The following is a 131,177-nucleotide window of genomic DNA, read 5'->3' as shown; positions in this document are numbered from 1 at the left end:
TTCCAGGCTGTATAGCCGTGGTCTTGGCATTGTAGTTCCTGACGTTTATCCTGTATGTTTGCAAAGTTACAGATCGTTGCAAACAGAACAGCTTCAGCCTTATTCTGAAATAAATATAGTTTATGCCACTTTGGTATAGTGGTTAAGAGTAGTAGGACTCTAATCTGGAGAACCGGGTTTGATTCCCCACTCCTCTGCTTGAAGCCAGCTGGGTGACTTTGGGTCAATCACAGCTTCTAGGAGCTCTCTCAGCCCCACCCACCTCACGGGGTGTTTTCTTGTGGGGATAATAATAACATACTTTGTAAACTGCTCTGAGTGGGTTTTAAGTCATCCTGAAGGGCGGCATATACATTGAATATTACTACTACTACTACTACTACTACTACTACTACTACTACTACTACTTTGGAAGTGGTACAATAGACTCAATGAGTGCGAATGGGAGTTAGTCTGCTGCCCGCCTACTCTTCAGATAGGATTTTAAACCAGGACTGAATTCCAGTTTGTGGGAGTTTGCCCGTGTGTTTGTATTCAGACATCAGCGGCAATTAGAGTTTGTTTTCATGCTCTGCATAATAGGGTTGCCAGCTCCAAGTCTGGAAATTCCTGGAGATTTGGGGGGTGAAACCTGGAGAAAATGGGGTTTGGGGAGGGAAAGAACCTTGGCATGGCATAATTCCATAGGGTCCACCCCCCAAAGTAGTCATTTTCTCCAGGTGAACTGATCTCTGTGGTCTGGAGACCAGTTGTAATTCCGGGAGATCCCCAGCCACTACCTGGAGGCTGGCAACCCTACTGCATAATAAGGGAGATGGTAGGGGAATGTGCAAGCATTGGGCCTGTTGTGGCAAAGGCAAACGGGAATTGCCGCTTAGTGAAACAACCAGATATTGCAATCGTTCTTCTTAAAATTAAATTGTTTGCCACTCTTCATCCTGGCTTCAAATGCAAAGTGCATCAGGTTTTCACCATACAAGTGGCACTCGTCAACAGGAGTGAATTGAGGCCAGAAGTTACCAGGGGGTTTTTTAGCTGAGGTTTTAGGTTTTTCACTCTTCCTTTTTTCTATACACTACACTCATTTCTTTCTTTTCCTTCCTTCCTTCCTTCCTCAAAAGCGTGCTTGCAGTTCCCGGTTGCTGCCTCCAGGAGCCCTTCTTTCCCCTCAAATGCTTTTTCTCGATGTTGAAAAGCAGGACCGGTTCTTCCCTTTTCATCAGTTGCACAAATTTGCATCGACAATTTCTATCCATGGTCACAATTCTAATTTTTACAGCTGGACCTTTTAATGTATGTATAATCCATATTTTTAACAATAATATTTTTGTTTTCATTCTACTTTTTAACCAGTTGTCGAAATGGTGCCTATTATAAACAGGTTACAATCCTACAGACTCCAACAGAAGTATGTTTCAGGTGGGTAGCCGTGTTGCTAAGCAGAACTATGACTGGGATCCATTGTAATTCCACCATCACCACCCCCGCTGTTGTTAAATATTATGGTTGGAGGGCTATTAGGAGCTCTCCCCCCAAAAGTAAGCTGGCTAATCACACAATTATATATTAGGAGTTAAAGACTGCCTGCTTTTAATACGGAGAGTTAATTTGCCTTTGAATTTTGAAGAGCCTATTAGTGATGTAACAACAGTAGTTACGGTATTTCCAACCAGGAAGTTCTGAAATGTAGAGCCGCCAGTCACTTTTTAAAGAACAGATGGGTCCATGCTTGAACAGCTGCAAAACAGCCAGAATGAACATGCCAGAAAGGCTTTCCTTGAATGGAGAGGCAATGGTGGAAAAAGTTTTGCCTGCAGATTTCTGCTTTTTAAGCTGTGTGAAAAAGGAAGACATTTTCTTGGCATGATTTATAGGTGCATGCAAACATCTTTACCGGGAACAGCCAGTGTCTGGTCCCTGAGGCATCACTTTCCCTACATGGTTCCTGTGTTTGCCTCCAGGGCGGAGGTGGGGGACACATTAAGAGTTTGCTAGAGTGGTTTACTAGCATTACTGATTAGGGTTCTGCTCCCTTCTGAAATCTCTTGAGTGGGAAACAGAGGTAGATTGTTTCTAGCACACCTGCATTAACACTGAGGCACCTTACAGCGTCCAGGTTGTTACTGCGCACACGCTGCAATGGCTGAGGAGTGTTTTAAACTTTCGATAGCATACATTGTAGGAAAATTAAGTTTTTCCAATAGATCTTTAGCCTTAAGAATAATCACCCTCTTGACTTTTAAATCAATGGAAAACAGTATCTCAAAACGGCAAACCTCTGCAACCAGCGGCTGGTGGAGAAATGTGTTCAGCACTACATGACAAGCTGAGGTCTGTGAGAATCACGGGGCAGGGAACAATCTGGACCCCCCACCCCCTCTTCAGATTCTATGAGCACTCAGAGATTAAGAAGGACTCTGATTTTTCTCCACACCAGCATAAGTGGGCAGCAGAACATCAGTACTGGCTGGGAGGCAAGTATGTCAAGTCAGTAGCCTTTGCCCTGCTATCCTCGCTGCTTAAAACCTTGAATTAACTGAGTCTCAACAGGGCAAAAGCTCTGGAAGGGGAGACAGTCCAGCACACCAGAGGCAGCAGAGGGCTGTGAGAGAATCTGTCCCCTCTGTAGCAACCTCTGCTGGCTCTGTCATTTAAAGCTCTGCTTCCCGGCTAACATTGTGTCTCTTGACACATGGAGAACAAGTCAGAAGTCTTGTGTAGAGAGACTCTCCGTAGGTGTCCTTGAATTAGGTGCTTCTCTCAACCCCAGCTCCCCAGCTATATCGGGAGGATCAGGGCTTTTTTTCTGGGAAAAGAGGTGGTGGAACTCTGGTGGAACTCAGGACTGCACAATGACGTCACTTTGGGTCAGCTGGAACAGGGTGGGGGGAGTTTTTTTAAAGTTTAAATTGCCCTTGGTGGCTGGTGTGGAGGGCAATCTAAACTTCCCTCTGTCTGGAGATCAGGGGGCGGGGCCACCGGCCATGTGGCCATTTTCAAGAGGTGCCGGAACTCCGTTCCACCGCGTTCCTGCTGAAAAAAAAGCCCTGGGGAGGATAATAGCACACTGACTTTGTTCACTGCTTTCAGTGGGGTACTAATCTGTCTAGAAGAGCAGTATATAAGTGCAGTTTGTTGTTGTTGTTTGGCAGTAAGGTTTACTGAATATGCCCTGGACTCAGCTCTGAATAAGCACACTAGAATTGCACAAAATCGGTTTTCTATGTAGCTGCTACCGGTACCAGAGCACCTTCTTCTGTGGCATCGGATTGCCAAGCAGGAAGCTTGTCAGTGAAAGCTGGAATTCATTCAGCTGTTTTCAAAACACTTCATTTCAAATATTCTTCAAATCCCCACGAGGAACAAAGCTGCCCTAGCATTGCTCAGTTCAGATGGCTCTTGTACCTTTAAGAGTTGCTGAGATGGGCAAATCCCACCGATCGCAGCTTCTCCTGTTACTGTAGCATTGTGATGGCCAAAGCTGGCCCAAGAGGCACAGCTTTTCACATTCCTGCATGTCTCCTTTAAAAAAAAAAAAGTAATTAGCCCTACCTCACTACTATTCCAGAACTGTCCTGAGGCATTTCAAAGGCCTTTGACCACCTGCCTTTCTTCCTGTGCCAACCACTTACTCTTTTTTGGTTTTCTGCTGCTTGGGCCTTTCCAACTTCTTGTCCTTCTTTCTGCTGGTCTCTCTCCATGGCTCCTTTTCTCCCCCTTTTTCTCTAGGCTGCCTTCCAGCCTTAATTTAATTAGCCAGCTAGAGAGTTGGGCAATAGGAAAATGGTTCGATTCCCCCTCCCCCCTAATTCTTATAGCTATACAGGGTTCCTTTGGTAGTTAATGTATTTGTGTACTTTTGTCTGCGAATTTCACATATAAATGATCATAATCAGCAGCTAGTGCCCCCCTGGACTTTGTTCTTCTGCGTGGTGTTCTCTTGCCCCCTGTTCCCACCTTTCCCCCAAAGTGGCCAGTCAGATACAACAGGGAAGCTCACATGTAGGGCCTGCATGAAACACCCCTCACCCGCTGTCTGCTCCCCAGCATCTGACCAACAAAGGCATCCTGCCTCTGAATCAGGAGACTCCGTTCAGTTATCATGAGTAACAGCCAATGCTAGACCCATTTTCCCAGTTTCCAAACAATATTAAGAATAACACAATCTATCTGCATAAAACAAAACTTTCAAATCGTTCACAGACTAGCAGATGAATATGGGAGATCGTGATCCCTCATATCTATGTGACCGCCTCTCCCGTTATGCTCTACCAGGGCAGCTTCTCACATCTGGACAGAACGTTTTGCAGATACTGCTCTGCACCCGTCTTATGGAACAGCCTGCCTGAGGAGTTCAAGAAAGCTCCCCCTCTTCTGGCTCTCTGCAAACTATGCAAAACTGAATTATTCAGGAGAGCTTTCTACCCAGATTATAGGGCTGTGTTGTAAGAAGTACCCAAGAGAGATTCATTGGCAGGGACAGGGAATATACGCTACTCTATTGGGTACTGGCAGACATGCACCTACTAGGGAGTTTCCATGCTACTAAACATGCCATGTGATTTAGTTATGCTTGGTTTTGGAAAGATTTCATCTCTGTGCTTGGCTTTATGCTTGGCTTTCAAAATTCTCTGCTTCCATGCCCTATTGTATTCTCTTTCACTGAATGTCCTAACTGTTTGTTCAGTATTGTACACTGATGAATGTCCTAGCTGTTGATCATATTGTATTTCCACTTGCCCTATGCAATCCGCCTTGGATCTCAGTAAGAAAGGCAAACTTTCTTACTGAGATGATGATGATGATAATGCACAAGAACAAGCATTGCAAACGAATGTTGTGAAAGCTAAAATTCAGAAAATCAGTAAAAATCCAAAATGTCGACTTTGCTAGGAAAAAGATGAAACTGTGTCTCACCTTATTTGTGAATGCAGCAAAATTGCAAAGAAGGATTACAAAGCTAGACACAACAGGGTTGCAAAGTTGATTCATTGGTCACTGAGTAAAAAGTATAATCTGCCAGTATCAAAGAATTCACGGGACCATTAGGTGGAAAAGGTGCTAGAAAATGATCAAGTCAAGATCTTACGGGATTTTAGAGTACAAACTGATCGACACCTTGAACACAATACACCAGACATAACAGTTGTGGAAAAAAATCGAAAGGTGTGGATAATTGACATTGCAGTTCTGGGGATGCCAGAGTCAAAGAAAAAGAACAAGAAAAAATGATAAGAAATAATTCTTATCTACAGTGATGTTAAAAGCACTGTTTGATTAGTACCCCTGATACTTACACAACCATAGCCTATAATACACTCATGATTGCCATGGATGTTGTAGTTAGAAGAAGAACTAAGCTTTCCCCAGTGACAAAATACTGTAATTTAAATTCCCTGGGCAGGGCCAGCACCACCATTGAGGCGGGCGCTGTGGGCACTACAGGGGGCACTGGAGGGTGTGCCAGGGGCAGAGGCGCACGCCACAGAGCTGGTGTGCCTGGCCCGCAGCTGCTGCTGCAGCTGGCCAGCCCCACGCTGCCACCCCTACCACACACCCCCGGCCAGGCACAGCAGCCATGGGCCAGGCACAGCAGGTGGCCAGGGCAGTGTGCGGAGCACGAGCAGCCTCCTCACACCGCCCCAGCCACCCGCTGGCCAATGGGCCTGGCTTTGCTGTGTGATGATGTCATCGCATGATGACATTATCACGCTGTCTGGGGCTTGTGTGCACTGTGCGCGCACATGGGAGGGTGGCTGCAGGGCGCCAGAAACCCTGGCGCCAGCGGTGGCCCTGGGATAACTGTATAACAGCAGCGAGCCTTTGATAAAAAGCAACTGACAGCAGTCTTTTTGTTGTGCTAGAAATGCCCACCATAAGGCATATGTTACTCTTTTCTCTGCTTCACTACACGATGGCCCCATATTTTGCAGTTTAGAAGTGGAGCATATCTGAATGAATATGTCCAAAGAAGCCTCAAGCCCAGTTAACTTGCAGATTCTTGTAAATTAACTTGTTCTTATGTTCTAATAAAAGTGAAAGACTCTTAATGAGGGTGTGGCAGAGGTATAAAATTAGAAATAATATAAAGAGTTGAGTTGCCAGTGGATTCCAACCCACCTACCCCGCCCCAAGTCTGGCCTACTCCTGTGACTTTAAACAGCAGGCTGCAGAAAAGAAGCAAAACTGAGTTAGAAGTATCACACACTAATATGTCACAATCAAGCTTCTGTTAAAGAAAGCAGCTACAGTGGCTGGTTCGTTCTCCCTCTCTTGGGGTCCTCCAATCAAATGGATTGGCAGCAAGCAATGAACAGACAAAAGGAAATACTTCTTCACACAATGCACAAATTGTCTAATTTGTTGCTGTAAACCATGATGAAGATCACTAGCTCGTGTGGCTTTTTTAAAAATAAGAAGTCAAACTCATGGAGGGAAACAGCTATTAGTCATGATGGCTATGAAGCCAGCAAGTAGAGATGGGCATGATCCGCATTACGAACGAAAAAAACCCATAATAATGGCAATCGCGCGATCATGACCCGGCGGATCATGATTGGCCACGGCCAACGATCCAGCGGTCGGGAGAGGCCTGGATCGGGGCTATCGGGCTCGGTTCGGGGATCCAGACACTCAGGCGCCAGCAATCTATTCCCCTGGCAACGGAGCCAGGGGAATGCCTGAGCTCTGTTTGCCCTCCTGTCGCCCTGGAAACCCGAATGGAAGCCCAGCTTTCCTTGATCAGCAGGGCTTCCTTCCAACCACGGAGCAGCAAAGCAGTCACAAGATGGGAGAAGACACCCAGGGGAGGGAGGGGGAAGGGGGTGTTCTGTAGCCATGGGCACTCCAATCTCACCCCTGCAAACCCTGATAGGCAGCTCTGACGGCCAAACACAGACCTCCTGTGTTGCTGAATGGGACCAATGCTTATAAATAGCCGTGGTCTCCCAGGCTGGGTTTCACTTTCTGCGAGCAGTGGAGTGGCACAGAGCTCTTGCTTGCTACTTGCTAGCCTTTGGAGAGAGAGAGAGAGAGACTGAGAGAGTCAGCTGCCGCCACAACCCACATTCCCACATAGCTGGGAATACCAGTGTGCCCCGTTTTGGCATCCATGATCCACGATCCACGGTTTGGGAACGGGAGATGATCAGTGTGGATCGTTAATTCAGGATCGTCGACGGCGCCGATCCACGATCAGCTGGATCGTTAATTATTTTTGGATCGTGCCCATCTCTATCAGCAAGTCTAGGCTTCTGAATACTAGATGCTGGGAACAAAAAACAGGATAGGGGGATGCTGCCTTCACAACTTGCTTGCAAGCTTTCTGACAGCATCTGGCTGGCCCATTGATTGCAGAATTCTGGACTAGATGGAGCTGATCCAGCATGGCTCCTTCTGTTTATTTATGCAAGATACTTTTTGCACTGCCTTTCTACAAAATGTCCAAAGTAGCTAACAATCAAAAACATCATTATTAATAAGCACCTAACCCCATAATTCATTAAATAAGAAAAAAAAACAGCAACACAGTAATTAAAACATATACAGAAACCAGCAACCGTGCCAATAGAAACACAGCAATGAAATAAAAGACACATCAATAAACATGATAAAAAACACAGCTGTAGTTTAAAAATTTCCTTTGCATGTTAGCAAGTTATCATGGAAGAGGTAATAATTAACTTTCCGACTGAAGACATGGTGTTGCATAAGGACGCTAACCCAAAGTCAATTGAAATACAAATGTCTTTGCCTGGCAATGAAATGACAGCTGAGACTGCTCCAGCCTCCAGGGGAGGATAATTCTATAGTGGTGCCACAAATAAAAAGGCCCTGCCCACCACCTCCATTCATCTGGTGGGGACTAGACATGGGCATGAACAGGAAAAACCCCCGAACATGGTGTTCGTTGTTCATTGCCATCCATGAACAACGAACACTGATGAACATGATCCTTTCACGAACATGTTCATTGTTCGTGGGGGCCAGCAGGCTCTCCTCCAGCCATCAAGATCCCTACTGCACCACTCCCAGAAACCCTACCTGAGCAGGCAGCAGGAAATGTAATAATAAATAATAGCTTGGCCCCAGAGCCTGGCAGCAGCCCTGGAACTTGAAGGGGTAGATCCCTATCCCACCACACACAAAGAAAATTCAAGCTCCAATGCACCCACCCTGTCTCTCTAACAGCAGCTGTCTCTCCCTGAAAGCCAGAGCTGGGAGCCCCCCTCCCCCCTGGTCTTTTCCTCTTGTAACAAATTTGGAGCTCCAGTCCACACTTGGAAAGAAGACCTGCCTATCAAATTAAATTGGGCTTAGATTGGGGTTTCCAGGGCAACAGCAGGAGTTCAGACAGAGTTCAGACAATCCCTGCCTGAGTTGCCACGGGAATTGATTGCAGGTGCCAGACTGTCTGGCTTGACGAACAGCAACGAACGAGGCTTGCAAGGACCACCTGTTCATTTAGAATGGGGCCTCACGAACAGCTTGTTCGCAAACAGCAGATTGGGCTGTTTGTGGGGTTTTTTAGTTCATATTGCTATTTGTGCCCATCTCTAGTGGGGACACCTAGAGCAAGACTTGTGATGAAGATCTTAGGGAATGGGTCAGACTACATGGGGGCAGGCAATTTTGTAAAACAGACAAGGTACAACACTCAGGAAATATACATGAGTCCAGCAATAATAAAGGCACAATATGCTGAGAATTTGAAGGACCACCACGCAGGAATTTCTTTAGGAATTTTAATGGCTATCGCTGTGTTTGCAGGAAAGAGGTTGGCTGTTGTTCTCTGGGAACTATGATTCAGAATAACTGAAATCACGTGTTGTTTTCTACCAAAGAATCATCACTTTGCTTCCTTCTCCAGCTCCAATATGTGCAAAGGCTATTTATACATTTCCCCTGGAATAGTATAGGAAAAGCATGTGGCATATAATAAACACCAAGACACAGTAGGAGGTTGTTGTCCTTTAGCTTGTCAAATTACATTTCTGGATCTTCTTTTTCTGTTGTCTGACAGAAGGCAGCTCTTGATTAAAACCAACTCGATCAGGATTAAACAATTCCTGAAAGAAAGCCTGGGATTGATTTGTTAGAATCTGAGCCAGCAGTCAGAGTTGACCTTCAGGTCTGGAACAGGGAGCTTTTGTTTCTTGGGACGTTTCCCATTTTTGAACAAAATCTAAATTTCATACTAGATAATGGGGGTAAGAGCACAAGCACAGCTGCTGAGTTCTTATATAGTCCTTGAAGGTATGGAATGCATTGCTTAGCATCATTTGCTTCCAGATCCGGAGCTCTGTGTTCAGATGTTAATCAGGGCTGATCAAATATTTCTTGAATTATTATTCCTAATACAAAGCCCGTTCCAATGAAGCTCATTCTAGACATGCAGCAGAAAGAAGTGAGAATGAGGAAGCAAAGTCCTGAGATGGCTGAATAGACTGCACTACTTCAGACTGCAAACAGGGATTTCTGAATGCCTTTGTCTATTTTCAAAAAAAATCTTCGTTTTTAAAACCTCTCTCTCTGCAAGTAGAAAACTAACATATTAGGGATCCACAATGCATTTTTAAGGTTAAACGTTAAAAGAGCCACATTCACGCAACCTGAACATATGGGCATAAGAAAAGGCAGGGGTCATTTCCTAGAAAAAGAGTGGGAGGAACTCATTAGCATAACTCATTAGCATATGCCACACCCCCTGACATTGGCTGTTTTGGACCCAATCCTGGCCATTCAGGGCCGATATTGGGCCAAAAATGGCAAAAAAGGGCTGAAAATGGCCGAAAAGGGGCCCAAAATGGTCAGGATTGGGCTGCTGCTGAGTGGGAGAGTGATCCGCCACCCGTCAGAGGCCCGATCCGGGCCGTTTCGGCCCCAATCCAGGCTGAAACGGGCCCAAAATGGCCGAGAGTCAGGTGGGTGGGGCCACCTGACATGTGACCTCTTTGGGGAACTGCCGGAACTGCGTTCCTGCGCGTTCCCCCTCAAAATGAGCCCTGAGAAAAGGCCTGCTGATTCAAACTGGTGATCCATCTGGTCCAACATCCTGTTGCATACAGTGGCCAACCCTGGAGGGACAACCAACAGGGAATAGAGAAGCCAAGGCTACACCATCAGGGAAGAGGAGACAGTTAACCTTTTCTCTCCTGTTCCCTGTACCTCTGTTTCCCCAGTGCCATTCATTCTAGGAAAGAAGCCAGATACCTGTATTATACTTGGTGCTCTCCCCCACTAGAGTTAATAAAAGACTGAGGATGGGGAGGGGAGAGATTTTTACGCTCTGAAGCATAGTTGCTTGGGAATAAAGCTCACTGAACTCAGAACTGAACTGCATGTCTGTGGGGGCCAAGTTTAGCAAGAGTGTGCCAGACTCGGAGAAGAAATCGGAAACTGCCTTATTTCTACACTCTGCTGTAAAATAACACGCCATAAAAAAATGAATGCCCCAGCCTTTAGGTAAAGACTACTTTCATCCACACATATGAAGTCAACTATTACTCCCTATATGACATTGTCAGCAACCCCACAGCAGTGTAATACGGAGAGATGCCAGTATAACCCAGAAATAAAATGGAATAGCTGGGGGAACGGAGCTAACACAATGCCAATTTAAATCCCATGCCAGAGTACTGGTACCAACACAGGAGCCAGAGATGATAAGCACTGAATTTATGCCAGGGTAGAAGCAGGGATTAGTTGGTATAGTATCTTCTTTGCCCATATGCTGATCTCAGCGCCTGGGTAAAAAAAGACAAAACAAAAAAGCAGGACAAATGCTCCCACTGAACTAAACAAAACCAAATCCCCCTGCCTGCCTCCTACCATGACTACACAGTCATGGCACAGTTTAGGGCAGCAACTAAATCTATAGTCAGTCACACACTCTATACATCTCAGCCAGGGCACTGACATCTCAGATCACAGGATGTGTGGCATGGGGGCTGCATCTCCCTGAACTCATGTTGAAATATACACTTTATAATAATAATATTTGATTTATATACAGCCCTTCAGGACAACTTAACACCCACTCAAGAGAGGTTTACAAAGCGTGTTATTATTATCCCCACAACAATCACCCTGTGAGGTGGGTTGTGCTGAGAGAGCTCTGGAAGAGCTGTGACTGACCCAAGGTCACTCAGCTGGCTTCAAGTGAAGGAGTGCGGAATCAAACCTGGTTCTCCAGATTAGAGTCCCGCTGCTCTTAACCACTACACCAAACTGATTGGAATTCTAGAGCAAGGTCCCCAACCTTTTTGAGCCTGTGGGTACCTTTGGAATTTTGAAAGAGGTGATAAGCACCCATTTTCCAAAAATGTGCCAGGGGAAATAGTGGATGGCACCATAGCATCCATGGGCACTGTAGGGAACCCTGTTCTAGAGAAAGGGCACTTTGCACAAAAAGGGAGCACTCTGTATATAAACAGCCAAGAGGAGAACAAACTTTACAGTATATTGCTAACTGATCAGCTCAGAAACTTCATAGATGTTTCATCTCAGAACATAAACACAAAATTGGACGCTCTACTCCTCCAAATGACAGTGCAAGGTCATGCTCCCTGTTCTTACACACATGAGCACTGCTTCCAGGCAGTCCGTACTAGCCCCATACTGGGCCTGACCCAGGCACTTTGTGCATGTTCTGGCTGTGCTGTTCCAAGTTGCTATACCCTTCTTTCCCATTTCCCTTGGTACATATGGCTGGTTTCAACACCAAGTCCAATAGAAGATTCCAAATAACCCATGAAGTGTCTTTGTCCTTCATGACCTCTTGGATGCATGATTAGCACAAAGGTCTATAGTATGGAAGAAGTGCGTTCCTCTGCCTTCTAGTTTGTAGCTGGGCAAAAGGCAAGATTTGCTTGATTCCCCGTTTCCTTCTTGATGAGATTCAACCCCTTGTCTCCCAGAGATGTGTCTCCCCCCCGCCCCCGACAATGAGTTAGTGGGGAAACGACTGGCCTGGCCTACTGCCAACGTTCTCTTGTTGCTGTGTTCCCCTTGCCTTGTCTTAAGCTGCTCCTTAAGGATTTATACCCCCCTCTCCAAGATTTGAACTGTTCCTTGGAAGAAGCTATGATATTTTGTTGGAGTGGCTATGCCTGCTTCCCTGTGTGGCCACTTGCCAAAGAAGAATGTGTCTGCAGGAGAAGAATAGAACCTCTACCTGTGGAGGTAGCAGGAACGTAGAAGATGCAGGGTGCACACAAGTCACAGTATAATCCTCCCGCTGTTTCCTTTGTTTCTTCCTTCATTCTGTTTTGTGTGTGGGTGAAGAAGGGTGATGTCAGGGAGGTGTGCAGCCAGTAATCTAGGCGCTGATTACCTCTATGCTGAACTACTGCAATCTGCTTTGTGTAGGGCTGCCTTTGAAGACTATTCAGAAATGTGCACTGGTTCAAAATGCGATTTGCCAGATTTCTTTGCTGGTGATGATATTATGATGTTGGCTAGGCCATGTCAGGCCTGAGAGAACTGCACAGATTTCTAGTTTGCTTGAGCACAGTTCAGAAAAGCTGTACATGGTTTTGGTTCAAGGTATGTGAAACATCATCTTCTCCTGAGGCTTGCTCCATGTGCTAAAACCAATAGAGGTAGTGATGCACACTAAAGACAGGGCTTTTTTTTGTCGTGGTGGCCATACTATAGAACACACACACACCAACAGAGAATGCAAGTCTTCAGGTGCCAGGTAAATAAACTTTTGTCTCTCAGATCCTTTTTATGATTTGACATTATTGACCTTCTTGTCTTAAATCCTCAGGTTGAATTTAGTATTGTTATCTTTCTTTCCTGAATTTTTGCAGGCTTGTCTGAAATTTTACTTCTACTTAAATCACTTTTTAGCTGCTGCTAGCCTGTTTGTAATTCTTGATTGTATGAACAACAACAACATTAGATTTATATACCGCCCTTCAGGACAACTTAATGCCCACTCAGAGCGGTTTACAAAGTATGTTATTATTATCCCCACAAACAGACACCCTGTGAGGTGAGTGGGGCTGAGAGAGCTCCTAACAGCTGTGACTAGCCCAAGGTCACCCAGCTGGCTTCAAGTGGAGGAGTGGGGAATCAAACCCTGCTATCTAGATTAGAGTCTTAACCACTACACCAAACTCAGTTTCTCTGTCTTATTTCCTATTCTGTTGTTTTATCCTGTCGACTTTTCTGCTTTTTTAGCTTTTGGCTTTTTGGAAAGAATATTTTGCTTTTTATGCCCGCAACATAGTTTGATTTTGCAAATTGACTAGTTTCTTTTGATTTCCTCATAGTTTGTTTTAACTAGTTTAAGTTTTCAATTAGGTTGTAAGCCAAGCTACCTTATCTTTCAACCTGAGAGTTTTAAATGAACGATATATCTACAAACTGCAGTCATACATTTACTCAAACTTCATTAATTTCTAATGAAAAATTGAGTATTTATTGGTTAGTCTTAAAGGTGCTACTGGACTCTTTTTGATTTTGCTACTACAGACTAACACGGCTAACTCCTCTGGATTTATTCGACTGGATACCCTGGCATTACATTTGGATTATTCCATCACTTTCAGCTTGAATTAAACTGTGTCCTTCTATAAGGGATTGTTACTCAAACAGATTCTTAGGCTGAATTAATTAATTGGGTACTTTCCATGTTGTCATAATTGCTTGTGCTCCATTTCAGCATTTCTTCACCTCTGTATTGGATTACTGCTGGTTTTAAATCTTTGCAAATTTGCAGTTCTGTACCCTATTATTGTCATGTTTGAACCCCATCCATACCAATGCTAATGCTGACCTGTTATTCTGAATCAATGTTTCATGCTATAACTTGATGTCATGTTGCCAATGTCATAACTGTTTCTTTCACAGGCTTACTGCAGGTGCTTTATCTAACGGACTGCAGAAATATTCAGTGCTTCTGACCTTGTAGACTGTTCACTCCCATGCACTGCTATGTCTCAACTTTGATCTCTTGCTTTTTCAGTGTCTCAGCTTGATAGTATAAATATGCAGAGAAGTTAGCCGTGTTAGTCTGTGGTAGCAAAATCAAAAAGAGTCCAGTAGCACCTTTAAGACTAACCAATTTTATTTTAGCATAAGCTTTCGAGAATCAAGTTCTCTTCGTCAGATGCCTGATACAGAGACTGGTATCAGGCATCTGACGAAGTATAAATATGCAAGACGTTCTCAGGACAAGTTTGCGCCAAAAGTCCTGTTTACTGTGGGGAGGGGGAAGGAGCAAACATGTAAGTTAAGAGAAAGGATTTTCCCAGGTTAGGATTCCTGTCAATCTTGCTCTTACTGCTTAGATGCCTACCTTGCTTCTGAGTAACCCTCTGGACATATCTATGGAAATGATTCGATTTCTGAATCGCCATTTAACCAAGAGCCTGGATTTCTTGTTGCAATGGTACAGGGATCTGTCCGTCCATAGCCTGACAATTATTGAAAAGTATCTTTTACATTGACTGTACTGACTCTTATTGGGTAATCCCCCTTCAGTCTCAGTGAAAAAGGGCAGACCGTAAACAGCATAAATAAAATTAAAAAATAAAAATAAATTATCTTGGGCTGTGTGTCTACTACAGCAAACAGGGCAATCCTAAGAATTCTTTCCTGCGAGTAAGGCCCATTGAAAAAACTTCAATAGGATTCTGAGACTTTTTTAGGACTGGGCTGAAAGTGCATTTCTCCCGCTCTGGGAAGAAACCCCCTGGATTATCCTGAACTTTCTTAATTTCCGATGGCAAAGTGGCGTGTTTCTTTGATTCGAACTGTGGCATTAACGTTTGGAGTTTGCCATCGCTTCTGACTTGACTTCAATTATCTGACTTGAATTTAACTGTACCCTTCTATAAGAGATTATTAAAATATAGTCTTAGACCGAATAGATTAACCAGATCAAACATTGTGGTCATCTTGGGCTATGTGTCTAGTACACAAAGTGCCTGATGAATTACAGCCAACCTTCCCCCCCCCCCCCCAACAAAAACAGACTTCATAAGTCAGGAGACAGCCGTTGCTGCCGGCTTTTAAAGGCGCGGGAAAGCTGTGGGCGGAGCCTCCTCTGAAATAACGGCCCCTCCCCTCTAACGTTATTTTTCTGCCTTGTGGGCGGGGCTGGTGGGCGGGGCGGAAACACGGGGAGCCACGCCCGTCCAGCCAAGCCGCGGCGCTCTTTGCCCTTTGGCCGAAGACAAGCCCCGCCTCTCCGTCCTCTCGGCCAATCAGGTAGCGCCCTGTTGGCCGAGCCGGGTTGCATGTAGCAGAGGCGAAGATGGCGGCGGTCTCGGTGCCGAAGGGGAGCCTCTTGGTGCTCTTCTGCCTGGCTTGTCGCTTGCTTCGCGCCGCAGACGCCACCGGCCAAGCGGAGAAGGGGCCTCTCCTACCTCACCGCCGCTTCGAGTATAAATACAGCTTCAAGGGGCCGCATTTGGTGCAGGCGGATGGGTCGGTGCCTTTCTGGGCGCACACGGGCAGTAAGTACCAATGGGCAAAGCCATAGAGGGAGAGAGCTGCGGGCTCTGACTTGCTTTGAAAAGATGGGATTCGGCTCTAGAGCGTTTCAGGCTATGGCGAGGCCGCCTGCGAGCATGTGCAGAGTGCTCCGGGCTCGCCTTTGGGACTCCACTGCCCACCTGGCATTAGGGACTGGGCTTTTCAGATAGGGAAATGTTTACCAAGGAACCTCTTGTCTGTTCATCTTCAGAGGTAAGCCATGACAACCTGGTAGAAAGAGGAGCCGGTGGATAGAGAAGCAGGAATATCTGAAATTGGACCCGTTTCTCGATCTTTCTGATAAATAGGTTCCTCTGATGGTGGTTGTTACTCATTTTTTTTATTTATAGATCCTACTCTTGACACTCTAACCACAACATCACCCTAACTCTCACTGAATTGCTAGTGGGTCTGCAGCGCTTTGAATACCAAAGAGTGCCATATAATTATATTATAAAAGAAATACTGAATTGGATTTCAACTCAGACCAGATTACAAAAATAAGGTGTACACAAGCTCCTCTAAATCAAAACCTCTTTCCCTCTCCAAACTGTAACAAATCATTTAGCAGCCAGGTTCTGATATGATTATGCTTTCCAAGTAACAAATTAAAGATCTGAAAAACTGAAGAAGAATTTCCAATCTGGTTGGGAATTTTACCCACCTCTTTTTCTTTTTTCTTTTTCCAGGCCTGGATGACTTATTTTTATTTATTAACAGTCTTCCTTTCTCACTGAGACCCAAGGCAGATTACATGTGCAAGTGAATACAATATAACCAACAGCTAGGATGTTTACTGAGCGAAATAAAATGTGATCTGCAGTTATTCAATAAACCGATGCAATAGAGTATAATAGCAGGAAACTTGAAAAACAAGCATAACGCTAAAACACAGAGATAAAACCTTTCTGAAATGAAGCATAACTAATTAAAGTAACATCTGTTAGCAACATAGAAACTACCCAGTGCTTAACTTTCTCACTTCCTCAAGTATCTCTGTAAAGAGATTTCCATATAACTTCCCCAGCATGTGTCTGCATGTATCCCTCTCTGTACCTTAATCATTGTGCCTTCACACTGATAGCGAAGTACCAGTTATTTGGGTCTAGGCCATTGCCCACTAATGGACCTCTGGCCCTTATCTGATAGAGTTCTTGCAGGTGGGTTTTGGTCTGATAGCCAGTCTTTTCTTAATGCTCAGTAAATGTCTACTCAAAATTGTTTCCGTTTAGTTACGGCTTACGGTGTTCTGAATACATGTTTTCATTTTGAGAAATAAACCACACTGATGGACAATGGGGATGATAAAATTCTTTTAAAAGTGTAGGCCACGCAAACCTGAAGTCTGCAGTTCCGTGGCAGAGATATGGTGGCTATTCACAGAAATGAGCTGGGTTGGGGGCATGTCCTCATACACAAAGATGGATAAGTTGTCTTCTGGTGTGCGCAATGATGACAGGAGACCTGAAGCCACAGGTCTTAGCCCTGTCATGTCTTAGAGAATCTGCCACCTCTCAATAACTTTGTGGGTATGCCTTTTATCTTTTGGGAAATGGCTTACGAATGTGGGCCACTTGTGCCATTGCAGCTTCTGCTGCTATAATTTTATATAGTGCTGCCATTGCATGAGATATTCTGCCGAGGTGACTTAGCTGCTTGGAGGAATTAGAGTTTGAGCATAGCAGAATAACAACAACATTCGATTTATATACTGCCCTTCAGGATGACTTAACACCCACTCAGAGCGGTTTACAAAGTATGTTGTTATTATCCCCACAACACAACACCCTGTGAGGTGGGTGAGGCTGAGAGAGCTAGAAGCTGTGACTGACCCAAGGTCACCCAGCTGGCTTCAAGTGGAGGAGTGGGGAATCAAACCCGGTTCTCCAGATTAGAGTCCTGCGCTCTTAACCATTACACCAACTGTGAGTTTTAGAACTCACAGAGTATTCTCCCAATACCCCCTTTGCCTTACAGAAATGATACTTACAAGGTCTTGTTCTGCTGCTTATACATAGGGTGTGCATGATCTCATTTTTCTAATTGATTATAGTAGAGCATGATGTCCCTTCCCACCCCGTTGCTACATATAGGTGCAGGTGATATTTCTAAATTTTGACATACCTTAGAGAGCAAGAGTGTATGTATTTAGTTCAGGGGACTACTGAAGGGGTATTATCCTGAGAGCCTTCTCTGCCTTAGTCTTTGTTCAAAAAAAAGAAGCATAGGTAACAACATAATTGAGAATGAATAAAGTGTAGGACATTTCTGTAGGAATGTTCAGATAGGACTTGTATCCTCGCTAAGGGTGCATATGTTACAACATGTCTCTAGAGTCCTGTAGATCTTAAGAGGTGGTTTCTTTTTTACATTGCCTGCTGATAGAGAGCATTACAGAGCAATTTGCTGTTGATTGTCAGTACTGTGTTGCTTTCCCAAGATAGGTGATTAGTGGCTTCTTGCATTACCAAGTAAAGCACACCATATGGTGCTTAGGTAAGCTGCAAATGTATCCCAGTGACAGGAGTGCCTTCTGATGAGCAAGCTGCTCTCTGTCAAGTCTCCTTTGTTCAGGGAAAGCCTGCCCATGCTCTTTAAACCGTTCTGTCATGCACTTAGCAGGATAGCTGAAGTCTGCAGGATTTTTCACCCTTTTCCGCTGGGTATTTCTGAGCAGTGAGGATTTTAATGCATGTAGGTGAACGTGACTACTGAAGAAGAGGATGGTTGTAGGTCCGAACCTAGTTGCAAGGGGTGATTTGCAAGGGAGATCCGTCATATCAAAATTATGAGCTAATTGTAAGGTTGAGACATTTCTGAAGTAAACAGTGATTTCATAACTTTCCTTTGTTTTCTGTAGTTAATGTATCTTGGGGTTAAAGGACAAGTGTAGGGGTTGAACATAACTGTGTTAACTTGATGCTGGTGCCGAAGCTTGGCTTGTATGTGCTACATTAAGAACAATGTATTTTTTTCTACTTAGTATGTGAAGCTACTTTGGACTGAAGCCTTCTATGTCATTTACTTATCTGTGTAGTTCTCAGAGAACTGTTTGCATAGTCAAATGACACTATTGAAATAAGTTGCTTAACATGAAACCATTACCATCTTTATGGTGATGTGTCACTACTCACAGAGACGAGAGGCTGGCTTATAGTGCTTCCCTTCTTGCCTATCAGCATTTTCTTCCACAGCCCCATCCCCTTCGCTTAACATCCTGGCAAAGAGTGTTCAGAACTTGCTGGCTACTCTGGTTTTATTTTGTTGCTAAAGATACCTTGCTATTTTAGAGTTTGATTTTTTAAGGTACCCAACCTGTTTATTCAGTGTCTTCTGATGAGCAAGCTGCTGTCTATTGCAAATTGGATAGTGATGTGTTGACGGCTCTGTCATTGATTAAACCTATGTTTGAATCATGAAGCAAGTGACTTCTAATGTTAAGTCAAATGAGGACTAGGGAGAAGCTCAGATTTAGCATGGTAGGGCTTGGAAACTGAGTTGGGAGAAATAATAGGAAAAAATACTTTAAATTTTTTAAAGAAGGAATGTAGTTCTTCAACAACTACCTGTTGCTTAATATTCACTAGTAGAAAACAAAACTAAGGTTGAGAGAGTAAGGAGAGACATTAAGCATATGAAAATTTATTGTAGCCAAAGAGCATGATATCTGCCGAGTGACTTACGGTTGGCTGCATGACTGTTAGGGTATGTACCTTATGAAGGTTTTTAGTATTTGCTGCTACTACATGTGAGCATCTGATATGCTGGTCTTTGCCTGCTTTTGTGTCTGGATATGATCCTGAAAGTAATAGATGTACTTCTGCGTGGAAAGGGTCATGAGAAATGAACCCACTGTGAAAGTGTGGTCCTATGCATTCTTGTAAATGGGATGATGGGCCTTCTGGCAGAGAGCTAGGCTGTGTCATGATGTGTCTTTAATTGTGCTTAATTGTTGTTGACCAATTTTGTTCAGCTGTAGGAGCCAGGCTCATTTTTCAGCCCTTAGGGTTTTGTATTCTAGTGACCATACTCTCTAATTGTTGCTATCACAAACCCTAATTCTAAACTCATCACAGTTTGTCATAGTTTTTTTAAAGCTGTGACCAAATTCTTCTAGTATATAAATAAATACGGAGTAACCCTAGTTTTTCCCATGGCAAAAAGCTAATCTCTTAACACTAAGCCTAACTTCTCTCCAATTTCTCATAATTTCATTATTGTTCAAAAAGCTTCCCTTAAATGAACAGTGAACCCAATACAGAAATTGACTGGTTAAAAAATTATCTCATGTACTGCCATTGAATGATGCCAATTTAACATATAAAGAAGCAATCACATGAACTTTGCACATGTGCGTTTTTATATCATACGTCAAAAATATTCTGATGTTAAATGATGTTTTGTACTTCTACTGAAAATCACAGAGAGAGACTATGTTGGTGCTACAATGATATTGCTAGCCGCTGTGGTGACCTGGCACCTAAGATTTTGTCAACAAGACCTTCTCAGATTTTGATGCCTTGTAGGAAATCCCATCAGATTTAAAGAAGACATAAATCTTGCCTAGCAGCAGCATCTTCCACAATTCCCACCCACCCCGTTTGCTTAACATCCTGCCAAAGAGTTTTCAGAACTTGCTGGCAACACTGACTTCATTTCTCCAGTTTACACATTCCTGCAAATGTCACTGCTCATTGTCTACAGCACTGCATATGGAAGATATGGACCTTCCACTGATGGAGTTCGTGGAGGAGTATCTAAATATACTTTGCAATCCTAGGTATGAAACTCTTACTGCTGTGAGTCTCAGATGAGCAGGTAGTTGGAGACTTCTGCAGCTTAAAGCTACAAATGAGCTAATGTGCTTGGAAAGAATGACGTTTAGATTTTTTTTTCTTGCTACTGCACTATCTTTATTCCCCCCTGTGCATCTGAGAAATTTAGCCTGCTTCAATCTACTCAGCTACTCACTGAGTGATCATTGATTCTCAGCCTTGCGCAGCTCACAGGATGGCTTTGAGTACATAAAAGGGTGTGTGAGAGACTTAAGTTCACCACTCTGTTCTCCTTAGACTAAGGACAGGATTGAAAATGTAATGATTTTTTCCCAAAAAACATTTTGGAAAACCAGTTCACCAAATACTGGTGGTGGCACCTTTGTAGCATGCATTATTACTACAAAAATGGTGAAAACTTCTAAAATAATCAATTACTTTTGTTCCTTTTTAGATGCCATACCCAGTGCAGATCAGATAAGAATAACTCCATCGTTAAAGAGCCAAAGGGGATCAGTATGGACAAAAAACAAATCTATTTTTGAATACTGGGAGATTGAAGTGACCTTCCGAGTGACGGGCAGGGGACGAGTAGGAGCCGACGGCCTGGTATGTTGAACTCTTGCCTTTACAAACAAATTTGTTGTACGGAAACAAGTATCTCAGATCTGGGGTTTGAATTTCTCTGGACAGGCAGTCTGGTTTACTGAAGGGCAAGGCTTAGACGGTCCTGTTTTCGGAGCGGCCGATAATTGGAATGGCGTGGGCATCTTCTTTGACTCCTTCGACAATGATGCAAAGGTGAGTGGGAAGCCTCAAAGAACATTTGAAATGAATGAAGTCCTGCCTTCAAGTCATAGTTCACTTACGGCAACACCCCCCCCCCCCGGCCCGGTGAGGTTTTCATGACAAAAGATTAATAGGTGGTTTGCCATTGCCTGCCTCGGCAACCCTAGTCTTCGCTGGAGGTCTCCCATCCAATCACTAACCAAGGGCTTACCGTCTGAGATTTGACTAGATCCAGCCCTCCTGGGCTATCTAGGTCAGGACTGAAGAATATTTATGCTGGATAAAATACTTGAAAGTGTGAATTGCTCTGTTTTGCCAGAGTTCTTATAAAATAGCCATCGGATACGGGCACACAAATTGAAACAATCATGTTTTGTAGCTGGTTCCTGTGCGTGTTTTCTTAGTCCCGTGAGTCCATGTTTTTAGGTGGCAGTCCTATGTAAACGTATTTAATTGAATTTAATGTTCACAGAGCACACCATTAATCCACTTTCAAGTGAATATTGCAGTGGGCTAACAAGGTGTCTTAGAATGTGAGTTGCCTCTGGCTGCTGGCACAGGATCCCAGGGTGATCTGCTTCAGCGCAGATGTGCAAAAAATGACGTTTTAAGAGGTGGACAGATTCTTGAAGATCACTTAACTCTTATGTTGGTATCCCATCCTATGTTTTGGGGTGGTCATATTTTGAAAAGGTATGAAATGGGATTTTTTTTTTGTAAAGTCAGTGTTTTGAAAATGAAGTCCTGACTGCCTGCTCACGTGTTGCATCTCAAAGATTAGCCTGTACTTTGAAAAGTGCATTTTTTTTCAGTACCATGAAAGGTACACATTATCATGGACTGGGATTCAGTGCTTAATGTGCATGTTTGGTCTGTGCATAATTGCTGCCATCTGCAAAACCGAGTGGATTGTATGCAATTAAGAATGTGCAATTTGCTTCCAACCCAACTGATGTCATGTAATGGGAGCTTTGTACATGAAAGAGGATGCCTTCGTGGATCTCCCGCTTTTCTCTAGACCATACAGGCATTGGGAAATGTGGAAGTAATTTGTGCTGCTTCTGTAGCTGCTTCCATGTTGCAATATGGCTGATGGTGGTGATAGCAGGAAATTTTTTATCATGATACACGTACCTTAAAACTATGTATGTTTGTTTGTTTTAAAGCTACTTTCCTTGGAAAGATCAAGAAGCTTGTGGCCTTCTGTTTTCATGAAGTTTAAAAACTTTTACAAAAGTTGAAGCCCTTAAGCTTGGAAGAGTAACCGCTTGGTCAGTAGAAGCTGACTGGCCAACCTGTGCGGAGGAACCCCCTTAATATGGCTACTGCCAGCAAGGATGGCATGAGGCATAAAACAGTTTTGCAGAAACTCTCCCCTCACCTACCCTCGACATCCAGTTTATAGATAGCAATATTGACTAAGTTCTTGGCTTTGATTTCTCTAGCTGTGTTTAAGCTCTTTAGATTGTTCATGTCGTATTTCTGAACAATGCCTTTCATTGTTATCTGCATACTGGCCAAGAACTAACCACTGAGTGCTTCAACTTAGTGTTGTGTATTGTCTGATAAGGCATGTAAAGTCTACATTAAATGTTTGTGAGTTATGGAATTATGATTGGTGCAGGACTTTAAAGTCTCCTTAAAAAAAAAAAAACCTATATAAAATTTCCAGCACAGTTGAACGATTGCCTGGTGATATCATCTTGATATGGGTAAGAACGTTAACTTACACATGAAAGCTGCCTTTTCCCATTGGTATGTCAAGGTCGGTATTGTCTACTGCAACTCACAGTAGCTCTAAGAGGTCTCAGGCATGTCACCTTTCACGTCACCTACTTCCTGATTCTTTTAACTTGAGATGCCGGGAATTGAACCTGGGACCTTCTGCATGCAAAGCAAATGCTGCACTACAAAGCCACAGCCTGTCCCCATCTCAGTATCTCAAGCTCGCATAGTTCTGCTTAAAGTTATGGTTAAATCTGAGTGTGTTCTTAATGAGATTTGCATTTCCCTGCAGAAAAACAACCCAGCGGTAGTTATTGTTGGCAACAATGGCAAGCTGAATTACGACCATCAGAAGTAAGTTGCAAATTTGTTTTGTCAAGTGTTGATTGCGGAAACTAGTTGGAAGGATTTCTATTCTGGAATGAAACGGTTTTTAGAATCTTTCCTTTGGATTGTTTTTTAAGCCCACTAGATCTCAGAGGCTTCAGGGGTGTTACAGGGATTTAAAACACAACCGAAACACAAGTTTAAAAATAGAGATGGAGATAGTGTTGACACCACCTGGCTCACCATTCTTCCCTACTCCCATGCAATACTTTTCAGCTTGAGAAAGTGGGATCTGTGGTCAACTTCCCGCACAGCTCAGAATACCATGGATCTTGGAACAGTCATGCACTCTTGGCCTAACCTATATGTCTCAGGATTGCTCTGAGCAATAAAATGGAGGAAGGGCAAGCTGTGTAAATTGCCCTGAGTTCCTTCAAAGGAGGGTGAGATGGAAAACATGACCATGCTGCTTGTCTTGTCCCACCCAAGCATAACATACCAGTCCTTTCTGCATCCATTTTTCTGGTACCCAGTACTCCGGCCCTAGGGTAGTTTAAATCCCTCTCTGCCACCTTGGCTGCCTTGTCTTGCGCTCCAGAGAGTTTCATCCCTCTCCCTCATGTTTCAAAATTAACACCTTAAAATACTGGCACACGCTTAAGCACACAGTCTGTTCTCTTGTTTTCTGCCCCCCCCCCCCCGCCCCTTGTTTCACCACTAAAACAGTCAGCGTGGATTACTTAACTGTCGATAAGCCTCTGTCGTTGCCTCATGTTTTCCAGTTAAACTCTGAGCATACTGACATGGGGTAAAGTCCGCCCCCGAGTCTGCTCATTTCCTTTCCCTTTCTCCTCCCCCTTTCCTTCCCAGTCTCTCCAGTGGCGTACTTGATGTAAGGATCAGTTACATAAATAATTTTGAATATTGAAGTTGAAAGAAATGCCAGCTAGATGGGACGAGGCAGGGGCTGAGAGCTGCTCAAAATTCATCTGCTGTCTTTGAAGCTCCCATTGGAAGCCAGCTGATCGCCCACCCATTTGGTTCCCATCCATTTGTCATATAACAGAAAAACTAAAGTTGAAAGCCTTCCTCCAGTTGACTTAACTGCACAGCTGAAAGGCTCTTGCTGAAAACCTAGCTGCAGCTATGCTCTGACTTTATTTGCATGAAAGATTGTAATTCGGATAGTACACAAGGTAAAATGTTATGGGCCTCTTGCCATTCCCACCCCAAGGTAAGTGCATTAGTTCCAGTGTGGTTAAGCTCAAGCACTCGTGCCTTAAAATCAGAAATGTGCATTTGCTCTTTGGAACAAATTCGTTTTGTCTTAATGGTGGTAGAGCACAGCAACTTTCAGATTTGTCTCACTTTTGGCAACCCTATGTGCCTCAGCTCATCTGTCATGAACCCTTAAGTGTCAGTCATGAAAGCTTGGAGTTTGAGGGTGAGGGGAAAGTAAGAGAGCAGGTTGTGGGAAAGTTTCAAGGGTCATAAGTGGTGTTGACCTGTCCTTTCAGGCCTTACCATTGTCTCAGTAACTCTAGCAGCTGCACGCTGAGGTGTGATGTACCAACTACAATGTCAGATGAGGGCTGAGGTAATCTGGGCTGAGGTCCTCACTTAGCCATTAAACTCACTGGGTGACCTTCAGCTGGTCGTTTCTCTCCCCCGCCCCCCTAATTTTACCTCATAGGATGATTGTGAGAATAAAATGTAGAAGAGAGAACTTGTTTTGCTGCCTTGAACTTCTTGGCAGAATAAAGTTGTAATGGATAGATGCCAGGGAAGATGGTGAGCCCTGTTTCAGGAAAGGTTGAGGATCAAACTTCCCACAGAGGAACTCCTGATACATTTGCACAGTTCCCTGGAATACATTTTGCAAACCACTAGTTCAGTGTAGCTTGTGCACTGAATCTCTTAGGCAGAGTTTGGAAACTCACTTTGGATCCTGGCTTTTTTCCTGTAGTGTATTTCTCTAATGAAATTCAGTTAAATCGCCCTGAGTATTTCTGCGTTTGAATAAATCACTTGTCCCTTTTTTGGTCAGTTTTCTTTTAAATCACTTCAGCTGTTCTTTCTGCTACTTAAAAAAAAAAAACTAAGCTTTTTCTTTGTTTTTTTCAAGTTGATGTTTGTTCTCTCTCTCTTCAGTGATGGTTCCACGCAAGCACTGGCATCATGTCAGAGAGACTTTCGTAACAAGCCTTACCCTGTCCGAGCAAAGATCATCTACTACCAAAAAATCTTGCATGTAAGCACTTTTCTGGGGCTCCTCTGTATTGTGTGTATTTAACATTAGAATCGCTCTGAACCTACAGACTTTCTGTTGACCTAAATTTTGACAATTGTGAAAGGAGAGATTAAGCTGAGTGAGATAAGATGTGTGCAGCTTCTAGGTAGGGCTACTTGCTTTTGTCCAATATGATTTCAATTTCTGGACTCAGGGTAGTAGTTTGTTAATGTAGCACATCCCCCCCCCCCCACACACACACATGGGAGGAAGACACTGCTTAAGATCTTGGGAAGCTGCCTCCAGTTGGAGTAGACAGCATGGGGCTCGGTGGACCAATAAACCTGATCCTGTATAAGGTGGCTTCATATGTTCATGCCTCTCTCTTTAGGTATTGATAAACAATGGCTTCACTCCAGACAGAGACGACTATGAATTTTGTGCCAAAGTTGAAAATATGGTGCTACCATCTCAGGGGTACTTTGGAATCTCTGCAGCAACTGGTGGTCTTGCAGGTGAGTTCTTGCTCTTTGAGTTGTACGTCTTATTTGCATTTGGGAGGGGGTGTTAATTTTTTTTTTTTGTTCTTTTGAACAAACCAAGGGGAGGGCAAATTAAAAATTTCTGCCAACTCGGTCATTAGCATCCATTTCTGGCATTAGTCGGTTCCATTCTTGGAACGCTACAGCAAGAAGGAATCAAGTAGACAGGATGAACAAGTTCAGGTTTCTCCTTAAAGGCCTTTCTTTTCTGTCGGGCAATAGTCTGTCTTTAAAAATACATGCATCTGTGGGAGCTGGTTGCGCGCACACACAAGCAGCGCTTTTGCATTTGCTGAATTCACAGTTGCAGTGGGGGAAGGACTGGTGTTCATCTGCTGTGTTGTTTGGCACTGTGCTTACCCTCTCAAGAAATGGCATCCTCTTCTGGTGGGCCAGATGATAGGAAGTTTGGCTTCTGTGCTGACAAGAATTCTGTTGTGCCAGGACACTTCACACTAATAACTTGATGTGTTTGGGGTTTTTTCCCCCCTTCCAGATGACCATGATGTCTTGTCTTTCCTGACTTTCCAGCTGACAGAGCCTGGTAAAGTAGCGGTAGGCATTCTTCAGCAATGAAATTTCTTATTTGTGTGTGTGAGATCCCAGTTTGTTGTCTTGGAAGCAAACTCAAGAAAGCCATTTCTACAGCGCACACACAGGGTATTCTTCAGTGTTTACAAGAAAAGAGATACGAATGTTTAATTTACAGCTAGAAGAAACTTTTTTAAGAGAGGCCAGAGCCTGGAGCAATCTTGAGTTTAATGGGCTTTTGTGTGTTTTCAGTTCCGGGTGTTATCAAAAGAGTAATACTCAGACTTTAGTTAAGGAGAGTATCTTTAACACTAAGCTTCATGTTCTAGTTAAAAGATCAGTAATTTATTTAAGATGAGGAAAGTTTGAGTCCAGTAGCACCTTAAAACAACTTGTTGGCCTTTAAGGTGCTACTGGATGTGAATTTTTTAATCTATTACCTATTTAAAAGAGTTACACTCTGCCTATTTGCATCTTACATTTTACATTTGGCCTTGCTGCTCCCCCACCCCACCACAAAAAAGTCTTGAGAATTTTGCAAAACAGTTGTTTAATCCCAGCAGCATAAAATGCATACAAAAGGTTCCACACATTTGATAATAAAATCACCTGCCCAGGGCATTCAGTTGGCTCAACTTGTTTGGTACAGAATATAATAATGTTGCCATTTTTAGGTGGTAGTTGTCCACATAATCAGCATGCTTGAATGGTGGTAGAAGTGGGTATCTTCTGTTCTTTTTGTGTTCTTTTTTTGAAGTTGTTACAAATCCACGCTTGTGCATTAACATGTGTGGACTGGCCCAGGAATAGCATTGTACTAGATTATTTCAGTATTTTTAAAGACAAAACAACTGTGTGAATGTTTCTAGAAATTTGATGCTGGGTCAAGGCTGTAGTCCTCATGCCAAAAATCCTGGGAGAAACATTTGATGCCCTCCTAACCAATTTATCTCTTAAAACTCGCCTTTATAGCCTGCCCCTGACACGGAAATCCCCGAGAAGGACAAAGAAAAATATCAAGAAGAGTTTGAGCATTTCCAGCAAGAGCTGGATAAAAAGAAGGAGGAGTTCCAGAAGGAGCACCCTGACGTGGAAGGGCAGATAGGTAGGTGGCAAAATGACCAAGTCGAAAAGGCACGTTGCAGCTTGTGAGTCTGCCTGTTCTGTGATGCACGCGAACTATGATATGATCTTAATTGAATGATGCATCTCTGGTGAGCTTTACTGTTAAGGGAATGAGCCCCAGAAGTCCTCTGGCTCATGCTATTCCTTCCTTCACAGATGGTTTGGATATTGAAGACGTGGTTCCCCAACTTACCATGGTTTGTTGTGATGTCTGAGTCAGAGGAAATGACTAATCGTAGCTTGCTTTCATGCCTATAGACAAACGTTAATATGTTGTTTGGAATGTGGTTTTTAGAGAGGAAACCAAATTTTGTTGCCTCTGAATTGGATGTCACAATAAAATGTAGTTTGTTGCGTAACAAATCTCTTGTATCTGAACCGAGGGAGGGAGGGAGTGTACAAGCTTGAGGACTTCCAGGGTTCATAAACCATGGTTTGTTGATATGTCTGAATACTGCTATACTGTTGATCCAAGGAACAGCCAGGGAATCTGTAAGTCTCCAGAGTGCTCCTGAAACCATGTAGAATTTAAAGAGGGATCCAGATACACCTCTTCATTCTGCAGTGCGACGTTAAGTCAGACACTTTCATTTCCAGTTGCCTGGGTCTGTGGTTGGTCATATCCTTGTGCTAGCCCTCTCCTGTGTTTAAAGTGCACTTCCATTCCTTGCCCAATCTGTTGCTTTATTGAATCCCTAAATATCAGTCTTACCCCTGATTTCAAAATATTCATATCAGTTTGATATCAGAGGCTTCTTTGAATATATTTATAAAGCTTTCTTACAGTTGCTGTCCAAAGAGGAGAAAATCTTGTACGTGGCATTGTAAAGAAGGAGGATCCAACAGGATAGGTGTGAAGGCTGAATTCCATTTTCAGAGTATCATTCGTAGTTCTTTAGATCCACTCTGGTATATGGGAACTCGCAGCTGTGCATATTTGATACTGTCTTTTTGATTCAGTGTCTAGTTACTTTGTAATGGCTTTTATATTTTATATTATATTTTGTAGTGTTCTGTCATAATTCTTTGAACATATGCTAGCAAAGCAAGATAGAAATATTTATAATATACATATTTTAAAATTCAAAACAATTCAGTTTTTTTCTTTCCATTTTGTTAGCAGACGATCTTTTTGAGTCAGTGAGTGACCGTGAACTGAGGCAAATCTTCGAGGGCCAAAACCGGATTCATCTTGAAATAAAGCAACTTAACAGGCAACTGGATATGATTCTGGATGAGCAGAGGAGATACGTCTCTATGGTGTCGGAGGAGATTTCAAAAAGAGGAACTGGTGTCCCTGGCCAGCAAGGGCAGGTAGCTTAAGGTTCCCTGCCGGCGAATGTGCCATAGATGCCACAATTCTGCATTTTGTTGTTCTTGTTACCATCAACGTGTTTCGCATAATTTCTTTCTCCTCTTCTCTCCCCTCCCCTGGTGCCAGGTTTCCCTACAAGGATTTGACACAGTTGTGAAAACTCAAGAGGAGGTACTGAGGCAAGTCGGTGAAATAAGGTAAGCAAAAGGAGAGTGTAATGGCTCAGTTCAGTTCTGGCAGAGGCGCCATCTTGTTTGCTGTAAATTTACAACTTGTTGAACTGAATGTTAGCTGTTAAGGAGGTCAGCTACCAGAGATTCATTTTGGGGGTTCTTTGTATTACCTGTCAGTGTGAGTTGTGTGTGGTTTAGGTGGCTTTAAAAGGGGATTTTGAACAAGTTGATGCAGTTTGAGTATCACTGGCCTTTAGCCATGATAACTGACGTGACCTCCGTGTCTAGAGGCAGAATGTCTCTTGATTGTCAGATGTCAGGGAGCAATCAGAAGGCGAGGGGCAGGGCTCATTTCGAGGGGGAATGTGCAGGAACGCAGTTCCGGCAGTTCCCCAAAGAGGTCACATGTCAGGTGGCCCTACCTACCTGACTCTCGGCCATTTTGGGCTCCTTTTCGGCCATTTTCAGCCCCTTTTTGCCATTTTGGACCCAATTTTGGCCCTGAATGGCCAGGATTCTGTCCAAAGCAGCCAGGATAGGTGATGTCAGGGGGTGTGGCATATGCAAATCAGTTATGCTAATGACATTTCCAGTGATGGCAAGGGGTGTGGCATATGCTAATGTGTTATGCTAATGAGTTCCTCCCGCTCTTTTTCTACGAAATGACCCCTGGCGAGGGGGTGTTGTCTGTTGAGCGAGATGGACCAGCTGTGTGATCTAGCACATCCCTTAAGTTCTTATGGAAGTATTTCAGCTGCCATTTGACTTGGCATATGGCATAAAACTACACACCTGCTGTGATAAGCGTTTGTCTTTTGTAGAGTCCTGTCGTAGCTGCATTGGTAGACCCTGTGGGCAATGAAGAACTTGGAACTGGAATAGTCAAGAGTAATGCAGAGTTAATAGAACCCCCCCCCCCCCCAAAACCCATTCACTGTCTTGAAGCCCTCAGATACCATGCAAGAAATTTTTGCAGGGAATCTTTGTGTAACAGTTCTAAAATTGGATGTCTCTCAATATTAATAGTTCAAGGATGGCTCCTTCAGGGTATATAAGTAGGTCAGCTTTTACGGAATGAAGATTAGAATTGTTGCCCTTGTTTTTCAGGGTCATCTTTCACTTTAATATTCTTGTCCAGTCTTTATACTTGGCAAGTAAATTAGATTTCCTTATTAACATCAGAAGCCTGCCCTTTTCGTGAATACTTATTACGAATGCTTTTGCATAACGTCTTAATATTTTCGGCTAGAGATTAAAGCATGTCTAGTAGTGGATAAAAAATAAAGTGATCATCCTTCTGCCGAGTTGGTCATCCCTGAAGGAAGACAACTTATTGTCTATGTAATTTTCGTGTCCAGACTTGCACATCTCCTAATCACTTGATTAGAAAAGACTTCTGGCTTATGTAGACAATAGAAGAAATCAGTCTTTGTCCCCACCCCACCCCCTTGCATTTGCAGTGTTATTATTTATTTGATGCAAGCACTTCTTAATCAGAGCTTTTGATCCCGAAAACTTTGCTTTGCCTTCCTGTATTTCCAAAATTCTCTCTTAATAATCGACTCATTTGCTTACCGCTTTAATTTGTTAAGACTTTATTTTTCTCTTCCCTGCATCTTTCACCGTTCTGGCTATAAACATTTCTCATCTTATCATTGGAACACGCCTGTGAAATAGATGAGGCTGAGAAAGTTTTCACCTAAACTTGTTGACTTTCGTAGCTCATCAGGGTCTGAACTTTGATTTCCCATATCCCAAACTCCAAGCTTGCTTCCTCTAAAAAGAGGTTCCATAATTGTTCAAGATGTAGTTCTGACTCTCCAAATGATTACAAAATTCCTCTTTATCTGTTACCCAAACTGAGATACTGGTAGATTGTATTCAAGTTGATTGTTTTATTATTATAGCCATCTTTCTTGCTGAGCCTTGAGGCAGAGTGTGTGTGTGTGTGTTCTGTTCTGTTCTGTCACTTCCCATTTATAAGCAATAAGCCTTGCAAACTGTAGGCTAAGGCTTCCTTTAATGAATCGATCCATCTCATGTTGGGACCTCCTCTTTTCCAGTGAGTCTTGTCTTCTGTTCAAAGCAGATGACAGTGTAAAACAATGCACTCAAACACTATGAGAAATCCAACAATACAATAGGACAGGTCCACAAAAATCAGAAACAATGCAAAAAAGTGTTAGACATGCCATCTCAAAATAATGCCCAAAAAAATGGAATGACAGAATTAGAAAGTAATACAGTAAGAGCAACATAATACATGGAGTTGTAATTCAGATTGTGGCCTCACAGGGAAGGGAGGGAGAGTTTAACTCTTCTATCCCTCTATGGTTTTGCTAATGAAACCATAAAACACAAAAACCCCTATGGTATCATAGCTCTTTAAAAAAAAAACCCCAAAGGGCTAACAATAGTATGGAGGCCTGGATTTGATTAATGAAGACAAGCAATAATAGATGGGTTAAACCCCCTTTTTCCTCGCTGAACAGGCCCCATTTAAAACAGGAAACCTGCAAGGGTGTAATTGAGCACTGAGAGACATGCGATCTTGATGCAGTTAGATCAGATGGAAATCTCTAAGACATTCATGCTACATGTTCGGTGCCTCTTAAATTTTATCAGCTGTTAAGTGAGAAAGCAATGCAAGCAAGTTTGTCATCTTAACATCTTCTTTAAAACATCAAAACTGTCCTCACTGACTATGGGAAATAACTTTCTGTGCATGGCAACTTTTTAGACAAGAGGAAATCTTTCTAGTGCATTTGGGTGTTTACAGTAAAAGAAGTGACTGTCTCCAATGAAATTAGGTAAAATTTGTAGTTGTGATGATTATACGGCTGAGTAGAGTGCTTTTCTAAAGATGCTAGAGGAAGAAGCTAAGCCAAGAGTTGCAGTTTCAAGTAAATGAAAATCTGGTTCGAGACACAAATTTTGATTATTCTGTTAACATTGAGAGGGGATTATCATTCATATAATGATATCTAGCGGTAGGCATTAATCCTCTTTGCAACTGGAAAGAAGCATCCCAATAGGGAAATGGATATAAACATATTGATTAAGAAACATGCTAGCTACCTTATCTGATCCGTTTAGATGTCTAATCACAATTTCAGCATCTGCACTTTTTATGGCTTTTAAATGTGTTTTCTATATGGGTAGGCATGCCAAGATAAGGCAATGTATTGCATTGATGCATGCAGCAAATGAATTTGTCCTATAAAAGGTAATCGTGACCCTCATCCTTAAATCTTCGCTTATCCCTAAAGCTTCTTCTTTATTTCTTACATGAGCGTTGTATAGTTCTGTTTGCCTTTTCTGAAATATAATTTCACTTCCTTTGGAATTATGATATTATCTAAAGCTGTGGGAGACTTGGATTTGAAACAGTCTCAGAAACCAAATTGGAAGTTTTCCAGTAATCCCTTTCTTTACACACTGGCAGTATTTTCTGCATTTACGCTGCAATGTGTTATACATTCAACGTGCATAATTTTTAAAACCAGTAATGGAGCCGGGAAAATCAAGAGCTGGATAAAATATATCCGTTCCAGTGGGAAAAATGAAGAAGGTAGATTTGCCTGACTGATTACACTTTGGCAAGCACTTAGAGCTGTGATTTTGCAAGTCATGTGTGTCATTAACATGTGGCATTTTACAGTGACCAGAAGACAATATGTTCCAGAGTATGAGGTAGTGATGTAAAGGCCTGGGGGCACTGATTTCTTTTTCTAGAGGAAAAAATTGGGAAATTTGGGGGAGCCCTGGAGGGAGGGGAGAAACTCTCTGTTATGATCTTCACTTTCTTTGGGGTAGATTTTTCTTTTAATCTTCCCCTTACACCCTCTGGGTAGTTTGCTGCCACCAGAAATGTATTATTCCAAAATATTTTGTTCAAATTTCCCCTTTGGTAACGGGTTTAAGCATCAGGCTCCTTCGTGGTTCTATGTGGCCCTGAGGATATGAATGGGATATAGCAATGACAGCTACACTGGGATATAATAAAACAAAATAAATGTTTATTTTTCAAGAAGCGTATTGGTTTCATAAAAGTAGTTCTTAGTTCTTAAAGTTACTTCATTTACTCTCATTCCCACAGCTGGCCTCTCTTTCCCTGACTTGAGTGTCCTTTCACAAACATGCTCAGTTCAGGTTCCACACAGGTTATATTTCTCTCATAAACACTCCAGCATATTCAGGCAGCACACAGCTAGCCTGCTTTCTTCTCTCTCTCAATCCTTTCTCTCTCAGGCGCACACACAGTTTGTCTGCTTCAAATAGAGTGAATATATAGTCTCACAGACACACTCAGTTCAGGCTTCCACTCGGGTTGCCTTTCCCTCACAAATACATGGACACACTCAGGCTGCACACAGCTCGCCTCTCTTGCCTTAACTGAACTCTTTTTCTCTCCCTCAGTAACTGAAAACTGCCTTCACTCCGCCCACTGTGTCATCAACCAATCATATCACTCACTCATCTCTCTCACCCCCCACTCTACACCTATCTCACCAAACATTTAAAGACACATGCACCCATTTACTTGGAATCATTACAAATCTCCCCCCCCCTTCTCCTTAAGCGGAACACATCTCTTTTCCAGAAGAGTGGTGTGCAGCTTTCTCCGGCTTAGGGAATGTTTTATTGTCTCTGCAGTTCCAGTTAAGTCCACTTCTCACTCTTCTGTGGTTTTTGGTTTAAAGTCTTGGGTTTCTTTAACTTGCGTTCCTCCTCTGCTGGGGTGTCATCTTCCTCTCTGGGATGCTCCACTGCTGGGCTGAGGTCATCTCGGCTTTGGCCTTCTCTACTAGGTTGTTGTTTGCTTCTTCTGGTTGTTTCTCTATCAATATTCTGTTCTTTCCTAAACAGTCTATTTCTTTCTTGCGAACAGGGTTTGAGCTCAGTTCTTTACATGCTGTCTTCATGTTTGATGCACTGGGTGACTCATTTAAAAGGCTAGCATCCTTCAAGAAGTTTCCTAACTCTTTATACTGTTTTTTGCACATGCTGAGCTTTTCTAGTACTTTCCATTTGTCTTCAATCAGTTCAGCAACTTTACTATCAAGTTGCTTCTCTCCTCCAACAAAGTCTGTTTCTAATTGACTGATAGCTTCTGTACATTAGTAGAAAGGCAATTAAAAAGGCAACAACGGCAAAATAAATCACCACTTCTAAATGCTGCATTTTTTTGTTGCTGTTTTCTAGGGCTTTCTGCAGCCTTTGGTTTTCTATATCCAAACCTCGGTAACTGACTTCTAAATGTTTAGCCTTCTTAAAAGAGGTTTTCATAAGCTCTAGACTTTTCTGAAGCTGTTGTTTCTCACTTTCCAGTTCTTTATTTTCTAATTGTAACTGAGCCATCTTGAGGTTCATACTCTTCAAAGATTCAACTGTTCTGAGTTCTAAATTCTCTTCATCAATTTGTGTATTCTGTTTCTCTAAGGACTCTAGTTGAAATCTGAGGTTTCTCCGGCTAGTTAGAGCCTTTTTTGGCATTCTGTTTTCTATATCCAGCTAAGAGTTTTCTTGCTGTGATGTATCTATTTTTTCACAAATTAGCTTCAGGTTAGTAACCCTTTTCTGTAACAACTCATTTTCCCATGCAAAAATGTTTGTTTCTGCATTCTTCTCATTCTGCCTGGCCTCCTCTCTTATGTCCTTTAACTCAGGATCCTTCATAATTTCTCTTTTAAACTCCTCAGGGTTTTTATTTATGCCTCCTCCTTTTTCTTGGGACATTTCAGCAGTAATACTAACAGGAGTTTGTCTCTTTCTCTTTCCCTCCTGCAATGTGTCAATTGTGTCTGTTGCTAGGATACCTAGGGGCTTGTCTTCTGCTCCCCTGGCTTCAACTTGTAGCAAATCATTGGAGTCAGTGCATATTTGAATTCTTGCTTTTGCTCCCATTACATCTCTTCCTAATACTACCGGTATTTTCTGTTCTTTAATAACTGCTACAAGAAAATCTTCTTCTTTTCCTCTCCATTTAATTTTTAGTTGTGCTAGTGGCACTCTTTTAGAATTTCCCCACACACCTTGCAAGGATATTTGTTTATCTGGAATCAGGTTTTTCTTATCAACAAAATCCTCCCTGACCAGTGTTACTGAGGCTCCTGTGTCTAGAATGGCTAAAGTAGCTCTCCCATTTATTTGTACCACCTCTCTCAGTTCAGTACCCTGAGCAACCTTATCTGTCTTTACCCCACACAAGTAGACTGTTTCTTCAGTGTTTATGGGTAAGGCAGTGTTCTTACTGGGAGTTTCATTTGTGTTTGTTGAGCCTTTGGAGTTTCTATCATCTTCATCACTCTGATCATCTGAGTCAGTTCTAGTGACCCTCCTTACATGCTCAAGCATTGTTTGCTTGGGTTGGTTCTTTCGACATTTGTAAGCTAAATGCCCTTTCAGACCACATACATAACATCTTCTATCATTCCAGTATCCATCTTGGTTTCTTTCTATATTTTTATCTTGACTTTTTATAATCTCAGCTCTCTCATATGTTCCTTTCCTTTCTCCCTCTTGTCCTTTACTTGATTTAAACTCTGGTTTATAAGAATAGTCTTTCTTTTCACAGCAATCCCATCCTCCTCTATTAAGTGTTAAGTGTCTGCCCACTCTGATGCTTGGTTGACATTCTCTGGAAGTTTGTCTTTAACCAGAAGTCTGATCTCTGAAGGAAGTTGAAATAAAAACTGATCCAAAATCATTAGATCCCTTATTCCCTCTTTAGAGTTAGCTTTGGCAGACGAAATCCACTTATCAAAATAGTCTGTCAGTTTGGCACTAAAAGTCTTAAATGACTTCTCTTTCTGAGGCACTAGGCTTCTGAACTTTTTTCTGAAGTAATCAGGACCTAGCCTAAATCTGTCATATACTGCCTCTTTGTATTCAGCATAAACAACAGGTTTATCTGAGGGAAATGTGTTGTAGATCTCAGCCAATTCCCCTCTAATTAAGCTGGGTAAATACTTCATATATTGTGTCTCTGGTATTTCCCAGTTCTGAGCAGATCGTTCAAAAGTGGACAGGAAAATTTGTGGGTCTTCTCCTGACACATACACCATAAAATCTTTTGGGGTAACTCGAGGTAAATCAGCTCTGGGTTCAGAGTATCCCTCCTTTTTGTCCCCATTCTTAAATCTCTCTCTTTCTAATTGTAATCTTTCAGCTTCCAAACTGGTGTGTCTTTCCATCTCTTGAACTCTAAGTTCCATTTCAGCTTTCCACTTTTCCCTCTCAAATTGTTTTTGTTCTATTTCAGCTTCCCTTTCCCTTTGTTTTTGTTCCATTTCAGCTTTCAGCTTTTCCCTCAGAAATTCTAAATATTCTGGATTAGGGTTGTACATTCTCTCAGGGTTTCCTCTGCAGTTCTACTTGGCTCCACACTGCTCTGTATCAGTATAACTTTCAGTTCTTCTACACTTTTCCCCTCATGAGGTAAATTTAACTCTATGCACTTCTGAATGAGAGCCTTCTTTTTCATCCCCATAAACTCTGCCATTTCTCTTTTACTTTTAGTTCCTTCTAAAGTTGTACTAAACTTCACCAGATCATGTTCTCTCTTATACATCCTACTAGTTCTTCTGTGTCTTTCCTTTATAACAGTTCTATATTTCTCATAGGATTTAACTGAACACTCTGTCTCCTTGGCTATCTGTCCCTTCAGAATGCCTTTCTCTCAATGTTCCTTCCTCTCAGGCTATTATATCCCCCTTAAAATATTTTCTTCTCCTCAGGACATCACTTGTTATGACATCACTTGTTATGATCTTCACTTTCTTTGGGGTAGATTTTTCTTTTAATCTTCCCCTTACACCCTCTGGGTAGTTTGCTGCCACCAGGAATGTATTATTCCAAAATATTTTATTCAAATTTCCCCTTTGGTAACGTGTTTAAGCGTCAGGCTCCTTCGTGGTTCTATGTGGCCTGAGGATATGAATGGGATATAGCAATGACAGCTACACTGGGATATAATAAAACAAAATAAATGTTTATTTTTCAAGAAGCGTATTGGTTTCATAAAAGTAGTTCTTAGTTCTTAAAGTTACTTCATTTACTCTCATTCCCACAGCTGGCCTCTCTTTCCCTGACTGAGTGTCCTTTCACAAACATGCTCAGTTTAGGTTCCACACAGGTTATATTTCTCTCATAAACACTCCAACATATTCAGGCAGCACACAGCTAGCCTGCTTTCTTCTCTCTCTCAGTCCTCAGTCATTACACTCTCCTTTGAAATATTTTTTCCTTTGAAATGATTTTTTAAGAGAAGGTTTAACTGCCCGTGGTGCAGAGTGGTAAGCTGCAGTACTGCAGCCCAAGCTCTGCTCACAAACTGAGTTCGGTCCTGGTGGAAGTCAGGTTCAGGTAGCCGGCTCAAGGTTGATTCAGCCTTCCACCCAAGGTCGGTAAAATGAGTACCCAGTTTCCTGGGGGTAAAGTGTAGATGACTGGGGAAGGCAAACGTTGTGATGTGACGTCCCCCTGTGGATCAGTAATGACTTGGTGCTTGTACTGGGGACTACCTTTACCTTTTTAACTCTTCTAAGTAGCACTACAGTTCTACAAATCTGTAGTGCTAGATGATGCTGATAATGTCAATTCCTATGTATACTGTAGACATACACATTTTCAGATATGTTTATTTAAATGTGAATAATTTTGGCGATATGCTATAATGCGATTTGATCATAAATCATTAGAGTTTAGTGTTATAAAACTTAACTTGATAGCCAAATGTACTGGTAGTCCTATTGAGAATGTGTTTCTGGCCGAATATACAAAATTTATTTTCTTGCTTCGTTGTCTAAAGAGCAGGAAAAAAATGTAAGATACGTGTGCTTAGTTAGGATAGGGTATATTAGTTTGCAGCCATCTCTCAGGTATTAGGTATATTTTATTTGGAGAAACTTAAGATGTGTCTACTTTTAAATTCCATATATATAAAAATAGTACCGTTTTATATGCTATCTTGTTATAAATGATGCAGTATTATGTTAGGGCATAAAAATTAGTTTAGATTTGATAGCAAAGAGCCCCATGGCTCAGAGTGGTAAGCTGCAGTACTTCAGCCCAAGCTCTGCTCACGACGTGAGTTCGATCCTGGCGGAAGCCGGATTCAAGTAGCCGGCTCAAGGTTGACTCAGCCTTCCATCCTCCCGGGGTTCCTGGGGGTAAAGTGTAGATGACTGGGAAAGCAATGGCAATCCACCCTGCAACAAATAGTCTGCCAAGAAAATGTTGTGATATGATGTCCCCCCCATGGGTCAGTAATGACTCGGTGCATGCACAGGGGATTACCTTTTACCTTGATAGCAAAGTACATAACACACTTTGTAAACCGCTCTGAGCAGGCATTAAGTTGTCCTGGTATATAAATCAAATATTATTATTGAATGAATGAAATCCTGCCCTTGAGTCATAGTTGACTTATGGCAACTCCTGGCAAGGGTTTTCATGGCAAGAGACTAACACAGGTGGTTTGCCATTGCCTACCTTGCAACCCTGGTCTTCACTGGAAGTCTCCCATCCAATTGCTAACCAAGGCTGCCCCTGCTTAGCTTCTGAGATCAGGCTCTCCTGGGCTATCTATAGCGTTTTTTTTCAGTTTTCCTCAGAATGTCTATCCCCCTCACCCATGGTTTCAAAATTTCTAGAAATTTTAGGTCTGGGTCTGGTCATGATCCTTAACAAAGCCCTGACTTGCCTGACTGGAAGAAAAGTGAGATATAAATGTAATGATGAGGACAAGCCCTCAAGCAGCTTACAATTTAAAACTGGAGCATATGTTTTGGTGCCCCTAAGTAGCTGCAGGTTGGTGGAACTGCACTCTCCTCTAATGCCTGTCCCGGTGTGTCTAGATAGGGGCAAGATGCCTTGTTCAATCACAGCCAGCACAATGGATCTACGCAAGGAACTTGTCGCTGCTTTTCTGCCCCATGCAAACTGAAGCTTTAACCAGGGTGTGGGGGTGTTATTTTGAGTCATGTCAACTGGTTCCCATAAGCAACATAGCCCAGGCAAAGGGCTTTGTTGGCCCTCTTTCCCCAGTCTTTGGCAGGATACCCTCCCCCCTTATACTTCTCTGCTGTTCTCTCCCATTTGCTGCATTGCAGGTTACCTAAAGAGAGAATTTTGGGAGAGCATCAATTGCTATTGTGCTAGGAGAGGGAGAGAAGAGACCTCTTGTTCTGGTGCTCTGCTTCTCCCCTCTTTCTCTGATCCAGTTGGATCCTGCTACTTAAAGTGAGTGTTTTTGAGGAATGGTTTACTCTTGGAATTGCAGTGAGAAGTTTTCATCTTGCCTTAGAGAGGATTACAGTGGAACTGGCTGAAAACAATCGTTTTGTCTCTTTCCAGAAACTCCATGGGAGAGACATTGAGGCTAGTTAGTGGTGTTCAGCATCCCGGCTCGGCTGGTGCAATCTACGAAACAACTCAACACTTCAATGACATCAAGGAGCATCTCCACGTAGTAAAAAGGGACATTGAACATCTAGTCCAGAGAAACATGGTACTGGGATATTTGGTCACTCACGTGGGTCTGCATGCTGCCCCTAAAAGCCAAAGTTGATGTGATGTTGGGGGGGGGTCATCAGCCACATTTTCCATATTCACCTGTTAATCAGGGGACAGAGGTATGTTGCTTGCATCGTAGAAGGAGGGTACAGACAGTCGTCGTCTGACACCAGCCCCTTACCTTGCTTTGCTTCATGGGTCTGAGCGCTGCTTTCCCTTCCTGGCTCTGCTTTTGGAAATGAGCTAACAAAAGTGCTTGATGCAAAACACTAAGGGAAGAAGTGAAGTGGGTGCGTTTTTGTTCAGCATTCTTTCCCTGTGTGCTGCTGTTAGTGGCTTTAGGACACGAGCTTTCGATGCAGAAGGTCTCCAGTTAAAATGACCAGGAAGTAGGTGATGTGAAAGATCTCAGCCTGAGACCCTGGAGAGCTGCTGCCAGTCTGAGTAGGCAATACTGACCTTGATGGACTGATCTTCTGGCTCAGCATAAGGCAGCTTGATGTATTCAGCAATTACTGAGCCATTCATGCCTCTGTAGGCTGCCATTTGTGGCATGTGAATGACCTGGCAGAGGCCCGTGTCTCACTTCTGGTGTACAAAGATCTCTCTCGTAACCTGGAGGCAGGCCTTACTCGATGTAGGTGACCGTTCAGGTCATTATTTGCACACACACCATACCCCTTCTCCATCTGCCCCCCAAGACTTTGACAGTACAGGTGCATGCAGATAACTCTAGGAAAGGCAGGCCTTGCAGACCCATCTCTGTCTAATGTGGTGTCTGCATGAGGCCATTAAAATCATTTATAGCAGCGCTACAGAGTCTAGGAGTGGTCCATACATTGCAAGGGGAAAGGTTAATGGATGTTGTTGGGTTTTGTCTCAGAAACATGGAGCTGAAGCGGTTCCAAAGGTCTCCCAGTCCACCCCCCTGCAGGGCATTCATAGCTACCTCCCAACTCCTCAGTGCTCGCTGTTCTGTGCCTAGAGGGAGGGCAAAAGAACCCTCCAGGATCCCTGACCAATCTGGCCTGGAAGAAATTTCCTTCCTTACCCCCCAAGTGGCATTCAGCATTATCTTGAGCCGTATAGGAAAGGGCCACAAGAGCCTAGCCACCGGCTCATCCGTTCCTGCCCTCCCTCTCACAATCCGCCTTAGGAGCACAGCTCAACAAACTTCCTAACGGTGAGAGTAATGGGCGGTGGAACCACTGGGGGCAGGGGGTGACTCCTTTGTTGGAGACCTTCAAGGAGATGCTGAGCAGCCCTCTGTCATGGATGCTTTGGCTTTGGCTTTCCTGCATCGGGGCGTGGACTAGATGGCCCCTAAGGATTCTTCGTAACTCTGATTCCGTCCCGAACCCTCCCTTTCTAACTTTTATTCCGAACGCTGCAGATCAATGTTGCACCTGCAAAAACCGCCGTCTGCATGACCTGACAGGCAGAGCTGTTCCTCATCAGTTGACAATTGTTTAGGTCAATTGTGAGCGACTTTATGTCATGTTCTAACTACAGGCCTCCTGTGCTATGACCCTGAGCACAGTTACTTGGAAATAAGTCCCATTGGTGGGAGTTGCGCATCCGAGTCAACATGCTCAGTGTCTTAATCCCTGCCTGCTGCATCTCACCCTTCTTGCTGATGTCTTGCAGTGGCAGTGGGATGGATTAACGTCGGCCTGTGGCCATCCCAAGCACCTTTTGCCAAATATAAGTGACTTCACTTAAGAGCTCTCCTGGGATAAGCCTGTCCCAAGTCATTTACGTGCCTGATTTGGCAAATGCCAGTGGCAACACTGGCAAGAAAGATCTGTTGTTTAACACTGGCACATAAGACGTCTAGCTTCTAAAGAAGTACTTGAAGAGTATGTACTGAATATCTCCATCCACTACACTTGCTGAGCGATTCCTCTTGCTTTCTAGCCATCAAACGAAAAGCCCAAATGTCCGGAGCTGCCTCCATTTCCATCGTGTTTATCAACAACACACTTCTTTATGTTTGTAGCAGTCCAAACGGTGTTGTTCATTGGTTACATCATGTACAGGTAAGTCACTGCTTAAACTTGCTCGGAGGGAACGGTTTGTTGCAGTGTGCCTCCGTAGAACTGACTAGTTCAGTGTGTGAAGCGGCCCTTCTGAGGAGGACGCCAGTAGCTGCAGAGGGGCCTGAAGTTCTCTCTGGTCCCAGAACCAGCTGAGAAAAACAGTGCTAATTCTCCCCAGTCAAGAAACAGAGGGTTGATTTTTGCCTTGTCGTCAGAGCAGGTGGCGCCCGTGGTCACATGTCTGTGGCAGTGCACCCTTGTGAGGAGATGCTCAAGCTATCAGCTGTGTTCCTTTCTGAAACTGTCCCCCACCTCACCCCACTTTTTTATCTCTGAAATCCAGAGAAAGGAGATGGTATGTGGGAAGGGTGAGTTTCATGAGGGGAAACCAGCAAAAATAAGATTAAGCACAGTCTTCACAAGGGTGCATGGCAATGGAGGTACTGGACTACCCAACGCAACTGCTATGTAGTATGAGATTCAGCCCGTAGAAACTGACCAGCTAGGGCAGCTCAGGTAATCCTCATTCTTCTGTGTATTTGTTTAAAGAGATGCCCCATTGCTTTCCCAGTCTTTCTCCAAGGCTTGGCCCCATGCAGACTGGCCCCTTCCCTCCTATGTGGCTGAGAGACAAGGAGGAATAGACTAGTGTGTTGCCCATCGGAGATGCTTGGAGTGTCTCCATGCTTGGAATCACACCCCAGAAGCCCCAGTGCTTGGTTTAAAGTGGCCGTGTAACAATCTTTACAAAATTTAAAACAGTACGATTTGTATACGGGGCTCAGTCTAAGCAAAGTTACATTGGTAGATCCAAAAGTTGGAACCAGCACTGCTTGGTGTCAACAGTACTTGGATTTAGGAGTTTTCAGGTGAAACGGACAGGGGGTGGTTCATGTTTGCCCTGGACCTGAAGGGCGCACTGACTTCTTTAATCAAGCGAAAGACCTTCTCCTTTCAATCTGAATTTACAGGTTTCTCTCTCTTTTTTTTGTGGTTTTAGGAGTCAGCAAGAAGCAGCAGCTAAGAAGTTCTTTTGATGGTCAGTCATACATGCAGAGCAGTTCATGAGTTGCATATGAGGGAAAGTTTAGTGTTTAAAGATGCGTCAATATTGTAAATTATTGAGTTTTGGATGAAGTGAATTCAGGATTTAAAATACGGTGAAATTGACTGGCTGGAACAAAACCGCAGCAAGGTCTGCCCTTCCTTAGGTTCTGACAGATGCTGGAATATGTTCTTTAACCTGTCGTTGAGGCATTTCCCAGGTTAGAGAACCAGGACGTGAAGGTCCCTGATTTATTTTATCATTTTGGTCTGTGAGAGATCTTGTCATGAAATATTATATCAGAATTTTTTTTTTGTGGGGAAGGGAGACTCTAAGACTGCGTTCCCTTTTTGATTTTACGGAAAGAGTTGTAAAAAGTCATTTAATACGTTGCAAAGTCTAACTTTAAAACAACTATGACCAGCAGAGGCATTTAGTGAAGACATCTCTAGAAAAAAAAAGTTACCAACATTTGGAGAATGTTCCTTTTGTGGATGCAGCTGGAGAGAACAGGTTCATCAGCCATGTCCCTTTTTTTAGCATGTTTTGGTATACTACTTTGTACTCTGAGTAGACTTTTGTAAAAGTGTTCTTTAATCCCTCTTCAGCGAAGAGATCTTAACATGCATGACTTTAAAATTCATCCAGCTTGATAGCATACAGTCTAGTGGTGGTACTAAGTCTCTGAGCATTGTTGCAAACCGTACAGATGTTGCTACAAGACCTTCAGAGTGGCAGAGCTATCCCCAAAACATGGTGCATGTTTAGCCAGGAACATAATGTGTATAACCTTGACAGCATTTTACAAACTCTCCCGTTAATAATCCTCCACCTCTTACTGAAGGGTATTGTGTATAATCTACTCATTGTATTGTATGTGTCTCCACCTGGAGTAATACTATCATGTAAGTATTTTGTTCTACAGGGGGGAAAAGGATAAAGCAGAATGTGAATTCGCCCTGCCTGATTTGACATCTCTAACTTGTCTTTCCGTTGCCATCTTCAAGGCTAATTTTTAAATGCCCATAACAATGTAACTGACTAGAGGATGTGACCTCATTCCAAAACTGAAGACTCAAATATTTGCATAAAAAATAACTTTCTGAAGGATAACAAAAGGCTACTGCTGTCTGACCACATTCAGTATTACGTACATTTGAATGCCTTGCCCCTGACATTTTGCAAGAACAGATCTCTGCAACGTATTCTCAAGTAGAATCGTGTGTCTCTCCTTCCGGGTGGTATCAGTCGCTCCGTGTGCTGGATTGTAGGCGAATTTTCTCAGTGATGTCAAGTTGCTGTTTACCGCTCTGCTAAAAGAAGTGTCTGCTTCAAACTAACCCTTTCGTTTAAAACAAAGTCGCAAGTGAGAACAAGCAAACAACAGCATCTTTCAAATCAACCACAATTGTGTTGTGCCACAGCTCGCTTGAAGTTCACACCAGCAAGTATTCTAACAGGTGCCTTGGACTAAAATGAATACTAAAAGTTAGTGTTGTTTAAAAAAAAAAAAAAGTATTTCCCCCCCTCCAAGGGATTGTTTGTGTTTTAAACTTTCAGCTTTGGCTACCCACCACCAGCGCCAATGAGGAGCCCACTTCCGTGACATGTTACTTTTTCAGTGCATTTTTTTATGCTGAAAGGACTAGTTCTTTTGGGGATATTTCTTTCGGAATATACTTGAGGGGGTGAGATAATATACCGAACATCAGTTTATAAAACATCTATATTTGGTTTCTGCATAATGTGAACCTTTCCCCAGCTGTGACGTGTGTAATTTGAGAATTAAAATACTGAAGCAACTACTGGTATTGTATCTTGCGTTCAGGATGGATAAAGCCAGAATTTTGAAGACATGCTGCAGGCTGGAATGATGTCTGTGAAAATTTGACCTTTTTCGAATGGGCATGGACAAAATACAAAATGGACCTTTTCAAAATAGCTGTATCCCTTCTACTTTTCCAGTGACCCTATTTGGCCTATGTATGTATAAGCCAATATAGGCACACTTGAAGCTCAGGGGTGGTAAAGCCCAGCATGTTGTCCTAGGCCCATCTAGCTATACTTCCCTCGATTCTGGCACGGGGTTGAATAGCGTGCAAAAAGACTATCTCCAAACGGTTATTTGCTCATTGTTTCCTATCCCGTCTCTTCCTCTGCCTGCAGGATGTGTTCATAAGTTACAGTCTAGTACAAGGCAGCTTGGGTCAGCATTGCATCGGTCTCTGTTATGCACATTAATGCTGGTGGGGAAAGCTCAAAACAGACAAGGCTGAATGACTCGGATGTATGGTTTGTGCAAGCCCTTTCTGCTGCTGCTGTCTTTTTGTAGAAATGCAATTGAAAGAGAATTTAATTGTACCATCCACTCTTGTAATGCTCTAACAAAAAGCTGTCCTGTTGTTTCCAAATTCAGACATTTGACAGAACCAGAATCTTATTTGAATAAATGCACATATTTTAGTACATTGTGTTGAGATTTGTAAGTTGGCAAAAGGACACTGACCGTCTCCATCGTTCTTTATGCATTATTAGGGGTTATGTCAAGTTATGCATAGAAACTAGATGATCCTAATGGATTTCCTCAGTATGTTTAGTTCTTTATGAGTCTGGTTTTTTCCCTATTAGTATCGCTTTGATTCTACCCAACAGGAACCTGCAAAGCTGCTTTACACCAGACCGTTGGTGTAGCTCACCCAGTATCATCTGGGCCATAGCATACCTTGGATTAGATAGATCAGTGGTCCAGTTGAAGCTCGATGGGTGAACTTAGGTCTTCCCTTCGCTCTGCTGCTTAAGATGTTTAAATGGAGAAGCGAGGGATGGCATTTGAGACTTGCAGCTTCAACATAAAATCTGCCACTCAGCAACCTCCCCCCTTCCAAACGTGTCATCTGATTTACTGCTACTCTGCTCAATACAGGATTTCCTTCCTTTCCTACTCCTAAAATTTTCTACCAGCAAAAAGTGTTTTCCACATTTTCTAAGCCAACGGCCTCTTGTCTGTCTGCTATAGAATCCCCACTCCTTGTAGAATTTTGAGGTATATGTAGTACATACATTCTGTTCATACTGAAAATGGACTAGGCCTTTCAGATCTTGAAGTTGCTTTGGAGGAGAAGTCATTAATGTCTGGAAATGACTTCATGTCTCAGTGTGTTTCAAGGGCTGTGAGAGGCAAGGCGATCTTGGAGAGAGTAATTTAGCAGCTAACCAGACTCTCAGGGCTGTCTTCCACCCAGACAAGCTAACAGATTTTCCCACCAAAGAAGATCATCCCTGTATGTGGGTCTGTGTGCAACATTCCACTTCTTGTTCGGAACTGATTCTAATGGTTTTCTTGGTTCTATAATATTTATAGATTCTCAGCTCTGGAGCTATATCTGCTTGCCTGCTTAAGGGTACGTGTTTTGCTTGGCACAATCTGAAGGTAGTTCTTACCTACAAGGAAAACAGATACATCATTTGTTTATATGCTTCAGCCAGCAGATGTGGGGGGGCAGCAGTAGAGATAAATGTCTCCTCACTCCAACAAGGTAGAGCCAGATCAGATGAGATCTATGAAAAAGATGAGGATGAGTAAAAAAATCAAATTCTTGTAAAACCAGCGGAACCATTTCTGCATTGCAATCCCTCAACTACTTCCCTAGCTGCTAGTAGAGGGGAAAAGACAACTTCCCTTTCACATGTCAAGAAAGCAAGGCCTGGAGAGTCCAATCATAAGACAAAAACTAGAGCATGAGATAAATGAAACTAAATTTGCTGTCTTTTCTTGAGAGGGGAGGGCGGAGTGGAAGAAAAATGCTGAAATGAACAGAGAGACGGGTTTGGTAAAGTGGGTGCGGCAGGGTTTAGTTCCCCTTGTTCACGTACTCTGGTTTTTGCTTTGCAACTATGATCTTTAATTACCCCCCAAATGGGAACGATTTCTCCTATCTGCTTGCAATTGAGAATGCAGGATTCCTCACATGAACGCTTGAGAATTTCATCCCAACTGGTTCGTCGAGGAAAAACTGAAGGTGCAAATGTGTTTTGCATTGAAGTGAAAATTATAACAAGAGTTTATTATAATAGATTATAATAAGAATCTATTATTTATTAATGACAGTTAAGATTTAAAAAAATAATAAAAACTTGGTGTATTCCTAGAATTCTTCTGCACCTGCGTAAGGCATGGGAAGGTTGGAAGTGTTGAATAAGCTCTCTTTACAGAAAGCTTGTCTGGTTTTATTGATCTTCTTGATGTACCACACTATCTTTAAAACTTTTATAATCCAAGCTTTCTTCCTCAAATGGTACCTGAAGAGGGTAAGCATTTAAGGGTTCCCCGGAATATAATTTGGAAACAAGGAAATTACACTTTAGGACCCTTTCTCACAACCCTACTAAAGATGAGCTGAACACAGCCTTATAAATCTACCTTCCACAACCAGGACGTCCAGTCCTTTATTAGATGTCCAATTAAATTTATTAGATGTATTGGGCAACTCTTTTAAAAAACAGCAATATGAACTGAGGACGAATTTGTTTACCTTTCTATGAAGCAATTTTTTTTTAATGTGTATGTTTAGTCCAAAATGCCATCTTTTCTAAAGGAAACTCCATAGCTACTGATTAACGTGATAATCTTGGATTATTGAACATCCTGTACTGTTTCTTGGGTAGGGTGTGCTTTAATTAGAAAGGTACTAAGGTGGATTAAGAGATTAGCCAAGAACGACTCCTCCTAGATGTTCAAAGATGTAGTAGCTATGGTGGGAGGTCCATTCACATGGGAATGATCTCAAAGGTTGTTAAATCTATACCCAATAATTGTCCATACATTCTTTGTGATATTTTATTTATTTGATGTCATTTATAGTCCACCTTTCTCACTGAGACTCAAGGCAGATTACACAGTATGAGATTAGTACAATCAGTATCAAGTACATTTCAATACAGTATCAAGATAGGGTAAATAAATACAAGTTTAAAAGACATAATATTAACAAGAATCCAATACAGAGTAGAAAAAATACATAATTCTAGGACTAACATTAGACAATATACAAACAGGTTCGTTACAACAGTGCTCTGCCCCCAAAAGATTCCAATTTGTGATGCAAATTGCTCAGAAATCAAACCATGCATGTGCACACATTTGAAACAGAGATTAAAAGAAGCCTCTAATGCGAGGCATTCTAACGAAACCAACTCTTATCTGGTCATTAAAAGTCTTCCAATTGGATGCAATTCTTTATCCTCCTGTTTATGTACCATGCATTTCTAGTGCACGTATGTCTTTTACATGCTCAGACCTTTGTATCTTGTGTCTCTCTAATATTTCCTTTCCTACAAATGGATGACATCATCAACCTGGCTGTGTCGTGTATCACATTCTTCAGAGTATTAATACTAGTTGGACCATAACTTTTCTGGGGTGCAGTGAATAAAACTAAATGTAATAACTTTGGCAAAGCTATCACCAAAGCTAAGCAGAGCTGGACAATCACCGCTGGTGTGTTACCGGCAGTGCCAATATTTGTAAGGCCCAGGTTGGTGTTGGGTTTGTTTATAGTAACTCTGGGCCTGCCACCTTTTGCTTTCAAAGAACTGTCATTTATTTCATAAATTCTTACAGAAAAGTAAAGTTTTGCCATAATCACAAAACAAAACTGTAGTGCATTACAAAAACAAACAGAACCTATTCAGAACCTATTCAACTGAACAGCCTGGTTAACCAGCATGCTGAGGACCCAGGGGTTCCTCTGAGTGATGTGCCACCCACTCAGCACTGCTGCCTTCTTGATGCCAGCAACCCAGGACACTGGCAGATGCGGAAGTGACTTGGTTGGGCACCAGCTGAGTGGCTTCGGCAGCAGTGTAGACTGGACATTTATGGTGTGGACTGTAGATCCTGGGCCTGGCTGTTGCCCATGTAGCACTCCTGCGTTGTGCTGCCAGTAAAAGCTTTGTGTTTGCCAACTCCCCTGCCTGATGGATGCCACTAAACAAAGCTTTTACTCCATAATGCGTCGTTTTCTCATGGCCACACAAAGTGTTCCATCTTTTGGAACTCTTCATGCGGCAGCCTTCGATAGTAACACTACCACCATGTGCACTGCGCTACCAGTATGGCAGATTTCCCTTTGTATTAGTTAAGTTTTATTGTTCATTATATTTATTTGCTCCCTTAAACTACAGCAGAGTCTAAAGTAATAATTCATGAGCATAATAGAAATAACACGAAGCCTCTCTTACGTGGAATTTAGGCCATTAGTCCTCTAGTTCCGCATTGGCTCCACTAAGTGGCAACGGCTTTCCTTAGCTCTGTTACTCCGAGATGCCAGGTGATGTCTGATGCCTCTGAACATACCCTTGGTTACTGACTAGTGGACTCTTAAAGCACAGGCGTGTAGCTATATATTAAAATAAGGTATGAAAAGTGCTTCATTTGTTTTACTTGCAAGGCCTGCCAATTTTACGCTCATCTTACAGATAAGAAACAGAAACCAAGAATGACAGGACCACATGCTGCTTAATAATAATAATAACAAAAACAACAGCGTGCTTATATAATCAAGATATCTGTTGTAATAACAGCATCAGGATTAATTAGATACAACCCTTTGACAACCTTTTATAGGATAAACCTAATGGGTTGGATCTGGCCATACATTTGGGGGAGTGGAAGGGATCAGTCGAGTTGGGTTTCCTTGTCTCCCATTCCCTCCATGGCAGCCCAAAAGGATCCCTGATGTGCTACATTTGGGGGACAGTGGATCCCCCCCCCCAGGAACAGTATGAGTGGGGAGTTGGAGATCTGAAGTAGGAAGGGGGAAATAGGTGAAAAATGCCCATGCTAAGATTACAGGAAACGTATTGCAGAACCCAAGCCGCCATTGCCTTCCTAACAACATACCTGTCTTTATGATAGCAAAGGTGTGCATGGGGAGAAGACCCTCTAGGAATGAGCGTTTGCGTCTCTGGATGCTGTGTGGCACAGACACACATTGTATCGCTCCACCCCTTTCAGGATCCCTGCCAAGAAGGGTCAGGCCACCCAGTGTAAAGGTGGAAGGCTACTTCTGCCATTCTCCTTTACTGTATTTTTCCCTCATGGAACTGAATGGCCAACCATTCATTTCAATGGGAGAAATAAATAAGGGCTAAAGTACAAAGACTAAAGCTGTCCCTTGTCCTCATGACCTCGGCTACCAAGCCTCGACTCTTCCCCTATACCTATGTAGCGGTGCCTACGATTTTGATCACTCTAGGGCAGGGTTTCCCAGCCAGGGTTCCACAGGACATCACCAGAGATTCCATGACAAACTGGAATAAATGGGGGGAGGGGGAATGAAATAATGCAAAACATTCCAAATATTTCTCAAAATATTGTGATTATTTAAGGTTATATTTATATTGTGTTTGTGTTTTGGATTTCAGTAAGAAAAGAATATCCTACAATCCACACATGAGAGAATCGCGAAGATAAACAGCAAGCAAGCAAGCAAGCAAATGCACCGTGAAAACCTTACTAACAAAGTGAAATAAACTCCATTGATACATGTACAGTGTATCAAGAAATAAATGCAAAGAATCAGTCAATATTACAAATTAATTCAAGTTTTGATGTACAATAATTTCTGGCTGCGCAACAACACTCTAAGGCATCTTATTATAATGCATCTGCAAGGTCACATGTCCTTTGGAAGACAAGCTTAACAGCAGACCGTATGAATAAACATGGACTTAAAGTGACCTATGCTTACAATGCTAAAGCGCTAGTGCCTTGAGTATATAAATTTTTGTAAGACCAAAGTCTTAATGAGACAGAGTCCAATTCATTTCCAGGAGGAGATGTTCCAATGGTGGAGGTGTAGTAGAGGTGTAACTGCAACGGGGGGTACCAGTATTTCCATCCTGTTTCTGTATTCCTTCCTCTCGCAGTTATCACGAAAACCACTACTCCATGAAAAAGAACATGTCCATAACGATTCCTATGTCTACCGCAGCAGATGCATTATAATAAGATGCCTTAGAGAGTTGTTGCGCAGCCAGAAATTATTGTACATCAGAATTTGAATTAATTTGTAATATTGACTAATCCTTCGTAATTATTTCTTGAGACACTGTACATATATCAATGGAGTTTATTTCACTTTGTTAGTAAGGTTTTCACAGTGCATTTATCCTACAATCTTGGCAAAAGCAGTGAACCTCTTATTCCAATTTCCAACCTCACTTCTGTAAACAAGTTTTCTTATGCCTGACAAATATTAAAAGCTAAAAAGAGAAATCATCTGCAAGAATTGCGAGTGTGTTTGTCAAAAATTTAGCCAAGAATTCACCATTTGTGCAAAAATAAACACGCCCAAATATCACACTGAAAATAATCCTTATACTGATTTTAGATGGAGACTTTATTTTCACATTGAAGTAAACTTTTATTTTGATTTGATATATTTTGAATTTTTTTAAAAAAATACAAAAAAAGGAAAAATACTTCACTTTTTTTCTTACAATGTAAGCTATCTCACACACACAACACATAGCAATGTCATAGTTTTCTTGACAGTAGTTTAGCAGTAATTGAATAAAAGAAGCCACATCCTCCAGTTTGCAGGACTTGAGGAAGTCTATTAATGATAGGACATTTTGGAGGCCTTTTTATTTATAGGGTTGCCATAGGTCAGAGGCGACATGGCAGCACATAACACACACATACACAATTGAATTGCCCTCCCTGCCATCAACTTTTTCTGACCTGTAAAGTTTTCAAAGGCAGGGGTTCTTTGGGATTTGAAAAATTAATTTAGGGATTCTTTCATGGAACAAAAAGGTTGGGAAATACCTGTCACATGTAGAATTTGGGGGAGTGGGTGGTATTCCATGTAGAGATTAGAGCTTTGTTGCAGGACAAGTTTGGCGGAATGTTCCAATAGCCAGTCACAAAACTTTTAGATGTCTGTCAAAAAATGAAATCCAGTGTCCGTTTGGATAAAACAATATGAATCGATCAAAGGACTGGTTCTCATCTAAGAATCCATCCCATCCCATCCCAAATCTCTTTTGAGCACGTCCATCCAACATGATTTGTTGGGTCCACGTGGCTCATGTAATCAACTAGGTCCTACCATGTAAATCTGAGTGATTTGATCCACTTGCAGAGGCATCCTTTGTGCCTGAAGATCTCAAAAGGAAGGAAATTTTAGCCTTCTTGCAATGACAACTGCGATTTGTTTTAAATGAAAATTGGCTTACGGTATTAATATAAAAAGTAGGTAGCTGTGTCTAATGATTTTCCCCCCTCTGAGTAATCTGAACCATCTGTCTCTAGATACTAAGGAGTTCACTGCCCTTAATCCAGATTATGGCTGACAAACCATTTTTGGCATACCGTTTTCACTAGCACTGCACCCTCCAAGATCTGCCTTGGGCTATAGAAATTCCATTTGCTGACTAGATTATTCTTTTGTTTAGGGGGTTGTTTTTCTGTCCCCGGCGTGTCTTTCCACTTTTTGAGGGTTTGGGGCACAGAAGAAAATGGCTTTCATAGTGAAAAACATACTGAGCAACCAGGTGAAAAATCTGGGACTTGGTGGTGGGACTGAAGAGAAAAAGGAAGAAAAAGCGGCTCCCACTGATCCTGCCACAGCTGCTGGGATGACTCGAGAGGAATATGAGGAATATCAAAAGCAGTTGATAGAGGAGAAGTGAGTATGCATTTCCATGTTGTCGTCACGGGGCTAGTTTATAATGTCTTAGTTTATAAGAGAGCAAGACCACATCTCTATGCTGCTTGCTTTCTCGAAGTCCCATTGATTTTTCATGGCAGGACTTCCAAAGTCATTGACTTGAAGATTTATAGAGAAGCGTTGTGGTGAGGTTCAAGCACGGGACTAGGAATGTAGGAGACTCAGGTTTGAATTCCCAGTCCTGCCATAAAGGCTTGCACAGTGACCTTGGATGAGTCACACGCTATCAGCCTAACCTACCTCAGGGTTATTGCGAGCACAAAATGGAGGAGAGAAGAACACTGCAAGCCACTTTGGGTCTCTTAGGAAAAGAGGCAGAGTATAAATGAAGTAAACAAAGATATAAATTATATCACCTTTTTATCTCCATTCAGTTTCCTGGAGTGGGGTAGGAGGCAGGAGAGAAACATATATACTAGATAAGTTCTCCAAAACAAAAGTTCCACGAATATTAATATATTTGGTATTTCATATTATCCTTACTCTCCTCCCAATCCTAACTTGTACTGCAGTCCTAGACAGAGTTAATAGCCTTCTAAGCCCATTGACTTCAATGGATTTAGAAGAGTGTCACTCTATTTAGAATTCCACTGTTGGTCTGCTAAATGAATTTTTTTCTTCTTTTTATGTGCATTGGTTGGGTAGTGTTTCTTAGTTTTATTTCAATAAAATTGGCTTTATTCTAAAAAGTACAAGCGGGTTTAGTGAGCGAGAGTTTAGTGAGCGTTCCCCTGAAAACCCAATAAAGTGTGCTTAAAATAATCATTAAATCCCCATGTTTTATTACAATTAGGAAAACACAGGAAATGCGATCTACTATAATTTTCTTACTCTAAAGGACAGTCAACTGATTAAAGATACAAGCATTTTTATTTGTCCTAAATGTTCCCCTTATCCTTTAATCTTCAAAATGTTTAAAAGGAACAACCAAGGAGAAAAAGGTAGCTAAGTATAATACATGCATCTATATGTATTAATTGTGGGATATTCGTATCAACTATATCAGTAATCTGCTTGCAGGATGCTAAACAAAACAAATGGTTTCAATCTTATAAGCATTATAAAGCCAAGCACAATTACAGAAATGGCAACAACTGAATTTCAAATCTCTGGTGCATCATTTCACTAATGATCAATTACATAATGGTTGTCTAAATCCCCACATCTAAGATGATTATGGGTGAAAGGTTAATTACATATGGAATTTAAGTTGGAGCAGAACTATATTTAGAAGCAGTTTTGCAATGTGGCTCTCTAACCACATGGAATCTTAAAATGCAACATTTTTTACAATCCACAATTTTGAGGGCTTTTCAGTATGGAATCAAGTATCTAAAAAACAAACACATGCACAAAAAGTTAAACTCCTCCACCTTGAAAACATGGGAACCAGAAGAAGCCTTTTATAGAACAAGGATTCCCTTCGCTAATGGTTTGGAGCCAAGCCGCCTGAAATGCTCACTTGCATATCTTAGCAGAAGAGAGTCGAGCTCTTTTACAGATTAATATTAAAATGTATACATGTGGCACTATATGGGAGGAGGGAGCAGCCATCATGTAAATGGGAGACTTCTTTGTCAAAAGAATTTGATGCACCATCCCCCCCCCCCCATTATACACACACAGAGAAATCTCAGTTTTACGGCTGAAACAGCTTGAGGTTCATAGAGGTTGAAAGACTTGTCAAAGGTGACACAGTGAATCACTGGCTTGAAGTGGATTAAACCCTCGGTGACCCTCTTGTTTTCCTGTTAGCCTGAACTGTGTGATAGAAGAGCTTTTTTTCTCTCTCATTGGTCATTTGCACACCTCTGTAATTGACAGGTTGGCAGCAAAGTCCTCCTGTAATGCACAACCAAATACTACTAATGTAATTTGGTCATGGAAGCGATAAGACCATCATACCGCTCTGACTGGAAACGCTTGTGCTGAGTCCATGGCTGTGGATCATTCTTGGTGACTCATTTCACTGGTGTTAATAAATGATCAACCCTGAAAGGATTATAGTGGGGTTATGAGTGTGAGAAAGACAAGAATCATGGTTCTCTATTCCCCAACTGCACCCTAGACCTCCCGCTGGATTACAGCCAAATGGGAATGCCCTTATTTGCCTTGGAAAGAAGTAGGGTCATGAGGTTGTATTGGTGGAAAGTGCCATCAAGCCATAACTGATTTATGGCAATCCCTGCTGGGGTTTTCAAGGCAAGAGACAAATGGGTGGTTTGCCTGCCTCTGCAACCCTGGTCTTCGTTGGAGGTCTCCCATCCAATTGCTAACCAAGGCCGACCCTGCTTAGCTTCTGAGATCTGATGAGATTGGGCTTGCCTGAGCTTATGGGATAGCATTCTGTTGGGGGATCACTATCACCAAGAAAGATGCTCAATAGCTAGACTTACAGATGCTGTGGACTGAAGTACAAGAATCCCCAAACAATAAAATAGGATATACCACTTCACACGGCTGGTGGAGAATCATATGTCTGAAAGTTCCATTATGTTAAAAAAAAACTCTCTCAAACTTCCATGCTAATAGAAAATCAGCTGGCCAGTAAGGAAGGGTTTTATCCAGCCCTCTCCATGCTGTGTTTATTGTCTATGCATAGAGGTTTTAAAAAAAAAGATTCAAAATGTGATACGTTCCCTGAAGTGGTACAGTCCACTCAGTCATCACAGGACTCTACCACTTCACGTGTAGATCCTCCTTCCTGTGACCTGAAGCACCATCTATGAAAGCAGCAGCCAGAGGAAGGAGTGTTTCAATTCTGGCCTTTACGTTCAACGTTAGGGCTGCTGGCCAGATCCAGTTACCTTCAGAATTTGTGCCCCTTTTCTTGTGCAATCCAAACATGATTGTGCCGTGCTGGGCCCAGTTGTCAGGGGACTGGAGTTGAAGCAAAGCGAGTGGTAGAAGGGGGTCACCTGCTTCACATTGCAATTGCTTTTTTTTTGCCATCTTGAGATGTAAAGGAGAGTCAGGTAACCTTGCAAATTTGTTATGGGTACTTGTCAGAAACCATGGCCTATCATAGCTGTCTAGCATATGTCCACCGAATGCTCTGGAGACACATTGGAGACACATATGTAGCGAAACGTGTCTCATGGTGTGACTTGAACCGCCCCCCCTCTCCCCGGCCATCTACATGGTGCAGCGGTTAGAGCTTTGAAATAGAATCTGGAAGAGCCAGGTTCAAATCTCTCCTGTGCAATAGAGACTCGCTGGATAACCTTGGGTCAGTCCTTCTCTCAGCTTAAACTATCTCGCAAGGTTGTTGTTATGAAGTTATAAAACAGAAAATGAGGGGAAACAGTGTTGTAAGCTGCTTTGGGACCCATGTTTGAGGGGAAGAGCTGGGTATATATATTAAAATAAATATACTACTCTGCCTCTTAGGCTGCCAAGCACAGTACAGAACATTATGAAGGGAAAATATTCAATTTTGTCATGTCTCATTTCTGCTTTCAGAATGGAGAGAGATGCTGCGTTTACACAAAAAAAGGCAGGCAGAGCCATTCTGAGGGTTCACTTGAGAGAGAAGTACCGGTTACCCAAGGTAAGGTCAAACATTATATGTTTGACATATTGTCGAAGGCTTTCACGGCCGGAGAACGATGGTTGTTGTGGATTTTTTGGGCTGTATAGCCATGGTCTTGGCATTGTAGTTCCTGATGTTTCGCCAGTAGCTGTGACTGGCATCATCAGAGGTGTAGCACCAAAAGACAGAGATCTCTCAGTGTCACAGTGTGGAAAAGATGTACTCAGGAAGGTGGGGTTGGGCTGAGTCATCCTGTAAGAGTTTCCCAGGGTGTGGAATGCTAATAGAATGCTAATGCTTCACTGTATCCTGAGGAGGTTCTTTTGCATATGGATTGGTGCTTGATATGCTAATCTTCTCTGCAGGGCTATTGTAGGGTATAGAGTATTTTGTTAGCCTGGTGTTTTTCAGGACTGGAAACCATGCTCTATTCATTCTTAAAGTCTCTTCTTTCCTGTTGAAATTGTGCTTATGCTTTCCACACTGTGACACTGAGAGATCTGTCTTTTGGTGCTACACCTCTGAAGATGCCAGTCACAGCTGCTGGCGAAATGTCAGGAACTACAATGCCAAGACCACAGCTATACACCCGGAAAATCCACAACAACCATTATATGTTTGCTTTGCAATTTTATTTTTTGCCCTTTCCCAAATTACAGAAGTTTTATTTAAACAGGAATCAATATTCCTGTTAAAGACGTACAACATTTTGTTTCAGCGTAAGTTTTTGCCCGCTTCTTCTGATGCTAAGGACATTTATGGGTCACAAGTTGCAACTAAAGAAAAGCAAGAATAGTGGGCGGGGGGGAGGTTTTAAAAACACTGAATATAAAATTAGATCACTAGATGTTTTATTGAATGATGTTGTTTTATATTTCACCCTCACCCGTGTTACTCAAAGATTTTCCAAAATCAAATGTTTCTGTCCCCAGAGAGCTCACAGTCAATAATTACATATTTCTTGAGGAAAAGAAGCCAATTGAAACTTAAGAACTGGGAAACATACAGCTGAAGCAACCGTGACATCTGATGTTCTTTTTTTTTTTTAAATAAAGGTAAAAGCTTTAAAGCGCCTCATATGGCCTGGCCAGCACTTTGTGTGACAAGATCCTTCAGACATTGTGTGACAAGACCATTACAGAGCTAAAGCTTGCTTATTAGAGGGCGCAGCTGTACTTAAAATCTAACTCTTCCCACACTATTTCCTATTTCCCTTCTCCTGACAACTTCCATATCCTCACCTTTCCCTGATTCCTTCTCTCCTTCCAAGACACCTACCAACCTACCTTTTATCTTCCCCTCATCTTCAGCTATATTTATTATTTATTTCATTTATACCCTACCTTTCCCCTCAAAAGCAGCTTTTATCGTTTTCCTCCATTTTATCCTCACAACTACTCTGTGAGGTAAGTCAGGCTAAGAATGTCAACTGGCCCAAAATTACTCCTTGAGCTGTTACCTAGCAGCCCCTCCCCCCCGCCTGAGACCAACCACAAACTGCCTTCCCTTGAGTTCTACACTAAAAGACTGCCTTGCATGTGTGCCTCTAATACACGTGTCAGTTTCATATCTGATGCTGCCACAGACTGTGTCAGTTTCCTAGACAAATACATTCAGGACTAGGGGTGTGCAATTCGGGTATATGATACCCGAAAACCCCCCGAAACAACCTGGTTCGGGTTGTTTCGGGTTCTCCCGAAACGTTTCAGAAAACCTGAAACGTTTTGGGTAATCCAAAACAGCAATTTCCAAAACGTTTCGGGTTGTTTCGGGTTTTTCAATGGGAAAAAGCCTCCGTCTTCCCGGACGCCTGGGGGAGGCATTTTCCCACCGAATCAAGCCACAATTGGCAGGGAACTTCCTCTAACTCCTCTCTAACAACCCCCCAAGTTTCAGACCGATTGGACTTTGGGGGGCCATGTTATGGCCCCCCAAACCAGGTCACCCTATCCTCGCCTAAAAAAGGGGAAAGTGAGCGTCTTTTTAGCTTGCTGCTGCTAATCTTCTTCATTATTTCCTATGGGGAAAAAATGAAGAGACAGGCTTGTCTTGCCAGGGGTGGCATTTTGCATGCAAAATGCCTCCCAACCCTCAGGGTCCCTTCTCCCACCTTTCCTCCCACCCCCCACCAAGGCACAGCCTGCTCCCACTTGGGGGGGGGGCATTTCATGGCCTCCCCAAGTAGGTGCTCTTTTCTCTACTACTTACAGCGGGGGAGGCTTGTCTTGCCAGGGGTGGCATTTTGCATGCAAAATACCCCCCAGCCCTCAGGGGCCCTTCTCCCACCTCTACTCCCACCCCCCACCAAGGCTCAGCCAGCTCCCACTTGGGGGGGCATTTCATGGCCTCCCCAAGTAGGTGCTCTCAGCCCCCAAAGTCCACCCCCTACAGCCCCACACAAACCCAATTCCCCCCCAGCTGCCACACACAGACCCAAATCCACCCCCAGCATCCCCACACCCATAACCCCAGGAACAGGCTGGCAAAGGCCAGCCCTCTCCCTTTGTTCCTTATGCTGGGAATTTCTAAACTCTCTTTCCCTGGGCAATTCTGCACAGCCCAGGGGTGCCACAATGGTGGGCACACTTCTGAGTGCCAGCTTGTCCCTGTGAAAGAGCACCTGAACCACAGACACCCTCACTCAAATTCCCCCACCACCTACAGAGATGGCTGGCCAGCCAGCCCCATTGTTCCCTATGATGGGAACCAACTGCACAACAAAGAATAAAACACAAACAACACAAAATAAAGTTTTTTAAAAATTATTTTCTCCCTTTCAAAGTACAAGTAGGGAAAGCATTATGACACATTACACCAGCAGTCCCCCACACAGAAAAATTAACACAACTCACTTAACATCAGAGAATCACAAAAACACAATTCCTGTCAAAAACACTTTATTTCTTGAACAGCTTTAGGTTACACAGCAGGGGGGCACACCAAAGGGCATTCCAGCATTCCAACTCACAAAAATAACACAACTCACTTAACATCAGAGAATCACAAAAACACAATTCCTGTCAAAAACACTTTATTTCTTGAACAGCTTTAGGTTACACAGCAGGGGGGCACACCAAAGGGCATGGCAGCAGTATCTTACACAAAAATAACACAACTCACTTCACATTAAAGAATCACCCCAAAAATTGCTGTCAAAAGCACTTTATTTCTTTAACTGCTTTAGGTTACACAGTAGGAAGGCACAACAGGGCATGAAAGCAGTGTACTACACAAAAATAACACAACTCACTTCACATCAGAGAATCACCCAAACACAATTGCTGTCAGAAACGGTGAAGTGGGTTGTATTATTTTGTGTAGTACACTGCTATCATGCCCTGTTGTGCCCTCCTACTGTGTAACCTAAAGCAGTTATAGAAATAAAGTGTTTTTGACAGGAATTGTGCTTTTGTGATTCTCTGATGTTAAGTGAGAGTTGTGTTATTTTTCTGTGTGGGGGACTGCTGGTGTAATGTGTCATAATGCTTTGCCTACTTGTACTTTGAAAGGGAGAAAATATTTTTTAAAAACTTTATTTTGTGTTGTTCGTGTTTTATTCTTTGTTGTGCAGTTGGTTCCCAGCACAGGGAACAATGGGGAGGCTGGCCAGCCTCCTCTGTAGGTGATGGGGGTGTCAGGGGGTGGTTGTCTGTGTGTCAGGTCAGGTGCTCTTTCCCAGAGACAAGTTGTCACTCAGAAGTTTGCCCACCATTGTGGCACCCCTGGGCTGTGCGGAATTGCCCTGGGAAAGAGAGTTTAGAAGTTCCCAGCATAGGGAACAAAGGGGGAGGGCTGGCCAGCCTGTTCCTGGGTTTATGGGTGTAGGGCTGCTGGGGGTGGATTTGGATCTGTGAGGGGCTAATGTGGGGATTTGGGTCTGTGTGTGGCAGCTGGGGGGGAATTGGGTTTGTGTGGGGATGTAGGGGGTGGACTTTGGGGGCTGAGAGCACCTACTTGGGGAGGCCATGAAATGCCCCCCCCAAGTGGGAGCTGGCTGAGCCTTGGTGGGGGGTGGGAGTAGAGGTGGGAGAAGGGCCCCTGAGGGTTGGGGGGCATTTTGCATGCAAAATGCCACCCCTGGCAAGATAAGCCTCCCCCAGCTGTAGGTTGTAGAGAAAAGGTCACCTACTTGGGGAGGCCATGAAATGCCCCCCCCAAGTGAGAACAGGGTGAGCCTTGGTGGGGGGTGGGAGGAAAGGTGGGAGAAGGGCCCCTGAGGGCTGGGGGGCAAGACAAGCCTCCCCTAGGTGGAATTGGTGGAGAAAAGAGCACCTACTTGGGGAGGCCATGAAAGGCCCCCCCAAGTGGGAGCAGGCTGAGCCTTGGTGGAGGGTGGGAGGAAAGGTGGGAGAAGGGCCCTTGAGGGTTGTGGGGCATTTTGCATGCAAAATGCCACCCCTGGCAAGACAAGCCTGCCTCTTCATTTTTCCCCGATAGGAAATAATGAAGAAGATTAGCAGCAGCAAGCTAAAAATACGTTCACGTTTCCCTTTTTTAGGCGAGGATAGGGTGACCGGGTTTGGGGGGGCATAACATGGCCCCCCAAAGTCCAATCGGTCTGAAACTTGGGGGGTTGTTAGAGAGGAGTTAGAGGAAGGTCCCTACCAATTTTGGCTTGATTTGGTGGGAAAATGCCTCCCACAGGCGTCCGGGAAGATGGAGGCTTTTCCCATTGAAAAACCCGAAACAACCCGAAACAATACCAGAACTGCTAAACCCGAAACGGCTTGCCGTTTCGGATTTAGCTGTTGCCGAAACAGATTCTCGTTTCGGTTATACCCGAAACGCGAATCCCGAAACAGTGTGCCTTTGCACACCCCTATTCAGGACCCTTACGTGGCCCTGCCCTGCTCAAGCTTATATCTGGACTCTCCTGTGTGATGTTGCCCTGTTGCCAATCACGGACTGTGTCTTAAACGCTGCTCCCTTGCCTGCCATGAGAGCTTGCCTCACCCTGGGCCCCAGCCACGCTGTCAGCAGACGGATGCCAGCCAGGGGAAACCTTCCGCGAGAATGACCAGGCGCTCCCTGGCCAGCTCCTGCCGGGAGCCTCCCGTGGGCTGGTTGCCCTCACTGCCAGACAGTCTGCTGGTAAGCCCTAGCCGTGCCCAGATGACAGCCATGTTCTCAGAACAGCCAAGAAGTCGAGGGGAACAGCCTGCTTTGGGAAGCCATTTCGAAGAAGCGAGCGGACCACGTACACGGCAAGAGAATTCCGCTCTCCTCTGCATATCTTAACACCTATCCAGAATGGAGATTGATCATCAGTCAGCCAGGGCAATCAACAAGCGCACATCAAAGCAACCATTGCACTCCGGACTTGAAGGCACCAGGATGAGCGCTGGGAAAGTGTAAACGGCCAGGTTCCCCTTTCTCCTCCCCATCCCCTCTCCCAAAAGGTGTCATTACAGATCAATCAGACTTCAAACATGGTCCAATCAAGGCTGTTCCGATGGCCTCAAATCCTTTGATTTATGTCATGAGAACCACTGACAGGGGTGTCAGCCCCTGGGTAATTTGAAAGTATATAAGCTAGCCCCTCAAACCCGAGGGTGCGCGTGTGCCATTCCCGTCCCAACCCCCTTGCTGTCTCTCCGTGATTCCAGTGCGGGCGCTGGACCACGTCACTGCTATATCTCTGACCTGCCTACTGGTTGTAAGTATGCCCTGTCATCGTGGTATCCTGCTCAGGCATCTGTCTCTAATTTTCATACTCTGTATTTCTTAGATCTTGTATGTAATCTTGTATGTGTGTAAATTCAGGCATACGCCACACTATTAGAAAATACATGTTATTGATTGAATATCTGTAGTCTGCCTCTTTGTCACGGGGATTTCCGAAAATGGACCTTGGTATACATTGGCTAGATCCGCACTAAATTTAGTTCTGGACTGCTACGCTAATTCCCCATCCAAATAAAAGAGCAGTTCCAGTAACAGAGCTTCCGTGACAGAGTGGTGATTTGAATCTGAGTCTTCTAGATCCTAGTCTGAAACTCTAACCACTACACTGCACTAGCTTTCAGAAAGTGGCTGCTGTTGAACAGTGCAGTAAGCAGCCAGTCTTGGATAAGTCATGTAAGTTGGATGGTAGCAAGTCACCCAGTGATTGCTGCTGGGCCTGGGGTCAATGAGTCCTCCCTCAAAGGCCAAAATAGCCCTCCTGCTGCCTTTTCCTGACAAAAACCAATGCTTAAAGGCTGGCAATACTGCTGTGGTTGCCTAGCAACAGCCACTGAGAGTATTAATTTCCTAAAGCTACCGGCACTGCTTCTGTTGTTTTGTTTTGTTTTTTAGATTTCATATTTTTCTGATAAGCAGGTGCATTTTTCAAGTTTGTAGAAAGATCTGTCTCTGGAGTAAGTATCCACAGATTTGGCTGTATTGAGAATTTCTCATTTCCCCACCTCCCACTATTTCCTCTTTCCTTTCCCTGAAAGTCCCCTTACTTCCTCCCCCTTTCCTGCTTTCTTCTCTCCTTCCTTCCCTCCCTTCCTCTCACCCACCCACCACCTGGCCTCTTCAGAAGAACTTCCAGCTCCAGTGAGGCGGAGGAAAGCCAGAACTGGCTCTTTGCTTTCAGGGAAAAACACACATTATTGCATGCCGTGCCTCCCAAGGGCATTATATGGGGGATCATTGGTCCTGGGATTCACTAGGATTCAACAAGGGGTGGTGCCACTGTTGCCACCTCCACACACCTCTGCCTCTCACTTCTTCCCTCTCATCAAGTCCAATTTCTACAGATACTTTACCTTTCTGAAACTTCTTAATTATAAACCGGGGGCAAGGGCAGAGAACATTCCTCTGGCATCTGGATTTTGTCTGGGCTGATCCTTGCTTTAGGTTTTATCTTTGCATTCATAAGGGCTAGAAACATTGGATGGAGCTGTGGCTCAGGGGTAGAGTTTCTGCTTGGCATGCAGAAAGTGCTACCCTAAATGGGGGTCTCCTTGTGAGTTGGGATAATTAGCATACAAGGAGAAGCAGTAAGGGGGAGTAACTAGCAGGATCTCGACCAATGTATACCAGGATTATTCCCTTAGACAACTCTCTGAAAGAACCAGGCAGGTGTTCAACAGGAAAGGTTTTATTAAAAGGGCAGTAAAAGCAAATACATAGGAAATCACATACAGCATACACAAAGAGCTAACTAGAAAATAGGGAGGAAAAGATAGAGGAGTACAGGGTCAGGTGATATTTACCAGTCTAGGAGACAGAGCATATCCATAGAGAACAGTGGCTAAACAACCAGCACTTCACAGCAAGAAGAGTGAGAAGGCTCAGACAAATGTCTCAGGTGTTACCAGAACTGCTCTTTATTATAATGGGGAATTAGCTGTAGCAGTCTGTAACTTAAAATTAGCGCGGATCTTAACCTATGTCTACGGAGGTCCCGATCCCAGACACTCTAGTGAAAAAGAGGCAGACTACAAATAGGTTCCAAACACGTGTATTTAGTGTGGCGTAAGCCTAAACTTGCACAAGCATACAAGAAACACACAAGATCTAGGAAATACAGAGTATGAAATACAGAGACGTTCGCATTAGCTGGTTCCCAACGATGATAAGGGGAATACTCACTTATCCTGAAGCGAAGCAGAGACACGACAGCGAGGGGTGGCCCAATGCCAGCACTGGAACCACAGGGGGACAGCAAGGAAGTCTGGGTAGGAATGGCCTAAGCACCGAGTGGTCTGGGAGACCAGCTTAAATACCCCAAAACGTACCCTGGGGCTGGTGCTGTACTTGGTGGTTCTCACAGTTTAAAACAAAGGTTCTAATGGGCTACTGAATGGCTTAGATGGGCCACTTTGGTAATCTGATTGCGATAAGTGACACCTCAGGAAGAGGGGACAAAAGAGGGAGGGGGAAATCCAAGTGGGCTGAAAGGATGTTCCAGCGGACAGGGCTTGTCCTGATGTCATCAGCTCTGGAATGCGGAGGTTTCTTTGAGATGCATTCTCTAAGTGCTTGGGATGGTCGGCACTTAGTTCTTCTCCGGGGCGGCTCCTAAGATATGCAGAGCGGGGCGAGGTACTCTCGCTGCGGACGTGGTGTGCCCGCTTCGCCGAAATGGCTTCCCAAAGCAGTCTCTTCCTCAGGGTCTTCTGGCTACCTGAGAACATGGATGCCGGCTGGGCATAGCTGGGGCTGGTTTGCAGGTTGCCCGGTAGCGAGGGCAAGCTCGGGGACCGGCCCGCGGGAGGCTCCAGGCGGGAACTGACCAGGGAGCGCCTAGCCAGGCTCGCTGGAGGTTTCCCCGGCAGGCGCCCGGCTGCTAGCAGCGGCTTGGGCCCATATGAGGCAGGCTTCCATGGAGGCAGGGGAAACAGCACACAAAACACAGTCCAAAGCAGGGAGCAGGCACCGTCCATGGCAGATGGCAATGCAGGCACGGGGCACACTTGTAACACAGTCCAAACACACACTGGGAAATCCAGATACAGGTCAGGGCAGGGCTGCCCAGAAAGAGAGTCCTTTGTGCAGTCACCCAAACATGGAGTCAGGGAACTACACAGTCTATTGCAGCAGCAAGGTAACTGACACGCAGGCAGGAAGCTGACACGTGCATCAGAGCACACACGTGCAACACAATCTTTGTGTAGTAATGAAACAGTAATGCAGGAAACTTTAACACAGTTCATGGCAGGCCTTAAAGCAGGGGAGGGGGCCTACTTGGCAACACAGGGTGTGCATAGTGCCCCAAGAACACATACACAAAGCACATGTCAAGGCAGTCCAAGTATACCATGAAATGTATGGGGGCAGGATCCCATCTTCTGCCCCCAAAACAATAGCTTAATGGCTGTCTCCAGCGGTGAGACAATAAAATGGGAAAGGCTTGATTAAGCCTTCCTGAGTGTTACTAAAGGTAAGAATAGCAATTGATGATACGCAATTAGCAGAAGGGAAGAGTTATCAGGTCCCTGATTAACTCTGATTAGGAAGGAGGGAGGGGGAAAATCGGCCAGGTGTAGGTGAGATTAACTCAGAAACTCCTGGAAAACCTTTTGTCTTTAAATCTATGCACATCTCTGGGGTGTGGGGCTGCTAGCCAGTCCTGCCTCATGACTCACATGCCAGTAATTTTCCATCTCCAGCCGGAGTTGGGAATTGTTCTGCCTAGCCAGGCAACATGCCATGTGCTTGGAGCACATGAGAAGGGGGTTATGGTATAGCCATATTCATAAACTGCCCTTTCAGCATGACGGAGGGTTGAGCTGCTAACAAAATTGCCAAGTTCAGTCCCCAACATCTCCTGTTAAAAAGGATCAGGTAGTACTGGGAAAGCCCTTTCTCTGCCTGAGACCTGGCAGAACCACTGTAAGGCAGAGCAGACCCTGATAGACCAATGGCCTGACTCTGAATAAGGCAGCTTCATGTGTATGTGCATCCTTTAAAAAAAATAGCACCAAAGTTGACATTCTCAGGAGTCTGCACCAGTACAAAACCCTATGGCCTTACTCTGCACTTGTGCAGAGAGGGAAATGTGCACAACGATGGTTGCACGTAATAACATTGTGACTTTTTATAACACTGGTTTCCTGCAGCAATAACTAATGAGCTCAAGTCAAAACGCAACTCAAGGGCTCACCAACTCCCATAAACAAAAAGTTAAGCTTTTATTGTAAGTAAAGGGTATTCCTGTAAGAGAACCTTAGCAGTTAGTTACTGAAACCCCACCCACCTCTCCCAACAGTTTTTCCTCCTTTTTTCTTTTAAACTGAGCAAGGTATTTATCTGAAGTGATGGCCACATGAAAGTTTCGGAAGTCTCTCTGCAGCCTTATAGATTCTGTATAAATTAAGCTGCAGTAATGAAATTATAAATCCACAGGGAGTTCAACACATTGGAAAATGTCCTCAAGTAACCAATTATGTAATCCCCAGGGTACTTCATTCATAATTGCTTCGGGTCACAATCACTGAGGCTGCGGAACAGCAGGGAAAAAAGAGTTAACCTTAAGGTCTATGAGCAAGCACCTTATTAAGATTCAACTTAAAGAAAAGTTAGGGGGGAAATCTTCCCAGGAGCTGTCCGGTCTTATACTGTCCACTTTGTCAAAACTCTGGTTGAGGAACTGTTTTTTTCTCAGAGTGAGGGGAGGGGTGGTGTTAGATTTTTGGCATCATATTTCTGCTGCAAAAAAATGTACAATCGACTGCCCAGCACAGGCTGCAAGAAGCTTTCTCTTTACAGAAGCTCACCAGAACTGATCTGAACTCGTTCTAAATCAGAAAGTTCAGCCATTGTTAGACTAAAAAGTCTGCAGGGATTTAATAAACAAGCTGAATTATAAATCCACTTTCAGAGTTCTCTGTATGATCAGAAACATAACTCAAGCTGCCATCAGGTATCACAACTAACCATGGTTGGTTTAAACTGTACTTTGGACAGTGGTTCGGATGTCACATGACATCATAATGGCTTGGATTTACTGGAGTGGATCCAACAGTGGCTTGTATCCACAGGAGGATTTCCATTGTATGAAGGTGGTTTCCTCACCTCCTCCCTGGAATGCAGACCAAAATGTGACACCCACCTCAAGCTGTTCCTAGAGGTCCCCTGTTTTTTTAGGACAAGCATTTTGGGGAGCATTTTGACCTGCAGTGAAAACAAGAAATTCACATTCTATGGGCAGAAATCTTTCCATCTGTGGAAAGGCTGCTGTGGATCCAAACCTGTAGCCACACATTAATGGGTATCATGCTACTGTTGTGCTGTGAGCCATTGTTTGCCTTGTTCACACAAGTAAGGGCAGTTGCAAATGATTGCGACAGCACAAAGACAGTGAAATGTTTTCCAGCATGAGGATGCAGCCCAAGCTTACAGTTAGTGTGATAAAATGCCTTCCACCCCAGAAACTGAACACCCCTAAATGTGTATCAAGGTTTATCATAACTGGGTCTGCTGGCTCAGAGGTTACAAACTGCCTTTTGCAAGCTAGCAGCAGGAAAGGAGAAGGGTATGACTCACAGCTCAGGCATGAAGTTATCTAGTGCCATAGAAATGCAAATAGACCTTACCTGGAGAAGCACAATAGTCAGGTTAGTAGTTACAGACCTTTGGAGCCAATAGCTACAGACCTCCTAAGGCTTAAAGGCAAGAACATATCTTCCATTCAGCAAAGGAAAAGAAAGTCTGCAAAGGAGAAGGTAATAAAACACCTGGACATAAGGAAGAAGGTCTCTCAGACTCTAAACTGGCTGAGCTGTGAATAAGCACTCTGCTAGTTTGACTTCCACTACTGCCATGAACTCTGCAGGTTGCCTTGAGTAAGCCCCTCCTCTGAGCCCCAGCTCTCCAGCTGTATTTTGGGGATAATAATAACTCTGACTTTGTATTGTCGAAGGCTTTCACGGCCGGAGAACGATGGCTGTTGTGGGTTTTCCGGGCTGTATTGCCGTGGTCTTGGCATTGTAGTTCCTGACGTTTCGCCAGCAGCTGTGGCTGGCATCTTCAGAGGTGTAGCACCAAACGGCAATACAGCCCGGAAAACCCACAACAGCCAACTCTGACTTTATTCACCACTCTGAGTTGGGCACTAATCTGTCTAGAAGGGGGTATATAAACTCACTGTTCTTTTTGTTGTTGTTGTTGTTGTTGTTGTTTTACCATGAGCGATTAAGCCATTCTTCCTATATCTATCTTTTATCTTGAGCACATGTTGCTGAAACTATGGGGAAGAGCCTCAAATGCTGGAATGAATGGATTATTTTTAAACAGTTTGCAGCTCGATAGCCCATCCTATCCTAAATTTCCATCATTTAGAGTATGTAAAGAGTTAGGGTCAGAAGTTTATCACTTTTTCTTTTTATCCTTGCTCAGTTAGATGCGTTTGCAGACCATGTGCATGCTTTTTATTTTCTTATTAAAATTCTTTATGTTTTGAATGCTGCCAGTCTGGCTCTATGGCCCATGTTACTCCCCATTCAGTCATGCTTCTCAAGAAATAGCAGGAGGAGGGAGAGTGGTTGATCCCTTCGTCCCCAGAGTGCTCAAGGGAGTGTGCTATTCCCTGCAGTAGTTAGTGCAAGTGAAGTGGGAGGTTTGATAAATCGACCATAATTAAAATGAACTTTAGTTTTGTGTTTTCTCTGAAATGGACTCCTCTTCGCCTCTCAGCAAGGAGGACATCTGCCACATACTGCTCTCTCTTTCTTGTCAGGTGGATGCATGGGACATGCTGCCCAACAAACCTCAGTTTGTGAACTCAAATGCCGCAATGTGGGGTAGTGGTAGACTGTCAGACTAGGATCTGGGTGATCTGATGTCAAACCCCCACACTGCCTTGAAGCTCACTGGGTGACCTTAAGCCAGACCCTCCACCTTAGTCTGATTGACAACCGAGGGTTGTTGTGAGGAGAAAAACAGGGAAGGTAGACCCATGTATGCCACCCGGAACTCCTTGGAGGAAAGGTGGGATAAAATGCTCTCAACAGACCTACTACACAGCACAATTAGACTGATGATTAGGTAATAAACCACAATTAGTACAAACTGTGGTTAACCCTTATTTTAAAACCTGGTTTAGATGTCCAACTATCACATCCTGATTTGTTGGGTCACCTGTAGACATAGGCACGATCGGAATTACGGTCTGAAAATTGCCCCGATTTTGGCGTTTGCACCATCGGGACCGGTTCCGTCCACGGCTCCCGGTTCAGCGCTTGGGTAGGGCGCTCTATCGGGTCTCGATCGGATCGATCGGTTTACGTTCGGGATTGCAGTCTGCAGAAAGTCTGGCGCCAGCCATCTGTTCCCGAGGGAATGGAACCCCGTGGAAACGGAGCCTGGGGAATGCTGGAGCTGTTTGCCCTCCTTCTGTCGCCCTGGAAACACGAATGGAAGCCCAGCTTTCCTTGATCAGCAGGGCTTCCTTCCAACCATGGAGCAGCCAGAAAAGCACGTGCCTGTCTCGTCCATTTGGGAGAAGAGAGGGGAGGGCGGGGGAAGAGGGTGTTCATCTGTAGCCATGGGCACTCGAATCTCATCCCTGGGTCAACAAGAGGAAGCAGGGGGAGGCAGCCAGGAGACAGCAGTCCTGCCACCTCAGCCAGCAGCCAGGGCCAGAACCTGCCTACACCAAAGGGAGAGGGCAGAGGCAGGAAGAATTGGGACCCAGCAGCAGCCCAAGCAGGGCCCTTACCTGCAAAGGGGGAGAAGCATCCCTGAGAGGCAGCTCTTACGGCCAAACACAGCCTTCCTGCGTAGCAGACCCAGGCTTTATAAATAGCCATGTGCTGAGCAACAAAGTTTCACTTTCCGCTTGCGGGTGGAGTGGGACAGAGGCGAGCTCTCGCTTGCCGCTTTTGAGAGAGAGGTGTCAGGGCTTGCCGCGGCTGCCGCTGGGCGTGGCACTGGGCGGTCTGCTCCTGACATCACAGGGGGGCCAGGGACTCTGCAGGACCCTGCTCTGTGGAAGGAGGGGTGGTATACCTCACCCATACTCCCTCTCAGTCCACTCGCTGGCCTGCTCAACCTGGCCTGCTTACCCTCTGTGTCCTCCATCTCCTCCTTCCAGAACTCTCCTCCAAGCCTCCACCCTTGCATCCTACTGCTCTCATTCCACATCATCACTCCTCACTCACACCCACCACCTCAGAGCTCTTCCCAGCCACCCTTTATAGGGCTTCCTATCTCCACCCCGCCCTCCTTCCAGGCTTGTTCCCTCTCCTGACCGGGCCCAGCTGTGCGTTCCCCCAGGTGTTTCCCTCCAACCACTAATCCCTTCTGGGCTCCTTTGCCTAGCTGGCAGGGTGGGGTTGAGTGTGAGCCATCCCCAGCTGAGGGCTCCTTGGCCTTGCTCACGAGGGGCTGCCCCAGCCAGCCTCTGAGCTACTGAGCTTGCCTGGCCTTGCTCACGAGGAGCTGCTTTAGCCAGCTTCCGTGCTGCCTGCTTGGCAATGCTGGGCGGGGCTACCCATCTCCTCCCGCAGAATGCCTGTGGCAGCCCCCCCTGTAGAGGCTTGGCTTCTAGCAACTCCTGAGCCAGGCTGCTGTCTTCTAGCCCTGGCGTGGCCATGGGCTGTCTCAAGCTGCTGCAGCAGGGGTAGCTGGCTGGGCTGCCGGGATCAGCTACAGCTGCACCCTGTTGGCTGGCTACTGGGCTTCTCTGGCTGAGCTGATTAGGGAAGGTGGGCCCAGCTGCGGCCCCTTGGCTGGCTGCCCAGCTCTTCCCACAGAGTGCCCTCAGCAGCTCTACCCGGAGGGGCTGGCTTCTGAGCACCTCCTGAGTCAGGTTGCCATCTTCAAGCTGGGGTGGATGCTGGGGCATGGCTCTGAGTTGCTGTGGCTGCTTCTCCCCCTTTGCAGGTAAGGGCCCTGCTTGGGCTGCTGCTGGGTCCCAATTCTTCCTGCCTCTGCCCTCTCCCTTTGGTGTAGGCAGGTTCTGGCCCTGGCTGCTGGCTGAGGTGGCAGGACTGCTGTCTCCTGGCTGCCTCCCCCTGCTTCCTCTTGTTGAGGCCGGGGGCTGTGCCTCAGACCCCGGACAAGAGGGAGCTTTAGCTTTGGGCTTCAGAGGATAGGGAATAGGAAGCTATCTCCTCTGGTTCCAGGGCTGCTGCCTAGCTCTGGGGCCAAGCTTGGTGGGCACCTCGGCTGAGGGCTCAGGTCTGGGGGGGGAGTGTTGCAGCTGGGGCTGGGCTCTATTCCTATTCTCTCTCTCTGCTTCCAGGGCTGCCATCTAGCTCTGGGGCCAAGCTCAGTGGGCACCTCCTTGGCTGAGGGCTCACACAGTATTACACACTCTAGTGCCTGGTCACTCTGGTCTGGGGGAGTGTTGGTGGTGGGGCGCCTTCCCGCGTCGACCTTCCCGATTCCCGATTCTGTATCGGAAACGGGACTTGATCGGTGAGGTTAGGGTACCTGGGTTAGGCGCCGCTGCGGAATCATGATCAGCTAAATCGGGATTATTTTTTGGATCATGCCCATGTCTAGTCACCTGCATTCAGCCATCAACATAACCAGGGCAGCCAGAATTACTGCACGTTAAAGCCTATTTATAGAATGTTATCTGACCCTTTTACCTTACATCTTCACAATGAAAAGGGGTAGAGCCTTTTTTTTAAAATGAAAGCTGGGAGTTCAGAGGAATTAATAGATCATGTCAACAGATAGTTATATTATAACACTACAGTGATCTAGCTATTACCATTTTTTAAAAGCTCTTGCCTGAGGCAAGAGGAAACCTGCTGTTGGTAGAACCTTCCAAACATGTGCACCTTCCATTTCAAACAGCATGTAAAGGTACTTTGACTGCAATTCTTCCCAAAAGATTGTATCAAACCAGGTTTGACAAAGATTACCATTAAGGGAGGGGGCCAGAAAGCAGACAATTATGGGCTCCCTACTTGCAGATACTTCCCAAAAAAAACCCTGCTCCAGTTTAGATACCAAACTGCAGCAAAGCCTTTGTGCAGAAACAATCTATATTCGACTTTCTTGAATTATTCAAGAGGATAGACAAAACACGGAAAGAAGGCAATATAAAATGCTAAACAAAATCTAAGCTTAAAACCAGGATTCATTGGCCCAAGTTGCACCATGAAACCCTTAGAATAAACAGCAACGGTATGTAAACAGTCCTTAATGTATGTATTAATGCTGTTCTGATGTGTTCTTCCCATGACTAATCGTGAAAAGGAACCCACCCAAGGGGCCTTGGCATATGTATATTCTCAAAGGACCCTGGTGGAGGCAGAATTTAACAGGCGCACTAAGTAAAAGGAGGGAGATTGAGAGTCTCTGTACACAAGACCTCTTACACGAGGATGCTCAAGTGTAGGGAGATGCAATGTTCACTGGGAAGCATAGTTTTAAAAGATAGAGCCCATGGAGATAGCTCCTCAGAGAGTTTGTTAATTTCATTTTCACCTCCCCAAAGGAGAGGTGAAATTGACAGCGCTTTTGAGGAGGCGAAGATGAAATTAACTAACCCTCTGAGGAGCAATCTCCGTTGGCTCTGTCTTTTAAAACTACCATTCCCGGCTAACTGTCTCCCTACACCTGAGCATCCCCATGTAAGATGTCTTGTGTAGAGAGACTCTGAGAAAGCGCTGAAGTGGAGGGAAGGATGAAGGTAGAAGGGGAAGGGAGTTGTGTCAGCAGGATCCAGGGAGAATGGAGTGAAGGGAAAAGGGAATCCATGCAGGCTTACAAGGCCTGAACCTGCTGCCTTCACTGAAGAGAGGAATCTTTTGTGGGGGGTGTAATGGTGGCATATCAAGTATTAACCCAACAACTATTTCCAGCCCCTTGCAAGAAGGATAGGAGAGGAAACATACCTGGGATGGTCTAAAGTGACATAGTGCTCTCTGGTTAAAATGGGAACTAGAAGATGTACTTAAGATTTTAGCAGTTAAGAGGCCCCATGTTTTGGGTGCAAGGCTTAAAGCACCAGAGTATTTGGGGCAGACTTATATGACAAAACACATCCTTAATGAACCTTAATCCTATTAATGGGATTGTCAGTGCAGATTTGTCATTGAAAAGATGTTTTCGTCCATGAGCCCTATAGCGGCTTGTTCCCAAGTCGAACTGTTTCACTGGAATTCAGTGTGGCATCAAAGGCCATGATGGTTACACCGGATTTGGTAGAGACAGTGACCTTCTCCACCTCATGACTGGACATGCCCATGTGGCTGATTATTAGGGGGATGCAGGTGCATCCCATGTGCCTCCAGCCTCTGCAGTCCACATGTACTTATGAGCTGATTCTGCACATGTTGGATAATGCACTTCCAATCCTCTTTAGAGATCATTTGGAACTGAATTTTTTGAGTGTGAAACAAAAAATCCGCTTCCAAATGATAGCTGAAGTGCATTGAAAGTGCATTATCCAACATGTGTGGAATCAGTCATACAGTGATTCCACACACGTTAGATAATGCACTTCCAATCCTCTTTACAGATCATTTGGAACGGATTTTTTGGTGTGCGGAACAAAAAATCCGCCTCAAATGATTGATGAAGTGCATTGAAAGTGCATTATCCAATGTGTGCGGAATCAGCCATGGTTTCATCTTCTCTGGACCCCCTTCCCCATGTAGCCATTGGTAATTACACAGCCAGCACTGAACAAAAGGAGTTGTGCTTTGAACAAAAAAAATTCACCCGTCTATACATTACCCTGTTTCAGCAGGCAAATGGTGGTCTGAGAAGGTTGGATACTCCTTTATCCAGCCTCTGAGGTTCCATCTACACATTACTAAATCTTCATATTTGTTGGGGAACACAAGGACTTTGTATCACACATGCAATGGGAGTTTTGTGTCTCCCGGACGCATGCAGGCTCTATTTGCAACCACAGCACACAGGGAGGGGCATCTGCAGCCTCTATTGATTGCTGAAATGCTTACATGTAGCCACGTAAGTAACATGATTTTTACAATGGCACCAATGGTGGCTCCATGGGGCAGTACGAGGATGCAAAAACAGCAGAGGTGCATGTTGCACCTGTGGTCACAAAGACAAAAGTGCTGCTGTACATCTGGGAAGCACAAAACTCCCATCACGTGTGTGATACAATCCCTTCTGTTGTTTCCTAACAAACACAAGGACTGTGTAATGTGACCTGAATCTCCTCCAAAAATATATCTATTTAATAGCAAGTTGTCCCAGTTAGTGATCAAATGCTATTTGCTTTAAGGGCATATTGTAAAAGAATATGTTTCGTTTGATTTATATTTATTTCTAACTAGTATCTCAGTCTATTTATATTATGATTTAGTGTGCGCTAACACACTGTGTGGATCAGGCAACTTCTTAAAGTGGTCACAAAAATTAAAGCCACACGTAAGACAGGAACTCAATAGCCAGATCAACTCAACTAGAAACCACAGAGTGCCATAAATATGCTTGTCTCCAAGCCAGAGCACAACCAGTGAATTCTCCTTAAAGGGCTGGAGCTGAGAACATTCAGCCAAGCCAGCGTCTGTAAATAAGAAGGGGGACAGTACGGTGATTTGAACTCCAGATGTGGAATTTGGCACCAAAAAAGCAGCTGTAGGGCAGATTATCTGGATCAGGGCCAAGACCTTGGGCAAGGGAGTGTCTGTGGGCGTCGCTCTACACGAGACGTCTTATACAGGGGCACTCAAGTGTGGGGAGACGCAATGTAGTTTAAGGCATAGTTTTAAAAGACAGAGCTGGGGGAGATCGTTTGTTAATTTCATCTTGACAGAGCCTTCAGGGACTTGATGATAAAATTAACAAACCCTCTAAGGAGCGATCTCTGCTGGCTCTCTGAAGGCTCTGTCAATTTCATCTCTTTACAAGAGGGTAGTTTAAAAAGAGAGAACCCACAGAGATCGCTCCTCAGAGGGTTTGTTTATTTCATCTTCTCCTCCCCAAGGCTCTGTTAGTTTCACTTCCCCTTTGGGGAGGTAAAGATGAAATTAACAAACCCTCTGAGGGCTGATCTCTGCCTACTCTGTCTTTTTAAACTACCCTCATGTAGAGAGGTGAAATTTAATCTATGCTTCCAGCTAACATTGCGTCTCCCTACACTTCAGCATCCCTGTGTAAGATGTCTTATTTGTCTGGTCTTCCCTTCTGTGGTTTAAAGCAACTAGGATGAGGGCTGAAACTTTGGAACTCCCTCCCCAGGGAGGTTTGTCTGTCTCCCTCTATCTTGGTCTTCCACTAATGGGTAAAGACTTTTTTGTTTTGTTTGTAATTCACTAATTCTTACTAGTTCTTCTCCCTTTTTGTGTGTGTGTGTGTGTGTGTGTGTGTGTGTGTATTTCAAGACACTATAACAAGTATTCTTTGGCAGTCTAGGCATTGGGATTAGCGGTTTAAATTCTTCACCACTACCTTCAGTTCTCCTTGTATGCTTTGTATTAAAAACATTTCCCTCTATCAAATCCTGAAGGATACGATAGGGCAGGCAATCTACAAAGAGAATAGGCTGTTAAGTAGGCAGTGATCTTTTCGTCACTGGGGCTGGGCAGAGAATTGGATCAGGACCAATTTTGTATCCATCTCATTTATATCTCACCTTTCCTCCATCATAGAAGTCAAAGAAGATGTATTTGGTTCTCAAGTGGGCCACTTTCTGGGTATTGACCCCCCCAGCCTCACTTTGCTTCAGTAAGGTTCTGGTATTTTTTGGCTTTTATCCAGAGCATGCATCTCTGTCTCTTTTGATAGGGTCTGAGGAAACTAGGATCTGACCCTGCTAATGGCTGTTCACTTTTACAAAGGATATCCTTTATGGTTCCAATAGGATGTTGCTCTTTATTGAGTCCCTGTCACAGATCATCTACTCCTAGTACGCCTTTCATAACACTGGAAAGATGCAAGGTACCCTGGCATAGTACCCTCACTGCCACCTTGTGGTTTGGTGCTTATAAAGTTGCTTAACAGTGTGTACAGTATAAAGATATACTGCTTTTCTCTTTTTCCTATGATTAAAGTTACTAAAAAGTATCTTTTAAAATTTCATTTTCAAGTTAAGAACCGTTGGCCTCCAGTCTTCCTCCCCCCATTCCCTCCCTCTCTCTCTCTGTTAGATGCTGAGCCAGTGGCCTGGGCTTGCCTTCTTTAAGACATTGTACAGAGCTTGTTTTTTATGCATCCTTTGTATTGTCACAACTGATGGATACATAGGTTTCGTTCTTTTTTTATCCCACCCTGCCTCCATCATCTTTTCAATAGTGCCTAAAAACTAAGCACAGTGCATTTTTATTGATTGCGTTACATTTTATCCCACCCGTCCTCCAAGGAGGACAGGGAGGGCAGCTTAAATAGTGTTCCCTGCCATGCACACCTGTCCTCACAGCAACACCTGTAAGGTAGGTTAAGCTGAGAGGTAGTGATTGATCTGGGGCAGGATGGGAAAATAAAATGGGGAGGGGCTGTGGCTCGGTGACGGAGCATCTTCTTTGCATGCAGAAGCTACCAGGTCCAGTCCCCGGCATCTCCAGCTAAAAAGATCAGGTCATAGGTGAAGTGAAAGGTCTCTACCTAAGACCCTGAAGAGCTGCTGAGCAGATGATGCTGACTTTGAAAGACCAACCGATGGATTCCGCTTCATGCATTCAGTGCTAGCTAGCCAGGCTTCAGTGAGCCCTACTACCTCCTAGCTGCAGAAAGCCCACAAGACCATGGGCCAGGAACACACATGGATTGATCTGTTATAACAGATCTGCAAAGAGTGATCAAAGATCTTCTGGCTTAAAGAAATCCAGTCATCATAACTTTTGACACTTCTAAGATTCAGCCCTCCAGCAAGAGTTCAAAACTCAGAGTTGTGCAAGAGATTTCATGTGAATTAACAGAAGCAGTGTAATACAATGGATACATCCAGATTATTATGCAGTGCTGATCCTATCTGTTACTCAGAAATAACTCTCTTTAAGTTCCATGGGCTTACTCCAAGTAAGTGTACATAGGACTTAGTTGTTTCCTGAATATCTACTGTGTTGTTTTCTATAAAACTGCTGTAAGTTCTTACTGACAGGACTGGTTTGTTTCAGACAATGACCTCATTATTCAGGTTTTTGCTGTGAATCCTGACAGCCCAGGCCTTTGTATATGCAGTATTTTTTAAAAAAACACAGTTCACACATGATAAGCATGAATGCCTCCAAAATGAAGGCTGACAGCAGTTTAAGGCCAATGGGAATAAGCAAAGCACTCACGCTGTCAGAAGGAGGTATCAGAATATAAGATGGGAACATAGATTCAAATAACAATAGATGTGATCATGTGAATAAATGAATGAACGAACTAATGAACAAGTTGTGTGTGGGGGGTGTTCAGTGCAGAAATAGGCACAGTCCTTGAGGGGCAGAGAAAGGGAATGAATGAATGAATGAATGAATGAATGAATGAATGAATGAATGAATGAATGAATGAATGAATGCCACCCAGTGCCCCTTTCTCTGAACCAGAGATCTTACAGGGGAAATTCCAAAAATTCTTCTACTTTACTCATCCACTTCAATGCAAAGTACAAAATTGTAATTAAAAAAAAAATCGGTAGGAACCGATGGGAGATTGCTGAATTAGAATTAATCGCAAATTCAGTTCAATGCCCCCACTCCAGGGTTTAATGGGGACCTATAACTCATTATAGGTGCTAATAGCTCCCATATTCTGCCCATTACAGACTTTAAGGTGAAAAGTCCATCCTCCCCAATGGAGACCCCAAAACAGCTTATAACTTTCTCCTCCATTTTATCTTCACAGTAACCCTTGAGATAGCCTAGGCTGGCCCAAGTCACCCAGTGAGATTACATGGCAGAGTAAGGATTCACACCTGAGTCGCCTGGCTCTTAGTCCGACATGCAGTTATGCTCCTGGGGAAAACTTAGTGTGTGTGGGGGGGGGTCATGTTCCACATCTAACCAATTGCTGGATTGGGCGGATTATAGAAGAATTATAACCTTCACAATTTGATTCACTGCCTGTGACCTCTGCAGGGTATGTGGTTGGCATCTAGGGGCTAGACTGGGTTCTCCTGTCTCCCGAGGTCTACCTGACTCCCATCTTGTGAGAACATAACCTCATTCATATAGCATGAAAATCTGCTTCTGTTGAGCAGGGGACAAAACAATGAGTGTGTCAAATAAAGCAGAAGGTTGCCTTGGCCTGTGTGTCTTAAGAGCACCGTTTAGGGCTCGGCCCAATAAATGCGACCATTTCTGTGCGATTTTATTGTTCGTTATTTTACTGCTCCGACTGTAGTCTGGCAAATATGATGTAGTGGAAAAACGAATGGGCAGTAAATCCTGACTTGCAATGAAAGGAGGTCAGAAAAAATGACTCATGGTCGTTCTAATTGGGTGGAGGAGAAGCTGGCAACTTGGAAAAGTAAGAGTGGCCAGCTTTTTAAAGGGCCACTGACACCTTCCCACTGTTCTTTCAACCTGCAGTTCTTTACCCCGCCCCCCAAAGCAAAAGCATTTCGTTGGCAATAACGCTAGAAATGGTTTGCATTTCCTCTGGGCACTTCTGGCATGCAATTGGACAGCTTCAGTGGAGGGGCTGCAGCGCAGTGGGAGAGCATCTGCTTTGCGTGCCAGAAGGTCCTGCTTCAGTTATGGCATCTGCACATTCAAGGATATTGCGCAGCAGACTTTGGGGAGCTGCTGCCAGGCAGAATAGACAGCAGAAAACTAGGTGGACCAGTTTTCTGGCTCAGTATAAGGCACCTTTGTATGTTAAATGGTTCCTCTTACACTATAAGCACAAGGCATTGAGGCCGGGCAACTTCAACTAATGGAGGGAACCACATCAGAGTTATTTATTGAATTTAGATGCCATTTTTTGGATCAATTTAGGGTTACCCAACAATGGGATTCTCTCCCCAGGAAGAATCACCTGTCTCCATCATCGCCTTCTGCCAGTGCATGAAGATTTCTTTTTTTGTTATTGGCATCAACCCGGTAAACTTATTGGCTCTTCTCCCTGGTTGAGTGTGTATGTGTTTGCTTGTTTGCATGTCTGCATTTTTAATTGTGTTTACATTTTATATACATTATAAAAGTTAATGTTTTAAATGTTTTAATATCTGTTCACTTCCTTGAGGACTCTATTTGGGTTGAAAGGTGGTGAATGAATGAATGCAGGGGTCATTTCATAGAAAAAGAGCTGGAGGAACTCATTAGCATAACTCATTAGCATATGCGCACGAAATGAAATACGAACCAAAGTTCATCACGGACCAGGACAATTTTTGGTTTGCAAACTGGTGGTTCATCAGAGCTTATTTCTGACAAACCGTGACGAACTGCTGTGATTTTTACAGCAGTTCGCATGGTTTGTTTTTTGGTTCTTCACTGCAGACAGTCTGGCGCTGATCAATCTGTTACCTAGGCAATGGGGAAGATGGACTTTCTGCAGACTTTCTGCAGCCCTGGAAGTGATGAACCGACGAACCAAAAGAATCAGTTCACGAACTGGGCAAGTTCATGGTGGTTCATGGTTTGTGAAATGTGATGAACCATGAATGCAATGAACCGCCATTTTTCTGGTTCGTGCCCATCTCTAATTGCCATAGAGCCCACCCTCCAAAGCAGGGAACTGACCTCTGTTGTCTGGAGAGTAGCTGTAATTCCAGGAGATCTTCAGGCCCCATCTGGAGGTTGGCAAGCCTGACTGGAAATGGAAGAGGGGAGAGCCATGTATGCTGTCCAAAGCTCCCTGGAAGAAGAACAGGATACACACCCCAATCTTTGCTTCACAGCCTTCACTTTCTTAGATTTGTTTAGAGTATGACAAAGACCTGGCTCATGTTACCTACCGCACTCCCATGGATGTTTCCATTCTGGGTAATGCAAATTATTGTCTGCATCCAGAACAGGTCTGGGTATACCATCAGTGTGGCATATCACCACGCAACCTGCTAACCACATGGGTGGGTGAAAATACATTGTGCAGAACTACAGGCAAGTGGCAGTCACACCTCTGAAGGTCACCAGGTTAATTTTGAAAACTGGGGAGTATATAGAGAGTGATGGACCTTAAACAGTCAGCCAATACTGGAGGTAGAAATGGCCAGAAGAGAGCAGAAATGAGCCAAAATCTGGTCCGTGCCATTCTTTAATGGAACCCAAATGCTCTATAAAATCAGGAATATATAACTGAGCTGAGCCTTGAAGCTTTCAAGGGTCTGTTCTGGCTCGGGCAAGCCTCAGATGTATGGCAAGCTGCCACCACAAATGGTCGTTGGTTAAGCAAAATCTATCCAATATGATTCCAATGTGATGCAGAAGATGGCCGTGAGAGCATCTTGTACTGCTCATAGGCCAGGGACCTCATAGGCTGCTGTTAGTGTTATTTCAATAGTTTGGGTTGGACTCTGTGACTACCTTCTACCTAAGCCGGATCCTCTTACTCACTTCTGTCAAATCTTTCTCCATCAGGAAGATGACTTTCTCTATCAAAGTCAACAGAGTAAACAAATCCAGAACGGGCCGCCAAATGGGCAATGACCAGGCAAACTGCTCACTACCACAGATGATCAGCCTTTTCTTCTAGGGGTGCCAACCTCCCCCCCTGAGGGTAGGGGATCCCCCCCAACTCATGGCTCTGCCTCCACTCACCTGCCATTGGGGGGAGGCATACATGAAGAGGGTGTGCATGCTCCCCCATGGCAGCAAAAAATGATGTCATTTGCTGAGTTGGGGTCTCTCTGGAGGCTGTGATGATCTGAGGTAGCAGGAATGTGCACTAAAATATTTTTGGCGGGAAAACCCCCACAGCCCAATGCCACTGGCCTCACAATAGTGGGGTCAATTGATTTTGAGAGAAGTTGGGGACTATCTGCCCATGCCACACTTCCCCATCACACCACCAAGCACATTGTGAAAGAAGCCAAAGCAGTGTTTGTTTATGCACCGGCCAGTGCTTGGCACTATTTACTGCTAGCCACCCCAGATGTAAATTTTGATGGTGCTCCTGAGGTACTTTCTCCACTGCCTTGGTAAATCCAATTAGGGTTGCCAACCTCCCGGTGGCACCTGGAAATCTCCCAGAATTACAACTAATCTCCAGACTACATAAATCAGTTCCCATTGAGAAAATGGCTGCTTTGGAGGGAGGTCTTTATCGTATTACACCCCACTGATCTCTCTCCCCTCCCCAAACTCTGTCATCCTCAGGCTCTACCACCAAATCACCAGGAATTTCCCGAGGTATAATTGGCAACCTAAATCCAATTATAACTTTTCCCATCATAATACCAAGGAGGAGAACAAAGATTGAACACAATAAGAAAAAAGGTTGTTTATAATGGGGTGGAGGAGAAGAGAACCAGGAACATTCTGGAACAATGTTATTTAGAGTTGCCAGGCCAACCAGCAGAAGGGTTGGGGGGGATATGGGGGGCATCATGTGACATTTGTGATGTTGCCAATGTCACTATGTCACTTTTGGGTACAACTCAAAAGTGATGTACTGGCAAAAAAGCTGGCAGTATTTTTATTTTTCTACCACTGCTACTGAAAATGGCCCTGCAACTCAGCAGCTCTGTGCTGATTTGTGCAAAATAACAGCAAACAAGGAAATCCACATAATTTATGCCAGTGGCAGAATTCACTTTTTCTTGGTGTAGAATTTGGACTGAGCAGAGATTTGTTGTGCTATTTTTCTCCTCCTCCTCCTCCTCCTCTCTCCCCCATCACCTCTCAGAGTGAAGTAGATGAAACTCAGATCCAACTGGGTGGCGATGATGTCGACTTGCCAGAAGACCTGCAGAAAATGGTGGAAGAAGATCAAGTAGAAGAAGAAGACAAGGATTCCATTCTCGGGCAGCTTCAAAGTCTTCAGAATATGGACATAGATACCCTCAAAGAAAAGGCCCAAGCGACGTTCACAGAAATGAAGCAGGCGGCTGAAGAGAAATGTTCTGTGATGTAACAGTGACTTTGCCAAGACCTGTGTACAAACGGCCCCCTAGAAGTGGCTGGCTATTCACCTGCTACCCCTCTATGAGGACTTCTTCCCCTCAAATAATGTTTTTAAAAAGCATAACGGAAAATGTTGATGAAGAGAGTAGGATTCTAAAAATGCAGACTGTGATCCAAGACAGTGGCTGGGGTTGCAAAAGACAGTGGCATGAACTGGTTCTCCCCTAGTGTTTTTGGGTTCTGAACTGTTCAATAAGATTCACCTCCTCACAGTGAGTGGAAGCCGTTCTGGTTATTTAGCTGGTTCTGCTTCCCAGGTTTTGAAAACAAGTGTCGTAATTCTCATTAGGGATAGTAGAGCAGAGCTATGTGGGACTGTTTCTTTATACGGACTTCACTAAGCTGTAATATTCTTAAAGAAGGGATTTCCGAAGGGATTTCAGTTGTTTTCCAGTGCTCAGTGCAATAGAGTAAAGGAGACAGTTCTGGGATATAAAAGATCAACGTCCAATTCTTACTGTCCCTGTAGAGTTTTTGTACAGGAAAGGATGGAATAAAAAGAAAACATGCTAGGTACTTACAGAGCACTGAATGTTTGCATGTCACGAGAAAGTACAGGACTGCAAATTTATTTATTTATAAAAATTTGTACCCCACCTTTCTGACCCATCAGAACCTCTAAGGTCGTTAACAGTTCAAAACAAAGCATTATAAAAGCACGCCATAAAAATAATTAAAACAAAAACTAAAATACATATGTAAAAAGCACAGAAAAAACAGGAATTAAAACACTGGCCAGGAAAGAGAGATCACTGAAAGAACGACAAACAAAAAAGTCTTCACCTGCTGGCGGAAGACAGTGAGGGTAGAAAGCCCTCCTGAATAATTCAGTCTTGCATAGTTTGCGGAAAGCCAAGAGAATGGGAGCCTTCCTGACCTCAGGCGGGCCATTTCATAAGGTGCAGGCCGCCACAGAGAAAGCGTGCGTGTGGGCAGCTGTTGATTTTACCCAGCTATGAAGAGCTAGTAAACCCAATCTAACATCGTGGGTTGAATCTATCTTTTTAGTGTCTCTGTGTCTCCAGCGTTCTGGCTCTTTTGTATTTACTCAAAAGTGGCAGATGAGGGTTATTATCGTCTGCTTCCACATGGGGATTTTCAACCACGTGGGATACAGGAAGCCCTCAAATTAAATGATGTCCACCTGATATCCTGCTCCTTCTGAACAGAACAGGTAAGATTCCTGGGGCTTTTCCTTTTAGTCCAAAGAAAACCAAATCCTGTCCAGCAAAAAGGGCAAAGGGAGGACTGCACAGAGTTTGTGGGTAGAGGGCCTGTCTTGACACCCCACCCGTTCCCACCACAGGGAGGGAGGCGGAGCCAAATTCCACTGTCACAATGGTGTGGGGCATCTCGCTGATCCACTTATGGCCCTTTAAAGGGTTTTTTTTTCACCTCTTTACCTGCTTAACTGTTTTGTAGGCAAAGGGGAAACAAGGGTAAAGGGAGGCTTCCTGGCCACAGAGATCCCAGAGAAATCATTTTCAGATTTATATTATTTTGCCAACATGATGGCAAGGAGGAAGTGACAGCAGCAAGTGATGTGAGGATGGGCATTTGGACACTGTTCCTGCCCATTCCCAAGGCACTGGCCGCTGCCGCCAAGGGCAAGACTGCTTTTCCATGGCCCCACACAGAGATGCAGTCATAGTCTCTCAGGAGCGCTTTCCAAATGGCAAGCACACCGACTGAGGAGGACCAAATCACAATCTAGAACCAGGGCAGTAGCACTGCCATTGCTCCATGACAGTTGGCACTTCTTGCATGAAATACATTTTCCTCATTTTACATCTATAGTGTCCCGACTTGGATAGCCCAGGTGAGTCTGAGCTCATCTCAGAAGCTAAGCAGGGTTGGCCTTGGTTAGTAATTGGATGGGAGACCTCCAACAAAGACCAGGGTTGCAGAGGCAGGCAATGGCTAGCCACCTCTGTGAGTCTCTTGCCATGGAAACCCCAGCAGGGGTTGCCATAAGTCAGATATGACTTGAGGGCACTCTCCACCACCACAATATAGTACCAATAACCAGGAGGAGTGAGAGGAGCTATTAGGCGGGACTAGCCTCAATCTGAACTACAGGTCTGTGGCTCCTTTTTCATACTGCAATACCAGTCACAAAGGTTTGTTTCGACTTTCAAGTTCAACCCACTCCATGTCCATGTTTTTAATGCTACTGATATTCAAATGTATCGGGGAGGGGGAAACTGTAGTTATTCTTAATAAACATTTTTTTTCCTAGCAACTGCTTTGGGGCATTTTTTTGTTTGTTTGCTTAATATGAAAACAGAATTTTTTGCAATGTTTCCCTAATATAACTTCTCAAACGGTTAGGAATGGGTTCAATTAAAATCCAAGCCCAATTCAGAAAGGGGTTGTTCCCCTGAAAAAAGGTTAGAACGGTTTAGCCTTGGGCAGCGAAGCATTTTTTTTAAAGAAGCTACCCGCTGACTCGAGTACACACACATAGACACACGTAAATATGATCATTCCAGATGGGTAGTTTGAAAGCAGAACCACAAGTGACAAAAGGCACAGGTTGGACACTTGTCAGCTTCCCTCAAGTTTTGGCGGGAAATGTAGGCAGCTTGGCGGAATGTTGGACAAGTGACAGTTGAAAAGTCCATTGGACAGCAGTCGGAGAGCCAAGCTGCAAGACCAGGATGCCTACATTTCCCATCAAAACTTGAGGGAAGCTGACTAGTGTCCAACCTGTGCCTTTTGTCACTTGTGGTTCTGCTCGTAGTTGCAGAATAAAACAGGAGTTCAGTGATATCTTAAAGGCTGTTTCCACATGTCCTTAGAGGTGCAATTCATCCTCAAAATTGTGGTGGCTTTCCCCCAAGCATGCAAACATAAGCATTTACCAGCTGTGTGCATATTAGTTTTTTACCAGGTTTACTGTGGATTTACCAGGACAGGGCTTCTTGTTGCGGGTTTCTGGTGGGTTTTCTGTGTGTGCGCACTTTCTGGCCTATGAATATCTGAAGCATTTTTCTTTAAACAGCCTCTCCCAGTCCTCTTACAATCTCCACACGGTTCTTCCCCCCCCAAACTCTTGCTCCTTCTTCTTTACTTTTCTGTTCAGTCGCAGAAGCCTGCTTGCAACAGTAGCTGCGTGCAACAGCAAATGTGAAAAGGGAAAAAAATTAAAAAGGGAGATGTGCACTCTTTTGTCCTGTGATCTCACAACAAAAAGTAAAGTGCTTGTGGGTACTGCCTGTGGAGGATGAGTTGTTGGAATGACTCAGCAAACCACAGACCTAAAGGTGGGGGAAAGTGGGAAGAACGGGCTGTGCTGAAATGACAAAGACTAACAAAATTTAGTCTAGCCTAAGGCTTCATGAATCAGAGCTCTCCTAATCAGATGCATAGAACATTTTTATATTAAATATCAACTATTTATTCGACATCAATATGAGACCTGTTTGCTAGTTACAGTGAATGCATATACAAGCTGTGTACAATGTACATGTGATTCTTTTTTTTTTAATAATTCTCATGTTACAATCCATACTTGTACATCTGTATGTATGACACAGACCCCACATTTATCCAGGGACTGGTTCCAGGTTTCATTCATAAAGTGAACATGTGTTGGCTCATTCTTATAAACAGATGTACAGACAGGATGTACAAGCATTCACTGTGACATATGAACAGGACAATGGTGTCCCCATAAAGTGGTGTAGCTCAAAGCCCCAGCTTGCTTAAGTACAAAGAGAAACCTCTGCCCCAATTCAAGTGTGGCCAGGGAAGGATATTCCAAAATGAAGAGGTACAAGAGACGACTGTTAGCATCTGCAATTAAATGTCCTCCAGCTTCATAGCAGTTGGGGATAGAGGATTAGGTGGTTAAGCCAAAATCTCTAACCACAGAGGTAGGTTTGAGGAGGGATTTGAAGGAAGAGGAGTGGTGCCACGGGACTCTTCTTGGAGGAACTCCAGGTCTATTTGCTGGTGGTGAAGCTGAAGGTTACAGGCTGGGAAGCCAGCTAAGAATGAATGTTGCATAGTCTAGATGACTAGGAGAAGTGGTTGAGTTAGGGAGCAGAGTTTTGGACCGGCAAGGAAGAGCAGAGAGAAAAAGGACTGTAGGGCTTAAGATGATCACAGAAGAACACATCCATGAAGACACACAAATGCTCATCAGATATTATCCTGGCAAAGCTGCCTTCTCACTCAGCTTCAGCTTTCTCCTTCCAAGAAATTAAAAGCCGCATCCAACTCTACTCATCGTAAAGGTCAAACCCACTCTGCAGAAGTACTTGAAAGTGACACCAATGGTGCCGGCCTGCATTGTTTCTACTACTGAACCCAGCAGAGTAGATTTATTATCTTAAGTGGCACCTTAATATAATTATCCATTTTATTAAAAAGGCAGGAGCAGCTCATCTCCTAAGTGCACAGAAGAGTTTCAAAGTATCAAGTAATCCTTAAAAGTCCTTTACAAATCTACTCGTTCACTTCATGGCAACTTTGGGCAATATTTCCCCATGCAAATCAAAATAGAAACTCAGGAGGGTCTTCCAAAACTTTTATTTGCAAAAGGGGTCCCTTTGATTTCTTGTTCACTTCCCTGCCTAAAGTTACCAATTGGCCTAGAGAAAAATATCCTGCCCCTTTAACAGAGGCTTAATGTGTGGAAATGGCCGCTGAAGCTTTTCATGGCATGGAAGTAAATAATCACCCATTAAATAGCATCCTATTAAGTATCTGATAAAGGAACAAGCCGCTTTCCTCTAGGCCAGTTGGTAACCCTATTTCTGAACAGTTTGTCATAAATTTTATCAAGAAAACTTGTTTATATGGATGATATTTTAATAATTTTTCCAAGCTATCAACAACATCTTGATCTATTTTTTGATCATGTGATTCACTCTAGAGTACAAGGTTGCTCTAGCCCAGTGACTATCAAATTGTGGGTTGTGACCCAAATAGGGATACCAGGTCTCCATAAACAGCAGGAGATTTGGCAGGGGTTGGGAGGAACCATTGAAAAACCAGCATTGCAACATCACTCCCAGCAGAAACCTGGAAATGACATCACAACCACCCCCCCCAAGACACTCTAGGAATTTTCAAAATCTCCATGGTAAAGACAGTGCAAAATAGAAAGTAAACATACATTTTCACTAACATGTTTTAAACTTTCATTAATACATAGAAGCCGTTTGCTGTGTGTTAACCAAAGTTTTCAAACATTTTAAGAAAAATGTATATTTACTTGGCTGTTTTGTATTTGATATTACTCATTGTAAAAACAGATCATTTTTGTCCTATTATTTCAAAATATACAAAAAGGTTGCCAAACATTCCATATAATGATTTTGTCATTATTTTTTTCTGGCAGGGAAGGAAAATGGGAAGAAACAACTGGCAGCAAAACTTTCAGATGCTGAATTCTATCTGAGCTGAATTTGTCTTCTTCTCCCTGAATGTATCTAACCTGTGTGAGGCCGCAGGCACAAACCCAAGGGCTTGTGGCTCGCAGCCTGTAGTGTGCAACCTGGTGGACAGGACCAGTACAGATGTCTTACTTGTTTAAATGACTTTGTAATTTTATACAAGTTACCATGGGTTCCTGAGGAGAAAAGCAGTGCAGAAGTGCTCAAATAAATACATACAACATGAGCACAAACATGAACACATGAGGTAGATCAAGATGGGTAGCCGTGTTAGTCTGTCCCTAGTGCTAGAAAAGAGCAAGAGTCCAGTAGCTCCTATAAAACTAGCAAAATTTGTGGTAGGGTATGAGTTTTCGTGAGCCACGGCTCACTTCTTCAGATACCTGAGTATCTGAATTAGTGGTGACTCTGAAGAAGTGAGCTGTGTGACTCACGAAACCTCATACCCTACCACAAATTTTGCTAGTCTTATAGGTGCTACCGAACTCTTGCTCTTTTCTACACGAATACATGAAGCTGCCTTATACTGAATCAGATCTTTGGTCCATCAAGGTCAGTATTGCCTACTCAGATTGGCAGTGGCTCTCCAGGGTCTCAGGGAGAGGTCTTTCACATCACCTGCTGTCTGGTCTGGAGATGCCAGAAATGGCATCTGGGACCTTCTGCACACCAAACAGATGCTCAGCCAGGTGAACTATGGCCCTTCCAGTATAATAGTTTCTTGTACATTGCCCCACTTTTTTGACTCGTTGGTGACTTTTTGGGTACCTTCAAGGCTTTTTTTCAGCTGGAACGCGGTGGAACGGAGTTCCGGAACCTCTTGAAAATGGCCACATGGCTGGTGGCTCCGCCCCCTGATCTCCAGACAGAGGGGATTTGAGATTGCCCTCCGCACCATGCGGCATGGAGGGCAATCTCAACTCCCCTCTGTCTGGAGATCAGGGGGCGGAGCCACCAGCCATGTGGCCATTTTCTCCAAGGGCAACACACTGAGTTCACCACCGCTTTTCCCAGAAAAAAGCCCTGGGTACCTTCATGATCCCCCATTCTTCTGCCATTTTTATTTCAGCAGCAACAAGTCAATTTTATTCTAGAGCCATTTCTGTTGTATCAGCTCTGAACACTCTTAAAGCCATCACTTTCAAATACATGAGAAGCCTATATCTAATCACCTGATATAGAGAAAAACAATGTTTCCCTTAATACTTTTTTTGTCCACGGCCACCAAATACGAAAAAGTTACCATTATCAGATTCTAAATTAACCTGCTTTAATTTTTCAAGAGTCCTCCTAAAATTCAACAGCCCTTAAGGTTTTTTTAAAATTTTCTTTTAAAATTTTAATTTAAAAAGCTCTCCTCATTGCAAGGAAAAAAGTTCACTCTAGTTCAGTAAAATGATGCAGTCAATCTTAAACAGAGTGCAGTGTTGCCAACTGATGGGCCTGGAAATGTCCTGTAGGTATAACTGATCTCCCAACTAGAGAGATCTGTTCCCCTGGAGAAAATGGGCAGCTTTGCAGGGTGGGCTCTATGACATCATATCCTGGTGAGGTTCCTCCCCTCGCCAAACTCTGTCCTCCCCAGGCTCTACTTCCAAGTTTCCTGGAATTTCTTGACATGGAGTTGGCAACCCTGACACAGTAGCATCCTTCCAGGTCCACTAAAGGCAATGGAGTTAGAAGCATAGTTTGGTGTAGAAGACAGTTTGGTGTAGTGCTTAAGAGTGTGGGACTCTAATCTGGACAACCGGGTTTGATTCCCCACTCCCCCACTTGAAGCCAGCTGGGTGACCTTGGGTCAGTCACAGCTCTCTCAGAGCTCTCTCAGCTCTTACCCATCTGACAGGGTAATTGTCATGAGGATAATAATGACATACTTTGTAAACCGCAATAAGTGGGCATTAAGTTGTCCTGAAGGGCGTTATATAAATCAAATATTATTATATTGTTGCTGTTGTTGTTATTATATAAATCTGCAGTCTCTGTATTCTTATATACACACAAAAAGATTTCTGTGTAGACCTACCTAGTTCTCCAAAACCTTTGCATTATGCAGAACAGAGAACCTTATCTAAAAACACCACACCAAACTAGTCTAAAGCTCTTGACCTTTGAATTAAAATGTGACAGGAACATCTTGGAAATCTTATTGAAAACAAATGGTGGTTTCAAGGAGCTAATTAAATTCGTCAGCAGATACAGGACTGGTTTAAAGGGTCAAAGGAGAAAGTACAATTGGAATCACTAAACAAGTGATTAGTAGGATCCCATCAAATTTAAGAGCTGATAGGAGTTAACAGGTCTGAAATATAATGATAGGGACTGCTGTTGGGGACTGGGGGCTTCTTGCTCAATGTTGCATTATATACATATTGACGAGGTCAGACATGAAGCCACATTGGTCCACTGTTTTTGAAAAACAAAACCAGGATTATATTGGATCTGTGTCGCTATTAACCTTAATTGAGAGGGGTATGGTATTTAGGAAGATGCTCACATATAACCATTTTCTTGGAAGACTTTGCCAATAGCCTTTTAGTAGGCAGATACACAACAGGAGAAACTCTTTATGGCATGGAGATGTACTATGATGCTGTATCTGTTGAATTTCTGTCTGTTCTCAGACATTAAACACTTATCATCTCTACAGAAAAAAGTGGCAACCCTCCGAGGCTGGAATCTGCAACCTATGGCTGTGTAGCCAAATGTGGTTCTTTTAAGAGAGCCAGTTCGGTGAAGTGGTTAAGAGCACGAGACTCTAATCTGGAGAGCCGGGTTTGATTCCCCACTCCTCCACTTGAAGCCAGCTGGGTGACCTTGGGCCAGTCACAGCTTCTAGCTCTCTCAGCCCCACCTGCCTCACAGGGTGTTTTGTTGTGGGGATAATAATAGCATACTTTGTAAACCGCTCTGAGTGAGTGTTAAGTCATCCTGAAGGGCGGCATATAAATCGAATGTTGTTGTTAAAAAGAAAAGGACATTTGTACATTAAGGTATACTGGAGAGGTAAGTGGGATGCCAGAATAACCAGATTGTGAAGGGAATAGCAGGCAAAGATTTTTATGGGACTAAAGGGCTTCTTAGAGATGCTTTATAGAAAGGGAAATAATAAATGGGAGCACTTGCCAGAAATCTAGGTATGGACCATGGACAGATTTATGCCAGTGCACTAAAACAATTGCACAAGCTCTCCTGTGTATATTTGTTACCTGTTGTGAGACCTCATGTGCACTTTCCTAACAACCATCACCAGTGTCTGGATTGTGGAAACTTCATGGGTTATTAATCAGTTATCGGTAAAGTTAAGCTGTATATTTTCTGTTACACAAACAGGTTTTCTTATAATGACTCTCTGTTCAGCTCTTGCTCTGAATATTGACCTAATATTAACCTAATTTGGCTCTTTAATTATAAAAGTTTGCTGATCTCTGCTCTGATGGGGGGGGGGTCGGAATTCCTATGCTTGCCATTGTGCATGTAAAAACAGCTTGATGCACAGAAGGTACAGAAAAAGACTTTTCACAGCTTGGAGATAAGCTTAAGAACCAGTGCAGATAAAGTTGTTATTTAAAGAACAGCTACAGGGGCTGATCAAAAAGTCAGGGAGCCTTTTCTAGCCCTCCCCCTCCATCCAACTTCTTCCTAGAATTTGTCTTAAAGAAAATACATTTTTTTAAAAATAAGCAAAATGAAGTGCCACATACACTATGAGCAAAATGTACAAACACAAAGGCCTGGTGTTCATCTCTAATAATAAAAGGTTCTGTCCATCCATCTGTGGCAGGCATAACTAATCAGAAAATAAAGCGAGGAGTCTCAATTTTGGCCACCTACTTTAGGGTGATGATCGAAATTGCACTGCCAAAAATGAATGAAATTGGATCTCACTGGCCCGGATTGGCACTAGACCTGCCCCCATTGTTGTTTCCAATGGAAGCTAAGGTTGTCTGTTTACAGCACGCATAACATAAATAAATGACATAAATAAACTCATCAAAAATAAAGTTAGTAGTCTCAAAATTGGCCACTGAGTTTCAGGTTGATAATGTGATACACTCTCAGCCAGATCTACCTCACAGGGTTGTTGTGAGGATAAAATGGAAGAGAGGAGAACGGTGTGAGCAGCTTTGGATCTCCATTGGAGAGAAAAGCAAGGTATGGCATTGGTTATAAATCTAATTTTGGCTGCGTTGTTAGCAGTCAGACCCCCTCCCCACACTGAAAGAGCAGTATATGGATATGGAAAACCGTAAACCCCTTACCATAAGTCCAAAGCATAAATCCAAGTCAGAGTTGGCCTGGAGACTGGAAAGCTTACCAGGACATGAGTCTAGGGGAGATGACTGACTGACAGCCCCTATGCCCTGGAGAACAGAAGAGATAGCAAGGCTTCCTGAGAAAACTCCCTGCATGCTCCCATCAACCCCTTCCTCTACCTCCCCTCTCCCATTTACCTAATCACAGTTATTCAGCACATCTGATAGCCTTCCTTACCAGCAGTATTTTCTATCCCAGATAGTCATATCAAGCATGTTCCAATGTATTGCCCTACCCCCAGACAAGCCATTAAGTTACTGTTTTGGGGAGCAAGATGTCAGCATTGCCCCAAGGAATGTTTTGCCCTATAAGTGGGCTTCCCAGCCATGTGCTCTGTGTGCGTGTGCTTCAGGATCCCAATACATGCCCCCAAACTCTTCCATGAAATGCTGGTTGTTTTGCTGCTCCTCCTTGGACGTCCTCCTCTTCAAGGCAGGTAATTATCACCCTTTCCTCAAAACCGCTTTCCCATTTCCTCACTGTTTTCTTAGTTAGCTCTGTGTGTATGCTGCATATGGTTTTTGTATGCTTGCCTTTTATTCCCTCTTAATAAAAAAAACTTTCCTGTTGAACATCTGCCTATTTATTTGAGCGTTCTCTAAGGGAATAATCCCCGTAGACATAGGTGGAGAATCCCATTTACCCCCTCTTGCTTGTCTCCTTTAAAGCTAATTCCCCCAACCAATCAAGGAGACCTCCTATTTGAGAAACAGTGCGTGTTTGCCAAGAAGTTGCAACCTACTTATGGCCACCCCATTACATTCCACCTCATGGGGCTTTCAAGACAAAAGATGAACAGAAGGAATTTGCCATTGACTTCCTTTGTGTGGCAATCCTGGTCTTCCTTAGCAGTTTCCCATCCAAGTACTAACTAGGGCCAATCCTGCTTAGCAGCCAAGCTGTAAAAAGATCGGTCAGGTCTGGGCTATTAGGCCTGCTAAAAGTTGTGGTGAGTACCAAAAGTGCAACTGAAAATACAGCTGAACACATCAGTAGTGTGTAGGAATTTTTGTGAATTTCCTGCATTGTGTCAGGGGTTGGACTATATGACCCTAGAGATCCCTTCCAACCCTGTGATTCTATGATTCTATTAAAGGATGAAGCTGCCTAAGTCAGATAACTGGACCATCAAGGTCAGTATTGTCTACTCAGACTGGCAGCGGCTCTGCAGGGTCTCGGACGGAGAAATTCTCGTCACTTATTACAAGATCCTGGAGATGAACCTGGAACCGCCTGCATGCTGAGCAATTGTTCTCCCACTGAGCCACGCCCTGTCCAATAATTTGTAAGGATGCCAGGCAACTCTCAAGAGACTTCACTTCATGAGTAAAAGTTCTTTATTGATAAGATGCCAGTATCATACACTTACGCCATCTTTGCTAGGACTGACAGCTACAGAAAAATATCAAGCAGATATAAGTTCCCCAAAGCTACTCCTAATCCCCCCCACTTCTCCTAACTGTCCTCTAACTCTAGAGACAGGAAAACAGGCTGTGTGATTCATCAACTGCTCAAGGTCAAGCAGGCTCCCAGGCTCAGGAGAGATTACAATAAGCAAGGCCGGATCGATGGGGGGGGGCAGGGGGGATAGTCTGCCCCTGGCACCGTCAAAGAGGGGGCACCAGGCACAGCTGCCAGCTGCCGGGAGCGTGCAGGCGGCTGAGCAGAGGGCTGGGAGCCCACCCGCACCATTCACCTGCCCCGAGGGCAGGGGGCACGTGGCAAACCTGCCGCCCCATCAGCATGCTGCCCGCATGGCAAGCTGGCTGCCCTGGCGTGCTGCGGAGCTGGTGGTGGCAGCATGGGTGGCTTGGAGGCCACCCACACCATTTGCCTGTCCCGCTGAGGGGGCGGCTGGCTTGCTGTGCACCTCCTGTCCTGCAGGGCAGGAGAATGGCATGGGCGGCCTCCCAGCCACCTGCGCTGCCGCCACCAGCTCCGCAGCACGCCAGGGCAGCCGGCTTGCCGTGCAGGTGACACACTCCACCCTGCATGATGATGTCACAGAAATGACATCATCACGTAGTGCCAGGAGCATGTGCACACTGTGCGCATGCTCGTGGGGCTGGACTTGAGTTGCCCTGAGCACCGGCAACCCTAGATCCAGCCCTGACAATAAGAACAAACACCTCCTGTTCCCAGTTTCCCACCCTGGTTTCAAATAACAGAATCACCCCAACAGCATCAGCTTCAGCTGCAGGGAGGTGTTGGATATGACAGGTGATCCTGAGCACCTGACATAATTTTGGCTACAGATTGCAAAGAAGGATGATCACTATTGCAGTTGCTTCATCACATAGTGTCGCAGCTCTTTTGGCAGGAGGCAGAACAGTTTGTTCAGTATTCAAGCTATCCTTAAATAAAGCAAGTGCAGCAAGATACTGGATTGGTGAGCAGAGTGAGTGGGCACACCTCTAGTAGAAAATGGCAGACAGACAACAAAAGCCCTAATTAGGGAGCCCAGGAGAAAGCACACTTTACCGAAGGTCACAGGCAGCCCAGATGTCATACGAAACAGAACTGCAACCGTGCAAACACGTGACTCACATCCTGCAGAGGGAAAAGTGGGATTAAGCACCCCTTTCCCTCTGCCACTCAGAACCTCGGCTGCCTTTAGTTACTTTTCACTGAACAAGCCAGGACTTTGTGATACCTATTTACATGGCTCATCATCATAGGGTTTTCAAGGTAAGAGATTAGAAATCAGAAGAAGATTGAGCCTTGGAAGTGCGGCTGCGAGGGAACTAGAAAAGATCCTTAAAGATAAAGATGCCTCTTTATAAAGATCAGGCTAATCCAAACTATGGTATTCCCCATTACTATGTATGGATGTGAATGTTGGACAATGAAGAACGCTGACGGGAAGAAAGTTGATTCATTTGAAATGTGGTGCTGGAGGGGAGTTTTGCAAATACCATGGGCGGCCAAAAAGACCAATAAGTGGGTACTAGATCAAGCCTGAATTCTCCCTAGAAGCTAAAATGACAAAACTGAGGCTATTGTAGTTTGGTCACATCATGAGAAGACAAGATTCTTTGGAAAAGTCAATAATGCTAGGCAAAGTGGAAGGCAGTAGGAAAACAAGATGGCTTGACTCAATAAAAGAAGCCTCGTCCTCCAGTTTGCAAGATCTGAGCAAGTCTGTTAATGACAGGATGTTTTGGAGGTCTTTCATTCATGGGTCACTATAGGTCGGAGGTGACTTGATAGCACATAACATAACATTTACATGTAACTGCAGACTGTTTTCATACATTACAATTGGGGGTATCTAACTGTGCATAGCAGAATCAGACAGCACCTTGTGATTCTGTTAATCAGGCACTATGCATGTTTTCTGCTTCAGTAGGTGATGTTCGTTTCAGATGAAAATGTGACTGTGTGTTTCGGAAGGATTGTGTGTTGACCGTGATATGCATAACTGGTAGCTTCTCAATTCATGCAGTTATCTACAAAGTTCTGCTCCTAAAGAATTTTGGAACGCCAGTGTAGCTATGGTAACCATGATTCTACTAAATTTAAGCTAGGGTGATTTTATGCTATGGTGAGTAATGAAACTTACACTCTAAAACCGAGCTTTAGGAGGCAACATTGGGGAGGGCCTTCGCCTCTGTGTCCCAGTTGTTGGCCCTCCAGGGAAACTGGTTGGCCACTGTGTGGTCCACCGGTGTGCTCCAGCAGGGGGTCTTCTTATGTTCTACCTATGAAGCAGTGCAGAGCTCAGAGGGAAAAAGGGGAGGACCGGCTTACCAGGATCCCTGACGTGAGAACGGCTGCTGCTATCGAAGCCTCAGCCCTCCTTGGGATTTTCATTCTTCTTACGGCTAATAGGATCGGTGGAGCTCAAAGGCGTCATCCCATCAAGCTAAACATCTTGGGCGCCCACTTTTAAGCAATGTGAATTCAATTAGGCTAATTAGAAAACAAGGAGAGAAGATGGCATTGATACAGATTTGCGGCATGAAACTCAAAAAATGTTACCTTCTTGGAAGAAACAGTAGGTGGGGGTGGGTGGGGAGAAGGTGTGTGAATCCTACATTAAGCCAACCTGCTGGTTCAGCTAAAAAAGGTGAAGGGGGACCAGCTCATCGCTTTTTGACTGCCTCTTTCCTATGTCTTTCCCCATGGTCCAGCAATACTCTCCGCATCACAGGACAGGAAAAAATTTCCACTGCTATGTTGTTGCATTTTGTTGTGTGGATTACCCACCTTTCTCCCCAAATGGATACCCAAAGAGAGGGTTACCAACATCAAGGCAGGGCCTGAATTGCAACTGTTCTCCAGAGTACAGAGATCAGATCCCTTGGAGAAAACGGCAGCTTCGGAAACTGAATTCTATGTCATCGCATCACTGCTCAGCTTCCTTCTCTCCCTAGACCCAGCACTTCCCATGCTCTGCTCCCGAATCTCCAGGGATTTCCCAACCCAGAGCTGGAAGCTCACAACAAAAAATAAAGTCTAATAATAATACAAAAACGTACGAACAGGGAGAGAGGAGGGAGTAAAGGCTTCTAACTGCAGTGCAGATCCCTTTTCCAGGGAATATTCTTGCCAGTTCTAGGCTACAACTGTCAGGCAAAGAGCTAAGGCACATGCAGCTCACATTTCCCACTGCCTCTCTAAGTGTTGGTGGTGTTGGGCCAATGGTGTGACATCACTTCCAGGGAAAACCCAGAAGTGACAGCAGTCCTCTCTAGGAATTGCCAGAAACTCTATGGTTTCTAGTGCTTTCTAGAGAGGTGTGATGTTACTTCTGGATTTTCCCTGGAAATGACATCACACTGTCACCAGCACTATCCCCTCTTGTCCCTGCCCTCTGATCCTCCACCGGTTGCCAGATAGGGTTGCTTGGACTAGCCTGACACCTGGTGGTAGCTTGGGGTGCAGGGACATGGGGGTGCATTGCCTCATGTATGCATTATGTTACTTCCAGGAAAACCCAGAAGTGACATCATGTAGCTCTAGGAATTGCCAGAAACTCTATACTTCTGGGCTTTCTCGGGAAGTAACTCTATGGCACATGTGACACTGATTTTTAACAATATTTCTCCCCCTGCCACTCAAAGTGGTGGCAGGCAATGAGGGTTGCCAGCCCTACTCTCAGACTGAAGGCCGGCTTGGCCAAGAGCCCTTTGGCTCACTCCCAGGCAGGCCTTAAATGCCTGCACTGGAGAGAAATAAACACTCAGCCTAGATGTTACACAATTCTCCATCCTGCTAAGTAACAGAAGCAGGGCAGCAAAGAGAGAGCTGACACAGTTTCTCATCTGGGAAAGCTGTGTTCGTGGTATTATTTATCTGCTCAGTGATTTCCACTGTGTGCAGGGCTACCTCTTTGGTTTAGGGAATTCCTAGAGATTCAAGGGTGATGCCTTGAGAGGAGGGAGTATGGGGAGGGGAGGGAGACCAGTGCGGATCTCATGCCACATAGAGTCCGCCTTCCCATTTGAAGCTGCCATGTCCTCCAGAGAAACGGATCTCTGGAGGAAATTTTGGGAGAAGCCGAGGCCCCACCATGAGGGTGGTAACTCCGTGCCCATGAGCACAGCAGTTCCTGCCAGTGTGGCATATTAAGCAACATAGAAACTATCCAGTAGTATCATATTTACAGCAACAGACAGTACGTAGTAGTAAAGCTTATAGCCCCTGTCCTTTTACTTATGCATCTATTTTGAGAATGCTTCCTTATAGTTCCAGAGGAGTTTGCCATGTTAGTCTGTAGTTGCAAAATAGTAAAGAACCCAATAACACCTTTAAGACTAACCAACTAGCTTTCGAGAACTGCATCTGACGAAGAGAGCTGTGGTTCTCAAAATGTATGCTACCAGGGCTCATTTCAAGGGGGAACATGCAGGAACGCACTTTCGGCAGTTCCCCAAAGAGGTCACATGTCAGGCGGCCTTGCCCACCTGACTCTCGGCCATTTAGGGCCCGTTTCAGCCTGGATTGGGGGACTCAACAGCAGCCTGATCCTGACCATTTTGGGCCCCTTTTGGGCCATTTTCAGCCCCTTTTTGCCATTTTGGGCCCTATTTCATCCCTGAATGGCCAGGATTGGGTCCAAAACAGCCAGGATAGGTGATGTCAGGGGGTGTGGCACATGCAAATCAGTTACACTAATGACACACTTCCAGTGATGGCAAGGGGTGTGGCATATGCTAATGAGTTATGCTAATGAGTTATGCTGATATGTTCCTCCAGTTCTTTTTCCACGAAATAACCCCTGTATGCTACAATAAAGTTGGTTGGTCTTAAAGGTGCTACTGGACTCTTTACTACTTCCTTACTGTAGAGTCCGCCTATCTGAGTAAAAAGCCCTCTTGAATAATTGAGTTTTGGGTCTGCCCTCAGTTTCTCTAATTGTTATTTTGTGGTAAAGCATTCCATATATAAAGAATGTCAGCATAGATTACATTACCAGTCTCTCATCTCCTCGTTCTTCTGTCTGCACAGAAATACACATTGGGAAAGTGGGGCAAGGATGTGGCTTTCTTTTTTTAAATGTAGGATGTGCCACACTACATGTATTAAGGGTGTAATGGCAATGTGTTATATTGTATGTTTAATGTTTACACACTTTAGAGATCAACAGATTGCTTTGGGAGAAGTAAATGTGTATCAAATGCATGAAGTGTCAGCAGGTATATATGCATAGATACAGAGGAAGCAGGCTTGTAGATCAGGGAGGGAGAATGGCTTGCCTGCTTGAGTGGTATGGACAAGAATTTGAACCCAGGACCTCCCATACAGCAGCTCATTTTCTCACCCACTAATACATCATCATCATCATCAATAGTCTCGGCTGGATGATTTGGGGTGCATCCCTCAAGGGTTTGATTTCAACCAAGGTTCAAGGCCTTCTAGTTTAATCCACAAACTCAATTTCAGTGCCAGAATGCAGGCCTAGGAGACATCTGCTAATTGCAAAAGTCACCAGTGATTCTGAGAATGTGCAAAGTCCATTTTCGTCCCCACTACCAGACATGATCCCATGATCCAAATTTCCCATTATTTATTTTAGTTGAAAGCATTTTGTTTGTTTGTTTGTTTGTTTGTTTGTTTGTTTGTTTGTTTGTTTGTTTGTTTGTTTGTTTGTTTGTTTGTTTGTTTGTTTGTAGTCCGCCTTTCTCACTGAGACTCTAGGAGGATTACACAGTATGCAGGGCTCATTTCGAGGAGGAACGTGCAGGAACGCAGTTCCAGTAGTTCCCCAAAGAGGTCACATGTCAGGTGGCCCCGCCCACCTGACTCTTCGCCATTTTGGGCCTGTTTCGGCCTGGATTGGGTCCAAAATGGCCTGGATTGGGCCTCTGATGGGTGGTGGATCATTCTCCCGCTCAGCAGCAGCCCAATCCTGACCATTTGGGGCCCTTTTTCAGCCATTTTCAGCCCCTTTTCGCCATTTTGGGCCCAATTTCTGCCCTGAATGGCTAGGATTGGGTCCAAAACAGCCAGGATAGGTGATGTCAGGGGTGTGGCATATGCAAATCAGTTATGCTAAAGAGATGCTAATGAGTTCCTCCAGCTCTTTTTCTACGCAATGACCCCTGACAGTATGAGATTAGTACAATCAGTACCAAGTACGTTTCAATACAGTATCAAGGACTTTTCCACAAGCGATGCCATAGGGTAAACAGACACAAGTTTAAAAGACATAGTATTAGCAAGAATCCAATACAGAGTAGAAAAAATATTGAAACAGAACATAATTCTAGGACTGACATTAGACAACATGGAGCTCTGGTGGTGCGTAGGAGTACATATTAAAAGCAATAGATAATATGTAAGGCAATATCGTGATGAAGTCTATGGTCCCTAACTCATTAGCGAAGCATCTTCCCTACAACAGAGCCCTCCCATTCGAGCAAAAAGCCTTTTTGAATAGTTCGGTTTTTGAATAGTTCAGTTGCGGGGACTAAGAGAATCCCATCAAGGCCGAGGTTACCCTAAAAAATACTTTCCTGGGAGTAAGCCCCAGTGACTAAAATGGGGTTTACTTCCGAGTAGACCTGCTTAGGCTTGTTCCCTCACTCCTGCCCACAGGAAGGCTCTTTCCTCATCTGAATGGCCCTGCCTCCAGATATTTGCCCCCAGAGTCGGGGGAAGGCACATATACAGGCATCCTTTACATAGGCCCCCCTGTAGGGCTGGTCTCCTTTTAGTGGAGAAAAACACTCTGCACGTGCTCAGAGCCACTCGCTTCTCTCTCACGGATTCACGCGTTCGGGACTAGACTGCGCTTCCAGAAAGTCATCGCGGAAGACAGGCGGGGCGAGCCCCGGCATCTTTCCGGACCCGAGCCGCAGCCTCCAAGAGCGCAATGAATTTTTTTTTCCCGCCATGCATCGAACATGGCTTTATCGCAAGAGCCCCGCGATCCTTCCCGAGCATCTTTCTCTACCAATGTCTCCCTCTTCTGACGCCTTCCTGGTCGGAGCTGCTGTTCCCAGCAATGTGCCCAAACTTTTCATTGCATCGAACTGGCCCTTGAAGATCCGGGCGAGATGATCTGTTTTATCTGCAAAATTGACGACGAAGCAGCAGCAGCAGCGGTTATGTGATGGTTGGGCTGTGAACCATCACTCTGCTGGTTCGACTCCCACCATTGCCTGAGCTCAGCAGGTGGCCTTGAGTAAGCCCCTCCTCTCGGCCCCAGCTCCCCAGCTGCATTGCGAGGATAATAATAACACTGACTTTGTTTACCACTCTGAGCGGCACACTGATCTCTCTAGAACAGTGGTAGATAAACAAACTATTGTTATATGTATTGTCGAAGTATTGTCTAACTATTAGTACAATCAGAATCGAAACTATTGTTATATTTTTAAATTGAAACGTGTCCAGGTATAATTTGGAGTGCCTTGCCCCCAAAATGGAATATAGTGTGTAGAAGAGCAACAATTACGACTGCGGCAATAGATAGCATAGTGGTTAAGTGGGAATCAGCCCTCGGTTGGCTCGACTCCCACCACTGCCATGAGCTCAGCAGGTGGCCTCGAGCGAGGCGCTCTTCTCTGTCCAACAGCACTGCCCATGTTCTCCGCTCTGAGCGTGCCTTCATCCGTCTGGAAGAGCAATTTTTAGTGTTATGGTTATTTTTATCATTGTTATATCATTCAATAAATAAAATAATTAATAACTGGAAATGATAGCAAGGGGCGGTGCAACGAACAAGCGATTACTCGACTGCAAAGTAAGAAGCGACATTTCCAATTGGATTTCCCACGGAACATCGAAGGGCTTTAAAAACTAGTGGACGGGCGTATGTGTGATTTCGCTGGAAATGACGCGCTTTCACAGAACAAACGATTCCTCTTCCTTGAACCCACCCAGCTCCGATGAAGGACAGGGAGTGCGTGTGCGTGGAACTGGTTTTACATTCCAAGGGGTGAAATCGTTTTTGTCACTGGGTTTAAATCTGTTTCTATCCCACAAATGAGCGTAACGGAGTTTCCCTTCGAGATCTGCTTTGCCTGTGTGTTTACGATCTCTCTCTAGTATATAACTCGACAAGAAGAAGTGGGGGGACTATATTGTGAGCTGGGAAGGGGACGAGCATCGGTTAGAAGGAGAGCCAAATCGTGGCGAGGGCAGGAGAGCATCAAAGATCTCCAAACATATGCCGTGCTTTAAGGACGCTCCGGCTATCAGGGCCCGTTCGCGCTCTCTTCTCGCCCTTCCTAGTCGCTTTTTCTTACGTTTATAGATTTACGTTTATTAAATGACCGAGCAATTAATTAATTAAGGGTTTAACAGCCCCAACCTAAACGGAGTTTATACTTTTCTAAGCCCATTGACTTCAATGGATTTGGAAGAGCGCAACTCTCTGTTTAGGACTGCACTGTCCAAAAAAAAAAAAAAAAAGCGAACGGTGCAATCCTGTGTAAAGTTACTCCAGCGTAAACCATTGATTGCAGTGGGCTTACTGAAGTAGCACTGCATTGGATAAAAAAAGTCGTCCGGTGATATTTAGAGGCGAACAAAATGTATTTCAAGTTTCTTGAAAGACGGCTGATGGAAAGAGTTCTGGCTCCGGCACGTTTATGCTCGAATCAACGCTGCCAGCCTTTCGAGTGCCACTGGACTCCTGCACGGTTTTGCTCCCAACACGCCCCCCTCGGAAAGCGTCGCATAGGATTACACTGCAAAGAGCCTCTGGATCCGCTGACGGTCTTCAAAGTAAACCTCCACACTGAAAGGCAGAGAATCTCCGGATCCCGGGCCAGGAGGCACCATCGGGGGAGGCCGGGGACGCTGTCCCCTGCTGTTGGCCCTCCGGGGTGACTGGCTGGCCGCTGTGCGAAACAGGGTGCTGGCAGAGACGGGCCCCGGCCGGGGCTGATGCCGCAGGGCTCTTCTCAACTACTTTCGTCCGGCCTGCGAGCCAATTTTCTGGAAAGGCGTCCGTTCACTTCTAGGGAACTTTGGAAACTTTCCCCAAACCAGCTGCTGCGCTTAGAACTCTGCCCCTTCTATCATTCGTTTTCCGCCCAAAGGGGACCTTCCTCCGATTTACCTCTTGCCAGATCGAGAGAGCCTCGCTTGGCAAAAGCCATCTCACGAAAGACAGGCACCCCGGGTTTGAAAGCGGGTGGGGGTGGGGGGTGGGAATCGGTTCTCAATCCAATGTTGCCTTCTAGCATGAGGGCCGCGCAGGACCTCGCTGGTTTCTTCTAACCATCGGGTTTTGCTCCGCTGGTCACTTAGGCAATCGGTTTTCTGCTTTTACAGTGCAGAGGTTTTCTCTTCGATCAGGTCGGAGTCGATCCCGATCTCCTCTCGAGTAAAGTTGAGCTTGGAGGTGGGGGATAGTTTCAGGAGGGTGGCCGCGTCGGTCTGCAGCCGAAGAGCAAGAGCCGAGTCCAATAGCGCCTTAACAGGCCATCGAGTTGGTCTTTAAGGGGCTATTTATACTTTTCTAAGCCCGTTGACTTCAATGGGTTTGGAAGAGCTTCGGCTCTGGCTCTTGCGGAGGGAGCACCTCTGGGCGATACTGCGCCCTTCTCCCCACAACCCCCCCCCCCCGGGCGCTCCTTTCCCCTCCGGCGCTGTCAATTTCAGCGTGTCAATTTCAACGCTGGGCGGTCCTGGCTGTGATTTGCGGGACAAGGGGGCGTGGCCTGAAGCGGAGGGTGCCCCATTAACTCAGGTGCGTCCGCCCCCCCGAGTCTCACAAGGCCCCCAGAGCTGCGGGCTATCGGGATCGGGAGCAACAAGCCGGGAGCAGCCTCCGGGGGTCGGACCGCGGCGTTGAACCCCCGCCTCAGCGGCCGCCACGTCTAGGGAGGTCGGCGTGGGCGAGCCCGGAGGAAGGTCGGGGCTGGACGCTGATCCTCGGCTCAGCAAGGACGATCCAAGCTGCCGCTTCGAAGGAGGCAGCTCCGGGGCTTAGCTCAGAGCCGAGGCGGGCTGGGGCTGGACGCCTGCGAGGGCAGCCGTCGGAAGATCCTGCTGGAGGGAGCCGAGAAGCGCTGGGGCTTGCCCTGTGCGTGGCGCCGGGGAGCCCGGGGGATCTGCAAAGGGGGGCTCGAGGCCTCTGCTCCAGCTGCCGCCCCTCTGCCAGGCCTCCCCCATGCACCTGCAGCAGAGCCCCCTTCTGAACATGACCGACGGAAGCTTCTCTCTCGCCGGCCACTTGGTGAGGAGCCCCGGGGGGAACCCGTCGAGGCTGCACAGCATAGAAGCCATCTTGGGATTTACCAAAGAGGACCCCCTTCTGGGAGGCTTTCAGGGCCAGGATGCCAGTGGCACCGTCAGGCCCGGGGAAGAGGTGGAGAAGAGGAGCCCCAGGGACTGTTTCCCCAAAATGCCGGCCGGGGAACCCCAAGGGCCGGAGGGGCCAGAGATGGAGGATCCCACTGCAGAGCGCTTCCCAGGTGAGAGGGGGATGGATGGGGGGATGGGCGAGGAGGATGGAGTCAGCTCAGGGCACCCCCTCCCCAGCCAGAGACAACCCTAGAAAATCAAAGATGCACAGGGCTTTGGCGTCAGGACAGAGGCATATTTGTCGCCCGAGTCCCAAAGGCAAATATGTTCTGAATCAAGTCTAATTCGGACTGGGGGAATGGACCACACACACACCATAGCAAAGTGTGGGGATCTCAGCCGACACCCCCTTCTTCCCCCAGGCAGAACAACCCCAGGAAAGATGAGGGAGGGGGAAGCGAGCTACCTGGGGGTCTTTGGAAGTGCCAGGAGACCAAACGACACAGTCCTGTTAAGATCCTTCCAGACGAAGAGAAATGACTGTAATGTCAGCCAAACAGCAGGGCAGTTTGATTCACAGAAAAAGGCAAAGGGGCCACCCGCGTTTCTTTTCCACGCTACTGCGCCACAGGCTGGGCTGTGGGACACCCCAGGGCTACAGCGCTTGCATGTGCTTGACTCTCAAAGACACAAGCTTAGCATTAGGCTCTTGCTTGCAGGCAGGCACCAGTAGGACTGACATCCAAGAAGCACAGTGCAGTCCTAAGCAGAGCTCATGGGAAGGGCTTGATGCCGTGTGTGATCCATCCAAAGGCAGGTTGGTGGATCGCGAGGGCAGCCTGCCTCCAGCACAATCCCTCTGTCCCGTCCCCATTCAGTATTTAGTGGCCATTCCAATAAATAAAGGGGAGCGCCTCCTCTATCTTCTTTTCCCTGCTCTTTTCCAGAATAGGTTAGCTATGATCTTCAAAGCACCAGCACATCAAAACATAGACAGTGGGGGAGGAAACGCTTTGACTGCTATAGAACGTGCCCTACTTAAGAGTAGCCCTGCTGAAGCCATCAGATGTATTTCCAGGGTGCCTCTGAACCTGCGATCTCCGAACACCGGCCATAACATATTGACCTGGAACGCTTTGATTTTAGAGACATACATTCACAAGGAAGGGCAAGCTTCCAATGTGAAAAGGACCATTTCTGTCTGGGGGCAAGTGATTTTTTGCAGCCTCCAATGCACCGTTTCCACTCTGGCCTTCTTGTGAATGAGTACATCGGTCTGATCCAGCAACGCAATTCTTTTATGAACAGTTGGTCACTCACGGTTTTGCACATTGCCGCAAACCTGTCCAATGTGGGGTGACCAATGGCAAAGTCACAATGTGTGCTACTGACGAAAGATAACTTCACGGTATAATTTAGGGGACGTGGGGGAAAGCAGCTAGCTGTGTAGAGCGATTGTGTGGATCAGCTTCAATTTACTTTGATTTCAAAAGGATAGATAAACAGGACTGGAATCTTCCACACTGGGATCTATTGGATTTTGTAGAACTTGCTTCCAAGTTAACACACACAGGAGTAGGTAACTTAAGATTATAGCACAGAGGCAAGTTGAATAAAAAGGAATGGGATTTACAGCTACATAATTGTGTTTAGGGAGTAGCTGTGGCTCAGTGGTGCAGCTTTGCATTCGGAAAGTCCCAGGTCCAGTCCTCGGCATCTCCAGTTAAAAGGATCAGATAGCAGGCAACGTGAAAGACCTTTGCCGGGGACCCTTGACAGCCATTGCCAGTCAGAGTAGAGCAGACAATATTGATCTTGATAGACCAATGGTCTGAGTCAGAAAAAGGCAGCTTCCTGTGTGTCTGCATGTCTGAATATTGCTATTACGGCTGTTGATTATTTGTTTCCTTTTTACTGATAAAAAATCTCAAAGCAATGTGCAGTCCCAATGGAAAGAACAACAGCACACAGCTTTCTTGACATCTCCATAAAAGTGGCTGGAAGTGCTTAAAATGGTTATTGCAGTGGAAAGTGCCCTCAAGTAACAGCTGATTTATGGCGACCCCTGCTGGGGTTTTCAAGGCGAGACTGACGGAGGTGGTTTGCCATTGCCTGCCTCTGCAACCCTGGTCTTCTCTGCAGGTCTCCCATCCAATTAGTAATCAAGGGCTGACCCTGCTTAGCTTCCGAGATCCGACAAGCGTAGGCTTGTCTGGGCTTTTTGTGTTTTTTCTTAATCCCACCAGGAAGCTCAGGGTGCTTCTTCTTCACTGTGTCCTCACAACAACCCTATGAAATAGGCTAGGCGGAGAGAGAGTGGTTAGTCCCAGATCTCCCAGTTAATTTCATGGCAAGTAGAGCATTGAACCTGAGGCTCCGAGAGCCTCCTCTGCCCCTCTAACCCCATCACAGCACTGCCTCTCTGTAAGAAATGGAAATGGGACAATGATTTCATTCAAAGAAATGGGCAATCGAGGCTACAGTCCTAACTGGACTCATTGGAAGCAAATTCTGTAGAAATCAATGAGACGGCAATGTGGGTGCATAAAGCAGCTCAAATCCCCGTAGTTTGGCGCAACTGATCGATGGCTTTGCCTTTCTCCTCTTGACCCTCAGATCCCTACTGTCCAAAACGCTCAGAGGAATGCCTGAGCCCAGAACTGCCCGCCTGCAACAACAGCGACGGGAAGTTTTCTGATGAAGACCAGCCCAAGAAAAAGCACCGGCGGAATCGTACGACCTTCACCACCTACCAGCTGCATGAACTAGAGCGAGCCTTTGAAAAATCCCACTATCCGGACGTGTACAGCCGAGAGGAACTGGCCATGAAAGTCAACTTGCCTGAAGTGAGAGTTCAGGTAGGAACCCCAGCCAGGCAGTCCCAGCGAAACCTTGGGGGCTTAATCCTTTCCCGGTTCTGGCTTCCTTCCTTAGGAGGCCTCAGTCGAAAGCAGCTTCAAGTTTGTTAATCCAGTTTAAGAGCTCTCCCTCTTTTCTCTTTCCCCTCCTCCAGGAGATAATTCCAGACTCGGTGCGTACGCTAAATGATGTGTAAAGAGATTTCCCTTAATCTGGCTTTTTAACATTTCAAGCAGTAATCTCTCTCTAATTATTAGTGTTTGGTTTCAGACCCTTTGGCTAGTCCTTCTCCTGCACTTACCACCACCAGCACATGAAACATATGGGCAAGCACCATTTGCAAAACAGCAATGTGCTTAATTGAAGGTCTCTGCTGATCCAAAGATCTGGGGTGGAAGAGTGGAAACATGAGGCAAAGGAGAGAGGGAGTCAGAAATGTAAGATACGTCTTGGTCCCTTAAGTTTTCACACGGGTTACAATTGGAGAAAACACATGGAAAGAGAGAGAAATATCAATGGCCTTCCTCTAAGTGTGAACATTGGTGCTTCATTAAGCAAGTGCTAAGAGGAGGTTGAGGGGAGACATGATTGCTCTCTGTAAGTATTTAAAAGGCTGTCACTTAGAGGAGGGAAGGAAGCTGTTCAAACGAAGGACAGGACTCGAAATAATGGGTTTAAACTACGGGAGGGAAGGTACCGGCTGGACATTAGGGAAAAATTCTTTATGTTAAGAGTAATTCAGCAGTGGAATCGGCTTCCTAGGGGTGTAGTGGGTTCCCCTCATTGGCAGTCTTCAAGGAGTGGCTGGACGAATACTTGTCAGGGATGCTTTAGGCTGTTCTTGCATTGGGCAGGGGGTTGGACTAGAAGGTCTATAAGACCCCTTCCAACTCTATGATTCTAATCTTTCCATGAATTTTGTGCAAACATCTCACAGAATTCTTTAAATAAGCCATTATCCTGCTTCTCTTTCTTCATTATAGAGTATCTTTCTGTCTCTTCAACTCTGTATTGGAGTCTTGCTAATGCTATGTCTTTGTAAACTTGTGTTTATTTACCCTATGGCATTGTTTATGGAAATGTCCTTGATATTGACTGTACTAATCTCACACTGTGTAATCCGCCTTGAGTCTCAGTGAGAAAGGCGGACTATAAATAACATAATAATAGCAATAACAATAACAATAAATCTGATTGTGCAGATCAACACATTGCACGTTGAATCTATTCAGTACAATTTGGGATGTCGAGAGTAAAGAGGAAGATCCACAACAAAATTTCAAGCTCGCCTCTTGAGTATATTTAAGATTATTTGCAAAAAAAGTGTGTTTTAAGAACTGTTGGTTTATATTTCTTTTAGGTTTCATTCATAACTGTGTGTGTGTGTTACATGCTGTCCTGTTGCTTCTGACTTATGGTGACCCTATGAATTAATGACTTCCACAACGTCCTATCATTGACAGCCTTGCGCAGGTCTTGCAAACTAATTCATGACTATGGCAATGTCAAACATCAGTCCCTTTATTTTAAACCAGTAGATTTATGCCTTTGGTGTGCATACCAAGGAGACTGGGGAAGCGATCCTAAGCAGGACTACTCAGAAGACAGCCCCATGTTATTCAATAGGGCTTACTCCCAGGAAATGGTCCCAAGGATTGCGGCCTGGGTCTATTTAATTGTTTAGTAAAGTCATTCTGCATGTAGAGACATAAAAATGGTCGGTGATATGGATGCCTCTGAACTCTTAACTGAAATACCGGAGAGAGAGGTGGAAAGAATGTCATACTCCATCATCCTTAATTATCTATCTATCTGGTTCATTTTTGTCTCAATCTTCCTCCAAGGGACTCAGGGTAGCATAAGTGGTTCTCCCTTCCTCTCACAACCCTGTGAAGTAGGCTAGGTAGGGATTGTGGGACTGACCACCCAGTGGAACTTCAGTGGCAGAACGGGGATTCAAACTTGGGTCTCCCAGATCCTACACCACACTTGCTTTCTATCAGCACCCTTGTAGTCATCCTCTTTGGTCAGTAGGCTTCTTCAGGCACTTGTTCATTTGTTAATTAGAACAACCCAGGCTGCTGTGTTTATTAGAGGTGGGTACGAACCCGGGAAATGATGGTTCATTGCAGTTCATTGTTCGTTGCTTTTCATGAACCACAAACTGCCATGAACTTGCCTGGTTAGCGAACCGGTTCATTTGGTTCATCGGTTCGTCACTTCCAGGTCTGCAGAAGGTCTGCAGAAAGCTCACCCGCCCCCCCCCCATTGCCTAGGTAACAGATTGATTGGCACCAGACTGTCTGCAGTGACAAACTGAAAAACAAACCACTCTAAAAATCATAGCAGTTCATCATGGTTTATTAGAAATTAGCTCCGATGAACCACCGGTTCGTGAACCAAAAACCGGCCCAGTTCGTGACGAACTTTGGTTTGTATTTCAGTTCATGCCCATCTCTAGAGTTTATCCTCCAGAGAGACTGCTAGTTATTGAGAACAGGGATTCTATTACATACAAGCCATTCCTGTTCCCTGATCCAGTGATGTACAGTGGATGTGACAACAGTGTGCCCACTCTGTCTCTTCTCCTAGATACCAAAGAAATGCCCCTCCCCACAAACTTGAGTAGCTGCTGCACCTCCCTCCACCTCTCTCCCAGCACACCCCTTTCTTCTTCATAAAATAAAATGGGAGAGAGGAGAACTGAGTAAGCTGCTCTAGGTCCCCATTGGGCAGAAAGGCAGGATATCCATGAAGTTGGTACTAATATGAGTACACTTGGAGACCCATAACAAGTGAAAAGGGGGAAGATGGCAGAGTCAGGGGGCAAACAAGAAGGAAGGGCAGCATCTATCTTCTCTCTCACTGCATCTGGGACATATGCAGTATGTGTCTAGTTATGGAGTAAGAAATAGCAGCAATGCATGTGGTCTTGGGTCTAAACAAAGATTCTGCATATTTGGGCTGCTCTTTTTGTTTCCAAGGAGGAAAAAGACACATCCTACACCAGTTTTCTGCACATGGGATATATGTGGAGGAGCTCCATGTATAATTGCAGCAAACATGAGGCTCTGGATTTTATTCGGCATCAACTTGAGACTCCTCCTTATATATATATTTTTAAACCTTGGTGTAGTCCCATCCCCTCTTCTGGGACCAGTTCAGCAAAAGTCATACTTATCTAGGCTGACGCTTAGTGCTATTTGTGCCATTCCTTCTTTTTCTGCCACCCTGGGCCTTGTAATTGTTTGAGGAGGCTACGGACCTTTAACGGAGAATACTCAGTCAGAAGCCTCAAGAAACTACAAATCTCAGAAATCTTCAAAGGAAGCCATGACCGTTAAAATGGGATGTACGTTCATGGTGGGAGGATGATCCACATTTGTTTAGAAGGCACGGCTGATTAATGAAGAACATTTTCAAAATAGCAAGCACAACCTTCAGAAAAACGGAACGGAAACACAAGCATTTTTTTAGCTCCTTTCTGAAGTCAGACCCTTCTGTGGGCTCTTTGTGAATTGCCCTGAAATTGTGTTATATAAATGCTTCACTTTTCTGTACTCCATTCCTTTAGTTCCCACCACAAAGAAGAAAGGTTTTTTCCCCCCTTCCCCCCATCTATAATTGTAAGAGGGAGTGTTTTTTTTTTTAAGAAACCCAGGCTTAATTAACACTGAATTATCTTTAATCCCTGGATCATGAAAAAGTTTGAAAAGCCTGGAATATTTACTAGTCATCTGTAAAAAATCTGGGAGGGCTTCCAGAACTGGGGTGTATTTTAAAAAGCAGTCACCAAATGCTGGAAAAACACTACTAATTTTATCCCATCAAATGGGTAATGAGAACAGATTTAGGTTTATAGGCTAAGGGGAATTTTTTGATGGGGGGCGTGAGACAAAAACTGTCTGGAAAGGGTTTCTCCTTAAAAAGATCAAGTTTGAATTCACGCATGGGCTCAAGACTCAGTGCAGGTTTAAAGCTTTTAGCCAATCCGCCCCCCTCAAAAAGAAGAAGAAGAAAGAAATCGAGTGTGACAGCTTGCAGGCCTCAATCCAGCATCATTATTTGCGTAAACCCTCAAAGGTATCTGGAAAGCAAAATTCTTCTCCTAAAAGTACGCTTGAATTTCAACAGTTTGTTTAACCTTACATGTGCATTTAGGGTTCAAAACAAGCTACACACTCGGGTTATTTATTTAGGAGTTAGGCCACCTTTGTTAGGGTTATTTAAATACATCTGTAAACAGATTGGTTTGGATTCAAGCCATCCCGGGTTGCATCCAAAGATATCCTTCCATACATGGAAGATTCTTTCCACTTACTGAAAAGAATCTTCCACTCCCAGAAGGACTCTTTCCTGAGCAGAAAGGCACCCTTATATCGAATCCTATGGTTTGGCTCCAACCCCCTATGTGAATATTGCATTCCATGCATCTCACATTTGAGTATAAAATCCACACTGGCTAGAACACAAGCCAATTTGATGTAGTGGTTAAGAGGGTCGATTAGAGCTAGGCTTCAAATTCCCACTCAGCAATCACGGGGTGATCTTTGAGCCAATGTTCTTTCCAGGGCTTTTTTTCAGCAGGAACACGGGGGAACGGAGTTCTGGAACCTCTTGACAATGGTCACATGGCTGGTGGCCCCGCCCCCTGATCTCCAGACAGAGGGGAGTTTGGATTGCCCTCTGCGCCACTGGGCGGCGCAGAGGGCAATCTAAACTCTCCACTGTCTGGAGATCAGGGGGCGGGGCCACCAGCCATGTGACCATTTTCTCCGAGGGCAACTCACTGAGTTCCACCACGTCTTTTCCCAGAAAAAAAAGCCCTGGTTCTTTCCGTCAAGCAGAGAGGTTAAAACGCAGGGAGGACAGAATCCCTGGAAGAAAGGATAAACACACAATAGCTAGAATGGAAATTTGATTTTAATTTGACTGTGTTTTATTACATAAACCACATTCCCCCAATGACTCATTTCAGTCACTTGGGAAAACAACCGAACGTTGGCCGTTTTCACACATCTTACCAGCCATGCAAAATCATACAAAACTTCTGGAATGATGGTGTCTTCCTGGCGTGATTTCCCATCATGACTCCGGAATGATGGCGCACCACAAACCGGAGTCATGACAGGAAATCGTGCCAGGAAGGCACTGTTGTTCTGGGAGTTTTGCGCGGTTTTGCATGGCTGGTAAGATGTGTGAAAATGGCCTTTATGTCTCTTGAAGGAGTTCAGAGAGGCCTGTTTGGGTATGCAAGTAATCTTTGTAGTAGCTAGGCCAAGTCCTATTTGTTCAGTAGCCACCAAGACCCAGTGTTTTGTGAACTCTTCCCACATAGATTTGTCTTCTGAGGAATAGTTGAGTACTGGAGAGGATCTGGAGAAGTTTCTAGAGAATGTTCTGACAGACATTGGGAGAGGAGAAGCAGTGAAGTCTGTCAGACCTCATCATTTTCCAGGGTCAAATTATTTTGCCACCCTGCCCCAAGCAAGATACAGCCATCGCTTCCTGGGCGTGCACCAACGGCAGTTTGGGCCCAAGAGATGCCAAACATCTCTGGATTGTGTGAAGCCTCTGAGATGGATTAGCGCCCTTCTCTTTGTCCTCAGCATTCACTTGGGTGGTATGGCTGGAAAAACAGCCCGTCATAAAATGCATATGGTCCGCTCTCTCCTATGTTCATTTATACATCAGAAGGCCAAGATCTTACTCATCCACCATTACTAATCTTTTCCTCACCCACAAGAAGCTTCTGAGGAAGTCCAAAGGTCCTAGGAGTAAGTTCTGAAAACCACCAACCTTGAAAGATCGGGTTCAAATCTCCTCTTAATATGATTCTCACTGCAAGTCACTTGGCACAACCTACCTTGCAAGGTTGTTGTGAGACTAAAGAAGGACGATATCCCATGTATGCTGCCCTCAGCACTTTGGAGGAAGGGTGGAGAATGGAGATACTTCTGTGACAAATACATTTCTGCCATGAATCTTCTGCTGGTGCTTTGAACAACTCACTTTAGCCATGTGTCACTTTGGTCATGTGTCACAAAGGTAAATAATGATCTACATTACAAGCTTGTTATGAGAATAAGTCAGGCTTACACAGATAAGATATCTCAACGATGTGCTGTCCATCCTACATGTGTTTGCTCAGAAACAACAACAATAACAACAACAACATTCGATTTCTATACCGCCATTCAGGATGACTTAACACCCACTCAGAGCGGTTTACAAAGTATGTCATTATTATCTCCACAACAAAACACCCTGTGAGGTGGATGGGGCTGAGAGAGCTCCAGAGACCTGTGACTAGCCCAAGGTCACCCAGCTGGCTTCAAGTGGAGGAGTGGGGAATCAAACCCTGCTCTCCAGATTAGAGTCCCGCGCTCTTAACCACTACACCAAACTGGCAGTCACACTTACTTCCCATAAGTCTGCATAAGACTGCAGCTCTGTTTTATTTTAAAGCACTATAGATGCTAGTGGAAATTTACTGTGAATATGCTGGATTTTGTAAGCTGTAATGTTACATTCATAAATGCATGATCAGGGCTGTAAAAATTTCAGGCAACTTGTAACCACTTAACAGGTGCTCAGCCCCTTCCCCACCCCTAAGAGGCGCGGTTGCATTTCCAGGAATAACAGAGTTTCAAGGAACAAAAAGGAACTTATTCTTTCTCTTTCTCTCTCTCTTTCGTGTGTACTTACTATATTTTTTAAAAGTACATCATTTATAGCACAACAGGATTAGAGTCCAGTGGCGCCTTAATGTCCAACAGGATTTTCAGGGTGTAAACTTTAGACAGTCAAAGCTCCCTTCTTCAGACACAAGTCCACTTAAAACGTTTATAGCAGTTATTAGTAATGGCAGCACAAGTGCTAAACCGGTGAACAGTCCAGATGTTTCAAGATTCTAAATGAAGTCTATGAGCAGAACCACAAGTGACAAAAGGCACAGATTGGACACTTGTCAGCTTCCCTCAAGTTTTGATGGGAAATGTAGGCATCCTAGTCTTGCAGCTTGGCTCTCCGACTGCTGTCCAATGGACTTTTCAACTGTCACTTGTCCAACATTCCGCCAAGCTGCCTACATTTCCCGCCAAAACTTGAGGGAAGCTGACCAGTGTCCAATCTGTGCCTTTTGTCACTTGTGGTTCTGCTCTATGTGTAAAGAAACTCAGAAAACAAGTGTCAATTACAACAGCCAGCGTGGTGTAGTGGCTAGAGTGACGGGCTAGGATCTGAGAAACCCAGGTTTGATTCCCCCCTACTCTGCCATGGAAGCTTGCTGGGTGACCTTGGGTTAGTCTCATACTCTCAGCCTGACGTGCTTCGCAGGGCTGTTGTGAAGTTAAAAGGAGGAGAGGAGAATGATATACGCTGCTGTGGATCCCTATTGGGGAGAAAGGAGGGAAATAAATTAAGTAAAATATACAAAATAAAAATAAATAATAATTGGGAACGACTCATAGGATGTTGTAAGGTTGCCTGGGGAGTATTTGTTCTGCATTTTTTCTTACATGAAGATGACTCGGGGCAGGATATTTTCAGTAGGCTAACCCTAACTTTGGAGCAAGTTATCCAGAGAAGCACATTGGACTACCCAGGGCTTTTTTTGCTGGGAAAAGAGGTGGTGGAACTCAGTGGGTTTGCCCTCGGAGAAAATGGTCACATGGCATGTACTCCCGCCCCCTGATCTCCAGACAGAGGGGAATTTAGATTGCCCTCCGCGCTACTTAGCAGCGCGGACGGCAATCTAAACTCCCCTCTGTCTGGAGATCAGGGGGCGGGGCCACCAGCCATGTGACCATTTTCAAGAGGTTCCGGAACTCTGTTCCACCGCGTTCCAGCTGAAAAAAAGCCCTGGGACTACCTCAGTAGATGGAACGCGTTTCTCCTTACTTTAACTCCTCTTTTGTTATTTTGTCTTCTGTGCTCTTTTATAGGCAGCTGTCCAGGTCTTGACTATTATTGTATTAGGCGTTTTAAGTTGGGGTGGGGAGAGACTGTATTGCCTTAAACTGCCTTTCACACTGAAAGACCATTGTACGTCTAATTAGCAGATAGAATATTGACGTTGGTTTATGAAAAGTTTGGTCACAATCTGATCAATTCAGTCTTCTTGAGGCTCCAAGAAAATTATTCTATAGAAGAGATCAAGTTCTAAATCATCCCATCCAAATGATGGTGGGTGATTTTCTGTACTATAAGCAAAAAGTTACATTAACATTCCTGTATATGTGGGGGGGGGGGAAACTATAATGAGACAGGAAGGTTCCTCTGAGGAAACAGCTAACCTGCATGAGAGTATCTTTAGCTCTGGCTGATGATGTTGGAAGCAATCGACAGCAGAACCCTGTGGCATGTGACATGCACGTTCTGCTTGGCCTTGGCTGTCCCACTCTCAGGTAGAGACAGCCCATCCCAGTTGCTTGTTATCTTCTTCTGGGGATGCCAGGGAATGAACCCATGAGCTTTTGAGTTCTACAGATGAACCATGGCCCATCCCTGAAACACAGCCCTCCACATCCCAGCCCTCTGCATTTCCACATCTCTGTGTTGTGTAGGCCCTTATCACCCATGTTCATAGGGTGCATTTCCAAGGAATTATCCTCTGCACCCACTCATCACCTGTAGGTAGTGGTGGTGGGAGATCTTCTGCCTCCAGCTCCTGTTGTCTTTGCCATTCAGTGGGGTGGTGAGAGGAAATAACCAGGCACCAGGAAATAGGTGTGTTTGTGCAGTCGGTGTCCCTGGTGTGATGATGTTGCTTCCAGCATGACCAGGAAGTGATTTTATCATGCCAGGCCATGCTCTAGCATTCGCTAGAACCATAGAGTTTTGCATGAATGCTAGAGCGTCATCCAGGGTGACTTCTGGGTCACACCTGAAATAACATCATAGTGCCAGGGATGATTATTGCCCCCTTCCAAATGGAAGTCCCTACTTTCCCCATCTCCCGCTGGTTGCCTGGCACATCTACCTGTAGGTCAGCTGGTTGGCAATGACTGGCCCTTAACAGCCCACTGCCTGACAGTCGGCTGGGAGGCACTCTTGAGCCCGGGGTGGGGAAACAGGAATGATTCACAGCTGAGATGTGGGGGTGGTGGCAGCTTCTTGTAGGAATTACTTAGATCCAATGGGAGTTCCAGGGGGTGGAGCCTCCAAAGGGCCAGGCCATTCATAAGGCAAAGGGGAATTGACCAGGGAGAACACACAGTCTTTTGCTCCTCTCAGCCTGAGGAGCAGGGTCAGGAGAGAGGTGGAGGAAAAGCGTAAAGAAAAACCCCTCTCCTCTCAGTTTGAGCCCTGTGGGAGGGTACGCAGGGCTTCCTGCTGGCAAGGATCTACCAGACTCAGGTGAGGTTTCTACAGTTTCATAAGTGAACTGGTGAATAATAGCAATAAGAAGAAGCCACACTCACTCCATGTTCCACTAACACTTAACTATGTTTTTTGCAGGTGTGGTTTCAGAACCGAAGAGCCAAATGGAGGAGGCAGGAGAAGTTGGAGGTGACTTCTATGAAGTTGCAGGATTCCCCCATCCTCTCCTTCAACCGCTCTCCACAGCCTTCCACCATCGGGACCATTGGCAGCAACTTGCCCCTGGAGTCGTGGCTGAGCCCTCCCATGTCCAACAGCAGCCCCCTCCAGACTCTACCCAGCTTCGTGGCTTCCCCGCAAAGCCTCCCCAGCAGCTACACACCTCCCCCTTTCCTGAACTCTCCGCCCATGGGTCACGCTTTGCAGCCGCTCGGGGCCATGGGGCCTCCTCCACCCTACCAATGCGGGACCAACTTTGTGGACAAATTCCCGCTGGAAGAGGTGGACCCTCGGAACACTAGCATAGCTGCGTTACGGATGAAAGCGAAGGAGCACATCCAATCCATGGGGAAACCGTGGCAGACGATTTGAGGGAACATGTCACTCACCTGTGTAGTCTGGCTGCATCCCCTTTGGGGGGAAAACTCATTCTGTGAAGATCTGGTAGATCTTCCATTGGACAGACAGACGATTGACATTGAATGATCACCTGTGCAGAAGGGAACTGAGCACTAAACGGCAGTTATTCTGCCCCCTCCCCTCATTAACCATTTTCGATCTTCTGCACAAGATTAGAGTTTGAATCTAGTTTTCTTTATTTGCTGTGTGCGTGTGCTTTTTCAAAATAATCTAATCATTTGATAATCCTGACTCATCAGCTGGGTATTTAGTTGTGTATAAAGCTACAATAGAGACAGAGAAAAAAAACCCTTTGTATTTTGTAACATTAAAGCACAAATATTTTCAGAAGGTACCTTTGACCTATTAATTGAATCCACATGGAGTCTTCCACTGAATATAGTTCATAAATGGCTTCTGGGTCTTTAGTTCTTCATTCTCACAAATAAGAATGTTGTGTGTTCAAATATCACGCAAGAAATTAGCATCACGTATTTGAAAATTTCTGCCCCACCTGTTTGAGGGAGCTAACAAATTAAAGATGTGGCACCTTAAAAATATAAAACAAATTTAAAAAAAATACACCAAATTACCTCATGGCAATAGTATACAAATTTAAAGGCTCCCTGCTGGAGCACAACTTTATCCTGAAAAATGACAGGGAAAGACGTCTTACAAACTGCCACAAAAAGCTGCTTCCAAGGGCCAGAGCCCCAGGCGAAAGGGCTCTTGTCTTCACAGAGGAAGTCTTCACCCAACAAGTGGAGGGAACCATTAGGAGAAGCTGATCGGAGGAGGATCTATGTATATACCTTGTAATTCAGCTGTGGCAGTTCGGAGTCTGGTAGGCTCCGGATCTACCCTTGCAACAGAATGAGGAGGTAAAGTCCAGTGGTGGCAGATCAGGCTATACCACTTCAGAGTCCAAGAAGGGGAATCTCACTTTTAACACTCCTCTGCATAAAATATTCTCTGCATGTAGACAACTAGCACATCAGGATTCCCTTGATGTGCTAGCTTTCTACTTGCAGAGGGTATTTTACATGAGGAGCATTCAAAACTATGATTCCCCCTCCCCCATTTTCAGTCTAAAGTTATATAGTCCACTCAACATCCTCATTCTATTGCATGTGTAAACCTGGCAAAGGTTCTTGTGTATCACATTTTCCGCTGCAGATCAGAGAGAGTCAACATCAGAGATGGTATGTTGTATAGGATGGATTTTTACAGAGGATCGACGACATTTTATGTGGAGGAAACCGAGTGGGTGAGTCCTATTTCCAACTCATTGAGTGTCAGATTGTTTGCCGTTGTCACTAGGACTCAGGAGGACACATTCCCTACCCTCTCAAGTAAACTAGTTTGAATCTGGGAATGCAGAAGGCGAAGCTGCCCTGTACATATAAAGCTCCCTATATAGAGTCAGACCATCTTACTCAATATGGTCTACTTTGACCCTCCAAGGTCTCAGACAGCGGAAAGTCTTTTCCAACATCTGCTGCCTGAGATACTTTCGTCTTAAGATGCCGTGGACTGAACCTAGAACATTCTTCATACAGCACGTGCACTTTACCACTGAGCCGCATCCCTAATTACAGGTTCTTGTATTACTAAAATATTGCTGAATAAAACACTTGCTAGAGTATTACTTCTCTTCTTGCTTGCTTGTTCCTGCCCTCCTCTAGATCTAAATAAAAGGTTTGCAAGGTTTTGGTCTTTAGGGTGCCTTTACAGCGTGGACTGACTTGCCATGGAAGCCCTGTGAACTTCACAACACTCTGCAACACATTTCGGACCGCACCACCATCTTGTAAAGGGCACTAGCTAGGCTTAGTGGCAGAGAAAATGTCCATTTATGAGAGTACATCCTAGAATACTTCCCCTTGCCACACTCCTCCTTGGAGGGTGTATGCAACGTCCAGATGGCAGAGATCAGTTTCCCTGGAGGAAATGGCTGCTTTGGAGGGTGGACTCCATGATATGATACACCTCTCCTCCTCAACCCCTGCCATCCCCAGGCTACATCCAACAATTTCTGGGAATTTCGCAACCCAGAGTTAGCAACCCTACCACAAATCATCCCCCTGCTACCATATTTACTCAAAAAGAAGACATCCCAGAATGTAAAACAACCCTCTCCTGGAAATGTTATACACAAGAAGATGTTTATTATTGCACACAACTGTAACTTGTATGCAACTTTAAGACACCCCCACCCCCATTTTGATGGCATATGTAGGAAAAACCTAGCCTTGCTTTTGAGTAACTACAGTACTTTCTCTATTCAAATTTTGTTCCCTTCTTTCCAACTCTCAGCTCTCGTCCAACTCATTTTCCCTGCCCTATCTATTTCAGTAGCCCTGACCTGGGTAGGCCAGGAGAGCCTGATCTCATCAGATCTCAGAAGCTAAGTAGAGTCGGACTTGGTTAGTAATTGGATGGGAGACCTCCAACAAAGACCAGGGCTGCAGGGGCTGGCAATGGCAAATCACCTCTGTTAGTCTCTTACCATGAAAACCCCACCAGGAGTCATCATATGTCAACTCTGACTTGAGGGCCAGGTTTCATTTCATCTATTTCAATAGAAAAGAGCAAGAGTCCAGTAGCACCTATAAGACTAATAACATTTGTATCTGAAGAAGGTATCTGAAGAATTGAGCTGTAACTCACAAAAGCTCATACCCTACCACAAATTCTGTTAGTCGTATAAGGGCTGCTGACCTCTTGCTCTTTTCTACTGCTACAGACTAACACAGCTACCCATCTTGATATATCTATTTCCCATCTCCTTTTATCAATAACACACTGAATTTTTGTAGGGCTGCCATCTCCAGCCTAGGAAACTCCTGAAAATTTGCAGCAGTGCCTGTAGGGAATTGGGGGACTCATGGAATCCAAATTAAACTCACCAGTCACACTGTCAATAAACACACTAGCAAGTGTGCAGAATAACATTCAAAATATCAAATATGTAGTAGGCAACCAGTAGCTTAATACGGTAGAAAGCACAAAGAAGCTTGCGCCCCCACCCCACACACACTCAGTGAATTGTAAATAGTAACTGGATTGAAAGTGTAATAGTTCAAAGTTTTGACCAGGTTTCTGTGCTTGGAAAGGGTGCAGAGGTTCAGCATTCAGCCCCAGAACAATCAAACAGATATAAAAATCCATATAATGTTCATATGGGACTTTTTAAATACTCAGGTGCCTGACTATTTCAGTTTTGAAGGTCAGAACTAGGCCAGTGAATTAAGACCAGAAATGAATGAGTAAACAGAAACGCCAACTATCCCACACCAATCACCCATCCCTAACCCAAAATTGGGCTGAGTTGCATTTGCCGTCTGTCAATCATACAAGTCAGGAGAGGATGGTTTGTTCTAGTCACAGGCTGGCTGCAGTTTATTTTTATTGTATTTAGTTTATTTATGTCCTTTATAGTCTGCCTTTCTCACTGAGACTCAAGGCGGATTACACAGTGTGAGATTAGTACAGTTAGTATCAAGGACATTTCCATAAACAATGCCATGGGTAAATAAATACAAGTTTACAAAGACACAACATTAGCAAGAATCCAATACAGAGTTGAAGAAATGCTGAAACAGAACATAAGCAATTTTAGGACTGATATGAGACAATATGAAGCACAGGTCGCTCACAGGAGCACATATTTAAAACAACGGATAATATGCACGGCAACATAGTGGTGAAGTCTAAGGTCCATAACTCATTAGCGTAGCATTTATTCCATTTTGCTTAGGAGGATCAGGATCCTACCAGCCAAGCATATCTGGAGCCCAATATACGCTATCACCATTTTGTATAATTTGAACGATGAGTGAATTTTCCATATAGGAACAGTTTCTGTTCATATAGAACCACATTCACGTGGGATGCTGGAACAGAATGCTTACAAAGGAAGTGAGCTCATTTGAAAGCAGCGTTCTTCTGAGCTCTTAATGTATATATTGCTTTTTTTTTTAATCAAAGAATGTATTTTAAAGGGTTTTTTTTTGAAGCTAATTTATTAGTGGGGATGCGGCCATTCTTTTTTTCTAAAGATATTTTGACACATGGATTTGTACTTGGACAGATCTATAATGCAGCTATAAGACCTACATGAACGAGAATGCAGATCTTCTAGATTGTTTCCCACACAAATTATATTTGTGTGCGGCACAAACAACAAGAGGGAGTAAAACACCCCAATTGATATCAAGGGCATTGATGCTTTTACACACCCAGAAGGCTCTTTTGTGCAGAGGTGGATGTTGGAATGTGTGTGTGTGTTTCTTTTAAAAGGAGAGAGCCAGTTTACAATCAAAATATATGTTCTAACCCAAGGAGGTTTTTACATTTGGTGTGGCAGACATAGGGAGAAAACACTTTTCTTTTCTTACTCTTTACAGACAATGGTTTTTCCAGGGAAACACAGAAACATAGAGCTGGAAGGGATACCAAGGGTCATCTCGTCCAGCCCTCTGCATAAGGCAGGTAATTTACAGCTACCTTGTCCCCTCCAGTGACCCCCTACTCTATGCCCAAAGGAAGACCTAAAGGCAGTTGAAGTACTGGTCATTAAAGGCTCTGAATGGCCAGGTACCAGGATATCTTCACATATTTATTTATTGAAATTGTTTAAACACACAACCATTCCCCTAGTTTTTTGGCTGAGGGCTGGTTCAGCTCCATTTTATCATATGTGAAGGAGGCCGTTCATTTGGATAAGGCCTTTTCATCCACTGCATCCAGTTCTGGAACTCTGTCCTTTGAGAAATCCACTTTATCCCCCTCACTCCTAGTCTTCTACTATTTTTATCTGTTTATCTATTTATTTATTTATAGTCCGCCTTCCTCACTGAGACTCAAAGCAGGTTACACAGTGTGAGATTAGTACAATCAGTATCAAGGACATTTCCATAACAGTGTCAAGGACATTCCCATAAACAATGCCATAGGGTAAATAAATACAAGTTTGCAAAGACATAGCATTAGCAAGACTCCAATACAGAGTTGAAGAAATGCTGAAATAGAACATAATTCTCTAGTACTGACATTTGACAACATGAAGCACAGATAGTACATAGGAGTACATATTTAAAGCAACAGATAATATGTACGGCAACATAATGGTGAAGTCTATGGTCCCTAACTCATTAATGAAACATCTGAGACCCCCCTCCCTACAATACAGCCCTCCTATTTTTCGAACAAAAAGGCATTCACAACCAAATTATTTTTTGAATAATTTGGTTGTGAATGCCTTTTTGTTTGAAAAATTGATAATTTGGTATGTTTTTCAAGTTTATTGTGTTAACCACACAATAACAGAAAAGCAGAATTGGTATTAAAATAAATAAATACATTAGATTATTAAAATATTAAAATAAATACATCACTACCAGGTTGTTTGTAACTCCCTCATCCTCATACTATCAAATCAAGCTGACATTTGTTTGACCAGAGGACACAGTAGAACAGGAAAAAAATGTCATTTCTGTACCAGGACTGAAACATTGCATGCAACTTTATTAATGTTATATGTGGAAATGCGGGGTGGGGGGAATCTTTCTTGTTCTCTGATAGACCTTGCTTAGATTTTTCTCTTTGATGACTGCTAGTAGTAGTAATAGAAGTAGTAGTAATATCCCTTTTCTTCCCGCATATTTTACCAAGTTCTTCTCAACAGAATCCATCTTCAGGATAGAAGACTGCATGGAACCATACAGAAATGTGTCTTTTCCCAGCTTTATTGGCTCCGAAGAACACAATCCGCCCAAATTACACATCTGCTTTGAGCTTTGCGCTATTGTCCAAGCTGTAGAAATTAAAAACACAGCATTTTTATTTTCCATTATCTCTGTTACCACATCTAATAGGGCTGAGAACCTTTTAAATAAAACACTCCTCCCCCTTGCCTCCTTCCTTGGGCACAGGGTGCTTTACACACTCTGGAAATTGTGGCAATTAACGTTTCTCATTAGGGGAAGGGGCAGGGCTCACAAGCCCCTCCATTGTCTCTCAGGGGGACGGTTCAATAAAGGCTGGGAGACCTCTTCTTTCAACATTTTCCACTCATTGTGGGCAGACAAAAGGAGGCCTCTAATTATATTTTCACAATCTATGCGTATCTTTAAGGGGCCTGTCAGAAACAAGCATGTCATCTTTGTTCGGCTTCGTTTCAGGGAGCTTTTTAACCTTAGACAGCAATTTCTCCACATCCCTCACTGATGGCCTTCCCAACAATGCCTCCCTGGTTTCCCAACTTGAGAGCTTCTTTTTCAGATAATAATAGGAATCACTGTATTTTGAAAACAGCCCCTCTCCTCCTTGCTTCTCCTTCCATCCCTTTGGGCCTTCCCTTTTCTCTTGTAACCAAGTCGACAAACCCAGAGCCGTTGAAAGACAATTCAAGGCATTGGGTGACTTGCAAACAAACAGAAGAACGGTGGGGATTTCATAGAGCAAGGCCAGGCTGTGCTAGAAACAGGTCTTCGTCATTTGAGGGACTGCAGGCTTAGCAATCACATGGCTTTTTCTGAGCTTATTTCTCTCCTGATTGCTGCAGGGACCTGGGTGCGAATGGAATTCAGAGCGACCAACTCTATCAGATACACAAGGGCAGGGCTTTTTTTCAGGGGAAACGTGGGGGAACGGAGTTCCGGCACCTCTTGAAAATGGTCACATGGCTGGTGGCCCCACCCCCTGCTCTCCAGACAGAGGGGAGTTTAGATTGCCCTCCGTGCCGCTCAGCAGGGGGTGGGGCCACCAGCCATGTGACCATTTTCTCCGAGGGCAACCCACTGAGTTCCACCACCTCTTTTCCCAGAAAAAAAGCCCTGCACAAGGGTAATGTTAAAAAAGCTTTCATCAATTTCAGCTTTGGGCGCTTCTATGGCCCTGCACCAGGTTAAGTTTTTTGTCTTTTTGTTATCAACCAATGGACTGATTCTCTTTTTAATTCATCTCTTCCCAAAGGAAGAGTAGGCTTGCCAATCTCCAGGTGAGGCCTGGTGATCTCCCCAAATTACAGCCCATTTCCAGAAGATGCAGGTTAGTCACGGCAGAGAAAATGGCTGCTTTGGAGAGTGGGCTTTATAATATGATACCCCACCGAGGTCCTTCCTCTCCGTAATTTCTGCCTTCCCCAGATGGTGGAGAGTGCCCTCAAATCATAGCTGACTTATGAAAACCCCTGGTGAGGTTTTCATGGCAAGAGACTAACAGAGGTGATTTGCTATTGCCTGTCTCTGCAACCTTGGTCTTCGTTGGAGGTTTCCCATCCAATTATTAACCAAAGCTGACCCTGCTTAGATTCTGAGATCCAACCAGATCAGGCTCGCCTGGGTTATCCAGGTCAGGGTGCCCTTCCTAGGATTCACCCACAAATCTTTGCATATTTCACAACCCAGAGTTGGCAAACCTAAACAATGGGCATAATCCAGCTGAACAAAGTCACATGTAAGCACCATTTAAATCAACCGGAGTTAAAAGGGTTTAACTTCCTACTAGGCCAGTGTGGAGTGGTGGTTAGAGTACCAGACTAGGATCTAGGAGGCCTGGGTTTAAATCCCCACCCTGCCATAGAAGCAGTTATTATCTCGGATTTCTCTTTCCCCTACTCTCTCACACATGTCCTAGCCTACCTCATAGGGTAGTTACGTGGATAATGTGGAGGAGGGGAGAATGTTGGAAGCTGCTTTAGGTCCTCATTGGAGAGAAATGCTAGGTATAAATATCTAAATGGATACATTTCTGAGGATATGCATGAAAGCAGCTGAGCAAAGCATTGGCTGGTGTCCCTAGCATTCTCAGCAACCCGATCCAGAGCTTTCAAACATCCATCAACTTCCTAGAGCATAGACATGTTTGTAAAATGGAGGAAAGAGACTGATGTTACAAAACAAAATAAGAAACCACTATCCTTGATCATTCCTGATCCATTCTTGGCCATACGACCATATTATATATGTTGCTCATCTTACAATAATACATAAACGGTGGCAGAAAAATACACATGGGATTAACCTCGGTCAGCAAAAAACCTTTTGGTTTAACTCCATAACCAACAGAAATAAAAATATTCTGAGGTGTGATGCTAAGGTTACCAACTCCAGATAGGGAAAATCCTGGAGATTTGAGGGTAGACAGGCTTGGAGAGAGCCCACCCTCTAAAGTAGCCACTTTCTTGAGGGGAACTGATCTCTGTCATCTAGAGATCAGTTTGATTGTGGGAAATCTCCAGGCCCCACCTTGAAGCTGGCAACCCTATCAGATACACACATGCAACAGAATTATTAACTATTATTGGCCCTCCTTCCTGTTTTTAGTGTTTTTGTGTATGTGTATTAAATGTTTTTATATTATTTTAAATGTTGTTTCAAATGTACATATAAATGGTTTTAAATGTTTAAAATTTTTCTTTCCAAATTCTGTTTATTGTTTTCAAAATCACCCACAATACAAATAACTTTTACAAGAATAGGTATCTATAAACAATTATTACATTCAGTATGTTTTCCAATTGTTTATACATTCATACAATCATAAATAACATATATTTACAATCCATATACAATCATTTAGCAATTATTATATCTTACTGTATTGAATATCCAATGTTTAAAATTTTTGAATGTATTAGTGTTCGCTGCCTTGGGGACCCTGTTTGGGTGGAAAGGTGACATACAAATGTTTAATCAATCAATCAATTAATTAAGTTGGAATGAGGTGGCAGAATACATTCAAAAACATCCTCCATGCAAGTAGAAGACTAGCACAACAAGGAACAAGCTAAGCTAGAATGTTTATGTGTGGTTTTTAAATTGCAGAGGGTTTTTTTAAACATGAAAGTGCTCAAAAATGCCAACCTCATATATGCAGCCTGATGTGCTACTGTCCACTCTATGATTTCAGGACTTCAGAGCTTTGTTGCAGTACAGACCGGTCCTTCCTTACCCTATTTCAGGAAGATGCTATATAATTTCACATTGGGCCAGTTTCTGAGATAAGACTATTCCACAGTTGAGAGAGGTGGCTTCTGAAAATGCCCCTCTGCTTGCTTTCAATTCTTAACTTGTTTCATAGACAACACATTTATTTTAATGTGTTTTTCCTTCTGTTCAGAATAAACTCAATTCATTCTGTAACGGCTAAGGATAAACATAGAACGTTCTCTTCACATAATTTCTCTCACACTGACCTGTTGCATTTTAAGATCCTATTTGGAGGGGATTTTTTCTTTTCTTTTTTTCATAAACATCGTCTCTTCCTTAATTGGGTGCTGAGTCTGGTAATCCTGCCGCAGCTTGTTAAATGTACAATGGCAGCCAGAGTTAATGAGCCATTAGTGATTAATTCCTTAACCAGCATCTAATTGCTTACTGTAAAAGCTTTTCTTAAAACTGGATTAAATCATTTGGATCCTTAACCACTTCTTTACTTTAAATTCGCCAAAAGGCTCTTCGTCTAAGGAGTTTTTCCCCTTTCTTGAATTACCTCTTTCCTTTTGCCCTGAAACTCTCAATAAGTAGGCAGGACGCAATTTTTAAACGTGAACTGCTAACATTAGTGCAAAATGTACACCCCGTCCCCAACAAAGAATGGAAAATAGTCAGAGATAAGCTTGTTAAATAGGTTGGATCCTCCTTCCTTCCTTCCTAAAATCCTAATTCAAGTGGCCATCTGGCAAACACCTGTTTAATAGTGTTCATATTTTGAAGGTTGACTGTGGTGCAGGTCATGTGATCAAATGTCCTCTTCATGTGACCATCTTCAAGTAAGATTGATTCGGTCCATTTCTGACAACAGATAGTCATGTGAATTCAGCCAAATGTTATTTGATTGGGGGATGGGGGCTGTTCTTTACAGAGTTGTCCCATCTAATCCCCCTCCCCCCAAAGCACAGGCTTTTGGAGCTGGGTTTCAGGCAGATAAAGCATACATCTCATATTGACAAACAAAATCACAATGGACACGATCCAGTTGGGGTGAAACACTTTCCAGTTCCATTGATACCAAGAGGATAAATGTAAGCATGTGGCTACAAGTAAATCAAAGACAGAGCTCTGTCTTTTTTCTGAGTAGGATTGTGTCTTATGTATGTATGTATGTATGTATGTATGTATGTATGTATGTATGTATGTATGTAATTTATAGTCCGCCTTTCTCACTGAGACTCAAGGCAGATTACACAGTATGAGATTAGTACAATCTATATCAAGTACTTTTCCATATAGTATCAAGGACACTGCCATAAACAATGCCATAGGGTAAATAGATACAAGTTTAAAAGCCATAGCGTTAGCAAGAATCCAATACAAAGTAGAAGAAAACACTGAAACAGAACATAAGTATTTCTAGGACTGACATTAGACAACATAAAGCACAGGCAGTACATAGGAGTACATATTTAAAGCAATAGATAATATGTAAAGCAACATAGTGGTGAAGTCTATGGTCCCCCTAACTCATTAGCGAAGCATCTGAGACCCCATCCCTACAATACAGCCCTCCCATTTGAATAAAAAGCCTTTCGGAATAATTCAGTTTTGCATCGTTTGTGGAGAGCCAAGAGAGTGGGGGCTCTCCTGACCTCCTCAGGTAGGTTGTTTCACAGGGTAGGGGCCACCACAGAGAAAGCCCATGTACAAACTGCTGCTGACTTCACCCGTGTGCAGCATGGCACCTGCAGGAGACCCTGTTCAGATGAGCAAAACTGCCGTGGAGGGACATAGGGAGGGGGGCAGTCCCGTAGGTATGCCGGACCAAGGCCATGAAGAGGTTTGTATGTAATAACTAATACCTTGAACTGAGCTATTTGGGGTGAGCAATGGCATTCACAGAGGAGATATCCGGTTATGATGACAAGCCATTCCGAAAACTACAGGTATCATAACATTCAGGTGAAATCAAGTATCTGGTTGTGCCTCTAGTGATCAGATCAGCTGCCCAAGTTCCATACGTACGTCTCCTAACAAGCAGTCACTAGAAAGGTGACTGCTTGAAATGAGGCACAGTAGTCAAGCCATACTGGATTCAGAGACCTTGATTATTTGGCCAGGCTAAATCTAGAATTCAAGTGTACTTTGAAAATTATACATCTTTTATCATTGAGACGTCTCTTGCAACAATCTAGGTATGCCTCATTTTCCTCCTGTGTTGGAAAAATGTATTGACAGCACAGAAGCAAGACAAAGATGATGAACTTAAGAACGGTCAGTAAGAGGAAAGACTCAGAGAAGGAAAGTAGCTTTAAGGTATTACTGTAAGCCGAACTATCAAGGTCAACAAGACAGTCTTGTTTTGAACAAAGGACTTACTCCAGTTTTTCCCAACCAGATGGATGTTATAACAAGACACTAGAGATCATGATTAAGTATAAAGCCATATTTGATCACTGCAGATATCCTTTGAGTCTTTGGGTTTCCAATACGGAATAGATAGCAGAGCTACATCAGTGTCCCTGGGAACTTCAGTAGCATCAAGCATCAGCACAGGCAACCAAAGTTATTTTTCACTGTAGGCATGTAAGAACGTGTTCACATAGTCCCAAATTTAAAACAAATTTGAATTCTGCCGACTGTTCTTGCCCCATCTATAGAAATGAAAGCTTCATGTATAAGTTAGAGGAAAGAAATGTACGTAGCCCAGCACGGGGTAATCAGATTTCCCAAATTACTGCTATGTATTCTACATTTCTGAAAAATACCAGCCTTTGCTTTAATAAAAAAAACACCCAGCCCAAGAGTCCTACAAATTTGCTAACCATTTTGTAACTTTTTAGTCAATGTCTCAATTTTTTTATATTCTAGTGGACCAACGTGGCTGCAAACATTAAGCCAACTATCCTTACAGAGTTCTTTTTCTGGCCTTTTTCATTTCAAAATTGTGAATTATTCCCCTCCCCCTAGTCAATTTCTCTTGCAAGTTCACACTCAACAGACAAGATGGCTAAGTGCCAGTTGAGTACCGAATCTGGTTCAAGGTTTTGGTATTGGCCTGTAAAGCCCTGTGCGGACTGGGACCAGTGTATCTGTGGGACCGCCTCTCCCCATATGTGCCCCAGAGGATGCTCCGATCAGGAGATAAGAAATTATTGGTGGTCCCTCCCTGCACCCAGGGAGGCCTGCCTGACCTCGACCAGAGCCAGGGCCTTCTTGATCCTGGCTCCGACCTGGTGGAACTCTCTGCCTAATGAAACCAGGGCCTGGCAGGATTTACTATCCTTCCACCAGGCCTGTAAGACAGAGATGTTCCGCCAGGCGTATAGTTGAGGTTGGCTGTGCCTCTGCTGGCCTGGTAGAACAGGAGTGAAGATCTGCGCCCTTCCTAGTCATCCACCATCTAGCTTTCCCGATTGGCAGACTGATTGCCTCCAACTAGCAAATTTGATTGCTGCTATCTTGTATATAAACTGTATTATTATACTTATACTGTATTGTTTTGATACTGCTTTTTTAAATTGCTTTTAGGATGTAAATTATATGGAATGTTTTCACCTAATGTAATCTGCCCTGAGCCTGCTTTGCAGGGAGGGAGGAATAAACAGTAAAGTAAAGTAAATAAAAAATATAATTAATTAATTAATGGTTCTTGCCTCATTGCAAAATGTTTGCAGTCTTGATGAGTGCTACCTTTGCTGAAACTTCTGTCAGCTTCTGTCACAGTTAGGGTTGCCGGTCCCCTGCAACGGGCAGGGGATTCCCTGCCCCTAGCCATCGCCAGCCACCACCACAACCACTCACCACTCAACTGGCTGGAGGGGGCAGGGTGTGGGGAACAGGCCAGGGAGGCCCTGCACACATTCCCACATTACCGGGAAATGATGTCATTTACAGAGCAATGTGCAAGTCACAGGTTGCAACAGGAGGGCTGATTCTTTAAAATCAGCCCCAAACACTAAATCGTTTCTGTGTTGTGCCAGAAATGATGTCATTTCCTGGTGATGTGGGAGTATGCAGCAACATGTGCACGCCTTGGAAGTACACAAGATATGTATTCACCACCCACCACCCCCGTCCCTCCCTCCGATCACATTCACTGGCAGTGTGCAAAAAAATCCATAGGGCTAGGCACACTTCACTGTAAATTAATCGTAGTGGTTTCTTGTAAATTTCATTTAATAATATAAGCAGGGGTTGTTCGTATTCTTTCCCAAAAGCTGGCCTGAACATGTTCTTCAGGTGCAACATTTCACAAGGAAAATTCTAAGAAAGATCTGTGGGGTACTTGTGACGTAAACCTTTAGAAGCTTCTTCCCATTTCCCAGACTCTTGCGTTACATATATCAATACTGAACAGAATGTAAAACATGGTGGGTAACCATGAGCCAGTCACATGCTCATCCTAACCTACCTCACAAGGTTGTTGTGAGAATCAAATGGAAGAGAGGAGAACAACGTAAGCCACTCGGGTCCCCCTTGGAGAAGAGGGTGAGGTATAAATGAAGTCAATAAAAAGGCAGATAAAAAATAAGATTTTCTCAAACAATAAATGGATGACAAGACACACTGTTCATTAAATAATCAAATATAGAATGTTTTCAGCCAATGCTAGGAGCATTATGTAAGGGGCGGGGGGGGGGGTATTTCCCAAGCTTGTGGGAAATATACCCTGACCTGGATGGCCCAGGCTAGCCCAGTCTTGTCAGGTCTCAGAAGCTAAGCCGAGTTTGACCTGGCTAGTGCTTGGATGGGGGATCATCAAAGGTTGCAACTCAATGGCAGGCAATGGCAAACCACCTCTGTGCGTCTCTTGCCTTGAAAACCCCAGCAGGGTTCACCATAAGTCAGCTGCAAATTGACACCACTTTACACACACAAGATAAAATCACTAACTATGAAGGGGCAATTATTAATTTATCTTTAAAGAATCTGACAGAATAGCAGAGGTGGAGATTTTTCTTTTACAGCAATGATGTTTTCAGCTCACACTTATGAGGCTTCTTGATAGGAACATTGTTATAATACTTAGCATTTATATGGTGCTTTGTATTTGAAGCATTTCACATACATTGCCTCAGATCATTCTTAACAGTTACTGTTACCAGTACTTTTGTGCTATTATTTCTGCCGTGGCTATGATATCTGCTGCGTCGATGACATCAGTGTTCAACTTTTCTCTTTGAGATATTTCTAAAAAACAAAATTGTCTGACTTTTATTCCAAGGAGGTTGTGTTAGCTAAGAGTGCCACCCAGTGGAGTAAAACGGAAGCTTGTCAGAACAAATGTATGGTGAGTTACGAACATCAGAGATAATATAAAAAGGAGAAAGGAAAAGTGTTGTACTACGATCTGGAATACCCGGGTTCAAATCCCTGCTTTGCCATGGATATATCCTGTAGCATAGTGGTTAAGGGGCTGGGCTCTGAGCCAGCACTCTGCAGATTCGACTCCCACTACTGCCATGAACTCTGCAGGTGGCCTTGGGTAAGCCAATCCTCTCAGCCCCAGCACCTCAGCTGTATTGTGGCGGTAACAACAACACTGACTAAGCTCACTGCTCTAAGTGGACACTAATCTGTCTAGGTATTTAAGCACACTGTTATAGTTGTTATTGGTGACCTTGAGCCAGTCATACCCACTGCACCAGATTGTTGTGAGGATAATGTTGGTTGGGACCCAAAAGTGAGTCTCGTAGCCTCTGAAAGTGGATTGCAGGCCAGCATTGCGGCGGCTCCTGCCGTTTGCACCCTTCACTTTCCTCTCCTTCCTTTCCAGCTTGCCCTCACTCTTTGCAACACTGCTGAAGCGGATGTCGGGGAGCTGCTTGGCAACTAGTAACTTTATGATAGTAGTGGAAGAACGGGAGAAAGGCTGGAGGATAGGTGGGAGCTGTTCAGCACGTGGAGGAGTGAAGCGACAAAAGAGGTGTGTGAGTGCAGGTTGTGTCTCAGCGCTGCTCCTTTAGAATCCCAGCCTCTTGCCCAGCTGCCTGAAGAATCTCACCGCCCTCTGATGGGGGAGAGATACTTCACTGAGCCACTTCCACCCACCTCTTTGCCGACATATGCCACCTCCCTGCATCTCTTCAACCCTGCCCCGCCCCCGCCCCACCCCCGGCACCTTCTCAATCTCTTGGGCCAGCCCTGGATGGGTCACCATTTGAAGTGAATTTGGACTTGTGGGTCAGCACATCGGAAAAGTTGGGAAGCACCGTTTTAACTTACCAGGAAAACCCCTGAGGCCCATTCTCCAGCACAGGGGTTGCTTGGTTAAGACTGGGCAGTGGCAAAGCGGGAGAAAATGATGAATGAGCCCACAACCCGTTTTCTGACCTGAGCTGGCCTGAGATCAGCTTGACCTTACCCTGGCCTGTTTTTACCTCCCAGTCTCTGGAAGGGAGGACACGTGCAGGGGCGTGACTAGAAAGAGGGAGGTGTGAAAGTCTCCCAGGCCACCCCTTTCCTCCCTTCGTAAGTGAGAACCCATCCCAGCTGCCACAGCAGCTATGCAGGAATTTTGTTCATTTTGCACAGGGAGGTAGAAGCACCTGGCAGTTGCTGACATTAGCTGAATGGATGCAGTTTTGCTAACTGAACTCTGCCAGTTCTAAAGCCAAAACTCACATTTGATGATATATATGTGTGTTCCGTTTGCTGAGGAGTCTCACCCAGGTAATCAGTCCCATT

General features: G+C 44.3%; 3 protein-coding genes across 5 annotated transcripts; all 3 read left to right on the top strand.

The window, feature by feature from the left end:
- Positions 1-15,238: 15,238 nt before the first annotated feature.
- On the top strand, positions 15,239-45,089 carry LMAN1 (lectin, mannose binding 1). 3 transcript variants are annotated; one of them, XM_054986543.1, is made up of 14 exons: positions 15,239-15,470; positions 20,719-20,873; positions 20,958-21,065; positions 23,071-23,132; positions 25,257-25,356; positions 25,727-25,850; positions 26,374-26,432; positions 27,381-27,513; positions 28,654-28,847; positions 28,975-29,045; positions 39,381-39,534; positions 41,457-41,578; positions 42,579-42,617; positions 43,549-45,089. In XM_054986543.1, the coding sequence occupies exons 1-13, from the start codon at positions 15,269-15,271 to the stop codon at positions 42,613-42,615; spliced, it is 1,521 nt and encodes a 506-aa protein (XP_054842518.1). In that variant the 5' UTR covers positions 15,239-15,268; the 3' UTR covers positions 42,616-42,617; positions 43,549-45,089. The 3 variants fall into 3 exon arrangements, with proteins under 3 accessions (XP_054842518.1, XP_054842519.1, XP_054842517.1); XM_054986544.1 differs by having other exon boundaries at positions 28,657-28,847; positions 42,579-45,089; XM_054986542.1 differs by having other exon boundaries at positions 42,579-45,089.
- A 7,059-nt stretch (positions 45,090-52,148) lies between these two features.
- On the top strand, positions 52,149-81,266 carry CPLX4 (complexin 4). The gene is made up of 3 exons (XM_054987363.1): positions 52,149-52,318; positions 55,823-55,910; positions 81,039-81,266. The coding sequence occupies exons 1-3, from the start codon at positions 52,149-52,151 to the stop codon at positions 81,264-81,266; spliced, it is 486 nt and encodes a 161-aa protein (XP_054843338.1).
- A 21,344-nt stretch (positions 81,267-102,610) lies between these two features.
- Positions 102,611-115,518, top strand: RAX (retina and anterior neural fold homeobox). Its single transcript, XM_054987279.1, has 3 exons — positions 102,611-102,914; positions 105,361-105,602; positions 115,066-115,518. Exons 1-3 carry the CDS (start codon positions 102,611-102,613, stop codon positions 115,516-115,518), a joined length of 999 nt encoding a protein of 332 aa, XP_054843254.1.
- The last annotated feature ends 15,659 nt before the right edge of the window (positions 115,519-131,177 follow it).

The sequence above is a fragment of the Eublepharis macularius genome, chromosome 8, assembly GCF_028583425.1.
Source record: "Eublepharis macularius isolate TG4126 chromosome 8, MPM_Emac_v1.0, whole genome shotgun sequence".
Taxonomy (NCBI): domain Eukaryota; kingdom Metazoa; phylum Chordata; class Lepidosauria; order Squamata; family Eublepharidae; genus Eublepharis; species Eublepharis macularius.
This window is presented reverse-complemented; position numbering and strand designations above follow the sequence as displayed.

Excerpts from the sequence above, each read along its gene's own strand:
- LMAN1 (XM_054986543.1), top strand. The coding sequence starts at position 15,269 with ATGGCGGCGGTCTCGGTGCCGAAGGGGAGCCTCTTGGTGCTCTTCTGC. Across the intron at positions 20,874-20,957 it reads GAGTAGGAGCCGACGGCCTG|GCAGTCTGGTTTACTGAAGG; the intron begins GTATGTTGAACT and ends TTCTCTGGACAG. Across the intron at positions 23,133-25,256 it reads CTGAATTACGACCATCAGAA|TGATGGTTCCACGCAAGCAC; the intron begins GTAAGTTGCAAA and ends CTCTCTCTTCAG.
- CPLX4 (XM_054987363.1), top strand. The coding sequence starts at position 52,149 with ATGGCTTTCATAGTGAAAAACATACTGAGCAACCAGGTGAAAAATCTG. Across the intron at positions 52,319-55,822 it reads AAGCAGTTGATAGAGGAGAA|AATGGAGAGAGATGCTGCGT; the intron begins GTGAGTATGCAT and ends TTCTGCTTTCAG. Across the intron at positions 55,911-81,038 it reads AGAAGTACCGGTTACCCAAG|AGTGAAGTAGATGAAACTCA; the intron begins GTAAGGTCAAAC and ends ATCACCTCTCAG.
- RAX (XM_054987279.1), top strand. The coding sequence starts at position 102,611 with ATGCACCTGCAGCAGAGCCCCCTTCTGAACATGACCGACGGAAGCTTC. Across the intron at positions 102,915-105,360 it reads CACTGCAGAGCGCTTCCCAG|ATCCCTACTGTCCAAAACGC; the intron begins GTGAGAGGGGGA and ends CTTGACCCTCAG. Across the intron at positions 105,603-115,065 it reads TGCCTGAAGTGAGAGTTCAG|GTGTGGTTTCAGAACCGAAG; the intron begins GTAGGAACCCCA and ends TGTTTTTTGCAG.